Raw genomic sequence first — 144,179 nt, forward strand, 5'->3', positions numbered from 1 at the left:
TTGAACATTGTCTGGAGCTGGCATCTCAAGAATTGCTGTATGCTTGGAAGGATCTGGTCATAAGCCTAAAGTGGTAAACAAGTGACCAACATAAGTAACTTCTCATTATTATTTATTTATTTTATTTATTTAACATTTGTTTACCGGGAAAGTCCGACTTGGAATGAAGCCAATTTTCAGCAGAGGCCCAGAGAGAAACAGTCAAAATGCATGTCTTTGTAACATAGGAGGAAACCGGAGTACCTGGAGAAAACCCACACAAATGCAGGGAGAACATACAGACTCCGCACAGAAGGCACTCCAGCTGAGAATCGAACAAGAGAACCTTTTGCTGTGAGGTGATAACTCTACCACTGCACCATTGCACCATAGCTCTCATATCCTGAATTTGTACTTCTTAGGATTCAGGTTAAAATTCACTTCACATGCCCTTTCCAGAACTTTCTTGAGGTTTCTGTCATGTTCAACTTCACCATTGCCTCCTACTACAATATCATCTACTATAATAGCACATGAATAGCCTGAAAAAATTTGTTCCATCGCACGCTGAAAGACTTCACTTGCAGAATTTATCCCAAATGGCATTCTTAGAAATCTGTATCTGCCAAAAGGAGTACTGAAAGTGGTTAGCAATGAAGATTTTCAGACAGTCGTGCCAAAATGAACTGTTTGCATCTAAGACAGAAAAAACAATGGCATTTGGCATGAGAACAACACCCTCTCTGACTGTGCACATTGGATGATGAGGCCTTTTTAATGCTTTGCTCAGATCTCTTGGATCAATATATATTCTGGAATCATTTGAGCTTTTCTTATTAGCTACTATCATGGAGGATACCCATTCAGTAGGTTCTTCTAATGGACAAATTACTCCTCATTTTGTCTAGCTCGGCTTTGACTGTGTTCTGCATAGATACTGGAACTTTCTGTGCTGGCTTGATAACTGGGCTATCCCCTGGGTCTAACTTCATAGAGTATACAACTAGTAGTTTGCACAGTTTGTCTGCAAGAATATTAGCATACTCAGAAAAAATAGTTTGGGAAAAAATTGAGCTGTTGTCATTCAGGCTTATATAGTGGACTTCTTTGTTAAATGAAAGCAGTGTCATTTTCAAACTGTCTCTGAGGGCTAATAATGACCGCATGTGTCTCTTGACTACAAAAAACTGCAAGTCATAGCTATTCCCTGCAGACTAACATGAAAGCACTACTGAGCCTTTGTTCTAAATCATTTCACCTCCATAAGCAACAAGCTTCACACATTTTGTCAAATCAAGTTGTTCTGCAGCTTTTAATCTAGCAAATGTTTTTGCTGACAGAAAATTGCACTTTGAGCCAGTATCTGCTTTGAACTCGACGGGACTCCCATTAATCCAAACAGTACAAAAGATTTTATTCTTTGCCCATAAATCTACTGCACTGACTGTTTCAACAAGCACAGACACACCATCAACATAAAAAGTAGGGTCGCAGCTTTCTAATTGATCAGCTTGCCTCTTGGAATGCCCTCTTTTAATAAAAGAATGTGCCATATTCTATTTATAAAATCTTTTGAAATGATTCCACGTATGGCGAGAATGGCACTGCTGACTAAAAGCTAAGCACTTTTCTTGTTTTGGTTCATGATTGCACCACAGTTACGGCAGTTGACTATAAGGTTTGCTATGGGTTTTGCTGAGTCACCCCTGTGATTTGCTACATGCACCTTAGGCATTACTGAAGTAGCTCTAGGTTTTACTGAAGTTGCCACACCCTCGGCCCTCTATCTTTTAACTTCATGCTGCATACTATCTACATGAGCTAAGGAAGGTACTGGAAGGCTTGTTTTCTCATTTGTAAGCATACTTGTGAGCCTTTCTGTGACCTGGTATATCTGACAAATCTCAATGGCTTATTTAAAGTTAAATCACTGTCTCAAAGCAAAATCTTTCTCACTCTATCATCATTGATACCACACACAAGTCTGTCCTTTATCAATTCATCTCTAAGATCACCAGATCTGCACATTGTAGCCTTATTTCTCAAGTCAGTTATATATGCTGCAAAAGTTTTACCAGGATTTTGATCTCTTGTGTAAAATATGTCCCTTTCCATTGTAATGTTCATTTGGGGGTTACACATTTCTTCAAATTTATGTTTTAAGCACTCAGGGTCTTCCTGTGTTTCAGTCAGTACCACATTATGGCAGTCTTCCCCCTCCCCTGCAAACACAGCAGGTACAAACACAAATGAACACTCTCTTTCAATGGCTTCTGAGCTAGCTAAATTAAGCAGAATGAATGCTTTTCTATGTGTGTCTTTGTCAAAAAAAGCAGCCTGTATGAAAATATTGTATTACTGGTCAAACACTCTGCAATTTTCTGCAATATTATTATCAAACACAAGTGGTGTGGGTCTGCGAAAACCTTCTGCCATGCCCACAGAATATAGTAAAACACAATGCAGTCTAGGCCCTTGTAATTATGTCCAAACATGCACACACACCAGGTACTTGTAATAATAGTCAAATGCACAATAAGCTCTTTGAAAGACTGTGTTCTGTGAAATATTTATTTGCATTTGTATTTATTTATTTGCATTTGTTTACTGAGATGGTCCAGCTGGGCCAGAAGTGACCATTTTCAGTGGAGTCCTGGCTTATTCTTTGAAGTAACTTTACTTTGTGAAATAACTGCACTGTAATACTGCACACATTTGCAAACACTTTGTATACTTCAAATACTTTGAATAGCTTTAATTAATGTGAGAAAGTAGTACCTAGTGAAAATATATGATATGCAATTTGGATATTGTTTCAAACATTTTCGTAATTATTTCAAATATTTTTATCACTATGTCGCAGTTTCAGACATTTTGTTTAACAAGAAATTTGTTTTGAGTGTTCTGAGTGCTTATTTTTATATTTGTAGTGAAAGAAATCCTTTAAGTGAACTTTAGTACCTGGAATTTGTTTCTGACCTGTTTTGCGAGTCATTTGAGCAGTTGGGATGATCCACTCCTATATATTCCTCCACATTTAACCATTTGCTTCATTGCTGTGACTCTGCATCCCATTCTGAGACCATGTCACTCATCTTCTATACATTAAGAAGACATTGAGGCTTGGGTGTTGATTTAAGTAGTTTATTGCATACAAACACATAAGGATGGATGGCAGGAACATTGAACTTAAATGAACTATCTAACTAACTGACTGACTACATACTTGCATGCTCTCACTCTGGCTGCTCACACTAAATGGCACTCATGCTTGCACATGTCAGTACTTATATGCACGTGCCCAATGACTGGAATGCTTCTTAAAGGTACATCACACACTCTGATCTACACATGGGAGGTCTTTCCCCCTGCAAAAATATTTGCCGTTGGTTTAGTCCACTCTAGGGTAACTTTGATGTTATCATGTCAATGTACTAGGTGTTGTGGCACTGTCTGTTCAGTCCAGTGCCCTACATCCATATATATGCATGTATGTATACACACACACACACACACACACACACACACACACACACACACACACATATATATATATATATATATATATATATATATATATATATATATATATATATATAGATAGATATGAATTAGACATAATACAAATTAGCTGGTGAGGCAAAGCAAGTTTTGAGTGTTGCCATTAAATTCCTCTTTAAGGTATAAGAAACTATTCATGAAGAAGAGAGTTTATTACAGGGGCATCAGATGCTGATTTGTCTATACATGGGCTAAACTCTTGGCTAGGCTTTTAAGGGCCTCAGGATCAATAGCTTAGTAACTTCCTATGATCCTATGATCATATGCATCTGTGTATAGTATATTATAAGATAACAAACCCCTTCTGAACAGCCAGTTTGACCAAATCTTTTAAGTCAAACTTGATTTTTTGCCAACATTGCATTTCAATAGAATGTTATCTGGTTAAATGTTACTTGGAATAAAATATAATTTAGTCAGATACTGTTGCTGTTCTTCAAGTAAGTTCTGGGTTAGAACTGCAGTTTAGAGTGGGACTCATAATGAAGTTTTGAGTTTGGATAGCACTACGCCTTGTTTTGCGTTAGTGTTAGAGTTATGTTTAGGATAAAGGTTAGGATAAAAGCAATGTTTAGATTTAAGTTTAGGATAAGAATTAGTTTTTAGAGTTAAGATCAGGTTTAAGTTTAGGTTTAGGACAGAGGATAGGTTAAGGTTGATGTCTAGGTTTCTACTTAAGTTTAGTTTTAGGGTTAAGGTTATAGTCAGGTTAGGGCTTTACTTATGGGATGTACTTATTGTTGTGTCCTGCAATACAGTATGTCAGTTATGAGGGAGTTTGTCTCAAAAGAAATGTATTTTATAGTGTGTGCATTTTTGAAGGTAGTGTCTTTCAACTAAATAATTGTCTTGACTTTTTGAAAGTGGTTGTGTCACTTTTGATGAGTTTGTTTCATACTGAGGCATCTTCCCTCTGAAGCAAAAAAAAAAAGCTTACTCTTTTCAGTAGCACTTCAGAAAAGGGAAACATCTTTCTTTTGCAGCTGGCCATAAGCAGGGAAAGTGCATCTAGGAAACATTTACTTTTTCCTCTTGATCACCTTGATTGCTCATTTTCCTTTAGGCAGCTGTTTCTTCATACATACACAGGAATTAATTAAAGGCCCTAAACCTTTTCAGAATGACGTGCTTATTTGTGATTCAGGAACATGATAGCCATGATAAGATAAATTAGCAGCTAATTTGCATGTTTCCTGATTTGCAGTTACTACCGCAATGTGCAGATCATGGCTGATTTGCATATCATGGCAGTAATCTTGTACTCGTGTAGGCAGTGGAATCCTCCCTCACCCATTTTCACACTCGCATGGGCACACAGTCACAAGCACACACATATGTACATAAACATGAATACACACAAAGACACACACACACACACACATATATATATATATATATATATATATATATATATATATATATACACACACACACACACACACACACACACACACACACACACACACACACACACACACACACACACATCACAGTCCCTGTACCTGTTCCTACCCTCCCATAGTTCATCCCACCCCTGTGATACTTTAGTGGCATTATGGCAATACGTATTAGGCCCTGGTGTTTAGTGTAACCCCCACCCCAATCCCTGTTGCACTGTTGGTGCCTTTATAGAACTTTGGTCTATGGTGTCTAGTGTATACTCCTGATCCCCACTGTAACATTGATACCATCATAACACCTAAAGCAATCCCCTTACGCCCAGTCTCCTTAGTAACATTGGTGCCAATGTGGTACTTTGGGCATTTCTCCTTGGCGTCTTGTGGTTCCTCTTCTCCCATCTCTATTTTGATGTTCATGCCATTATGGTACTTTTAAAATAATCCCCATATACCATCACCTCTGGTCCTCATAATAAATTTAGTGCTGGTACAGTCCTGGTGTCCAGTGGTTCCCCCAACCCCAATAACCCTTATGATTTATGTATTGTTACAGCATGTTATGGCATTTCACTTTATCCCTGGTTGTCTACTGGTCTCTCCTCCCAGTCCATATAGTAATGTTGGTGCCTTTGGCCTACCCACACCTCTCCATCCCTGTTGTAATGTTGGTGCCATCATGGTACATAATCTAAGTCCTGCTGGTCTAGTGTATAACCCCATCCCCAGCACCCATACTAAGTTGTTGCCAGTACACCACTTTAGAGATGAAGCCAGTATATCCCCCACACCCCTGCCCAGGTTGCGAGGTCGTTGCCAATATAGCACTTTAAAATTAAGCACTAGTGTGTAGTGGTTTCCCTCACCATGTTTGTGTCATATTGCAGCACCTTTATGAATCTGGCACAGAGTGTGTAGAATTTGATCATGGATCTAAATCTAATATATACTTTTCCAATGTTTTGCCACTATGATTGTTTATGCCATATCCCTAGTCATGAGTGATTTAAGCTAGTGTGTAACAGCCTTGTGCCTTTAGGAAAAAAAGGGTTTACCTTAAGCTGCATGCCTGTAAATATCCACCTATGATATGAACCTCTAATATCAAAGAAGTTCAGTATTTTAATTAGCAGCTTCCTACTTCCTGACCATACCGCTTTTAGTCTTTTTTCTTACACAAGTACCTATTTTTTTGATAGGCATTGCACTAGGTAAATGAAACAATTTAGAATGAACATGTTTCTATTTTCACAAATGCTGACATTTTTTTTTATCAAATTGATGTTTCTTTATTTATGTATGTATGTATGTATGTTTAATGACTGCTAGGAAAGTTGTGATACAGAATAAACTTGGTACAGTTATTGTAGTATATAAGGCAGCCCAGTTTAAACACATGACAAAGCTACACCCTAATACACTGATCTAATGAAAAAATATATGCAAATCAATATGACACAGACCATAAATAAAGAAAACAAAAATGAATAGAAGAATGCTTTGTAAAATGTATTGCATAGCAGAAGTTAGTTATAATCTCACACATGATTATTTTAAATAACACAGGTAGGATACCTGCACGTGGTCTTTTCTTTTTCGTATCCCTCAGGCATGAGTGGCATTTAGTAAGAAGAGAAGAGACACAGTCAGTGTGGCATGTACACTAGCTGCTGTTTGCGTCTTCATTGAGAAAGAACTGGAAGGTTCTAGCTTGTGAACAGTGCTCCTATAATCTGTACAAGAGGATCATTTCAAAACTTAGGGTCAAACACTGTTGTAGTCAAGACTAGGACTGTTTAAAGGAAGAATGTATACAGGTTTTCTTAGGTAGAATGTATTCAGTTTAGTAAAAACATAACTCTTTATAAGCTGTCTAAGCATTACTGCTGAAACCTGATATGGCATGAAGTTACTGGCTGTTTTCTTTATGTCGCCTTTTTTGATAATGTGTAAGATTCCTTGTAATGCTCACTTTGCACTAATTGTAATACATGTAAAATCTACACTGCTAGCACAAGCAGCATAATTTACATCCCCACTACATGCACATGGGCTTGTCATTAATTCCTACTGCTCATACAGCATATGTCATATACACAGGTCTATTGGAGTTGCATGTTCTGTATGTAACATGTATGGCTTATTTAAAAAATGTACTGCTATGAGCAATTCCTAACACAAAAAATTTTAATTTTCAAACATGCATGAAAACACATAAATCTATGTGCAATGCATATAGAATTCGGCAGAGCATCACATGCATTCTTGGTCATTTATGTTTAATTGGTGCTGTAATGCATTATGTATTAATGGTACCTATGTACAAGGTAATGCATCAGCATCTCCCTGACTTTCCTGATCATCAAACCACACCCCCAGACAGTCAACTGACCCATTCTTTTTTTCCTTACCTACCTTTACTTACCGTCTGATGTCATCCCATGAAAGGCATCTGTTCCTTCTGGATAGGAATATGTTTAGCAACCTCAATGTATTGTACAAGCTGGGTTGAGAGTTCAGTGCCAGTGGTCTGTCATTAATGGGAGGTTCCGATCTTTCATTAAAAGCCTAGCCATTCCTCCTGGTAGCTGAAATGCCTGGCTTCACTACTGTCATTCACCAGTGCATGTATCTAATTCCAGATGCTTGGACTTGGAGTTCCAACATATGCACAGCTAATACTGAACACTGACCCTGCACACTGTACAGTTGTACATCCTCTGCCATATGGGCCTTTGTGCTACATTCTGTATATCTTCTATCACTAAAGCCATAGTGCTGCATGCTGCACACCTTCATTCACCAAGGCATATGCATGCTGTACACCTTCTCTCACCAGAGCATAGTGCTGTGCACTGTGCAAGTTCTGTCACCAGGGCTTAGTGCTACATCATGTACACTTTCTGTAATGTGGGCATAATGCTGCATGCTGTACACCTTCTCTCACCAGAGCTTAGTGCTACACACTATATAACTTCTATCACCAGGGCATAATGCTACATGTTTTTCACTTTCTATCAACGGGGCATAGTAGCACATGCTGTATACTTTCTATCACTAGGACATAGTTTTCCACACATTGCTGCACACTGTATACCTTCTATCACCAGGGTCATACTGCTGCATGCTATGCATTTTCCATCACTAAAGCATAGCGCTGAATTCCCCTAGACCTTCTGTCACCTGGGCATAGTGCCACATGCTATTCACCTTTTGTCACCAGGTCATAGGGTTGGATCCTTTACACCTACTATCATCAGGACATAGTGTTGCATGTTGTACACCTACTGTCCCCAGAACAGTGGGCTGCATGCTATACACCATCTACCATCAGGAGATAGTACTGCATGCTGTACATCTTCTGTGGGGAATAGTGCAGCATGCTGTACACCTTCTACCATCAGGGCACAGTGCAGTGTGCTGTACACCTTCTACTATCAGGGCATAGTGCAGCATGCTTTACATCTTCTATCACCAAGGCATAGTGCTCTATGTTATACATCTTCTGTCACCAGAGCAAAGTGCAGCATACTGTACACTTTCTGCCAGAAGACATAGTGTTGCATGTTATATACCCTGTATCACCAAGGCACAGTGCAGCATGCTGTACACTTTCTATCACCAAAATATAGTGCTACGTATCATATTCCTTCTGTCACCATGGAGCAGGGCAGCACACTATACATCTTCTTCCATCAAGGCATGGTGCTGCATACTGTAAGCTTCTGTCACCATGGTAAAGTGTAGCATTCTGTACATCCTTCATCACCAAGGCATGGTACACCATGCTGTACACTTCTTTCACCAGGGCATAGTGCTGCATGCTGTAAGCTTCTGTCACCATGGTAAAGTGCAGAATTCTGTATTCCTTTTATCACTGAGGCATGGTACACCATGCTGTACACCTTTTGTCACCAGGGCATGGTGCTGCATGCTGTAAGCTTCTGTCACCAAGGTAAAGTACAGCATTTTGTACATCTTTTATCATTGAGGCATGGTACACCATGCTGTACATCTTCTATAACCAGGGCATAGTGCTGCATGCTGTAAGCTTCTGTCAAAAGGGTAAAGTGCAGCATTCTGCACACCTTTTACCACTGAGGCATAGTGCAGCATGATGTACACCTTCCATTACCAGGGCATAGTGCTTAATGCTAGCAACTTCTGTCACTCAGCCATAGTGTTATATGCTGTACACCTTCTGCTATCAAGGTATAGTACTGCATACTTTATACCTTCTATCATCAGGACATATTACTGCATACTGTATACTTTCGATCACCAAAGCATAGCACTGTATGCTGTACACCATCTACCATCAGGGCACAGCACAGCATGATTTACACCTTCTATCACCATTGCATAGTGTTGCATGGTATGTGCCTTCTGTCACCAGGACTTAGTACTGCATGCTGTACACCTTCTATCTCCAAAGCATGGTGATGCATGGTATGCACCTTCAATCACCAGAGCATAGATCAGCATGCTATACTGTTTCTCTGACCAGGTCCTAATGTTACAGACTGTACACCTTCTATCACAAGGTCATAGTGCTGAATGCTGTACACCTTTGTTCACCGGGGTATAGTGCTGTGTGCTGCACGCCTTCTGTCATTGGAGCATGGTGGTGCATGCTGTACACCTTCTGTCATCAAGGAACAGTGCAGGATGCTGTATAGCTGCTATCACCAAAGCATAGTGATATTTTTTTAAGCTTTACACCTTGGTCACCAGGTCAAACTGCTGAATGTCATACAGCTTTGATCAACAGGGCATAGTGCTGCATGCTGTGAACCTTCTATTACCAGGGCATAGTGTTGCATGCTGTGAACCTTCTATTACCAGGGCATAGTGTTGCATGCTGTGAACCTTCTATTACCAGGGCATAGTCTTGCATGCTGTACACTTTTTATCACCAGAGAATGTTATATGGCATAGTACTGCATCCTGTAAATGAATATTATATGGCAAAGTACTGCATCCTGTAAACCCTCTGTCATCAGAGCATAGTGTTGTATGCTGTACACCTTCTACCACCAGGACATAGTTCTGCATGCTGTACACAGTCTATCACCAGGGGGTGTCATATTAGCAACAACCAAGATCACTTTTCTCTTGCTAGGACAGGTGAGCCAGTGACATCCACTCACTCCAACATTCCCCAGCTGCCTCTCCCAGCATCTGAGCTTCTATTTAACCCAAGTTATCTAGGGCATAGTCAGGTTTTGCCCTTGTACAAGACAGGACAATTTGCATTGTGAATTTAATTAGATATTGAATTGTTTCTCTCATGTGCTTTACTAGCAGTATTATTTGCAGGGTAGTAACACCATTCATGCTCCATATTTGGGATATGATGAATGGACATGATGAGCATTCTACATTGTATGATGTACATTTTATCTACACATTTAAGTGCAGACCATTACAATCTTTTATGTATGATATTTAGCATCCTGTGTCTGCACACTGTATTACAACAAAGGATACCATAGACCTATCCTTCCTGCAAATAAGACATGGCAAATAGGAGCAGCACAATGTGTAGAACTCAACCTTTGAATGGAGAAGAACATTTAGTGGGGTGCAGAAGAAATGGTTAATTGTCTGCACCACGTTATTGTACATTCTTATAGATAAACCAATGTTAATGTCTGTGGTATTGTTTCTTCATATCCATGGAAAAAGAACAAATTCTGGGCAAAACCAAAAATGGGGGTGGAGGGTCAAAGGCTCAAAATCAGCAATGATTTTTGAATATTCTAATTTATTTAAAAAGTTACTAGAACAACAGTTTTTGTACCAAAATACATTTTCTGAACAATAAAAGTATAAACTTCTAATGTCTAACATTATTGACAGACTGTAAGTCCCAGTTATTTACCAGTAAATCAAACATTGTTGAGGGATAGGGCAAAAGTATGAGGCAAAATCAGGAACATTTTGCAAAATCGGAGATAGTTGAGCTTTATGGAAAGGTACACATGTATAACCATAGAAACATAATTTTTTGTTAGGAGGGCACCTTAGATAAGCTCATCTGTTAATATATAGTGCCTAAGTTGTAGGGCCTATTTACCTATCAATTTATCCTGCTACTACTTGTGAGAATTGCTTTATGCCATCTTCTGCTTTCTTGAATTCCATGTCTGGTTTTGATCTTACTGCCTCTGCCAAAAGGCTGCTCAAATCACCTGTTGTCCATTCTGTGAAATAATTCTTCAATGTGTTTCTTCAGATGCATTAGACAAGGCAATAACCTGGAACTTCTCCACATCCAACTTACTATCAACAAAATACCATATCATATCTTATCATAACTAACTATACGACCCCCTCTATGTCCCTGTCAGCCCATACCTCCTAACTAACTAGTATGGAGTCCTTATGCAGTAAGAAACACCATTCTCCTCGGAGACTTCAACTACCTCTCCATTAACTGGGAGACTTGTACGTCTTTAAACATGTATACCCAGTAATTTCTGGACTTCATCAGTACTAACTCTCTGTATAGTGATTTTACACTAAAACCAGGGGTGATACAGTATTGGATTTGGTCCTTACCAATATGTGGCAGCTTTGCCTCCCACCAGTGGTAACTTCTTCCATGGTGAAATCAGACCACAAATCAGTCACATTCATCATAAGACTGAAGTCAGAAGCATCTTCAGTACCTTGATATTCAGAGATCACATGAAGGCTAATCTACTAAAACTTGAATGACAACATGGCAAAATTTAAAATCCCTTTCTATCTTGATGACCTCATTGCTTGTGTGCAATCCTTTATCACATAATTCTATGCACAGGTTGTCAAATCATTGGTGGGTGAGTGGTTTTAGTTTGAACATATAGTATCACAGTGAGTTTCACCACAATGTGTTGTGTTGCACTGCTAGTGGATTGCTTTTGGGGGATTTTTTCCTTTTCTTCATAGTCTTATGAATGTGGATTTGGGGATTCACTTCAGAAGCTCGAAATACTAAAATATCGAATTTCAGTATCTCAAGCCCAGAAAGTTGAATCCTGAGAACAGCGAAAGTTCAGAAGCACGAAATTCAAAACCTTGAATGCCGGAGGTTTTGAATTTCACGCTTTTGAACCTTTGCTGTGGTTATGTATTCAGGTAAGTGTGTGTGTGTGTGCTAAGGGTTTTGGGCAGGGGCTGTGGTGTGTGTCAGTGTGTTTTGTTGCTGTGATGTGTGTGTGCAAAGAGAAAGTAGCTTGTGTGGTGGTATTTTGTGTGTGTTTGTATGTAATGTGACCTCGGAGTGAGAATATTTAAGTAAGGGGGGTGGGGGGGTGCAGCCTCCACATGGGGGATGCAAGTAGGCTTGCCCCCCTGCTTTCATGTAGTAGAGAGGTTATATGTGTGTGAGGGAGAATGGTGTGTGTGTGTGTGGTGTGTGTGTGTGTGTGTGTGTGTGTGTGTGTGTGTGTGTGTGTGTGTGTGTGTGTGTGTGTGTTCAGTAGTACCATGAAATTCAAAATCTCCGGTGTGCAAGATTTTGAATTTTGCGGTTTTGAGTTTTCGTGGTTTTGTGGATTCAACCTTCTGGGCTTGAGATACTGAAATTCAATATGTCAGTATTTCAAGCTTCTGAAGTGAATCTGGATTTGGATATGAAACTTGGGGGGGGGGGTAGAGCTCTCCACATCAGGGTGCAGATGGACCTTTCTCATCTGTAAAAATAACATTTTGTAGTTTCTTTGTTAGGGTTTTCAACTCATAAAGTTTCCAAAATTCATCTTTCAGAAACCAGTGAATCAAATGAGTTTGCTTCAATCAGTCATAGGTAAACCCAATATCACAGACCTTTTAATGTCCATAACCAGTGACATAAGCAACGACAGAATGAAACAGCATGAGGAAATCAGTCACAAACAGAACTGGACAAGACATGGAAGGGGTAAGAATAACATGGGGGAATAAAGATCCAGCCAGCCCCCATGAACAGGACTCAAGTCACAGACTTCCTGAAATCATGAAAGGCAGTGAAACAACAGACGTAAGTTAAAGGTCATGTAAACTGAAAAGAATTATAATGATATTTAGAATAAATCTAGTTGAAAGATGGGTACACTTGATGGAAACATTGGAGAGAATGGGAGATACAGATAACCTCAGTCTAAGACTCAGAACATGCATATGCTTTATTTCTGTGTTATTCATCTACTCTATAATTTGAATGAATACTAATCTACATCATTCTATGATGTTCACTTTGTCTATATTTAGGGTCACACAGGACAGGAGTGGCCTACTCCATCAAGCAAAATAATTAATTTGTACCCTGTCCAAGCAGTCAGTAGGGTTAAGGCATAGAACTAGTTAGTCCTGAATGAACTGCAGCCCATCACACACTGTAACTAACATAATGGACACATACATACCAGAGAAAAAAAGTGATGAGCATCAATAGTTGATGAAACATTCCCCATACACACAAGATTCAGTCCAGTCTGCCTAACCTATTACTATACTAGTTTTGTTACTAGTCATATGCTTCTGTCATTTGCATGGAGCTTGGAAGATAAAATTAGCCATTTTGAGATCAGGCTAGAGAGGAAACATAGGGTGGAGATTGACTAACTTTGCAACCCCATTTGAGCTATTTCATTGCTGAGACATGCCGCAATAGCAGAAAGGACACTACAGTTGTATAAAATCTTACTATAACAGTAGATGTCCTTGCCTTCACTGCTGCAGTATTCATTACTTATGGAATTCCCTGCTGTGAAGCCCATTGTCCGGCCAGTTTACCTAAGTCTACCATTGCTTTAAGGTACACTGAATGTCACCTACTCACTCCTTGCGTAGTGTAAGACATAAAGGTGATGTTCAGGTGAACCATCCTCAGAACTGATTGCCCCAGTAGGAACAGCAGTCTAAGAAGAAACAAAGAGAACCTGCACAATCAGGAAGGAAAAAAGACTAGAGGATGGAGGGAGGGAGGGAATACGGCAGCAGTAAAGGCAAGGACATCTACCGCTATGGTAAGATTTTACACAACCGTACTATGTCCTTAGATTCACCGCTGCAGTATTCATCACTTATGGGAGAGTGCCAAAGCTTCAAGAAGAAACTTGGGAGGAGGAAGCAGCAGTAGAGCCCTCTAAGAAGCCATGAAGAATGGCATTAGCAAAACCAGCTCCAGCTCTGGAGATACAATCCAACTTGCAATGTTTGGTAAAGGTATACACAGAAGTCCAGGTAGCTGCTTCAAAAATAGAATTAGTGGCTGAGCTCTTGAAAAAAGCACAAGAAGAAGCCATATCTCTAGTAGAATGAGCCTTGACTGAATAGAGAATGCTCTCACCATGAAAAGTGTAGCAAAAAGAAATAGCCTTTGAAATCCAAGTAGAAATTGTTTGCTTGGAAACAGCCAAACCTAAAGAACTAGGATGAAAGGAAACAAACAACTGATCAGATTTTCTGATAGCTTTAGTCATGTAAATAAAATCTGAGCTGTCTATGTACATCTAAGTTATGCAGCACCCTCTCACTGTCAGATTGCAGAGAGGGGGAAAAAGTAGGCAACTTAATAGACTGATTAAGTGACAACACATTAACCACCTTGGGCATAAAAAAAAGGATTTGTATGCAAGAGCACCCTGTCTTCATGAAATATCAAAAAAGGTGGACAAGCCATAAAGGTTTTCAACTCAGTCACCTGTCTGGCAGAAGTAAGAGCTAACAAAAGAACTGTCTTCCAAGAACAATGTTGCAAGGAAGCTGAAACAACAGGCTCAAAAGGAGCCTGAGTCAATTTCTCCAGAACGAAATTAAGATCCCAGGGAGGAGGAACAGGCTTCCTGGGAGGTCTAATATTAAAGACGCCTTTAAGAAATTGCTTAGCCTCAAATCTAAAAGCTAATGGGGGAGTTAAAGGCAGACGGCCAGAAAGAGCTGATAAGTGGGCCTTAATAGAAGAATAGGCCAAACCAACATTGAGCAACTCACAAATAAGAAAAAAACAAAGGAACATCCAGAGTAAGTGGGTCCAAGTCACGAGAAAGACACCAAATAGAAAATCTCTTCTATTTAGACAAGTAGGATTTCCTAATAATAGGTTACCTGGTCTCCTGTTGGACCTGCAGCACATCCTCAGAAAAAAAAGGTGTCGGTGAAGAATCAAAACCCTATTACTCCCAGTATCAGTTGAAACGTGTGGACAGGTGGGGATGTATAAGAGATCCCCTTGTCTTTTGTGAGTAGATCCACCCTGTGAGGTAATTTGTGATGATTTCCCTTGCCTAGATGCAGAAGTAGAGGGAACAAGTGCTGTCACAGGCAAAAGGGAGTCACCAACAAGATTTTGGAACATCCTGTTGAGTCTTGAACAGGACTCTCGGAATGAGAGGAAGGGGAGGGAATGCATAAAGAAACATCCCCTTCCAAGAAAAAGAGAGGGTGTCCACCTTCCATACCAGAGAACCTGGGACTCTGTCACAAAACAAGGAAGTTGCCTTTTCAGATAGGAGGCAAAGAGATCTACTTGAGGAGTACCCCACTGGTGAACAATGTCCAGAAAAACACCCCTGTGAAGCATCCATTCATGGGATTGAGTGAAGGACCTGCTCAGAGTGTCTGCCACAATCTTCTGATCTGAAGAAATATAAACTACCTGAAGTGTCACTTGATACTTGACAGCCAGATCCCATACCAGAAGTGCCAGCAGCAAAGAAGGTAAGATCTTGTTCCCCTCTGTTTGTTGATGTACCACATAACTGTGGTATTGTCTGTGAATACCCTGAGAGGCCCTGGAGACAAAAGAGGATGAAAGACCTGAAGAGATAGCATAAGAGCTCCCATCTCTTTGACGCTAATGTGCTCCTTCTGCTGACAAGGCAACCACACTTCCTGAACCTTCAGGGAGCTAAACTTTGCTTACCATCCCACATCTGAAGTGTCTGTGAACAGAGCCTGAGAGGAAAGAGGAGGATGAAAGGGGAGTCCTGGATTCAGAGACAACTTCTGAATCCACCAAAGAAGTTCCTTCTTGAGACAAGGGAGGAGAGGAACTGTAAAATCTAGAGGATGTGCATGTTGAAGCCACACTGACTTCAGAAACCACTGGAACTTCTTCGTGTGAAGTTTGACCAAAGGGAGCATTGGAATGGTGGAAAATATGAACCCCAGAGCTCTCAGAAACTCCCTGGCTGCAATGGAGGCCAGAGGAAGCAGAGTCTGAAGACAAGAAATGAGAGTTAAGGTCTTTGGAGTAGGGAGTGATGCCAGCATTGGCACCATCTAAATCCTGCAACCCAGAAAGACATGATCCTGAGATGGAGTCAGGAAAGACTTTGTGAAGTCTATTGTGAACCCAAGGCTCTGAAGAAGAGAAATTGTAAAACAAAGATTTTGCAGCAGGACCTCTAGAGAGGATGACAGAATCAGCAGGTCATCCAAGTAAGGAAATATTTGGATCCTTTAAAGCCTGCAAAAAGAAATCACAGGAGCAAGCCATGTGGTGAAACACTCTTGGAGAAGTAGAGAGGCCAAAGGGCAAAGCACAGAACTGAGAATGCCAGGAAGCAACAAAGAAATGCAAAAACCTATTGAAAAGAGGATGGATCAGAATGTGGCGATAAGCATCCTTGAGATGCAGAGACACCAGAAAGGCCTGAGGGAACAAGAGAGGAAAAAGGGTCTGAAAGGACAACATCTGAAAGGAAGTCACCTTCAGAAAAGTGTTTTAGATGAGAGATATCTAGAATCGGTCTCCAAGTGCCTTCTTTTCTGGGCATTAAGAACATAATTGAATAAAACCCCTTCCCCCTTTGAGACACAAGCACCTCTTGAATAGTACCCTGAGACAAGAGATCTCAAAAAACCTCTGGGAAAAAAAGAAGTTGTTCCTGAGGAGGCTGAGGAATGCCCATAAAAGGAGGATGGGAAATCCACACCATGAAGCACCCCAGACAAATGATTGACAGACCCCAAGAATCCTGGCTGATTCAAAGTTAAACAGGAAGAGAAAGAGAAAGGCAAAGAGAAAGAAGAATGTGGTTGGGAACAGGTGGATAGTCAGACAGCACCTGGTTTGTCAGGAAAGGAAGGCTTTATAAACCCTGCAATCTGAGTGACTTTAGCAGGAGGAGCCCATTTACCACCCTTTTTAACTTTAGCAGGAGGGCGAAATTGCCTACGAACAAAAGCAGCTTAGAAGGGTAGTTTGAAATTTAGGCACAGAAGAAACAAAGGCATGTTTAAGCACCTGTAAGGCTTTCCCCTTGTCCTGACGAGACTTAAACAAATCAGCAGTTGCTTCCCCAAACAAAAGTTTATTATCCAAAGGAGCATCCATCATCTTAGCCTTAATATCATCAGGTAAAGGTTGAAGCCTAAGCCAAGAATACCTCCTCAGTACTGAACCAAAAGCAGCAGCCCTAGAAGAGGCATCCGCTGCATCATAGCTACATTTGATAGAATGATGGAATACTTGAGAGGAAGTCCCTAGCAAGGAAAGAACAGAAGTTTTACCCTCAGATACTGGAAAATCAGAAATACGTTGACAGGCCTGAGAAAGAAGAGCCAACAAATACCTATATATATATGGGTCTGATAATTAATAGCCCTAAAAGTTAGAGTAGTCGAAGTATAAACCTTCTTACCCAGCCTGTCCATTGTTCTGCTCTCCTTGTCAGAAGGCAGTAACTTGGATGAAGGAAGCAATTGAGATGGCTTATGAGAGGCTACTGACACCATAGAGGGGTCAGCAGCAGGACATTTAAACAAAAAGGAACAATCCTCAGGCACCCTATAAAACCTATCAGACTTCTTGGGACTGGGGACAGAGAATCAGATGCTTTAGAGGCATTGCAAAAAACATCTAGTAAAGGAATAGCCACAGGTTTAGGAGATTCCATCTGCAGTAACTCATAGTACATCTTATAGATATCAGAAACCTGAGCACAATCCCACTTAAAAATTTCCATCATCCTAGAGATTGCTGTGTCCCCAAATGAAATTTCCTCATAAGGAGTATCTGGAGTATTAGATTCCTCCTCCTCAAACCCATAGTCTAAAGGAGAAAGAATCTGGGAAGAATAATTAAGGGATTCTTTATCAGAATCCAACTCTTCCTCAGAAGACTTCAATTCCCTGGGCTTTTTAGGTGAAGAAGAAGACCAAGGAGCAGCAGGAACTGAGATCCCTTGAGGAGGCCTTAATGACAGTAAAGCATTAAATAACCCCCAAGTAAAGGCCTGCCACTCACTTTGTAGATTTCTAGGAGCAGAACAAACATGATTAGTTTTCTGTTTCTTTTTTAAGGGGACATCCGTCCTAGAAAACTGAGAAGGCCCTGACTGATGAAAGCATTCCACAACCATAGTAGGAACTTCTTCACTAAGAAGAAATGGCAGAATTCCCTAGATGCCTTGGAAAGAATCAATGGTGATTCCCCCTGAATGCCCAAAATGGACACTTGCAAAGCCTCATCAGATGTGCTGCCCACCGGGATCCTCAATGGCCTCCAACCTGGATGAGGCAGAGGAATCCAACAACACAACCAGGTGAGTCTCCAGGTTTGTAATAACCTCAAGAGAAACACCTGGCAGAGGGTGGACAGTGGAAATTTCTGGTCTTACCTTTTTCACCTTCTTCTTCCCTGCCGGCTGACCCTTAGGGCAGGAAGTTCCATCCATAGTATCTTTAGTAAGAAGCCTAAGACACTGATTCTCAAGATAAAATCAGAGGGAAGAAAGATTACTGCAAAGGGTTTTCGGGACAAATGCCTGACAAGTTGAACAAGATGCATGGTCGTGAGAAGCTCCTAGGCAAAAAAGGCACTTATCATGGTGGCCCACACTGGCATTTACCCTTCCTGGATGACATTACCCCCCCCCCCACAAACAGCATAAAAAAGTCAAGAAAAGAGCAAAAACTCCAACTGGGTACGTATCTGCAATGGTGAGGACATAAGCAAATAGGAGTAATCACTGGAATTCCAACAAACAGAAAAATGTCCCAGGGCGTCCACCTGTGGCCCTCATTGACAGGGGTGGCATGTGCTGACTGAGGTTTGTTTTTTGGGGATAAACTCTTGGCTAGCTTGTAAGGGCCCCAGGACCATTAGCGTAGTAACCTCCTATGAGCCTATGATCCTATTATCCTATGAACCTTTGAATGGTAAAAAACAGATGAAGGCAAACAAACCGACGATTAAAAACAGCATTTGGACTGGAGGCAAAGGAGTTCAGAGGATGGTACATCTGAACATCACATTTATCTCCTATGCTACACAAGGAGTGTATAGGTGACATTCAGCGTACCTTAAAGCAATGGTAGGCTTTGGTAAACTGGCTGGATGATGGGCTTCATGGCAGGAAATCCCATAAGTAGCGAATACTGCAGTGGTGAATGTAAGGAGATCTACAGCTACACTATGCATGTATTATGCTTTTTTTATGCACAAATATGTTAAATGGTGCACTTATTCAGCATTTCAGTATTAAACACAGAAGGCAGATGAGTCCCCCAGTGCATATACTGACTCCCGAACTGGTTACACTAAGCAATTCCTGGCTTGTACATCACATCTAGACATTTTGTTATGTGCTTAGCTATAAATCAGCTTTGCTCATATGCACTTCACATAATAAATCTGGCTTTGTTATGTCTTTTTCTGCAAATGTTTTCTTTAGCTACTGCAATTTCTGTTAAAAGTAACATTTACCTGCTTAAACTGAAATAAATAAACACATACATTTGGCAAATATGTCTAGATATATGTGCCGCTATGAACACCCACATTATATATATATATATATATATATATATATATATATATATATATATATATATATATATATTTTTTTTTTTGCTCTTTTATGTTATTTTTTTCTTTGTACATACTGCTTTAACTATGACATGTTACTTTTGTCAGAATTTCAGCATATTTTCTTCTGCCCATATTTTTCCCCAGATTCTTTTCATAAGACCTTCTTCAAAAAGAGATCTAATGATTTCCTCACCTCTGGCACTTCAAGCAACAGATATTCAGAATGCCTGTGGGTGGTTATTATTACTAGGCATTGGAGACTTCACATTTCGTCATGATCTGTTCTATAGTTTCTTTTTCCTTTACTTTTTCATAAAGGTCCATTGACAGATGATGTGCTAAAACTAATGACTTACTGAAGGCATTAGTACCAACAAAGTGCCCAGCATTTCATTTTACCATGAGTGCAGTGCCTTATGTACTGGCTGCACTGAAAAACAGTAGTTAAGGGGAGTGTCTTTTTTCCATTAAGAAATACTATTCTCTGTGTTCTGTAGTATTGATCAGGAGAGCAATCACAAAAGGGAAGAGATTTTTTCTATGATGCTGCTGACAAAATATACACTTTTCAGTTGAGAAAAAATACTGTTTCTATGCATAAATCATTCATAACCAATTAATTTATACTTAACACTGACTTCCTTTTGTGCATCTCTATCTACATCTTCAGAATTCCTACTACTGCAGCCCTTTTTCAGATTCCCATTTCATGTGAAGACCTTCCTACTTATACACAGGGCAGTAAATCCATATCCCTTAAAGATTTCAATGGGTAGCTCTTGCTTCCTAGAGAAGTGCTCAGAAGAAACAAGGACAGAATCAGGAGTATCCAGATTCTCCACCAGGAAATGACATTCATTCCATTTCAGGGAAATGAATTAATATGGTATTGCATTTCAATACACTTGCTTTCTGTTTGTGAAGTGATGGCAATGTGTTATGATATTTGGTTTGCAGAGGTATGACATGGTTTTGGACACAAGGTATCTGTTGAATACTCTGCACTCTGAAATTTGATTTTTTTTCTTTACATACTTCAGTTGATGGGGTGTGATGAAGTCTGTCTGGTTATAGGTTCATAGGTTCATACTAGACTATCTGCCCTAGGGCATTTATAAGCCTAGCCAGAGTTGTGTGGCTTTCACCACCCCTTAGGTTGAAAAAGAATACCCAGCTCTGTCTCACATGGACCGGGATTCTGTTCCACAGCATAGGAGTCTCTGGTGATGAATCTGTCCCTCCCACACATCTATTTATATCCGTGTTGAGGTTTAAGTCTCTCTTCTCTTTCTCTCTCTGTGGGATTGGATTTTTTGAGGTGAGCATGTCCATTTCTTGTGACATATGGGTTTACATTTTAAGCTGTGAAGCTTTCTATATATACCCCAGTGGGTGTATTTGAAAGCTTTTGCAAGGTCAAAGGTAGGCTGTGTGGACTGCCTTACCCTCATCAATAGCCTTGATTTTCTTAAACAGCAGTCTTATGTGTAGGTTTTTAGTCTTGAAGTACCACACCAGTTTTTTTAAGTAATGAAGTTGGCTTTTGAGAAGTTCTTCACTGTGGTCTTTTGTGGGGGGGTGGGGTGGATCTCCAGTGAGAGTGAGATATGGTCTGGTCTGATCTCAACTTCATATTATACTTCCGTGTGGAGAACATTTGTCCCCATGTTTGTGATGATCAGGTCTAGTATATTTTCACTCTTGTGGGAATGTTGACAAGTTATATTCCATAACATTTAAGGTTATGACCCCAGGAGGGGTATTGGGGCTTGGTATTGGCTTGAGTAATGTTCCTAGTAGTTGTTTGGGTGATTGTTGATCACTATGGAATGATATGGAGGAGAGACATCTTATACTCTGCAGTGTCTCTGGAAGGCTGTGGGGGGTGGGTTTCCTGATGAATAGATGTGCATGTAACATTTTGGGTAAAGCAGTTTTGCGTTTTCTATAGTAACACCACCTGAATGGTCTCTGATGCTTCGTGTGCTGCCAGCAGCGGGAGGGGTGGTTGTATCCTTGATGAATATGGATACTCCTTCCTTTTGGGGTAGGGCTTGGGTTTAGAATTTGAGCCTTGTCTAAAAAGGCACTATGGGTGTGGCAAGAGCCTTTGCCAATATCCGAAAACCAGGAGCAATAGGTGCAAGCCATCCTTGCGCGAGCAGCGCAAGTTGTCAAGCATGTCATTCAGGGCAGACAGGCATTGATCCCCAGAGATGACACCAGAAATTTAATTATTAAAACTGATCATTTGTCTCTGTATTGTGGCATCATTCTTCTATGACAAGTGTGTCTGGCATTGTGTTTGGCCTTAAGGCTGTGATGACTGATTTTTGCACACTGACTTTTATGTGTTGTTTGTGTTTGTGTTATGTGATGGCAGTTGTTTTGTGTTTATGTGTTTGATTTGTAGTTGTGATAGTTCTATGTGAGACTGGTTTATGGTGTGTGTGGTTACCTTTCCCTCCTCCTGGTTTTAAAATGCTTTAGGAACAAGTGCTGAGCTTTACAGATGAGAATAGACTGTTTAGATTACATTACAGAGCAGTTCTGCCAGAAATAGTTTAACCTTGTTTAACCGTGGCTGCCTGATGGTGTGCTCTAGTGGCTCAAATGTACTTTTAAGTGCAGATAATAAAAATGCAGTAAATAACTATGAAAAAACAGTTAAGATTGCTCTAGGGTAAGCAGTAGAGGTAAAACAAATATTTCAGTTCTCTGTAGCTAGTTATATAGCCATAATTTAGAATTCTCGCATCAAAGAGAGATTGCAACATGAAGTAATAGTCTGCTCCACAAAGAATATAGTTAGTAGCATTCCATCTATTTTTAACTGCTCAGAACCCTACAAGACACTAATGAAGATAGCAGAAAGGTAAGATGTCTCCTGTGTCATACACATACTACCAAGAATAATGCTATGGTTTAATAATCAGCTCTGTGACAACATTTTCACACTTTTATTGAACTATATGTTGTATAAAGAAAGTTACTGCTAAGTGGAAATCGCTCTCCATGACACAGTGACTTTGGACTTTAGTAGTGACTTTAAAGTATACTATTAAGAAAAATGCGGTACAACCCCCTCATTTATTTGGCAGTTTTTGTGCCTCACAGATAAATGTGTTTCTAACTTCTCTTTGAACGCTGTTCCACCAGGTTCACTTAAAACAAAACAGCACATGCCAAGTCTGTAACCCACATGAGTAAAAAAAGTCTTCAACATAGGCCATCACCCTCTGAGGAGGGTTGGACCTTGGGCTACCAACTTGAGCCCGTAAAACCAGCAACTGCTACAGAAACAACTAGCATGCTCTCCAAACTAAAAACCTCATCAACAGCAGCCGACTTACTCCCCAGCTATTTCTTGAAACTCACAGTAGATGCTATTGCTATCCCAGTCTCAACTCTCATAAACAGATCAATTGTTGAAAACTATGTGCACAAACTCTGGAAAATATCCTATGTTACACCCATACATAAAGGCGGGACCTCCACTGAACTTAACAACTACAGACACATTGCTTTACTCTCTCCCCTGGCCAAAATCCTAAAAAAAATGCATCCATACCCAGATGCTAAACTATCTCCTAGACAGCAACATCCTGTCACCTACTCAGCATGGTTTCAGACCTGCCCATAGTACCACTACAGCCCTCCTCTACTTCACAGACACAGTAAACTGTCTCAAAAATGAAGGCCTACAAGTGTCAACTCTTTTTTTGGATATGTCCAAAGCATTTGACACAGTCTCACACCAAATCCTGCTAAACAAACTAAACCAATATCATCTATCAAATTCCACTCTTACCTGGTTCCAAAGCTACTTAACTGACAGGTACCAAGCTGTGAAATGGGAAAATTGTCTCTCTCCTCAGCTGCCCATAGCTATAGGAGTCCCACAGGGTTCTATCTTAGGATCACTACTATTCACAGTCTTATGACCTCCATATCTCCAGACAGCATGCATCTATAATTCAGTATGCAGATGACACTATCTTAATCTGTGCTGCACAAAACATTCCCACCCTCCTGCAAACAACTCAACTAGCATTCTCTGACGTTGAAAACTACCTTACCAAAGTCCAACTTATCCTCAATCCAAAGAAAACTCAGCTTATGATTATAACCAGTTCTAACAAAAACACTAACAGTCAATTCACTATCTACTCCACAAATGTGACTCCAATTGCTCCAGTGGCACAGGCTAAGCTATTGGGAATAACCATAGACTCCCACCTAAAATTTGATAGTCATCTCAACTTAACTATTAAAAAAGTACATGCCAAACTGGGGTCACTCTACCATATCAAACCATTTCTTACCGACAACACAAGATCAGCCATTGCTCACGACCAACTTCTATTCACCCTACTCTATGCATCTCCCATTCTGACTAATCTCAACAAAACTGAACTAAGCAAAATGGAAGCCTGCTATAACAGAATTGCCCGCTTTGCTGAAAATTGCTCATATAGAACTCATCACTGTACTGCTTTGAGACAGCTCCACTGGCTTGAACTGCCCACCCTCCTAACCTACAATCAGCTCTTCCTCTGTCATTCTATCTATTACCTCCCTAATAGGTGTCCTGCCCTCAAAACCTTGTACAACATCACTCAGCCAAAAGGCCTCTTAGATCATCAAGCAAACTACTACTAGAAGTCACCAACAGCTACAGTAGCTTTGGAGATGCACTCTGTAGTAGTTCAGTGGCTAAAAAATGGAACTCTGTCCCTACTAGCATTCAAAACACATCATCCAAAGCCTCCTTTAAAGACCTCATCAGGCAACGTCTCAAGCAAAACTGGCAGTGCCATGATTGCTCCCCAGGCGAGAGAAAGCGGATAACATATTCATACTAAATATAGAGCACTTGATAATAGTTTTCAGTCTCACTCACAAACACTGGCTAATCTACAATGTATGTACTGTACCTGTGTACTATGCATGTATTCTACCTATGTTCCAAATTTCAGCTGTACACCAGTTCTTCTTCTTCTAGCTTTTCCTGGTTAGGGGTCACCACAGCGGATCACCTTGTCTGCTCATGATTGGCAGTGAAGTTTTATGCTGTTGAGTTGCCAGTCTGGCCCCCAACCTTCCACAGAAGGCACACACATGCACACACTCACACCTAGGGCCAATTTAGAGTGTCCAATCCACCTGCAGCATGTCTTTGGGATGTGGGAGGAAACCGGAGCACGCGGAGGAAACCCACGTGACCACAGGGAGGCCATGTAGACTCCACACAGAAGCCACCCCAGCCAAGGATTGAACCAGTAAACTTCTTGCTGTGAGGCGGCAATGCTAACCACTGCACCACCATGGCCACCCTTCAGCTGTACACCATAAATCTATTAATTACCTTTATTTTTAAAATTAATATTTTTTTTGTTTGTTCTCTGCACTGTAACTGCTTATGTGCCACATACCACTGTAAAAACATATCTCTTGTAATTTGTGTGTATACTGATCATGTCTAAATAATTAAAAGTGTCTGTAATTTTTCTTTGTGGAGCTTTTCTCCCCGGGCCTCTGCTGAAAAAGGGCCTTTTCGGTTCAGTCAGACACCCCCAGTTAACAAATGTAAAATAAAATAAAATAGCGCTGAAAGGTGCTCGTTGCCTGATGTACCATGTGGTGTGTAAATGGGAGAGAAAGAGAGAGATAGAGAGAGGCAAAGGTCACACACCAGGGGCAAAATGATAACAGAAGAGGATATGGCCTGCAAATGATGCAATGGTATTAACCATCAGAATCAAACACCTAAGCCTTTTTTCATTTTACTGTATTTATTATGACAGCAGTAGAATATAATAAAATTAGACTATGGCATGAGGCAACTTGAGAAATCAAAAAGGAGTAGTAGTAATTAAATTAGCAAGCTATGATGATGTTATGATTTGTAATTGTGCTCACTGTTATACAATAACACATAATGACAAGCAGGAATTTATCCACTAACATCATTATCCATTTTAATAGTTGCTTTATTCTATGTTCTCTCAGAGCATTGTTCTTTTTCATTAATGTCACAAGGTAACAATTTAAAGGGGTAACATTGTGCTTATGAACTCTATTCCTGTTGTAATCACATATGCATTACATGTTAAGGCCCTATTATGTCCTAAAATAAGAAATTATATGAAGAATTATAATTGGTTCTCCAGCTATAGTCAAATTGTCATGAATTCAAGAAATTTTGTCAGGAAATTCTCCGTGACAGCAAAGCTTAACAGGTGAATTTTCTGACAATTATTTTGAGAAAACATAACAGCTGTTATGACTGCAAACTCAGCAGTAAGGTTTTGTAAAACATAGCTTTAACCTTTCATGGTTAAAACTGTATTGTTAAGTAATACATTGATATTGAGGGCAAGAATTTTATTTTAATTTGTTAAATGGGGATGAACACTAATTTGTCTGGACCATTTTAGGCTCAGCCTGGAAAGACAATAAAAATGATTAGTTTCCAGTAAAGACATACCTAAACATACCAAGTAAATAAAGAATGCTGCAACGCTATCACTTTGTTGATTAAACATAATCAGCCAAGTTCCACTGAAGATGAATATAGGACAGTCCTACTGAATTTAGTTAAATGATAAATGACAATGCATGTGGAAGACACAATGTATGGTATTTACAAATATATAGAATACTGACGTGCTGTTAATGCTGTTAGTAGTGTAAGTGAGGTGGAAATGAAGTAGGCAAGTAGAGCAGTGTGGCGCAGAAAAAAGAAGACAAAAGTTGGGGGTAGCTTGGGAAGAAGGGCAAACAAAATAGGATGAATGGGGAGAGCTATAAGAAATTGTACATTGGTGAGATGAAGTAGAGTGTGATAAACTTTTCCAACTGTATAGCCATAAGAAGATTATGGGTGGTAAAAGACAGGTTATACTGAGAGTTTTGTACTGTGAATATTCGTAAGATAGTGTACAAGTGAATGAATTAATATAGTCTCATGATGCTAAGCTGGGGTGCTTGTGATAAAATTAACAGAGCCATATTAAATAACCATTGAGCTACAGATGATGTATGTAGAGATACTTTAAAGAAAACTTCTGTCTGTATAAAAGTTCATTTTATTTAAATTGTTAATTTAAATTTTTAAAAGTCCCTGTTGTATCAGTCTTACAGCCTTCAAAGAAATAAACTGAAAATAAGGTTTTACATAGATTCGTACTAGGCTAACTGCCCTTGCGAGCCATTTTTAAGCCTAGCCAATTATCCCCTGTGAGATTCAAACTCTGTATTGTGTGTTTATAAGGCAAACACCTTAACCATTAGGCCACCCTCCCAACGTCTTTTCATAAGTAATTCAACCAGCTAAGTATTTATATGCTGTTCTTCTTCTCCCACATTTTAAAGAGACAATTCCCATATTGTATTCATAAAAAACATTTTCCAGTTAATTTCAGTGTTCAAACTATATGGATGAGATGTTTAATATGCTAAAATTAAATACCTTCCCTTATAATGCAGCATCTGTTTTAAATTCATTAGATGTAATAATATCATAAATTTACAACCAGTAAAATATGCTTCCTTTCCTCAAAGCGCTTTGCTACAGGATTTGTCAAATGCATATTCCTATTGACACCCATATATTAAAACTCCTTCTTCATGCTGTTTATTTAGAGCCACCCATATACATTACAGGGCACCAACAAAAAAATCCCCACAAACTGCCTTCTCAGAGTTAAATTTTTTTATTAATAATACATTTATCAGCATTAAGTACATACAATTCCCCCTTTTTGCTGTACAATCATGTTACGTAGTTTCCCAAATAAAATGTCCTTTTCTTTTTACAGCTTCATAAGTATAATCAAAATATGTACTATCTTGTCACCTACTGTATGACCTTGTCTAGAAGGGAACAGTAAATTAGTAAAATAGTTCTTAACAGATCATCTATGAGTAAAATATCCCAACATTTTCTTAAAGTATTCACAGTTCGATATGTACAGTAACTATATGTGAATACACAAATTGGTGCTGAGTCCCTTATTATATTCTTGTTAATTCGATTCATTCTTCATATTCCAAACATTGGCAGTTATTGTTTAGTTAAAAAAAAGTCTCTGGTGTGAGAAAAAATAGCTATTTTGTCTCAGCTGTGATATGAAAAAATATATGGTAGTATTAGATATCAGGAGTTAGAAACAATGCATAATTACATGGACAATTCTCCCCAAATTTTTTCTCTTTTAGAATTTGAGTTAGCACATACTTCAGATATAGAAATGAATGTTGCTTGCAAATACAGGATACAGTGATGGATGCATATTTTGCACCTTTGTATACAAACTTATTTATGGGGAAATTCAAGATAGAATATGTATATACATATAGTATGACCAGTTTCAAATTTATTGCATATTTTCAATATATTCATTATTTACTATTTTATTACATGAGCAAGTAGCAAGCAATAGTTGAATTTATAGAAAGCATGCAGTGCAAAAAGAATGGAAAACAATTTACATATAAGATTAGTTTATTGGATATATTGCTATTTCTTGATTCTAAGAGAAAGGGTCTGTCTAGAATCAGCAGTAAGGAAACTACTTCAACAAACATCTTCCATGTAGAAAGTTACCCCTGGAAATCATTAACTTTTTTACAACCTGCTGGAAGAATGAGTAATGCATTTATGTTGTAGATTCCAACATTTCAAGGAAGTCAAGAGAGTTATATGTGATGCCCGAATTCACATCAATCTAAGGAAAACTGAGTTAAATTTTAATTCATTTTTCTGTCTCTTTTTCTTTTGTTCAACTGTATTCAGTGTGTTTGTTCTTATGGCTGAGAAAGTGTTACTTTTGTCTTTTTTGAATGAATAACAATAGAATACGTTCTTTCAAGTGTGTTGAATATCCAGACTTGCTGTCTTCTTTTATGAATAATGAAAGACCAGGAATACCCTTTCTTTTGAGATGCAATTGCTGTTTTCTCTAATGGATCTAATGGCTTGTATATCACTCAGACACTGTGTGGAGTCAATGTACGGAAACAGACTAGGGTATGTATTGTCAGTTCATGTTTGTGATTACACTTTTGTTCCTGTGAATTTTGCTCTGACAAGTAAAATGCTTTTTAAGGACTTGTTTTTCTCCAATGTCAGGACAATAATCTCATCTAATAAACACTTAAAGCTGGGGAAAAACACCATGCCCTCCTAGCATGTCTAAAGGTCAGTTCCCTGTGATTTCGCCTATTAACCTGGTCAATTTGGGCATTCTGAGGCAGGGTAGCAACTGCCTCATGTACACAGATAACCCTCTCCTCTTACCTCCCAACACTCAGACTTGTGAGAGATGCACTTATATATCCAAATTGGAAGCCATGCACTCTCAAGCCAAGACCGGAATAGCTGGTCAAGAGGAGAAGGTCAACACCTGCATCACACCACATGCAACACATAGCCCCCCAGAACACCCACCATCACAGCTCTCTCATAAAAACACAAAACACACCCACCTTCATGGAGGGTCTCAGTAGACATCTACCCAAACAGCAGAGACCTCCAAGGCAGAAATGCACTTGACCACCACAACACAGCACAAACCACAAGACAGCTCACCTACACAGTGTGCCCCTCAACCTAAGCCCCTAAGGCAAAACAGCTTGTCCAATACACTAATCATAGGTGACTTGATAGTGAGGCATACTGATGTCCCACTCACTAGGTTGAATAAGGAGAAGGTAACAGTCAGCTGTCTATCAGGTGCCAGAATCCGACACATAACACACTCACTCAGGTCACTCCACAACAAGTACAAGTATGACTCTGTCACTGTCCATGTGGGTATGAATGACCTGAGATGCACCTCCCTGGACTACATGAAAAGAGACATGGAGAAGCTCTCGGATAATGTGGCCCAGGCAGGTATGACCGTAACCCTGAGCAGCATGCTACTATTGCCCAGAATGATACTGCAGTATATGCAGAAAATGACTGACTTCAACAATTGGCTAAGTTTCTGGTGTCATTCTAAAGGGATCCAGTATTTGTCTGCCTGGGATGACATGATTGACAGACCTCAATGCTTTGCCAGAGATGGCCTGCATCTGTCACCCCTGGGTTTCCAGACACTTGCTAAGGCTCTTGCCACCTCATAGTGCCTTTTTTAGTTGATGTTCCAAAGACCAAATTACCACCATAACAGCTATAAATAAATGCAATCTGAGGGTCATGCTGCTTAATGCTAGAAGTCTAAACCTCAAGATGCACTTGCTCGAAGCACCCCTCAAAATGGAGAACATCAACATTTATGCTGTAACGGAGACTTAGTTTAAAGCAGCAGAAAGCACCCTTGCACTACCATGCTATAACTCATTCCACACCTTTCGGCCCCAGAACATGGACCAAAGCTCCAAAGGTGGTGGTGTCTCCATATTCATAAAGGATATGCACACCTTCAGACGAGTAGCCCAGCATAATGCATCTGAAATACTTCAGGTACAACTAACATTGGGTAAGATGGTAATTCAGGTCATAGCTTGCTATAGGTCCCCAACCATGTCCTAAGACTCTCACTCCATGTTCCTAATCACCCTTTAAACTATTAAGATCCAACCCAACACTATCATACTAGGTGACTTCAACTACCCCTCCATCAACTGGGAAAACTACTCGTGCACCAATACACTGTCTCAACGCTTCCTGGAATTCATCTGTTCCAATGCCCTGGACCAGCTCATTCTTACCCCCACTAGAGGAAGCAACATCCTTGACCTGGTTATTACTATCATGGGCAACCATTTCTGTACACCAATAGTTAATTCCTCCCTGGTTAGACCTGACCACAAACTAATCACCATGGAAATCCACTTCTCATCCTCACCCCCTGCAAAGGTAACCACCATGAAAAACTTCTCCAAAGCTGACTTTGGGCTCCTAAAAACAGAGGTGGCTAACTTCACAGCACCCATGTCAATGGAAAATAGATGCATGACTGCCAAATTATACACCAATGCACTGTACAAACACGTACATAAATGCATGGAACTAGCCATACCCAACAGAACCAAGACACTCTCCTCCAAAAAAAGGAAGCCAATCTGGTGGTCCCCTGCCATTAATAAACTCTACAACAGAAGGAAGAAACTGTTGCAGAAAAAGGTGAAGTCCCAAGACTGGAAAAACTCCCTTATTAACATCAACAAAAAGTTGAGATCCCTCATCAAAACCTCTAATGCCAGCTATGAAGGCAGAATTGTGGCAGACACTAAAAAGAACCACAAAGCCTTCTACAGTTATATCAAAAATCTCCATGGCAATACCCAGGTTTGCTCTGCTACTGCACAATGGCACCTCCTATACTGAGCCAACAGATATTGCCAACATACTGGCCGACAGATTCAGTGCCAACTTTACCCCTCTCGCCCCCCCCCCCCCAAGGGACAAATCACAATACCAGAAAAATGCCAGGCACCCAGCATTACTGCAGCACAGGTTAAAGCTGCATTGTCCAAGGCCAAGAATATAGCTTCCATGGGACCCGATAATATCCCTGGCTGTGTTCTACATGAACTACATTGCGAACTTGCACCACATCTGTGGGCCCTGTTCAGTCACAGCCTCACCTCAAGCTTTGTCCCTACTGAATGGTGCACTGCTATAGTCATCCCTCTCCATAAAGGGGGAGCAACTACAGACCCTGGGAATTATCTCCCCATTAGCCTGATGAGTCTGATATGTAAGGCTATGGACCACATCATCATGGACCTAATTAAAAAGGATATAGGGAATCTCCAAACTCTAGATCCCATGCAATTTGGTTTTGTGAAGTGTAGATCATGCCTCCTCAACCTGGTTGACTTTTTTGAGTCAGTCACCAGAGCTGTGGATGAGGGCAAGGCAGTTCATACCTCAATCTGGCCAAGGCCTTTGATACCATTCCCCACTCAGGAATTATTGATAAACTCACCAAACTAGGCATTAACCCCTATATCACTAGGTGGGTTGGAAAATGGCTCACAGATAGAACCGATGCTTACAACTGTTATTTAATAAATCACCTACTGTTCTTATCGTGAAGTTCCTATTGTGGTATATTATTGTTGAGATTCTGCCTGCTGTTCCACGGATTACATTTGGGTTTTGGTATTTATTTTTCACATTTTTCCATGGATTTTATCACTGGCATTGGGACTGCTTTGTAAGCTGTAAAATCTGACAAACAGTATATACCTACAAGATCTAACAAGCAAAATGTATGTACAGTTCCATGTGTGGAAGAGAAACGAGAGAGCAGAGTTAAAGTAGGAGGAACAGAAGTGGTAGAGATATAGGCAGTACTAGTTAGGAAAGCTAACAGAGACTAATAATATGAAAAAGTTACATACAGTGGGTTTAGAACAGTCACTGTGTATAAACTGAATCATAGTTTAGGATGAAGGTGTTAATCGGGTTAATGAGGTAATACGAAGTAAAGGAATCATCGCTAATTTATATGCTCAAAGTTATTGTACACATTGATTCCCTGATTTTAAATGTATATTATTATAGCATCTGATTAGCATGAGAATGAATTTAAAACAGTGAAGCCATTTTAGGGAAACATATTTAATTTTAAGATATCAAACACTTCATCTATATGGTTTGAACACTTAAATCAGCTAGGAAGTTGTAATGAATGAAAAATGTTCACTTTGCCTTTACATTTGGGAGAAGATTAGCAATATAAAATGGAATAGCAAAGAGCATTCATTTAAGATACAGGGAGAACAAAACAACTCCCTCTCAGATCAAGCTGTCACCCCTAACTTTGTAATGTACACAGCATCATGCTTTTCCAAGCATTAAACTAGTCTCAAGATAATAAAACGATATTTGATATGCTTCCTCGTTTTTAACATGAATCTAATTTGAGAATGTAAATTTATACAGTGTTTGTGAATGTAAGTAGCAGTTCTGGAGGCTAGGATGTACATTGACCATATCTTAAGCAGCATTTATATTGCATTACTTGTCTCAGAGTGTTATTTGTTTATTTTTAAGTGAGAACCGGTTGCCACATTGTTCCATTTCAGTTTCTATCTAGACACTTTGCCTTTTGCCACTAGCAAAATTAATTTGTAGAGCATTTTCATATTAAGTGATCCAGTGATGAAGTGATACAAAAATTAACATCTGCATTGGGAATGTTTGCTTGATGCAACAAACTTATAAAGTAAATGTTCATCCTACATTTTAACAAGGTGTATAATAAAATCTTTTTAAGTTAGTTGTCTGATTAATCAAAATATTATATCTATGACCCATATCCTTTCCATGCTTTAGTCACCTTTAGTAGAACTCTCTCTGTTTGCATTGTAAGGGGAAAAATGACAAACTCTGATTACTCAGAAAGTGTTACAACATTTAATAAAATATAAAAGAAGCATTTGTCAATGTCAAGTTTGTCTTGTACTGCAATAATAGATTCTAAAGATGTGTGGTAAATAGAGTAAGCATTAGACAACTGGAATGGAGACATTAAGATAGCAAACTTCAGAGTATTCAAAATGTCCTCCTATACAAGGATTTTAGGTGGTGGACAATAACGTTTTCCTGTTTTGATACATTTCTTGCATGACAACCTATGTGAGATATTAATTGCACTGTTTAGTAGAGGTTGGTGCTGAGCATAGCATTGTGACACAAAGAAACGTTGCCTCTACTTGGTTAATGTGGTATTTCTAGAAATATTCTTGCACTTTGGATGTGCATTTGTATTACTGATAGTGCTGTAAGTGAGTCTTGCTTTTATAACTGTAGTAGATAATAGGGCTTTTGGGCCTGTACTACTTACTTAGATAATTATGTACACACAAGAGTACTGTCTGCCCTGTTGATTTTGTTACACATGGCTGGGTTCTTTAAGCAGCAAATAATGCAGCCCAAATGTAGTATAATTTTCTGAATATATGTTAAGATCCTGTGTCATTCCTGTTGCACATTTACCCTAAGCAAAACTAAAAAACTGCAAAGCAAAGTGTCTTGCCTCCAGTATAGGTGTGTGTGGGGGGTCTGCATTAGCATAGAGTTATGTCACATTTACACACCAGTGTGATCAGAAGTAGTGATTGCTGTACACGTAGAAAAGATAACAACTGCTTCCAGGCAATGAAACAAGTGTACATGTGCCCCCAGCCAGCTACACAAAAATATCATGCAGATGTGTCGATATGTAATTGGTGCTTTACATTTAGAGTGGACAGACAGGGGTCATTCCTTCGGTTTGATTACATTTTATATTATTGTTATTGTCTCACTTAAAATAGACAGATAACACTCTAATAACTATTATTCTTCCACTGATTATTATTATTATTATTATTATTATTATTATTATTATTATTATTATTATTAATAGTACTAGTAGTGTAAACTAAGAAAGGAAAAGCAAGGAGCACTACCCAACAAACTTCAGTCATTTGGATTATGCAAATAATGTAGCAGAATTATGTGAATAGATAAAGTTGTGGTTCAGCTGCTCTCCAGTGTCATGTGTTCTAACATTAGCATTATTGGCTCCCACTACTAGGTCTGCCTGTTTCCAGAGCTGCACATAAACATATTTGTGATCAGTCTAATATACATATTGTATCAGACTCTTTATGTAAGTTTCTAAATGTGTTAAATACAGGGCCAGATTCATTATCAGCTACACCAAGTGTAGCTATTGTGTTGGAGACACTCCACCAGCACATTAGTGTGCTATTTGGTGTTCGTTAAACAGCTCTACATGATGTGTAAAGCTAGCAAACACAGATAAACAGCAGAAAATAATAATGACAGCATAAGGAGTTGAAGTGCACACTAATTAACCAATCCAGTATAGCGAAGCTATTCGTGAAGCAACAAAGCAATTATCTACAGTCAGTGTAGCCTTTTGCCCTGTACACCAAACATTGTAGAATACAACATTATTACACTTAGGGAAACAGCATGTTGAGGTTGCTGCTGATATTAATATGCTGTGTGTTCAACAGGCTTTAAATCAGGGTGCTGCTGCTGCTGCCAGACCTTGGGCAAGAGGGTGTTTAGACCCTGTTTGACTTATCATGGACTACATGACACAGAAATTGGGGAGAGATGTAAGGTGGACAGGGAAGCACTAGAGGAGATATGTAACCTATGCCACCCCTACCTCAGACTCCAGGGAAATCATGTTGAAGCTATCCCACTGGAAACAAGGGTATGTGTAGCATTATGTATACTAGCTACTGGTACTTTCCAGAGACCCACATGTGATATATTAGGGATGTCACAGGTATCCGCTTCCAAAATATTATCTCAGTTTTTAAATGCAATGCTACTACATGTAAGAGAGCATATCTGTTTCCCACAAACCCCACAGGAAAGAGCAAGAACCATGCAGAAATTTTATGCAATAGCACAGTTCCCTGAAATTATGAGGCCATAGATTGGCTGCACATAGAAATAAAATCCCCACCTGGGGATCAGGAAAGGAGGTACATCAACAAGAAAAATGTTCACGCTTCTCTATAATGCCCAAGGATCATCTACAAAATCTGTACAGGTAACCAAGGCAGTTTCCATGACTCACCCATATGATGCAGTTGTGAGTTGTACACAGGTTTGCAAGGGGTGACATTACTCAAGGGCATCTAGTGGGGGATGCAGGTTATGCACTGGAGCTCTCCTTCAAGACACCCATGGGAAACCTACACAATCCCACTGAGCAGAGCTACAATGATGCTTGCACTCAAACTAGAAATATTATAGAATATGTGGTTGGGCTGCTTAAATCAGGGTTCTGGTCTCTGGATATATCAAGAGGGGCAGTGAGTACTACCCAGGCACCTCTGATGAAATACTTACAGTCTGTTCCATGTTACACAATATAGTTCTCAGCTAACAGCTCCAGCAAGGACAGCAAGAGGCAAGATCACAGTTTCAAGGAACGCAAGCGGGCGAGCAGCAACAGTAGGAGGTATAGATGAGGAGTCTGAGGGTGAACCACCAGCTGCTGGCAGACGGATGCATGTACACTATGCCCTGGCTCCGGTTAAAAGGCAAAGGATAGCACACATACACAATCGCTATGCAGGTTAAAGCCTAAGATCCCATGCATATACAAATAGGAAAATTGATGTCAGTCAGACTCCACAACATTTATTTAACCATATAATGGTTGTGTTCTGATAACAACAGACAGGGTCAACACAAGTAAGAAAAAGGTAAGTGTGAAACCTGTAAAGAAAAAAAAAAGTACAATAACTGATTATTCTTATATGTATATATATATATATATATATATATATATATATATATATAAACACTTTATAATCTCGAAATACTGAAACGTTGATTTTCAGTATCTCGTGACTATAAAGTCGAAGTTTTGAAATAACGAAAGTGCATAATCACGAATTCGAATATCTCAAATTCACGGTTATGGCTTTATGCTACATAATGTCCGGGGTTGTATGTGGATGGTGTGCGGTGCCATGTGTGGATTTAGGTGTAATGTCAGGTAAGTGAGTGTTTTGTAAGGGTTTTGGGTGGGAGTTTGAGTGTATGTGAGTGTGCTGATATGTGTGATGTGTGTGTGTGTGTGTGTGTGTGTGTGTGTGTGTGTGTGTGTGTGTGTGTGTGTGTGTGTGTGTGTGAGGGACTGTAGAATGTGTGTGTAAGTTTGCTTTTGTTTGCTGTTTGTGCAATCTCGGAGTTAGTATATATAAGTAGTGGGGCGTGGGTGTTGTGGTATATGTGTGGTCTGGTGTGTGCTGTGTGCTTGGTGTTTTAAATTTCACAGTTTTGGGCTTCATGGTTTTGGGCTTTCGGTGTTGTGTGGATTTGATTTCATGGTCTCGAAAAACTGAAATTCGTGATTTCAGTCTTTTGAGATTATGAAGTGAATATATATATATATATATATATATATATATATATATATATATATATATATATATATATATATATATATATATATATATGGTTTACCATCAAAATTGCTAGTCAAGGTTCGACTACCATGGGATGTTGAAATGTGGTTGGCTGAATCCGTGTTGTCGAACCCTCATTTGTGCGACTCCTGGTTCAGCAAATGCACTGTGTATTCGCACATATGTAGTCAGCTTTATGACAAAATCGCGGTACAGTGCAGAGCAAGAAATTTGCCCTTTTCCCCATTGCAGTGTGATCTCAGAGTTGTAATGTGTAATATGTGGGGGGGGGCACAGACCCCCTGCATAATAGTTACGTCACGTGATGTGTAGTGTCCGACTGCAGTCTATGGATGTCGAGAAAGGTCGAATTCATTTAAGGAAGTGTGTTTACGATATTCTGACCTTTTCGACATTCTGTTTTGAACATGTGCAGTGATATTTCAGGTTGGAATTTATTTTGAATATCGACTAGTTGATAGTAAACCTATATATATAAATAAATATATATATATATATATATATATATATATATATATATATATATATATGCCCCAAAGCAAAGCATTTGTCTGAGGTGTACAGTTATATCAATAATATCTGCTACGTCAGATTTTAGCCATTTAAAGTTATGGATTTGAACTAATACTGTGCATCAAGCATTTCAGTTGACCACAGTATATAAAACACGGAGCAGGTCAATTATACCCTCATTTGCACAAATATACCAAATAGCAAGACGTGCCTAATGCTTTTGCTGTTTTAATGACAATAATAACTGAAAAACAATTAATTTTAACAATTATAAGAGCAATCATGCATAAATGAGTAGGAACAAGAAATCAAAATAATTTTCTCTGCAATACATATTTGATAAATGCAATCTTGTAAATAAGCAAGCATTAGTTAACCACTCTGCACATTATATATATATATATATATATATATATATATATATATATATATATACAACCCTCAGTCACAATGACATGTACAAATGGCAGGGGGGTTGGGGAGTATGAAGGGAAGGGAAGTTTGGCACCAAAGAAGCGAGTGTATGCAGGTGAGAAACACATGTATCTATCAAAGTACACAGTGTTCACGACCAGTAACAACAGATATATAGCATTCAACAGTTCTATTTAGATAGCTTTCATGTGTGTGAGGTGGTATGGGCAAGTGAATTTGTTTTCTGTGTCTGCATCAATGCAATCAATAACTGTGCTAGCACTACATCCTGGCACCTTGGACAGGTGTGAGCCCTGCATGGTGGCGTAGTCAGTTCAGCATCATTTGCCCTAACTATAAGAACCACTTCTGCCAGGAGATGCACTGCTGATACTACTAATACTACATCTAGGACCACAACCTCCCTTGGCCTACCAAGTCTGGGTGTGGACACTGTAATCACTGAAAGAGCAGTCAAGATAGTGTCACTAAGGGAGTGGCCAACTCTGCTAACATCAGAAGATGTACCGGCTCTCCCCTCCCCCAACAAACATTCCATCACAGATACTGTCCAATCCAATATGTCGAAGGAGTCACCCACATTGTTCAGGGAGTCATACATGTCAGAATGCATGATATTTAGCACATTGACTATCTCTTCTAAGGTCCTGGTGGAATATGCCTGTGCCTCCACTATGGCCCTACACATATGTCTGGTGGAAACTAATATCACATCAGCATCAGGAGGAGAGTGGGCAGAAGGTCTCCTACAAGCAAGTCTACCAACCCTCCTGTGTGGCACCATGCCCTCACAATGGCTATAGGGACAAGCTGCCAGTTATGCAACTGGAGTAACCACACCACCCTCAATCTGTCCTATATCAGAGGTCTCCGTGTCATGGGTATGCATAGATATACTGACTGTGCCAGAAATATGGGCAGGGGTTGTAACAGCTACAACCTCAGTGTCAGGCTGACCCTTTGCACCCCAGAATGTGCCTGTTCATCACCACCATCATCGTCAGAGGCTACCAATACACATCAGGTGGTAGCAGATCTACAGTGCCACTCTCTGGATCACCTATGATAACAAGAAATAAACACAACAGAGAAATAGAGAGTAAAATTGATCACATATTTCCTTATATGTAAGGTATGTTAAACTCTAACAGATGCTAAAACAACACACATTGTAATATTATATAGATATGAGTCTACCTTATATACAGTAATAACAATAACCAAATGTGTGATTACCATCTGCAATTAGGCTGGCAGCTTGCAATACAGATGTCTCTGTATGTGACAAAGTAAAAGGAAAGGAAAGGAGGCCAATAAGTATCACGATGCAAATGAAACAAGAAAAAGAGAACACTCCCCTTCACTGGCGCAGATTAAAAATGTTCTCTTACAAAAATGTAGTGAACATCTGGATCCCCCAAATGCCCTCCTCTATTTCTCTATAACTGCATCATCTGACTCACACTTATCATTTGCTCTATAGATCAAACATCTAATATATGTGCATATAAAGATATAATAATGACATTTGTATTTTGCATACCTGGAAGATCTGCTTGTTACACTCTGGGTCTGTCATCCACATCATCACCAACATCAAGGATTCTGTGGGATCCCTCTGCTGAACTATCTGGATCTCTGACAGTGGACAGGAACTCTTTTGTTTCAGTAAGTGGTGGTTCGGTAACAGGACTGTCTCAGGAAACCACTGTTCCCAGGCAATTGCAGTCACCCTACAGCAGGTCGAGGTTATCATATCACTTGCCAGTGTTATATCTGAGAGTAAGATCTCCCATACCCTCTGACAGCATTGATGTTGTTGACCACCTGCTGCCATATCCTGTCTCGGGCAGACTAGTCACCTCTTCTGCCTAATAGAAAATCTCCATGGTGATGTAAGACTGGACAAGGACCTCATTTTCTGTATCACTGTATGGTGGCAGGGTACAGATTTCTTCTTGAGAATCATATCCCTGTATGAGATGTAACAGAACACAGATGCGTAATTAAGTATATACTACACACACAGGATGGTTGTGAACTCAATTATTGTGTGAAAGCATGCATCTATATTGCACACAACAATTTAGAAGTTAATGCTCCCTATGACTGCAGAGACGTTAGGACAGCTCAGACCCCCCCCAAAAAAAACATTTAAATTAAATATCAACAACAATTTATAACTATTCACCAATGCAGATAATGCAGAAGTAACTGTGTAATGCATCACAAAATTAACAATACAAAGTCCTAATGTAGCATTAGAAATATAAGACAACTATTATAAGTGCCATCTCCACTGCTGTTGAGGGCAGTCAGGTAGAAATCCACATTTTTCTTTCTGCTAACACAGGTAAGAATGCCAGACCTCCCTTCAAATTTATAATATACCCTTATGCAATAACTGTGCAAACAACAATTAACTACAATCTAAAACTATAAGTCATATAGCATTCTGCATCACATTTTTGAAATGCAAACATGAATATGTCAAAATAAAAAGAGAAACAAATTATGATAAAAAAATGCTTTTGAGATGCCAGTGCAACTCACTTTTTAATGTTACACTAAAAGCATTACATAAGAAATAGCAACATACCTTGACAAAAGCAGTGTAGAAGTAGATAATTCTCAAAATGTTGTGTTTATTTAGCAGTATTAAGCTTTCTAGCTCCAAAAAGTCTCCCCAGTATGATACAAGGGAATTAGCTACACGATTACCTTTATGCAGTGTAGAGTCAGCCCTGTGAATACTGGAATTTGCAAATGAAGTGCTAAATCATTAGCATTCCTGAAAAACGCAGTCTTCACTAAGTGTAGGGAATGTCTACATGGTGTAAGGAGCTACACAATTACATGCATGTGTCCTAGTACTGCAAGGACAAACATTAAGAGGTGCCACCTGCTAATGGATTTCAGGTGTCTATGATTACTTTGACTGCAGGAACAATCAGGGTTTTACAGTATCCACTCTTTGATGTATACTTGCTGAGTGTATGTCAGGAAGAAGTGACTTACCAAAACTTTTTGAAAAAGTATATTAACTGATTTAGAAGAGCAACATTCCTTGCATTCAGTTGCTGCCTTTAATGACCAAAGTTATCAATCCTTATTAAGAAAAGTTGTTCATATTCAAGGGAGTACTTTAAGCACTGATACAGATAACACATGCAGTAAAACAGTGATAGAATTGCTAAGAAGCAAGCATAAATAAGGTACTGAGGCACCATAAAGAAAGTGAATGAGGCACCATAAAGAAAAAAAGAGGAGTGTTTGCAGTCTTTGTTACATATTGTGTGAGTGTATGGCTGTCCTGACTGTTGGCACTATCACAATCATCCAGACTTTCACTGCCAAAAGAGAAAGGACAACGTTCATAACTTTTTTCTGTTGCACTTTCAAAGTGACTTAATACAATGTCACATTTTCAGTGCATATAAACACTTTTTCTCATTGCAAATATATGTCTTTGTCTGTTGTCAGTATGAAAAAGCGTTTTGTAAACCACAACCGAAAATCCAGCACAGCAGGCAAAACGCTGGTAAACCACACGCCAGCAGAACAGCAAAGGAAGTCAGCTACAGCTTCGTAGTAATCCACATATAAAAATGTTTTATTGAAAACAACAACAAAAGAGTTAAGCGCTTTCACTCGTAATACACGAGCTTCATCAGAACTGAAGACTGAAATCCAAATGCATCATTTTAAATATGTAGAATGGCGCCAAAATCACATCTCTTAAAGCTATAGCTGCATATTAGCTAAATACACAGAGACACACGTTACGAAAAAACCTATTAAAATATTGTAAAACATATACTACATACAAATGATTAAAATGAGTAACTAAAGCAAATGTTAAAATAGCAACATGAACATGTTGACATAATCAGCTATTCAACATTAAAACTGGTTTGACTGATATATAGTCGTTGATACCTGGTGAAGTCATGGCATCAGTGTACAACTGCCACCAGTATTCTTTATAAGCCAACAAATTCTTTATATTACCACCCCTAGGGTCAACTTTAATGACATCTAAAATTGCAAACTTAAAATAGTGTTCTGCACCTTCTTTATTAATGTGCCTGTACAGGGCATTCTTAGTATCTTTTGTTTTAATGCTGTATCCATGGGCATAAATTCTTTTTTTGAACTGTCTTTGTGTTCTCCCAATATAATACGCAGGACAGCACATACATTTTGCCAAATAGATAATCATGCTAGTTCTGCAGTTTCCATTCTTAACTCTAACAGTAGTCTTGTTAATATTGTCTAAAATAATGTTTCTCTCTTCCAGGATGTCCCTACATTGGTGACATGCACCACATTTCTTAGTGTAAGAATCAATGCCTTGTTTCGTCTTAAATCCACTTTCTAAAAGACATTTCAAATTTCTACCCATTTTAAATACATAACTGGGTTTATTTCCTAGAATATTAATAATGTCATGGTCGGTAAAATATAGATCCCAGTTCTTATCCATAATATGTTTCACTGCATGAGAGTGCGGACCATATTCAATAATACAAGCTCTATTAAATTTCTTAATAGGCTTTGTATCTGTCATATTCTGCTCAGTAGTTAAATCCGTTATGACAGTATTATTAAGCCCAAGTAATGGAATGCATTTTTCCCCCACTCTTCTTTAATATATTTGCTACTATCCTGCATCATTTTGTCTTCGTACCCTCTTTCCCGAAACAAGCTAGTAATGAACTTGACCTCATCAATCATATCCAAATATTCTGAAGTCATTCTAAGTGCACGTACCAATTGTCCTTTGTAAATATTGTGTTTGAGTTGTTTTGGGTGATTGCTACTATATTCTAAATAGGAGTTGGTGAAAGTAGCCTTCCTATGTATCCTGGATTTGAATCTAATTGAATCTGTTGTTGTTTTCAATAAAACATTTTTATACGTGGATTACTACGACGCTGTAGCTGACTTCCTTTGCTGTTCTGCTGACGTGTGGCTTACCAGCGTTTTGCCTGCTGTGCTGGATTTCTGTTGTCAGTATGGAAAATACTCTTCAATGATTGTCCTTACTAGCCTTCTTTGAGGCTTCAAATCCATATAGATTCTTGTTACAAGATAAAGTTGAAACATCAGAAATGTTCAGTTATGGTATTTGTTTACAATTTTTCCTGTTTTCTTTTCCTTCATTGTTTGCATTCTTTTTGGCATTGCACTCCATTGACTGGCAGTGGTCAGTAGCAGTGACAGGCAGTTAACTGCCCAAGGTAGAAACTGACAAATTTTATTTGGACTGCCATCAATAGTGCAATTAAGACTGGCATTGTTGCAGTTTCCTTAGCAGTCTGGGGAGTAGTGAGTGAAAAAAATGAAGTTGTCACACTCCTATCTCAGTGGCATAATGTGTAAATGTATTGAGCTTAGAAAAACAGTACAGGTGATACAGGCTTCAAAACCTGTTCACAGATCATTTTACTGATGGAGGACATACTAAATCTTGACATTCATGCATATGAATGTGTTGACTTAGGAAACTCAAGTAAGGTCAGTTTTGACTAAAAGTGATTGATAAGTCATTCAAAATTGTGTCAGTATTAATTGTTTGTACTGAGTGAACAATGAAAATATTTATTCTGTTCACTGTGCACTTCTGCATTAACTAAGGTCCTGATATTGTGAGACATACATGATAGTACTAATGTGGCAAGGAGATGTGACAATGATGAATGAATCAGTGCAATATAGCAGTAGCTTTACTCATTGCTAAATATAGACTATGATGCACTTCATATGTCTTCAAATTGTTATTCAAAAAACATTTTTGAATGTTTCTGATATTGCCTTTTGCATTTGCGTGCCACTTGGCAGTGCAAAATGAATTGTACAGCTTAAGGAAAGAAGTGAAACATTTAGTTTAGCTTGCCTTATGTAGCACAAACCAGCCCAGCAGCATTGAGCAAATATCAGCATTCTGGATAGCACTCAATGAAGAAAATACTCCTGCCAGGTAACTTTCTAATGTGGCACAAGGTATAAGTGAAGTGAGCTTAGAGAAAGAGGAAGCTGAAGCATGGTTTGAATACACTTAAATGATAATTTTACAGAGGGTGGTCTGAATACATATTTATTCTCATTTATGATACCATTGTGTTGTTTAAAAATCAAATATTATCAGTATTGCTAACAGCATGTGAGCTGTTGTGGGTCCACTTTCACATTATTTGTCATTAACTACAAGTCCAATTATATATTCCACAAAGTAAATTTCTGATGTTACAATGAGATATGAGAAGGATAGCTATGTCACTTGAATGCTGTTCTTCCTGTGGTCATTGCTACTGTGACTATTTGAGGTATTGCCAGCTACGCCAGGAGAAGTAGGGCAGTAGATGTGTAACATGTGCCAGCACAGCTAGCTGGAATTTTTTAAAGACATATATGAAATTTGTATAGCAAACGGATTTGTACAGATGCTTGTGTTGAAAAATGTATTTTTTAAGCTGCTTGTGTTATGTACCAACAGTGGGTCCTGACTGTATTGTAACTGATTAAATGTATATGTTTTAACAGATACTGGAAGAGAAGATGTTAATCTCAGTCCAGCTAACTTTGAAAAATAATAAGAAATTAAATTACCTGGTTTAGGCAATAAAGATTGTATCTTACAGTTCTGATTGCAGCCAGAGACTAAATGTCTGTGCCAGAGAATGGTTTAGGTTTAGGCTCCATTAGGAAGAGTGGAAGTGTTTTATGGTTTTATATCTTCCAGATGCTGTGGCACATCTCATCAAAGCCAAATCTTTGTGTATGGTAACTCATATGTGGCAAATTCAGGTTCAGTTTCTAGCAATGGGGTAGCATGGGAACCAGAAATCAGATCACCAGATGTACATGATGTCATTCTGCAATCTAAGACAAAACTTATAGTCTTAGAGCAGTCTGTTTTTTTACCCTGATAAAGAAGGACCCCTTGCCTACTTCATCTTGCCTTGCTCTAGCAAGTGACTAGAGAATAATAATTCTTTAGATCAGTCAGGAAATATAGTGAGATTAGTTAAGTACTGTTTTTATGTATCTGTGTGAATCTGTTTGCCTGTGTTATTTTAATATTTCCTGTTATTGAAACTCTGGTCTTTATTGTAAATAGCTATTTAGTATTTTCATGTTCTTTTATTATTCATTATTAAATATATTTAAACTTTTCATTGTGGCTGGTTGTTTCCAGAATATGTTAACTTTTGAGAGTACTCATGTCTATTTGGTGACTCTGCATACACTCCTGAAAGCCTTACTGCATTGGTCAAAACACTACCGTTGGTATTAATATTAATTTCACTCAGTATAATTGGTTAACTTTGTAAGAGCCTTCAAATAGCTGGCTTTGGAGTGTCTGGTGGCAGTGTAACTATCTTATAGTCTGGACAGAGTGGGGCATACCTAGTAAGTTTGTGCCAGCCTTTCCCATTGGTATGTGTGTGTGTGTGTGTGTGTGTGTGTGTGTGTGTGTGTGTGTGTGTGTGTGTGTGTGTGTGTGTGTGTGTGTGTGTGTGTGTATGTGTGTGAGTGTGTCTGAAAATCAAATCTCAAAGAGTGTGTGTATGTCAGATGCTTGGAGCAGGGACACAAAGTACTAATTTTACATAGAGAGTACTGGAGGACTTAGCTTGAACATGTGGCTGAGGACTCAACTCTATAGCTGTACCAGTGGGGAGTCTCACTGGCCCCCTGGAGAGAGAGAGAGAGAGAGAGAGAGAGATACTGACACCAGGCTAAGTGTGTTCCCTGTGTGCTCTTAAGGGAAATTGTGTTTGCTGCTGCAAACAGCATCTGGAAATACTGTGTGTATCTATTTTTCTTCCATGTGAACATCCCTCTCCAGTGTCAATGGAGAGGATTAAGGCTCTTTGTTTACTGGCCCAGAGAGGGGACGTCACAACTATATATACCCATTGATTGCATTTCAATTACTGTAAACTTTTCTTCTACTATATATTTTCTTGTAATGCCTTTTCCATTTGCTCTCCACTCAGCAGCATGCAAAATGGTTCACTGCCAAAGGAAAAAATGATGAATATAGTTTAGGCTGTCTTATGCAATGCAAACACACCTGGCCATGGTATGCTTTCCTCATCACTCTTGACAGTACTCGGTTGAAAATTTCCACCTGTTGCATAACTATCTCTGTGGCACAACAAGCAACTGATGTAAATTGAGAAAATTATATCATATTCATTTAAATTTGCATTTCCTCTCCACTTGGTAATGCACAAACACGGCTCCCTACCTAAGGAAGGCAAACACACCTGGCAACTGTTTGCTTTCCTCATCACTCTGGACAGTACTGAGTGTTAAAATTCCCTATGTCATATACTTATCCCTATGGCACAAGATGTAAGTGCAGTGCAGTCAGACAAAGAACACGACTAATTAAGAGTCCAAATCCAGGTAAATGATACTTTTACAAAGGGTGTAAGAATTCCACTTCTCACAGCATTTCATTAGGACTAGAATACTAAACAAACTTAATAATGTTAGACATGTTTCTTAAAAGCAATGTGTCAGTAATGCTTGCTTAAATAAAAGTTCTGTTTAGCACATATCATTAATGTTTCCGATATAACCTCAAGCTAATGTGTGTCCAGTTTTTTAAACCAGCCAATGATGTTATTTAATATAAAATTCACTTGCATATGGATGATGAGTAGTTGTGATGTATGTACGTATGTTAACATTCGCCAATCAGTATTACTTAGCCCATTCAACTGCATCCATCTGAAATATGTTTGTAAACATAAATAACTTTTACATAGGAATGGATTCCCAGTACTAATTAAATTCACACACATACAGGCCTCTCAAAAGTGCATATTCATTCATTCCAAAATTAGTATAATTGTAATCTCCATGAAAGAAAGGTAGTTGCCATGTAGCAATGGTGATTAATAATTGAAGTTTGAGTGTTTGCATGTTTTATCCTATGAGTTTGATTTCCAGCTGGTACAACAATAATTTAACATTGTGTAATGCCAAACATCACAATATGTCACAATTCATACTATTTCTCCTTCTAGACTGCAAGGATTAAAAGGCATGCCATTAAGCATTCTGCTGTTGAACACTGGAACCTGTGCCTATAGGTTGAGCATCACATATTGCAAAGCTCAATGCCATGTTTCACACCTTTACTGCTATATGATGTAGGTAGCACCAATGTATCTGCTAAGGAGTCTATCTTTTCAGTTGCATAAATTCAGTTGGCAAGACTGTGCCTCTTTGTGTACAACCAGTTACCCACAAGATCTGAATTGGTTGCCAATTCAGGCAGATTTTGTTAGCTTGAATTTTGCAGATATGGCTGGTAGGGGAGAGAGAAAGAGAGAGAGAGAATGCTGCTAAATTTAGAGCACAAAGGTGGAGTTATGAGGAGACCAGTATATTTGTGACACTCCTTGTGAAGTGCAGAGGATGCTGCAGGGAGAATATACAAGTCTCAGTATATGGCTGAGGCTTGAGATAGCTTAGGTGAGGCTGTCTTCAGTGCAACTAGCATTCCATGCACTGGGGGTACAATGTTGTCACCACGATAGTTATGAAGCAGAACCAGGACCTACTAAGCTAATGGGAGGCTGAATTTAGGACTGCAAACACGCTTCAGTTGTGTAAGTATACTGACCCTTAACCTGTATATGATACGGCATTATGATCAACCCAACCAATGCAGTGACTCATTATACTTGCATATATATTTATTTTTGTACTGTACAGCTGTACAGCTGTACAGGAAATATCTGCAAACTGTGAGGCACACCAGGAGAGATTAACTCAACTCAGAGAGGCATGGGATAAGTATGACTCGGGTCTGAATTCAAGCCAGAAATCTCATTCCATTCCCCCAGTCAGAAGCATCTTGTGCAGACATACCTCTACCTTGATCTCAAGCATGCATACCTTTCCCAATAACTCTTGCTGCTTGTATTAGGCAATGACAACACCAGATTAAATGTGTAAGGGTTTAACACCTTTTTATTACTGGATACGTATTTATAAAATATTAACAATGCAAATTAATTATAATTATTGCAATTATTTCATTTGAATGTTTATATCCTATCCATTATAGGGAAATAAAAGGCTGCTGTTTGTTATAGCATAGCAGTGAGATTTGTTTATTGTATTGCACATGAATACCTTTCCATTATATATGGATGTGGCAAAGGTGTACAATGATGAATTATAATAATAGTTTTTTATTTCCAAAGTTTATTAAAAAATACAGTAATGTGACATGCCATGTCTCTAATTGTCTCTTTTTTCTCCCCCCATCCTATGTCTGTCTTTTTTTTGAGGGGGTTATAATGTATTAGAATTCTGCTGTTTGCATACATTACTGCTGAAAAAATAATGACCAACAGCACAGAGAAGTGGACCAACCACTGTAGCTCAGCTCATATTACCTCCAAAGATGGCAGCATAGACAGCCAGCACATTGGGTTTACAACCTATCAGTGTTGCCTCCAAAACCCCTGCCCCACCTGCTTCAACTGCATCAGGCAGCTCTGCCCCAGCTGATGGTGCCATGTTGCCCTCCAGGAATAATACCAGTGGAGGTGGTGGTTTTGTCACCCAGCAGGAGCTGACAGTAATGGTGAAGGATATCATGGAGAGGAGTCTCGGTGCACATATCTGCAGGGTTGAAAAGATTTTGCATCAGATTGCAACTATGATGCCATGTCTGTCACTGACCGAGAGAGCTTCTGTAGGAGACAGTGATGACAGTTCTGAGGGTGAAGACTAGATTTTCAGTATTCTCAAGCTGGATGCAGATGTGCCTCTGATGTCCCCTACTTATCTCCAATCATGGTGTCCCCTAACCTTTTGTCTCCATCACCATCTCTGTCTGTCTTATATGTCCTGTATGCCTGCACATGCTTCCTAACCAACCCTACCTATCTGACTCTCTCATTTGCCCTTCTCTTTCCCATTTGCCAACATTTCTCTCTCTCAAAAAATAAATAAATAAAAAATGGGCTACTGTCTATCTCCCCAAAAAATAAGCCCATACACAGCTCTCCATTTTACCTATGTGTCATCTTGACACATTTGACTTGCTCCAATTGGCCATAGAACATTATTCTGTTGCTGTCACCCATCACTGGTGTGGTGACTTTCCAAAGTCATGAAATTGTGTGTACAATTGTGCATTTATATGGTGAAGAAGTGGATAGCTATGTTGCTCTCCCATGACCCTCCTGTGAATTCTTGTATTCTTTCCCATGTGTCCTACCTTCTGCTTGCCAACTGCACTTTTACCACTGTCCTATCCACCCATTTTCACTTGTTTAATCTGATAAAAAATATGTTAACACACAACACACATGGCCAGAAATGGCCCATGGAAAAGCCTCCACTTTATGACCTGTACATCTGTGCAGAGGTTAGCAGAGTGCAACAGTGCTGAGAGACAGTGAATGTTTTCTAACTTCTTCTTGTAAAAGCTTAAGATTTCAACTTAATCTGTTTGTGGCTGATGTTTTTGCATAGTGTCATGAGTTTGTTTGCAGCTGTAGGTCAATGTATTAATTCATGACATTTCATATTACTTTCATATATTTAACTGCAAACATCTGTATTTCTCTCCATACACAACATTTCATTAACATATCATTGGAATAGTGCAGCAAGACATATTTTGCAAAAACATTGCTGCAACAGCATGGCAAGTTTTTAAGCCAACCTTATCCTGCTTATGTTTTCATTTGTCGCACTCTCCTACCCTTTATTTCACCCTATAGCAAGCACTTTATTATACAGAGCATGACAGATTAATGGTGATTTAACAAGCAAGATTAACAAAATGGAAAAAACAGAACAAACAAAATACAAAAACCAAGAACACCCATTCACAAAATGGAAGAGTACAGCTGCCTCCAGGAAAATAAAGTAGTTTGATTCAGTCACTCCTGTTAGAAACGGACTGCAAAACAAAACTTAGTATTTCCACACATGTTATATCTGAACAAATCCACAGTGACCTCGGCAAGTACAAATCACTATTTATTCATAAAAAAATGATAAGTGCTTTTGTTTCATACAAAATGAAACTTCATTAGATAAAAGTGTCAGCACCAAAACTTAAGCCTTATAATACGCTCCTTAAAACTGTCGATCATTACAAAAGCAAACTAAAGCACCACCTCATTTCATTCTTGATTAAAAATGCCATAAAATCCTTTTTTACATCCGCTCTACATAAAATATATACATATGCATATATGGACATGTTTATCTTTAAAAAGTTCCATATGTATTCATTTATATTTCAGTAATCAGGCAAGTCATCTCTCCAATGCGTTAAGTTTTAAAATACTACTAACTGAAACCTGCCCATTCAAACTTCGCCAGCATGTAGCATTCAAGCGTAACTGCAATATCAATTCATGTCTTTATAATAATAAAGACCACGCTCCATTTAGCTGTAAAGTTTCCAATACTATGAATTTAAAACAATGTCCTCCATTTCTGCACAGTGTTTAGACAGGACATGTGTCTCTTTTTAAAGTTTAATATCGCTCAAATGTTCATATATATATATATACGTGACTTAAGCTTCCTGTCAGTTTAACCTATATAAAAACATGCACAACAACATAAGGCACAATACACCACTCTGTCTGACAATCAATAAAATTTCACTCACAGTTTCACCTTGCACCTATTAATAGTTACCTCTAAAGCCTCTATTACTGATGAACAACATGAACAAAAGCCACACCTTTTCATAGTACCATTGGTCTGTGAAACTACCCATTTCTCAAACACATTTTTTCAGATTTATGCCTTTCCTGTAAACAATAATATGTTTTTCGGTAATAAAATTCCTTAAATCTTTATCAAATTTTAAGATTTACCAGTTTTTCATCAGTATATTAGTTATTATAGCAATAACCCATGCCTGGGTGTGGGTAATGCTGGATTTACCCACGGTTGGTGTGGTTTGGTCACGAGGGCGAAGCCCGAGTGGCAAAACAAAGCCAACCGTGGGTAAATCCAGCATTACCCACACCCAGGTGTGGGTTATTGCTATTATACAATGACATTATTTAAGAAAAAAAATAATTACTTTTCTTAAATAATGGCATTGTATAATGCCTCCTTGCTGCCCTTCCGCAGCTGTCTGGTATTCTGCGGCAGTTCTGATGCACTGCGCATGCGTATGCCTACGCCGTACATCAGAGCTGTGGGCAAAAGTAACAGAGAAAGCAAGATCTCTGTTGCTTTTTACAAACTGTCTCGCTATGTTAAACCAATTTAACATAGCGAGACAATTTTGAAAAAAGCAACGGAGAAAGCAAGATCTCCGTTGCTTTTTACAAACTATTTTGCTATGTTAAATGGGTTTAACATAGCGAGACAGCTTTAAAAAAAAGCAAAGGAGAATCTCCGTTGCTTATTTTAAAGCTATCTCACTATGTTAAACCCATTTAACAGAGCGAGACAGTTTTGAAAAAAGCAATGGAGAAAGCAAGATCTCCGTTGCTTTTTACAAACTGTTTCGCTATGTTAAATGGGTTTAACATAGCGAGATAGCTTTAAAAAAAAGCAACGGAGAATCTCCGTTGCTTATTTTAAAGCTATCTCGCTATGTTAAACCCATTTAACATAGCGAGACAGTTTTGAAAAAAGCAATGGAGAAAGCAAGATCTCCGTTGCTTTTTACAAACTGTTTCGCTATGTTAAATGGGTTTAACATAGCGAGACAGCTTTAAAAAAGCAACGGAAAATCTCCGTTGCTTTTTTTAAAGCTGTCTCGCTATGTTAAACTCATTTAACATAGCAAGACAGTGTTGCTGCAAGAGTCATAGTAATGGAAAAAGTCTGGGTGACCGGACCTTTTTCCATTACTATAATTCGGATTTACAACGTGCATGCTGACCAATCAGCGTGCACGTTTTTAAATATTAATGGGGGGGCGTTGTATAATTGCCTACTATTAACACAAAATATGGTGCTGAAAGAATTCTTATTACTAAAACTGCCCACAGGGACCAAATCTATGTTATCAGTTGACAAAATTACTTCCAGGCCCATAGAGTTACATCATTTGGATAAACTGGTACCTCTCTTACAGTGGGTACAAAATGTCCCCTCTCCCTTTTCTTCAGGACCTCTGGTATAATTTCATCTATTAGGGAGCAGGGATAGCCACTCTTAAGAAACATACCTTTCAGAAGGTCACATTCGTCCAAGAAAAATTCCATAGTGGACACCATTCTTGATGCCCTGACAAACTGACCCTTCACCACAGCCCACTTTTGCTTAAAGGGGTGTGCACTAGAAAAATGTAGTAAAGTGTTTGAGTATGTTTCTTTACTAAAAATCCTGGAAACAAATCTATTATTCACTCTATCCTTTGATATAAACACATCCAGGAATGCAATTTCTTCCTCACCTATTGCATGTGTAAATTTCAAAAAAGATGTTGTACTATTAATATAATCCAAAAATTGAGGAATTACTTCTTTAGGGTCATCCCAATTAAAAAAAAACATGTAATCCAAAAATGTGTATAAAGATGACAGTATTGATGGAACCTTGAATTAAACAAAAACTTACACTCCCAACATAACATTACAATATTTGCATATACATCACCACATGGTGAACCCATAGCCACCCCTTCACATTGTATATACAATTCTTTCTCAAATGTGATGTAGTTATTAAGCAGAACCATCTCCAACAATTGTTCCAAAACATTAATTTGTATTTGTGAAACACCTTTATTAACTAAACACTCATGAAACCACTCGATTCCTAGAGCACGTGGAATCACAGAATATAATCCTTAACATCCACAGTGATGAAAACAAAATCAGTCTTGAACTGAATTCTATTTATTTTGTTTAAGAATTCCCACGAGTCCTTACAAATAGATGATTCTTTCATCACCAAATCCTTCAATTTAATATCAATAAATTTGGCTATGGGATATGTGATAGACCCTCTTGCATCTGCTATTGGACACATTGGTGGCTGGTGGATATTTTTATGCAACTTAGGCAACCCAAAAATTGTTGGGGTCCTAGAAAAGGAGTATCCAAAAAATTAAATTCCTCAAAGGAGATACTTCCTTCAATGAATAAATCCTGCAAGGTCCCTTTTATTGCCCTATAAGCACCATTCAACTGATTTAAAGAGCTAAGCTCATATGTTACAGTTGCTAAACTTTCTTTCATCTCACCATTATACTCCATCCCACTCATTATCACCACACCACCCCCTTTATCGGGTTTCTTAATTCATATAGATTTCCCACCACCAAGTCTTTTCAGCTTTAGCTTCTTAGCCTGTGAACAGGTAAGATTAACACACTATGCAGATGTTCCTATATGTCCCTAAAACATATTGTTGCTATTCCTCTCCACATCTGTCTCTGTCTCTCTCTATCTCTCTCTCTCTCTCTCTCTCTGTATCACCCCTTTTGCTTCAACAAGTTGTCACTGTGTTTCAGTTATATTATCTAAATGTTGTGTAGTAGTAATCTCTTTTTGTCATGATGAGATAATGTTCACATGTATAGACAGATTTTTTTTGACAACTTTCAAGGGTTCTAGTCCAGACATTATCTTGTTACTGACTGTTCTTTTTACACTATTTGATATCTACAGGTAGGGTAAATATTGTTATGATCCATAACTATCCTTCTTTTATCATAAGCTACTTTGTCCCTGCTTCCATTTCACTCTGTCAATGTATCTTCCCCCATCTGTACAATTCTTCTTCCACCTCTCCATTTGCACAATGTCTGGCACTGGGCAACAAATGCAAATAAGGCTAAATGCAAGGCCACAGCTTATGGCAATAACTTCTGATTGTATGATCTTTGGCTGCATTACTCTTTTGCACTTCATGCTGCTGTGCTAAGCTATATTTATTTATTTTAATGTACTTTTCAGCAAGCTGGATGTACAGATCATGGTGGTCAATAGGGTAAAGAAAATAACCACGTATATTCACATTTGTTGAAAACTGCTGTCAAATGTGAACTTTCAGAAGTATGACTTCCTACATGGTGCTTAGATAATACATGGGTACAAATGTTTTTTTCTTGCAATGGTCTAAAGGTTTGAATCCAGATGGATGACAAAAAGTTTCAGAATGTTTTTTCTGACTCCTGTGGTTGTAAATGTTGGCTACACCTTTCCTTAAGACAGTATTATCCTGCTGCTATATTAATGTACCTGCTCCCTATTGTGAAACCTGTCTTGTACTGATCTTTGTGCAAAGGTTGGCACAGAGCAGCAGAGAGTACTGCTAATTCACATTCTGAGTTCTGTACTTAACAATATGATTATGCATCCACTAATAGTTTGCCATCAGCAGCACAATTCAGCTTGGCAGCACTGTGTTTTTGGTTGCACACCATTTGAATATCTGCATACATTTTCTCAAAAGGTGATTTTAATTTTAGAATGATGTTGACTCAACTAATTTAGTCATTTGATGTATGTCTGCTCTAGTGTTTACACTTGCAAATGTGTTAAAAGTTTGGTTAGCCTATTCTCACATAATCCATCACCATTTTTTGACAGTGTACTGTCCCATGTATGACTTGCACATTTGTCTTGTTAATGCACATAGTGCAATAATGAGACACTACAATTGTGCATTCATTCTGGCATGAAGTTACAGGAAAGTTTGATTGATAATCCACTGGTTTACAGCAGTAAATGTAAGTGACATCTCATAATGTTAAACATGTCAATGTCCCTCACAGCAACACAATGTACATGAAGGACACCATCTAAATATTTGTAAAGAAGTATGTAATTACATGTGACAGTCATAGTAATGTTACATTGTCCTGTGCACACACATGCATTTGTTGCACAACCTGTGATGCACAGTATCATCTGTTCCAAACAGTGGATTGTCAAGAAGTACAAATGTGCTATTTCACATTGTTAAATTTATTCTTCTCCTGTGGTGCCATGATTAATACAGTGTTCTCTAGACTGCCTAACACAAAGGTAGGAGGTTCAATGCTCAGCATGGGAAATTTGTGAGTGTGTGCAACACTTGGTGCTACATCCACTTTCACTAAGAAGAATACATTTAATTCTTCACACAGCTCCCTTATCCCACTTTTTTCTGAAACACAATGATAAGGTCATCATAACAAAAGAGCTCTCTCTTACACTTAACAGAAGACCTCTCCTGTTGTACTTGGAATTAATAGAGTGTTCTCTCGATTGTGTAACTAAGTAAATAAGAGGTTCGATGCTCAGTATATGAAACTTCTGTGTGTGTGCAGCACTTGGTGTTGTGTACACTTCCCCTTTGAAGAGTGCATTTAAGTCATCAGACGGCTCCCTTCTCCCACATTTTACTGAAATATCCTCTCTGCAATACAGTGATGAGATCATCCTGACAAAAATGCACTCTCTCCCCTTAATAGTCAGACTTCTCCTACACTGCTTGTGACTAATGCATTATTCTCTAGACTGTGTAAGTAGATATGTAGGAGGTTCAGTGCTCAACATGGGAAACGTGAGTGTGTGTGTGTGTGTGTGTGTGTGTGTGTGTGTGTGTGTGTGTGTGTGTGTGTGTGTGTGAGCATGTGTATGTGTGTGTGTGTGTGTGTGTGTGTGTGTGTGTGTGTGTGTGTGTGTGTGTGTGTGTGTGTGTGTGTGTGTGTGACACATTGTGCTGTATCCACGTCCCCTGCGGTAAAGCTCCCTTATTACACTTTTTTCAGAAACATCCTCCCTGCAGCACAATAATGATGTCATCATGACAAAAGTACACTCTCTCCCCTTGTGTCCAAATTCTGCTGTGGCACTTTCATTTCTTACACTTTTCTCTAGAATTTGTAAATAGATAGGTGGCAGGTTCAAATATAGCAGTGCTTAGCCTCTAGAAGTGTGTATGTGTGTGTGTGTGTAACTGTAATGAATTCAGGATTCATTTACACACATTTGCAGTGGCAACTATTACCACACTAGATTGCTGTAGAAGTAATTTTAGCAGACAGATCTCCTTGTTAATACAGTGTTGACGTCATCCTTTCACAGATGCTGTATAGCTGACTTGTACTCAGTATTGTCCTGTGATGTGGGCTGCTAATAATGTGCTGTATAGATTGTGTAACTAGAAATGTAGGTGGTTCTAGTCCATCTCTGCTTAAATAGTGTGACTGTGATCACTGTTGTATACTGTTGGCCACCCCCTAACCACCTTTATGTACACTTCCATGTATAGGATGGATTTACTGTGGCACACTGTTAGCCTAGCAAATCCTAGCATCCCCAGGGAAAATAACATTTTTGGCTACACAATGATTACATAATGCTATCATAACTGTAGTATCTCACAGTTGTAGTGCACATTCTCTTGTGTTGCATGATTTTGATACAGTGCTTTGTCCATTGTATACCAACATATGTAGGATGCTTGAGGCCAGGTGTGAGTGTGTCTTTTACCCAAATATTGTGTACACTACTCTTCAAATACATATATGATGTGTAGCTGTACAGTGTGATTACATATAATGGACACTTTTTATCATAAACATCCAGTTAATAAACAGTGGAGATGTTATCCATTTAACAGTGCACTGTCCAAATTGTACCTCAACATGTCATGTGGCGCTTACAATTCAGGCAATAATCTGTATCTTGTGATCTAAGGTAGTTAGTTTAAATTCAGTTAGTTGTGTCAGTCTTATAGTGGCTGTACATCTCAATAGCACTGATGTCAAACACATCTGCTGTGTGCACATATAGCTATTGATTCCTCTTACAAAAAGATCTGATAATTTCTCACATAGCAATGCTTTTATTCAGAGTAATGATGACGTAATTACATTTTCCTTACATAACATAAGTAGAAAGTTTTATCCTTCCCAACTAGGGAACAAATATCCTAGATCCCGTACTCACAAATATGAGAGAGTGCTACACCACCCCTAGTGTTACGTACTCATTAGTAAGATCAGATCATATAGCGGTCTCCCTTAAATAACAGTAAAACTAGCCCCCCACCTAACCCCAAAAACTTTAAGAACTTCTCTATGATTAATTACCCCCCATTAAGGTTTAGCATAGCTAGTTTTCTGGTTCCCCAAATCCAGAATACACAGAAACCTATGCAGAGACATACATAAAAGCGCTGTATGACCATATAAACAACTGTATAAAAACAACAGTACCAGACCGAAAAAAAACCCAGATCAAACTACAAAAACAAGCCACCTTGGTGGACCCCTAGTATTAATGGGTTGTACAACAAAAGAAAGAAAATCCTCTCGACAACAGAGAAATAAGTCCCTCATTAGTCTAAACAAGTAAATCGGTACAAGTCAAGTTTCTGAAAGCTGACTTTGAGGTAAAAATAGGCTAAAAGCTAAGTATAACCATAAGGCATTTTTCAGTTATGCCCGCAATCTTAAGGACAACACCCAACAATGTACAGAATTAGTTCTAGATGGCATCAACTATACTCAGCCTTAAGACATAGCAAATCTGCTGGCTGACAAATGCAGCTCAAATTTCACCCCCCCCCCTTCATCTCCAGTTCTCCCCAAAAAAATACCTTTCAGCACTCCACTGCCAATTATCACCAAACAACAAGTTGTCAATGCACACTCTAAAGCTAAAAACATGCTTAAATGGGGCCTCACAATAAACCAGATTTACTCTTAAACAGTTAAATCAGGACTTATGATGTTCATTAGGATCTCTGTTCAACCACAGCCTCCAGACTGGCTTTTTCCTGATAGAGTGGAGGACAGCAACAGTCATCCCTCAGCATAAAGGGGGACCATCTACTGACACAGGAAATTCATACCCATAAGTTTGACTAGTTTTATATGTAAGGCCATGGAAAGAATAATTATGGACCAGATAAATAATGACATAGGAGGCCTCCAAACACTGAACTCGACTCAGTTTGGCTTTGTCAAGAGTAGGTCATGCCTACTGAATCTTGTGGATTTCTTTGAGAAAGTCACTAAGGCCATGGATAAGGGTAAAACAGTACATACCACCTACCTCAACCTGGCCAAAGCATTTGAAACAATTCCCCACTCAGGTATTATAAATAAACTCACAAAACTGGGCATAAATCCCTATGTCACCAGATGGATAGCTAATTGGTTCATGGATACATGTGGTTAAAGTGGGTGAATCCAGATCCAGCAAGAGGCAAGTTACCAGTGGTGTGCCACAGGGCTCAGTACTGGGACCACTCCTGTTTGGAATATATTTCAATGAAGTCAAGGGAAATTTGTAAGGCCTCTGGATGACAAAGGTTGCCAATGACTGCAAGCTGTGAGGAATCTTTGAATTCCCCAGTGATGTAGATATCCTCCAGTGGGTCTACCTGAAAATATCAAAATACCACATCATCAAAGATGAATTCATCAGACAACATCTTTGAAACTTTAAAACATTGAACACCTGAATCATCGAAAAACAAACTCTAGGAAAAGAATTACTCAGCCACCACTGTGAACATTGCTCTTTCCCCACCGTAGTGCAATCTCGGAGTTGGTATATTTAGTAAGAGGAGGTGTGGGGGGATGAAGCCCCGCACTTTGTCGGGTTTTACTTGCTTTGTTGTTTTTTTTTTTTGTCATAGTGCCAAGTAGTTCTTTTCCCAGGGATAGCTTTCAGAGTTCCGGGTGTTCGATGTCTTTAAGTCTGAAGATGTCATCTTGATGAATTCATCTTTGATGATGTGGTATTTCAATATTTTGAAGTAAACCCCCTCCAGAAGGGTCGAAATCAGGAAAAAAATGATTGGTGCCAGAACCATGGCCTAAAACTAAATGCAAAAAAATGCATTTTCATACCCTTTGGCAAGTCAAATATCCATGAAAATTACATCAATAGCATGTCCCTTACAGTGGACTCAGAGGTGACAGATCTAGGTACACAGATAGATAGTAACCTGAACTTTGACTGCCATATGTCCACAATGGTGAAGAAATCCTTTTATGTGGCAGAACTTATAAGCAATGGTATGGCATCCAGATCCAAGGAAATTATAGTCTCAACTGTACTCAGTCTTCATTAGACCAATAATTTATTCCAGTGTGCCATTTGGCATGTGCTTCACTAGGCACCTACAGCAGCTAGAGTGACCTCAGAGGCTCCTCACAAAGAAAATACAGAGTGTAAACAACATGAACTATGCAGATAGACTAAAAGCCTATGCCTTTACTCTGTCTCCTACCAATTATTAAGGGGTGACCTATGCCTGACCTATAAGGCGCTCACAAATCTAGCCCTGATGGAGCTGCTACACATCCACAAGTCAGACAGCACAAGGGTCACCCATTCTAGGGATCTAAACTTAGCCAGCGACTCAAACAAAACATTCTGGAGAGACAGGTATGTGTCTAAGAGACTGCAATTCTTTGGAACAGGCTTCCTATTCATATTAATCAGAGCCCTTCCATTGCCCTCTTCAAAAGCAGTTTAGATCAATTGATGGGGAATCACAAATTCACACCTGTGGTAGTACCTTTGTCCCTTATGGACAGGGGTAGTCTGTAAGATACGTAATGCACAGACACAAATCCATGCCATCCTCTTACCCCATTGGGTAAAATCTGGTTATATTGCCTTGGCTTGTAAGGGGCCTTAAGCCGTTAGTCTAGTAATTTCCTGTGAACATATGAACCTATGAAGCCGGAACAATTTCAGAAATAACCAGGGACAAATATCAGAAATCACTGACACTTTTTTAAAATATTAGTACTATTAACTTGAAATGCTGACAGAATAAGAGAGTGTGAATTAATATGTATTTTCTTAAGTAGAAGAAGCCTCTAACCACGATTGTCATTATTTATTAAGTGTAATCCTCTACCTTTCCTCCCAAAAATCGCATGTTTTAGGAGGGATTTGCTGAAACAGAGCAACATTTTGAGGCAAAAAATCTGTGACATTTGAGAGATAATTAATACATTTTCTTTAGTAGTTTGTAGTGCTTTCATTGTACAAATCCAAAGTTCTTAAAATAAAATTGGGACATTTAATTTAAAGGGTGACATTTGGATAAGCATTCCTGATAAAGTGTCTAACTGTTGTTTTGAAGTCTTTGTTTACTGCTAACCTACAATAAGGAACATGCTTTACTGGGTTTGACAGTGTTTTCCTTCCTTTTCATTATTTTTCCGCATTTCCTTGTACATGTTGATCGCAGTGCAGCTTTTCAGCACCTCCCTACTCTAAACAACCTGCCCATGTGAAACCAGGCTGTTGTTCATGACTATTTATGCGTCTGGAGATTTCTCCCCGGGCCTCCCCTGAAAATTGGCTTGTTCCAAGTCAGACTTTCCTGGTAAACAAATATTAAATAAATAAACCTCACTCTTACTGTATACATCATCACAAGTTAGGCGTGACAATCCTGCTGGTTGCGTGCAGGAAGGAATAGCAGTGTAAGAGCTCCCACAGCTGAATTTAAATGTTTGTTACTAGAGCAATCGCAATAAACAATTAACTATAAAATGGTGTGTTAATCTGGTATTTCTGTGTATTTTAGTGCTAAGGAAGCAGTGATGTTCTGCAATGGCTTTGTATCTGTTATTTCTTTACATACCTTTAGTTTTTGCAGGGGTAGACAGATAATCAGCCCAAGGGTAAAGCAGCTTCCTTGTATCATAGCGTGAATGTATGTCCTGAGAAATTAATACTAGCAGAGCTGTGTAGTACTAAAATATCTATATACTAAATGATGGTTTTGCCTTTGCTACTTTTGGGGTACATGTTTTGCGGGGTTGCTTTGGATGCCAGCCACAATGCTTCTTTGTCATGAATGTAGCACTTGAGTACCAGCTGTGTTACATTCTGCATGCTCTTCATAATTATGGAGCAGCTGAGTTGGCGTCATTGTGCCAGCCTGATAGTTTGTATGATTTAATCACAAAATCAGATACTAAACATTATGCCTACTTTACAACAGTCCCTCCATTCATTCTTTCTAAGTGTATTCTACTGTAGTTTGTGAAAGGTATCATTAATGCAGTATACTAAATGCAGCTTTTTAAAATATTTCTGGCTGCTTGTCCAGTTTGTTTGACACAAACTACCTCATTGAGTAAAAGATGTTCTTTTTTCAAAACAAATAATACCTCTGAGTTATTTCACATTAACAAGAATCATATTTTAGCTCAATAAAATCTTTACTAGCAACACTGTTCATTCAGCACTGTTCACCATATGGTGTTATGGCCTGTATGGCCTCAAACACAAATCAGGAATCTATTTTCAGGCTTCTGTATTGCATGTAACATTGTTCCTCTGCCATACTATTTCCTGTACTAGTTGCTTTATTTTATCTAACCCTATATGCCCTTAACACATTCTCAATTGCCTCAAAACATATACTGTATTTTCAGTCTTTCTAGCTATTGTATAGATGTCATCTGCTCATTGCATACCTGGTAACTTTACACCATTGCCTAATCTATTGCATTACCGATAGCTTGTTTACTCTTTAATTAATAATCTTATTTGTGCATAACCCCAAAAGCAAACAACTTAATGGACACTCTTGCCTAGCATCACTGATTTGCTGTACTTTACATAAAAAAAATCAACATAGGAATCATTCGTTTTCTGGTAACTTGACCACATCCAAATAAAACGTTTCTCTCTAACATTATACTCTTGCAATGCTTCAAACAAGTCAGCGTGCTTTCTACAACCAAATGCTTTTCTTATGTTTAGAAGTATAATCACTCCGAATCAATTATTTATCATTATTATTTCTTTCATTTTATGTGAATTCTACCTTTCATCCTTATTATTAACAACCCTACCAAACTTCTTCCATAAACAGTGATTGTATTACTGTTGCTCCTTGTTCTCCAGTATCTTAGCTAAATTTAATCATCTCACTTCATTAGGCTGAAAGGTTGCTAGTTGTCTTAAAATTTGCTTTATTGCCTTTTCCTGTAAATATTTCATGACTGTTATATACTCACCTATTTCTCTTTTGTCATACATTTCATTTAATGCAAAAAGCAAACTGACTTAAATGCCTGTCCTATAATCACTCAATTCCAGCTGATGTCATCTTATTTTTTTTAATTACCTCTCATCTTCTTACATGCACTCTGCACTTTCCTTACCATGCTCTGTCAAAAACTACTTTTCAAATATTGTTTCATTATTCATAATTTATTCTCTTCATCAACAGCCTTCATTCTTCTGATATCTGTCAGTTCAGATATGTATAAGCTATCTATTTTTGTCCTTCCATGCAATGGCGTTGTTTTTCTTGGTTTGCTTTTTTACCATTGCAAATGCTTGTGTTCTATACCATATCTCCATTTTCTTGTCATTGTAGTAAAATATATTCTGATTTCCTAAAATCATGTCTTCCCAGATTTGACTTGCTAAATTTGTTTTTTAAATCTTCATATAATAGACTTCATTTCCTGTCTTCATTTTTACCCCTTTATTGTGCTTTTTAAAGTAACCTATTAAGACCACAGGTATGGTTGTAAGTTTTACATTAATATGATCTGCCCACAAGTATAAAAAATACTTCTCATATTTATCAGAAATGTGTTGATTCAACTATAGCGTTACCATCCATTTTTTTTTACTTCAAACTCTACATGCAGTATAGCATCACAGCCTAAAAATGATGGAATTACTTCTGATATTAACATTTTGGCATAGAAAAATATAGTTTATCTGTCTGTGATACATAGTCATATGGTTAGTTGGACTGTCCTAAGACATTACCCTCAAATGTCTGAATGACCAGGTACCTTTCCCTATTTTTTCTTTTTAGTCTGTTTCCTTCATTTTTATTTCCTTCCTTCCTTCATTCTTTCCGAAATGGAAATTAAAATTCCTGACCTAAATTCTACAGCTGCTGTTCAGCATACAATGCCATACAATGAAAAGCTTTTGATCTGTATAGCGCCTTCATAGAGGCATGTGTAGTATATAAAAACAATGAGATCTTTCAGCTAGGCTCCTGTAATATATGTTGTCCAAACCTTTGACTAAAATAAATCAGTACCCATGTACAACCTTCCATAGCAACAGAGCAAACACAACTGCAGTATTCTTGCAGCCAATGTTCTATCTTTTTCTCTTTTTACTCTAACATCTTGCTATCAGAAGATATTTTTAAGCAAAGCAAAAATGGCAGTCAGTTATCTTCTCATACTTTTCAAAGTATTAATGCTCATGGATATTCATTCTCATCCTATAGTATTTATCAAGAGTTACAGCTTTGTAATTAGTCATTTTATGTTCCTACTACTAACTCTTTTTCCATTAACTATATTCTTAACTGCTATTTTTTTTTACTATAAATTTTCTGAATCATTCTTATTGTGCAATATTAAAAAAAATAATTGCATTTATTTTTTTATTTGTTAACTGTGTTAATGGTCTGGTACATAAACCTTTTCAACCACAACCTGGGCCATAATGTCAAATATATGCACTGTAATAATGTAAACATGAGAAGTTGCAATAAAAGGTTTTTATGTGCATTGATTATTATTAAGTGCAGAAGTTAAACAGAGATAGGTTCATAGGTAGCTACTAGACTTAAAATCCAGGAGACCGTTGAGGAGCCTAGCCAATTTTCCCCAAAGTATTGTCTAGTTAAGTGACATGCTGAAGGTCACATGATAAGCAAATAAAGGCTGAGGGAATCAATCTCTGTAGCTCAAGAAGCACCTTGCTAGCAGTTCATTACTCTCTGGAATAAATGCTAGACTTCCAGATGCAAGGCTATAACAAAATGACAGGTTTTACGTAGATAATAGAACACTGAAGCAATCCATAGTATGATAGTTTAAAAATGTAGTACCATGGTTTAAAAATGTTTATGTTCCTGATTTCTTAAGAATGCAAACAATATAAGAAGGTGTTGGTGTGTTACAGTGGCAGACTAATATCTATAACTGTTTCCGTATCTCTGTATTCCAACCTTCTCCTACAACAGTTTATATTGTTAAAATTAAAATGCCTGCTTCACCATTCTAGAAACTTCAAGAGCTCCCCTTTTGCAGTACTGTGCATTTTGTGTGATAAAATAATAGTGAAATAATATTTATTCTTTCCACATTTAACATCATTTTGTACACAATCCTCAGTTCCTTATCCATATTACTCACATTTTTGTTCACATGGACATTACTTAGATAGGCTAAATTTTCATACAAATGATAACAGTTTGTTGACTAATACAGGACTCACTCCTTTGTTAGTCCCTAGTTATGTAACATTAGGCAAATGATTAATAAACTCTACAAGATTTAACTAAATACTCATTTCCTTACCCCAAGTCCATATCTCAATTATGTCCAAAACTTTATAAGCAGAGATGGATTTCTTGTACAATGTTGAGTTAAATGGGCATCTGAACCTTTCTTTCTGAGTGAGAGAAAAAAAATTCTAACAGACTTGGCATATCAGTAATAAACTTTGGTCAGATATTGAAAAGGACATATTTACCTGTGAGGTGAATACCACCAAAGATCTTATTAAGAAGAGTGAAAAAGTGACAGGCTGGAGGCACGGGCTTGAATACCCACATGGCAGCCATGATGGAAGATGGAACCAGTAAAACTGAGCAGATATCAAGACCAGATGTATTCTGAAATTGTGAAAATGTGTGGCTACTTCAAGGAATGTGCAAAGCTAACAATAAAAGGTTTGATGCACCAGAGGAGACTTTGAATACATAGTCAGATGATATAAACAAGCAGCAGAAAGCCAAAGTGGATATTATAGAAAGAATTTCTATCCTCCTGAACTCCTGGACATGCAACTGCCTAGCACCTGGCTGACATATTCTAACTCCTTTCCCCTACCCACTAATCAACCTCTTTAAAACTCCCACAGATGCATTATATATTATCACATGTTACTTACCAACTCACTGTCACCTACTCCCCACTGCCCCATCTATACCCACTAACTCTCCCCTAGACTAAGCTGAAAAGCTTTCCCTTAAAATGTCAGTGAACCTCATATGAACTTGTCTATATTCTCCTCCTTTTTTAGTTTTTCCTTTCTTGTTTTATGTTTAGTACATCTTCAGGATTATATTTAGTAAATATACTGTATGAACAAGAATCAAATGTTACTACCTGCTGTATTTTTAATTGTATGTCTAAACCACTATGTTTATGTAAATATTTTATGCAATCATATGTTATTGTCTGCTATATTTTTATAACTGAATGTGTAAATATCTTACGTATAGTATGTTAGCAATTGTTCTGGAACTTTCCCCCTGGGCCTCCGCTGAAAACGGACAGCTCTGTCCAGTCGTACCTTCCCAGTAAACAAATGTAAAATGAATAAATACAAATTTGAAATAGGAAATATTACAGGAGGATGTAACATCGAAGATAAATCAGTTGGAAGATAGGACAAGAAGGGAAAATCTGATATTTAATGCCATCTTCAAAACATTGGATGGCAATGACTGTGAAACTTATGCAAAGATAGTTAAGAATCAGGACAGTTTTCCCCAGAATGACAATAACATTGTGAGACCATGCCCCACTGTTAGTGGAGGTACATGGGCAGTATTGTGCAGAGAAAAGAAAGCACTGGAATTTCCCTTCATACTTATCAAACAGGAGGTTTTTAGAGTATGCTGCATTGGAGTCATTGTCCCTCTTCTATAACAGATAGAAAGTATTCCTGAAAAGAAATGTTTTTGGATAACAATCCATGTACACAAAAATATTGACTAGGAGGATGAAACATAAGTTAGAGAGGATGGTGTTAAAAATAAGGGATACTACAATGAAGATAATAATTAGAATTCGACTGGAAATACTGGAAATCTTCAAATCATACTGTACAAAAGTGTATAGTGATAGTGATAGTGATAGTGATAGTGATAATGACAGTGATACTGATAGTGATACTGATAGTGACAGTGATAATGATAGTGATACTGATAGTGATACTGATAGTGATGCTGATAGTGATAGTGATAATGATAGTGATACTGATAGTGATAGTGATAATGATAGTGATACTGATACTGATAGTGATAGTGATAATGATAGTGATACTGATAGTGACAGTGATAATGATAGTGATAATGACAGTGATACTGACAGTGATAGTGATAATGATAGTGATACTGATAGGGATAGTGATACTGATAGTGACAGTGATAGTGATATTATCAGTGAGTTAAAACAACATTAAAGACTTCCTAAGTGGGATAGATTTAAGGACTTTGGATATGAAACAAAGTCAAGCTTCAAATAGGTGTATAAAGGAGGACGATATTAATAAAATGTGCCAAGAGCAATTAGATTTTAAGTCTGCAAGGTCTGATGGTATTCTAGTGGAAATATGGGGAATGGGGGAGTATCAAATTTTAAAAGTCTGGCAGATATTATTCAATAAGAATCAGGAGGAAGGTGCACCCTAGGTTCATGGAAAAAGGGAATAATTGTAGTTATACAAAAGGAAACAATTGCCTGAACCCTGCCTCATACAGACCTATCTCAGTTTTCAACCATGATTATAAAGTTTTCATGCCTTTAATTGATTAAAGGATAGCTGGGTATCTTCCTAGGCTAGCTGACAAAGATAACTGTGGGTTTGTTGAGGGTAGACAAACTTTTGACAATATCATTAAGATCTTGTTAATCCAAAAAGAGACACATGCTCATGGGATTAATTCTAATTAGTTTATATGCTAAAAACACATTTTATAGAGTGGATATGGAATATATGTTTGGTACTTTGAGAAAGTCTGTTTTCCCTTATAAACTTTTGAACTTGTTGAAGGATATTTTATGGGGTTCCCGTATGATATCAAGGTCGAAGCAGATATGTCTGAGGAATTCCAGCTACACAGAGGGACAAGGCAAAGCTTCCCACATTCCCCATTGCTGTTTGCACTGTACATTGATTAAGATAGGACATTTCCATGTGGAGGGTTTTCATTGATATAATTCTCTGCTAAATATATCATTGTTTATGGATGAAATAATAGTGTACCAAAACAGCCCTGGAAACTGGAGCTCCAAAATTGTTTGAGTTGCCAGAAGAATTCAGATCCTTTCAGGATACAATATTAACAAGTAGAAAAAAAACAAAGCAATAACTATTCAGGATAAGACAGCTTGTGATTTAGTATAGCATTTTCCATTTCTTTGTGGTCATGATAAATTTAAATATTAGGGAATCTAGGTTAAAAAAATGTTAAACAGTAAGATGGGAGGACACTAAAAAAACTGAGGGTAATAAAAGATGCTAGCTTATTGAACTTGGCCCCAGTGTTGTGTGTGTGAGACAATTGTATTTCTGCACACCGCAAGATTTTTGAGTAACAGTCGAAAGAGTTATTAAGCTATTCATTTAGAGAATTCGGAGATCAAAGGGGACTGAAGTTATCAAATATCAAAATATATTTTGAAGCAACACAGCTATGATTACTATATATTTTACAAGGTATTAATTATGTCTCTAAATGAATATATCAGGGAAGAAATAAATAAGATTTAATGGATGTGGAGACTTTGGAATTAGATAACTCAGGAGGCTGAATTAGATAACTCAGGAGGTGGGAACTACTTATTTGGTTCAATATATATGCTCAGCAGTGCAAAGAATTTTAAAGTAGGAACAATATAGTGAACAAAAAGAGGATTTATTTTAAATAGTGGTAGGAGAGGAGAGTCTAACAAAGGTGAAAAATTAAGAAGCTAGTTATAACTGGTCAACTATGAAGGTAGGGCCGGAGAACTGGGAGCAGCTTACTGGTGACAGCAACCTGTTGTTTTGGTAAAAGGCTAAATTTCGTTGTAAGCTAAAGGAAAACTTTCACTTCCTGTACTAGGGTCAGCTGACAGAGTATAAAGAGAGAGTAAAGTTGTAAGAAGGGAAAGGAGGCATGATCAAGCTGGAGGCATTTTAAGCACAACCCAGAAGCAAAGATGCTTGTATGAAGGCAGTTGTTAGTAGGGGATATATAGAACCTCAAAGACAAGTTTAAACAGCTCGCAACAATGGCTAGAAAGGATTGGGATAGAAGAAGACTGGATATAATAATAGCAAATACCCAATAGGAAGAAATGTGCTTAGCTGTCAAATAGGCAACGAAGGTCAAGTAATATAGGGTTAAGGGAAGAAAATGTCTCCATACATACTTTTATTTCCCTACAAGGCTAAACTTTATTTACCTAACCATTTCAAAAAGATGCTAGAGGTGATATCAAAATGAAGAGGGAAACTGGATACACATTTTTTGGGAATACATGGGAATAAGTACTCACAACTACAGCACTTATTGGCATTAATTTGGGGAAGCAAATTATACATTATCTAAGAAAACATTGCTATTAAGTTGGCAAGCAAAACCAAGATGAAGCCAACACTGGAAGCAGTAGGTAGAACTGATTTTGTTAGCAACAAAGAAAAGTATCACTAAATATTGGAAGTCAGAAGCTTTTCTGAATATTGACAGGTAATAAGGACAATACAGGAAAGAAGGCAAAATAAAATTGGAAAAATAGCTTCTAAGTAACAGCTGTGGGAAAGAATTTATCAAGAAATACAAGGCATTATCATTTATTATCATGTCGTTATGGATTTGCTTTAATATGTGTGCATTCCGTCAATGTGCATAACCAACTAATGCATCTTATTAAATACTGTGCGTAGACAATGATTGTGTTATAGAATGTGTGCATTGTAATACATCTGAATAAAGCAGTGCTTTACAAAAAAAAACTTTGTAAGTAGTCATATTAGTGGAATACTTTTAATTTCTTCAGTTTGATCCAGAGATCCATATTTGTTTCTAAAAAACATACAAATTCTTTTCCTTATATGTTGAGTGAAATGTTGTACTTTAAACACATTTCACAGCTAAGTCTCATTTTTATTCAATTTCTCTGGCATACTAGAATGTCAGTTCTTCTTTCTTAAAACATGCATCATAGAATGGCTTTATTCCGGTGTGAGTAATGGTATACAAATGTGTTGAACACAACATATTATTTCATATCATTTCTCTACTTGGGGATACTATATCTCTTCTGACACATGTCAGATCATATTGCATTAATTTAAGCTGAAAATGTCCTTTTTATTTCTACAGCATGCTAATCTTACAGTGGTTTCATCCTAGAAACTGACAGCACATAAGAAAGCTGTTAATTGCCATCTTTGTTTATGCTGATGGTATTGTGCTGATCAGTTCCAATAAGGATTTTCTGCTACTTCAAATCTGTTGCAAGACAAATTTAAAACCCCATGGAACTGGCTGTCCTTCAACAAACTGTCCATTAACTTTCATAAAAGTACTGCTATGCTGCTTTTGACAACTACGATGCTCCATAAATCTCCACCACTAATAATAAAGTATCCTAACAGAACTGCACTTCATTTTCTAGTTGAACAAAAATAATTACAGGTGATTATTAATCAAATGTTGTCCTTACACATTCCCATGCAATGACTCATTAAAGATGTTAAGTTATTTTAGGACTGCTTACAAAATTTCCAAACTACCAACTCTAAATCTAGAAAAGAAATTGCTGTTAATGTCTTCATTCCCAGATTTGTATCTGAATGTCTTATAGCAACTAGTAACACTATCCAAAATGTTAATACTCTACAGAAGGCAAAAAATAGAATGTTGAGGTTTATTCATAACATCACTGTTTCTCAGTCATAAAGGACAAATAGTACTCATAACTAGATCTACTTTCCTACTATGCTCATTTATCATTAAGATGCTACCCCACATATCTTGCTACCTATATATATATATATATATATATATATATATATATATATATATATAAAAACTGTATAGAATGTATGTATGTAATCTATGTAGTAGAACTTTACAATACAGTTCAGTGAAGTCTTCAGATTTTATTTGGTTTCTTTGACAGTGTTTATATCTTTCCATCATTTTTGTCATGCTCTGTTTTTTAGACACACATTTCTGAGGAGTATCCCATACTCCTAGTGGAAGTGGTAACAGTAATGTGCTTTTGGTATCCAAATTCTATGCTGATTAGTTGTCCAGATTTTTTTTCAAGGATCTCTGTACCTATTTTCATTGTCTGCAGGTTGAGAAGTATGCCTAGGTATAGCATTAACATTTGCAAGCTTTAAACTTTTCTTTAGTTCTTCTAATCGAAAGTGATGTTTTGCCCTTCTACCTGATCCATGCAATTAATGTGGCTATTTATTTCCCCAAATGTATTATACAAATAGGTTTGCAAAATTGCCATCATTGAATTCTGATCTGTAACCATTTCTTCTTCCTTGTTGTATAAAGCTTTCAAACATTGTGATTCTACTTAATTCCTAATTCCTCCTTTCTAACATTGAGAATAAACTTATGCAATTTTTTTATTGTCCCACATACTTTAATCCTCCATAAAGCTGCTGTATATGTTTTGTTTGATTGCAAATAAGCATTTTCCTTCTCTTTAATGTTATTATAGTCTAGAGTATTATAAAAACATTTCCCTGATATTATCTTCTCAATCCATTCTCTAATCTTTTATAGTTGTTAAATTTTGTTAAATTCACATATGGTCTTTCACTAAGTTTTCATTGGTTCTACCATTCCAGCTTTGAAACATAAAGAGGCCATATCTCATGCTTCACCCATACCTGATCTCAAAACTTAATATATTCTTCTTGAAATCAAAAATTAGAATCTATAGGCTGTGTTTCATCTAATGCTCTAATAGTGTCATATAATCTGAAAACTGAGTCACCACTTTTATATTTGAAAAGTTTAATTCCCTGTGACACTATAACAAAATTAATTTCTATGATTTCATTGCCTTTATTATTCCCAATACATTCCTTATTTTATAACATTGTTTATAGTCCATCAGATTTTCTGTTAGCCTGCAATAATTTCGTTTACCTTTTCTGACATCATAATTAAAGTTTACTCACAATATAATCTACCATTATGTTTTACCCACCATTTGGTTGGGCTCTATGACTACATTACTATGCTAGAACTCTACTGGCATATACTTATATATACTCAAAACTATACATTTTTGACTCTGACAAACAACATATACTATCCTCGCATACATAAACCTACCCCATTCAATAATTTTATATTCACACCTTGTCCATAACACCACCCCAGAACATATATCTTCATCAAAGGAAAACGTATCCTTTTGTTTCTTTAACAGTATCCCCATCTGTTTTATTTATTAACCTCACATTTTAATGCATATTAAATCTATTTATTATTCCTTGATCCAAGACAACACATTTCTTCCTAATGCAATGTATTTTAATTGTTAAATGTTGATGTTTCCCCTTTGATGTACACCTCTTTTTTCTCCCCATTTTTACTTAAGTTTTCTCCTATATCATTACTCATGATTTTTTGTCCCTGTCTCTTCTTGGTATAAAGTTTCAGTATCCTTGACAGAAATGTCTAGAAAAGAATGCCTATTATTTTATTTTACAGTAATATTTCTAATTTCTTTTGTCTGTTTTTATGCATTTCAGTTTCCCTTTCTTTACCTACCTCAAATTTTGCTATATATTCAATACATATAATTTATCTTTTTCTCTATCAAAATAATTACAATTAGATCAAAAGTGCCTTTATTTGTACACTTAGTATATACTTGGTGACATGGCCTCTGAGAATGGCCTACCTCTGTTCACATGACACAAACTTAAGTTTACAATCTTTGGCTATATGTCTCATGTACCTACATTCATACCACTGCAGTGGTTCTCCCCTCTATCTTAATATGCATTTAATACCTTTGTTTTGAATAACATTGACATAAAGTGCATACTGTCCATTTAACTATGTAATTTACTTCTCAATCTCCAGACCATATTCCATAAGAGTTCTTAATTCCATGTATATGTGAAACCTTTTTACATTTTTGTTCTAATTCATTGTTATGTCTTCTTCCTGCAGTTCAAAAAAGTTGTATTCTCTTTTTCAAGGAAAATATTAAAGTCAAGTATGACAACAGAATCCCATTGTTCAGTTCTTTACTGAGTTCAAATTTTTCCCCAAAATTGTTTTGCTCCTCAAATGCATCAGCAAATTATTCCTTCTCACCTTCCGAGATCTCTCATAAATCATGTACAACAATGTTCATGAGCAAGATTAATTTCAGCCAAACATAATGGCTATCAAATATGCATGTCTGATTTTTAATAATAAGCCTTGTGGCATTCCTCTGCCCCCCCCCCTCCTCGATAATTCTTCTATACTTAACTTCCTAAGATTTCCATTAATGTCAATGCTCACGCCTTCTTTACCATAAAAGCATAAGAAACAGTAGCTTCATTCAGTTCCTTGTAAATGTTTGTGCTCTTTGCATTGTCACTTTTTTCATCTCTGCTTTCCGGTTCAACTCTGGGACACACATGCACACTGCATCATCATTCTTATCCAAACACTCTTCCACGGTATCTGATGCAGCAGTCAGTCTGTCTCTCCCTTCCAAGCACTCAGCCATTTCCATCCAAGATGTCATGGTCTGTGAATCCTGTGCCATGTCTAACCCATAGAAATATATTCCACAGCTACACACTTCCTCCGCAGCTCCCAATAAGATAACATCAGCATTCATCTCCTTATTATCCTGACTGCTAGAACTCATGTCCATGTCATCATCCTCTTACTGTGAGCTATCCATCTGTACCCGCCAATGAAACAGGTCATCATAAATGTTCTCTGCCTCCAACATTCCCCTTCTTTTGAAGAAGAAATCAAAAAGATTAGTAGGGAAATTTCCCTCGTCTCTTTGCCAGGTTACCCCAGGCATTATATATACCATCTTAGATCTCCTAGCAAAATAGGCCATAGGCATAGTGGGACTAATTGTAAAAATAAACAAATAAATAAATAACCACACACACACACACACACACACACACACACACACACACACACAAACACACACACACACACACACACACACACACACACACACACACACACACACACACACACATACACACACACACACACACACACACATACACACACACACACACACACACACACACACACACACACACACACACACACACACACATATACACACACACACACACACACCCACACACACACACACACACACACACACACACACACACACACACACACACACACACACACACACACACACACACACACACACACACACATGGATAAATAAATAAATGCAGGCTGGTGTATTTTGACAGCATGAGGTTTTGTTTTACTGATTGTCTTGATTATACTTCCACAAGTTTTTTTTTCAAATAGGTGTTCTTGTAAAGCTAATCGTGTCCTCTTAGCTATTAATACATGCTATGCAGATTTATGATGTTGTGCATAATCAATGGGTGGCAACATCTGCAATTTTAAAGCAACAGCATTTAGATATATATGTAAAACCATTTTAAAGTTTAACCATCTATAGTCATATAGATGGATAAAACCCTGACTCTGACACTTGACAGAGCTGGCAGAATAAAATAGTCATGTCTATACTGATGGAAAAAGGGTGGAGCTCACTGCATAAGTGTGTTACTTCTTTGGAGAAGGGGGTGGTAACGCAAATATGTGCTGTGGGCAGACAGAAGACTTGCCACACTACTTATGGCTGCATGAATGATACACCCCCCCTCCCTGATCTTGATAGCTGTTGTCCAGACACTTGGTACCTATAGGTCATATCCAATATGGAGGAAACTCAATAAAAACATACCACTCCAGGGTTATCTATGATGCCTTTCTTTTATTTTTCAGAACATCATAGATATCCAAGAAGAGGAGGGTTTACTCATTGCTCTTGGACATTTCTAGTGTCATATCTGATATATTCTTATTTATGTTTTGCAATGTCTGATGTGAAACCTATTATTTCTGCCAGCACTACATTAGCATGTCTTTTAGAATGCAGGTACCTGCACAGTATATGTTTATTCTGAGCTGTCATTTCACTTGTTATTTTTTGTATTGTACAATATATCCTCATACATATAGGAGGAAACTGTTTAGGTTTAAGATGCTTGATAATGGGATTTATTTAAAATAGTTTTCCTTTAATCATTATAATTTCTCATTGTGATATACTGGATGGAAGCACTATCTCAACAGAGATGTGGCTACACAAATGTACCACTGCCACACATTAATGATACAATGCCACTTTTGTTATTATTGAGGTGATATTCATGTACAAAACTGGAATGCTTTTCCTATTTTTTTATTCATTTTATTAAGCTATCTTTAAGTGTTCCTATTAAATGATCGAAGACTCATTCTTTCAAATGCGTCTTGATCGAACTTCAAAGCACGAATAGGCAAAATAGCGAAATGGCATATAAGCAAATTCTTTCCCTGGGAAAGAAATCACTTGTCCGCTTCCATTACTTTGCTGTTTTTGTCACTGTAGTGCGATCTCAGAGTTTGTATATTTAAGTAAGGGGGTGTTGAAGTGGCGGAGCCCCCCACTTTATGTAATGTTTTAAAATGTTTTTTTTTGTAGAACAGTGATTTTTTTTCTCTTGGAAAAAAATCGCTGTTATTCGCATTCGAGAGTGTAAGCTTTCGCTTACATGGGTTCGATAAATCATCGTTCGCTTTTTTAAGCATTTGGTGATTTAACATAGACCCTAGCTTTAAGTGTATATCTGAAAGCTGACATATACAGCTACATACCTTCAGTATACAATGACTGGCTTGATAAAACTGAGAATGGGGTTCATTTTTAATACAGTAAAAGTAAAAATGGCAGGAATGTATTACATTAATCAGTAACAATACGGATATTCTCAGTTATGTGATACTTCACTACACTGATTATCATCATAATGTAAGTATCGTGTATACAAACTGGTAAACTAAAAACTTAGCAAAGGGTACCTCTAATGCCTATGATTTCTAGTCCTTTCTTTAATGCTTTTGCAGAACTGTGTTCTGTCACGAGTTAGCAACCAGAGTTATATACATTTTATAATAGTTCATTTTTTGCGTTTCACATTTTCACCCCATGATCAAATTACAAGTAGCCCTATAAGCCTTTATTGATTAATAATGTAAATATTATAATCATAATTTCCCTAACCCTTTGCACTTCCTTGAGTACAGCTTCATTACAGACAAAGTGATCTCATCCTAGATGAGCTATTCCAGAAAACCATCTTAATTATCCTTATGATATGTTAAGATATGAACATAAAAATGCATTTGTTGTATTGTAACTAAGGTAACTGAATATTGTTAGCTTGCATACTATCCCTAAAATGAATAATGCATGTTATATCCTGCTTTTGTGTGTGCAAACAAAAATTTGATATCCGATATTAATAACGCAAACAGACTTATATGGTATTTTTTAAGACTCATTCATTATACACATGAAGCAGAGATAAAACAGTAACAGTTGTTTGCTCAAAGGGAACTGAAAAAAAATGGAATTATAAGACAAAGCTCTGTACAGTTAAGAGCTTTTCCACCAGTGTCACTGTAACATCCTAATTTCATGAGACAGACACAGCAGGAAGAACAGAACCATCACATATCTCACAGTTGCTACACTGTGAGTTTAACGTGCAAAAAGTGCATATAATGCATGCAAAGGTATATATAATTTTAGAATGCAAATTGCAAAGATAGGCTCACCAGCTGACTCTGCAGTCTTCCAACTGGTTTTGCATCTAGACTATATTCAGAAAGTAACTAGCAGAGAATAATAATAGTATTTTAAACTACCGCAGACCTAAAGTTGAAATATGTGGTAATAAAGTAGTAGGTTTTCACAGTGTTTAGAATGTGCAGACTTAAAAAGTTCTGTGGATGATGATTTCTTTATAAGAGTATTACAGTAAGTGACTCTTATTTTAAATTATTTGCTGATAAAATAATATACATGTGAGGTTATAAGGATATTTTTCTGTTCTGCGGGAACAGCAACTCTGTAATGTGCTCGTTTTTTACATTGCAGTTGATTATATGCATAAAGCAGTAGCCTGCAGTCATGTCCCTGAAGCACCTTATGGTCACCCTGTACTATGCATTTTCATCTCCACTGATTTACAGAAGCAATCCCGAACTTCATCAGCTTTGCTAAGATTGTCTCATAAATGCTTTGGAAGATAGATGTAGATTTTCTGTTTAAGTCACACTGAATACTAACAGTTGGGTGCTATCTTGTCATATGTATTTACAATTTCCTGATTTTCTTAACTGGGCTAGCAATTGTCTTTCATTGATTAGATGCTAAAGACAGGAGGGCTTGCTGACTGACACTGGCATGCCATTGTTCACTCATTACTGATACCAACACAGGGGTTTCAGTCCTCTTGTTCTGTTTATGTTTCCTATAAGCTGTTTAGTCTAGCTCCTTCTGAGCTATGGGCATATCATTCAGTGACCGTTTCTCTGTGGGTATCAAAAGCTGGAGTTAAGTGTACCTTAGTGATACATGTCTGAGGATGTATCTCTGCTGGTACACACAAGAACTAGCCTGGACACGTGCTTTAAATGAATGTTCTACTTCACTGGCTTCACATAGCTTCTTTTTGCAACAATGATAATATGCTCAAAAGAAACTTCAGATAAATGCATATCCCTTAAAAACTTCTGCAACACAACATGGTATACTGAGCCTGTTGGTTGTCTCAGTTTTCTAGAATGAGCTGTGCAGAAACGGCTACAGAAACAAGGTTTATAATGTCAAAGGTTTTGACTGTAAATTGTTGAGTTTTGTCCAGTGTGACCATTAGCTGAATAATAAATGAATATATAAACAAACAAACAAACAAATAAATATGAATGAGCTTTTACAATGTGTGTCAGCTGCATTAAATGGCAGTAATGCCTGATGGAAGGAAATGCAATAGGATGGCTTATCAATAAAAGAACTAGACCCTGATTCCAATTCTTATATCTATTGTTACATATGGATCCTGTCCACATCAAACATATACATGTTTTGCCCAAGCCCTCATTCACCAAATGCAGCTTGTATTTGCGCATTCTTTTTTGTGGCATTTTGCATCCAGCTTAGGACATAGTCTATGATATCACATCACTTTATTATTCTCCAAACAGTGAGAGTGGAATTCTTCATCCTGTGGGAACTGTCAACTGTAGTACCCAGGCACAAGTGCTGCATACAGATGAGTCTAATGCAAGTGAGTGAGGATTACCTCATCATTTTAAAACTTTGTAGCTTGAAGTAAGATGGCAATCATTGTTTTGTGCATCATGTGCTTCTTATTTCAGGTGCCATCCCTTTTTACCTAATGCAAGTGAAAATTATGTGCAAAGTACATCTTGATGAAATCTACATCCAAAAAAGATGCACAAGAGACATCTCCTGGAAAAATCTGGGCCACTGCCTTACTGCAATGTATCACTCATTTTTTTGTTTTTTTCAGCAGACTAGTTGACATTCACTTTGGCAACAAAAATGGGGACCATATAGTAACATGTTTTTGGAAGATGGAAATACGAGTTTGCACCGTCCACTACATGCATCAACCTGGTGCACCATCCACTCCATGCATCAACCTGGCATTGCAGTACTTCCAGGAATGGTACACTAAAAAAAAATGATAATAAATTTCGGATTGCTGAAGTCTTTATTTAAATATTATGTATACCTTGAAGTGTCTCACATTTATTAGTATGCAACTCATTTCAAAGTTGTGTATTTTAAAAGCTTTATTTACATGTTGATGATCAGACCCTGTTGCTGCTTTAAACATCACAGGGCTACTTAAGTTTCCAGTAATGTACTCTAATAATATCAGTCTTGAAGTGAAATATACTGGGGATATATGTCAACTCATCAACAACAGTTTCAGTGTAGGTAAATAAATCAAGAGCCATTTGCCAAAACTACTTTTATCTGACCTCAAACACATAAGGTTTTTTGCAGAGGCAAGTCCCCCTGCACCCCCACACTCCCCCAAACACACACACACACACACACACACACACACACACACACACACACACACACACTTATCAACTGCAAGGACATAAAACAGTGGAGAAAGATGAAAACTCCACTGCCAATTTGGGTTGTTTTGGTGAAGAGCTCAATTTATTTGCCTTCACCTAAACTACAGTTGATAAGGAGTAGTTGCAATCCTAATTCTTTTTTCGTATCAGTATGATATTTTCCTAAAATACTAATTTAAAAAGCCTAAAGTCACAACTATCTGTGTGTGTGTGTGTGTGTGTGTGTGTGTGTGTGTGTGTGTGTGTGTGTGTGTGTGTGTGTGTGTGTGTGTGTGTGTGTGTGTGTGTGTGTGTGTGTGCGTGCATGTGTTTTTCTGTGTGTATTTGTATGTGCACGCGCTTGCATACTTGCATGTTTCTGCTCCTGTGTCCATGTCTCTGTTTACATGTTTTTCAGAGAGCTTGCATCTTATATTAATAATCTCCTTGCTGATATAGTTAATGATTTATTACCCTTACAAAACCCAGTACTGAGTAAGAAGTACAACAGTTTAGTCAGACTACAACACAATCCAAAAAGCTTTATAAATACTGTGCTACAAAACTATAAATGGAGCTTTAAAAGCAGTTAAATACCACATATATCAGTGAAAACAGTTTCACAACTGGTTTGCTGGAATTTGCCACCAAACCTGACCTTAGTAAATGTATCTACATACAAAAAAACAATACCCTTCACTTGGCATAGCCTCCTGAGGCAATAACTAAGATCAGCTTTGCATGTACATACCCATATCACCATTTAGTCATTTCCACTTTCACATGCAGCATGAAAAATTACCTCTGCACTATTCTATATTTTCAGTTTACTGTTTTGGCCAGTATTGTGCAATATAATTGCATTCAATCTCCTGAGCAGCTTACAAGTGAGAGAAAAGGCCCACAAAACAATAAAATACACAATTCAGCACCATATACAGCAATTTAAAATAAAAATAGAATGCATATCTGTTATCTCTCCCTTCTCAACAGTTAAAACATCACACTCATACTGAAACCAAATCATATTCAAAAATAAAATAATGATACAACATTTTAATCCCGGTTGATGTTTGACCATTCCAACATTGCATGCAGTGTGTGTGTGTGTGTGTGCGTGTGTGTGTGTGTGTGTCTGTGTGCATGTGTGTGTCTGTGCATGTGTGTGCATGTCTGAATGTGTATGTGCGTGGGTGTGCATGTATTTGTGTGCAAGTGCATGTATGCATGTGTTGGTACGCGTGCGTTTGCCTATGTGTCTGTAAGCATGCATGTGTGTCTGTGTGCATGTGTTTGTGTGTGTATGTGTTTTAATAGTATATGTTTATTCGCCATTACTATAAAGTGCAAAGCAGAATTTCACAGCTTCACTAAGAACCCCCCTTTTCCCCATGTCACAGTTTTAGTTAGAGAAGTACAGTCTGGACATTTCAGGATGTTGCTTATCACCAGATGGCCTGTCTAACAGCTAGGAGAAGGTGGGAACAGGAAGAGGAAAAGGTGCAATTCAAAATGGGTATGGTATCCTGGGCACCGGGCTTCCTTGCTACACTTCTGAATGCATGAATGGGTATATTCCCAAAAGAAGTTAAGTGAAACTTGGGGGGAGGGGATGAAGTTCAACACTGAACTCAGGAATAAGGAGAAAACATTCAAATACTGGAGAGATGTAGGAGGAGAAGAATAACAGATGAAGGATTGTATCAGTTTAAAGAGGAAAGTAACTTGATAGGCAAGGCAGGCCAGCACTGGGCTAGACAGGAAACTAGCCAAGGGAATGAAGAGGAAAGATAAATAATTTTTCTGATATGTTTGAGAAAGAAAGAAAGAATTGGAACACTAACCTAAACAGAGTGATGAAGGTTGGATGAATGGTTAAGAATGATAAGGCTGTCACTCAAGCACTGAGCAAGCTCTTCATCTCACTATTTAGAATAGAAAACAGGGAAGGGTATGTTGTTAAGAAAAGAAGGTCGAGGAGGGGAACAAACGGACAAACAGACCAGCAGACAAGGTAAAAAGCAACTGTCAACTTACAGAAGGATAAAGCAGATGGTGTAGATGGGATACCAGTCAGAGTACTCACCAAGCAAACACTCTGGTAGAGTAAGTCACAGAAAACTGTAATGTTCCCATGGTTACAACTATGTGCCAAATAAGTGGAAAATAGCTTTAGTTGTACACTGATTCAGGGGAAGTATCAAGGCCAGTCCTGTCAACTACAGGCCAGTTAGCATAAAGACCATGATAGACAAGATGATGGAGAGGATCTTGCCGGAGAGACTTGCCCCATTCTGAAGGGCAGCCATGCTCAGGAACCACAGCAGCATGGTATTGCTGCAAGAAAAAAGCTACCTGTTAAACATCAGCAGTGCTGCAACTACCAGCACTGCTGGATGGCAGAGCACTGGTAAATGTAGTCTGTATGCACTTCATTTAAGAGCTTTGACTCAGTAATGCATCGAAGACTACTCAGTAAAATGAAGGACTAGGAGCAGAGCCAAAAACAAAATCTAAAATCGGTGCAAGATTGAGTATGTGGAGGAGCTTATAGGGTGATGATTAGAGAAATGCTGTCAGGAATACAGGATATGACCAGTGGTGTGATACAGGGCTTTATGCTAGTGCTTCACTCTTCAATACATTTTTCTCTGATATGTCAGAAGGGTGACTAACAAACTAAACACATCAGCAGATGGCACAGAATTACAGCCATAGTCTTCGATGGGATAAAACATTGAAAAGAAAACTGCAAATACTTTATAAAAAGTCACAGAAGTGGCAATTATGGTTAATGCAAATGAATTCAAGCTTCTGTATTTTAGGCATATCAGCTTGAAGGCCACATATAAATTAAGGAGTGCTAAACTAGGAGATAGTGGCTCAAAAAGGATGAAGGCATGAACATTATTCCAGCTATGGACCATGAGATATAATAAAGGAGACTGCATGACACCACAGTGTCGAGTTGCTTCCTGCAGGGCGTTGACTTTGGCCATGGGAGATTATACTTTTACTCTGTCACACAAAGGTGATACTCTGTCTAGAATACCGTGTGCAGTTCTCATTAGCCTGCAAAGGAAAGGATTTCAAAAACCTGAAAAGCATCCATATGGAGGCCATTAGTGTCAACAGGAAGATGGAAGAACAGTAGTACAAATAGCATCAGGAAATGTTAAATTTATGGATACAAGGAAGGAGAAAAAGAGAGAGAAGAACTATCTCATATAAGTGCTTAAGGTACTGCATGGGAAAACTGAAGGCATGAACCTGAAATAGAAGGAAAGAGAAGAACAATGGACCATAGGATATGTTTGGAAGCTATTTACTTTAACCTGGACCTCAGAAAATATTTTTTCACAGGGAGATTGTGCACCCTTGAAGTGACTGTCTGAGTAGATAGTGGATTATGAATACAAAGTGGTCTTCATGAAGGTGTGAAGCATTTGGAAGGGGATGGACAACCTTTAGGGGAAAGGAGGAAACAGCTCCATATTAAATGCTAAATAGGACATTTTCAGCTTCTGCCAGCATCTCATGTAATGCAATGTCTTCCCCAAATTGCCCTCTTCACTCTTGAATGTATAATATTTATTTGTTGACATATGGAAACTGGTCCCCAGATCCCTCCCTTTCAGACACCGTGCAGGTCAGATAGATGAATACAGCAATTAATAAAAACAAAGAATTTAGTTAAAAGTTATAGCAAAACAACAAAATAGAATAAAACTGATGGTTAGATACTGTAGTTAAACATATATATTTGACAAAATAATAAACATTAAAAATGTATGATAAACAAAGGTTTAAAATGTTAACATATGATATGAATATTCAGTTTACGTCATCCCACTTTAGAAGTCTATCTACCCAACCACATTCTTAATCTGACTACAAAGTAAACTGCTGCATCTCAAAAGGAAGGGCCAAATCCACTGTTAATATCACAACCACTAAGGCCCCAAACAATCTAATACTTGGTTGCCTGTCCAAAAATCTTAAGTGCAATCCTAAAACAATAAAAACTGTAAGTGTAATTGGAACAATATAATTATTGATGCTGAAACTGTAGCATCCCAAATTATCTCCCTTTTTCTGAACTACAACAATCTTTGACTTAGTATATTTATATTGTGGATGTGGAGGGTTGAATCCTGCCAGTCTGGATTTTCAGTGAGTTTCAAAATTCATTTTTTTTATAGAATCATGGTTATGTATGTATGTATGTATGTATGTATTTATTTAATTATTTACTTATTTAGTTATTTGAAATGTCAGCCTCCAGCTCTGTAGTTCAGAGGGATAAAGCCTTGACTACAACCCAGGCAGCCTAAGTTCCATTAGCAGCTTGGGCACTGGTGGAGTGAGCAGCTGATGCTGACTTGCCCATCTTTAGAGTAGGAGATGATGGTCAGGCTGGCTGTTTGCCTCTTTCAAGACGAGGCTCACCAGTGATAAAGTTACAGTCAGAAACTGAGAATATGGACTTGGTGATGCTAGCTCTCCCTGCATATATGTGAGAACATGCATGTACAAACAAAAGGGGGGGATCTTGTGGTGATACAGGAGCTCATGTCAGCCACTAAAAGCAAGATTACAGCTCTCTATATTAGTGAAGGCTTCTTGTAGGTCCTCAAGGACACTGAGAGTTGTAGCAATGCTGAGACTGAGGAGTGAACAGGATTGATAGTGATATCAGTCTTCTCTGCTGGGTCCTTTGGGCTTATAATCCAGACAGTCTGTATTGGGGGGGGGTTGACTGCAGGACAGCTGATATTCCACAGATGGCTACAATACAAATACCCTTGATATTTTTTTCAGCAAGATTCGAACCCAAATAACATCATCATTTATAATACTGTAAATCAAAAATAGAGCACAGTCAACAAAACAAAACTACTGAGAGTAAGAATAGGACCAAGATCTAAAATTCAAACAGCAGATCCAATGTAGAGTCTGACAAAATTAACCTAAAACTTGGACTCCTTTAAAAATTAACTTCTTTCTCACTGAGCAAACCCGTGTTAAAACATTGGCACTAAAGCTGGAGCTTTTCTGTTACAGAGTTTTTTTTTATAAACCTTCTATATTCTAGAAATCATTGCAATTATGCCAGCTTGTCAAATTGTAACAAAGCTTTAATAAATTTATCAGATTTGGATCAAATCTTACTAACAAAACTCACAACTGCTTGGTTCTCAAAAACATATACTACATTGTGCTACCAAATATCCAAGTATACTCATACCAAAAAATGGCCTGAAGCATCCTCTGCAACCCTGCAAAAAATGTTTTGCAGTTATCTTTCATCTACAATAGTATATCCTTTGTAGACTGCTGCATTTCCAACAACAGAAAACAGTCATGTCACTCAAATGAAATAATCTTAACAGAGACTCACTAAAGACTATATACATAGCCAAACAAATTCAGTCTCAGTCATTATTAGGAAGCACATTACCCAAAAATGTTAAAAACTTTCCTCATAAAAGTATATACAAACATAACTGCACGTTATCTGAATCAATAATAATCTCATTTAGTATCATACTCCAACCTGTGAGTAAATAAGGTTTACTACAATAAATATCACATAAGCCACATAGGTAGCCATGTTGTGGAAAACAGGCTAAAATTACAAATAAAGCACTTAGAGTGATTTTGTGGTGTTAAAATAGGTCAGGAAACAAAGACAGAGTGAAAAACTTTTTTTTTAGTTTTAGGGTAGAGTTTTCATTTAAGCAAACGTTAGATAGTTAGATAGATATATAGATAGATAGATGGTTGTGACTTTGCCACTCATCTCAAAAACTACACTCTCCCCATGCAATCATGCAATACAAGACATTCATCATATCTTTTTCTTGGTCCCCACATATTCTATCTTATGTTTTATATATATATATATATATATATATATATATATATATACATATACATATGTAAATGTGTGGGTGTGTATGATTTTTAACCAAGTCTCACACATACATACAAATAAAAAAAAATGCTTCACCCATGTAAAAGAAAAGTTGTGAATCTCTAATGACTGTGAATTTTAATGATTCATCATAATCTGCAAAATCTTGGCTACTAGCAAAACTCATATTTTAACATTGTACATAAACCATAAAATATGCCATGTATTGATCCTCTTCTACCCATCAAGTAATATCTATCACACTGATGCTAGTGCTGGAACACATTTTTAAATCAAGTAGCAATAAAGCACTTTATATGAACATGTAAAAGGCCCAGTTTAACTGTCATCATCTTAGAGTTACTGCCCTACTATATTTTTCCTTAAATGTTTGTACTAGCTAAATGAGACTCTTGTGGTTATTCTTGACCCTGTGAAACCCAAACACACCCTTACTGTCTCATATAAAGGATTTATATCCTCTAATCAAAGGAAAAGACATAGAAGTTCATATAATCACCTGTAGAAAGATAGCCCCTCACAATGTTGACTTGTACCTCAAATAATCAGAGACGTATTTTTGTGGGGGGTAAACACCACACCTTCACTGCTCTTTATATATATATATATATATATATATATATATATATATAGAGAGAGAGAGAGAGAGAGAGTCTGCAATGACTTAGGGGAAAATATCACTCTTCAAAGTTCCATGAGCACAGAAGAGGAAGGCCATGTTATACAACTTACTTTAAATTCAGTTTAACATATTTGATTACTTGACCATACTGAATTTGATAATATAATTTTATTCCTCATGTAAGGAAGACCACTGAGCATCAGAACCTCAGAGTCCCAAACAATGATAAATACAAAAATGTGTTGCCACTGTTGCTACAAAAAATAAATAAGTACTAACCATACTACTTAGTGCTTTCCAGTTGAAATTAATATATGGCATTGTTCAACCACTACCTATCTTTTAATACAAGCCAAAAGTACTGTAACTGCTCTATTAATTTACCACTGCCATTTTTAGCTCTATTAATACATACTATATTCTACTAAACTGCTACTGCCCTGTTTTCAGCTCCTATCCCTTGTCAACCTTCTGCATCCTTCTAATTTCACACACAGTGCCTTATGCTAGTGCCTCCTTACCTCTGAGCTAGTTCTCAGCTTCACTGATAACGTTTTGCTGGCTTTCTTCCTTCTCCTTGGCTCTACCTGCTCTGTTTTCCCTGCGGGCTCACTCCACACCCCTACCCTGCCCCCAATTCCCACCCACCCCTACTACTCCTACTTTTATTTCAACCACTCTCCACCCACACAAGGCAACCATCCAGTCAAAGCTTTCCCCTCTTTACCCCTCCTCCTTTCAAGCACAGTAATTAAATACATCACTAATTAAATACATCACTCTTTCACTACCACCTCTCACCCCACAGCTCTTCTCTCCAACTACAAATCCTCCCATATTAAACTACCTTTTTCTAACCATGCTTTACTTACTGTTCCTAACACTCTGAACCCCCATCTACCGCCTAATACTCCTAACAACTTTATACCATGCCAGCTCCTATACCTCCAATCAGCTTCCACTGTCTATTCCTTACTGTACTCCCACACAAAACCATTTCCTCCCTCTCACAAATAATCATTTCTTTTCCAACTCCTCCTGTCTGTTTCAGCTCAACCCTCTGCACATTTTTAATGCTAAAATTATTTCCACTACTGCTAAGACACTTACTCTTAAACAAATACTAGACCATCCGGAATACCCTAAATCCTAACCAAACACACTAAAATAACTTCCTTCAATAACCTCATCTTAGCTGGAGACATTTACCCTAACTCCAGACCTAATCCACCCACAAATAACAATTACCCTCCTGCTTCCTCTAACCTTTCATCTCTCTACAATACTCCTACATCTTTCACACTCAATTCCCAGGGTCTCAACAAAGCACATCAGTTTCAAGTATGGCTAAGTCATAACCAACCTGACATTGTAGCCATCTCTGAAACTTGGCTCAAACCCACATCTCTGACTCTGAAATCCTACCCTCTGGTTTTCACACTCTTAGATGTGACTGCCCAATGAAAGAGGCTTAGGCATTGCATTAATCTTATTCCAATCTACTTACCTTAATCCCCCTACCAAACCCCATTCCTAAATTCACCAATGCAGAACTAACAGTCAGTCTATTAAAACAGAATAATCACAAAAGCCTCTGTATCATGGCCCTTTATATCCCACCTGGAAATAATGTCTCAACCCTTGAATACATACTCCAATGGGCCTCAGCTGAAATTAACCTTGAAACTTACATGCTAGGTGATGTAAACATCGACTGGAATAAAATCAACAGTCCCATACCTTCCCTGTCCATTAAACTCTTTAACTTTACTCAAGTAACCCACTCCATCACCAGACCCAATAAAACAAATCCCCCAGGATATCTCTTGACTGGATCTTAGTTACCCATCCAAATAAAATTACCAACTCTGGTACTATCCCTGACTCTATTAGTGACCACCTCCCAGCTTTCATTTACCATGCAACCACCTCCCATCCACATCAACATCAATATATTCAGACCCTCAACCTTAAGTAAATTTGACCCCAAAACCTTCTCTAACTATCTCAAATGAATTGGAACATTCTAAAAACTTGATAAAGCCATAGACAACTTTAATTCTGCTTTCCTAGATGCTCTAAATTCCCTAGCTCCACCAAGGAAAAAAAGAATAAAAACTATAACTGCCCCTTGGCTAACCAAAGAAACAAAGCAAATTATGCATCAAAGAGGCAAATCCTGGAAGCTTTACTAAAAGAATAAAATTCTCAAAACCCTTCTCCAATATACACAGCTCCGTAACTTTGCAAAAAAAACAAATCTTCAAAGACAAAAAATCCTACTACACTAAGTTCCAGTCCAACCATCCCCAAAACCCTAGGCTTTTTTGGAACTCCATAAACTCACTCCTCAACCCAGGCTCCAAAAATAACCCCTGTCCAGACCTAAGTAAATCTGACCTCGAATTAGCCTCATTATTCAACTCTTTCTTTGTAGAGTCAATATCTTCACGGGCCTTGTTCAGATTTTTGATGTTTCCAGTTTGAGAGGTATGATCCAACCTAACGAAAACTTTTCCCCACAACGACTCATCTCTCAAACATTCCACCTAATCTAAGTCCCCAAATAATTTCCCCCCTATGTTTGAGCTTAAACCTGTCTCCACTAACTACATAAAAGACTTCTATCCAAACTTAAATATTGCTCCAATGCACCTGACAGCATCCCCTCTTCCTTTCTCAAGTCTGTTGCCAATGGTATAGCTCTCCCAATTAGTATCCTAATTAATAGGTCCATAAAGGAATCCTATGTCCCTAAACTATGGCATTCTGCCTTTATTCTTCCTCTCCACAAGGGAGGCAAAAACACTAACATTTCAAACTTTCACCCTCCAATCTCCAAAATCCTAGAAAAATGCATCCACCTCCAACTTATGCCTTTTCTGACTAAAAACCAACTTTTTACCCCTACCCAACATGGCTTCCAACCAGGACATAGCACCATAACAGCTCTACTCTCATTCTTAGAAACTGTCAATCAAACTCGAGATTCTGGGAACTTAGTATCCACAGTGCACCTAGATCTCTCTAAAGCATTCAATACTGTTTCCCATAGGCACGTTCTAAGTCACCTCTAAAACCTAAATCTCTCCCAAAACACTCTTTCCTGGTTCTCAAGCTATCTGTCAGACAGATCTCATGATGTGAAATGGAAAAAAGGCACTCCACAGGGGTCCATCCTCGGACCAATGCTGTTTAATATCTTTATCAATAACTTTCACTCTGCTATTCCTAATGCCAAAGTCATCCAATATGCAGATGACTCTACACTTGTCTGCTCTGCCTCTAACCTCACTGAACACCTATCTAAAACTCAGACTGCCTTCTCAAATACTGAGATCTGGATGTGCCAAAAAATCACCTTTCTCTCAATGCTAACAAATCTAAAATACTACTATTCACACCCTCAAAATATTTCTCTTTTTATAAAAATTCCTTCCAAGTCATTAGCCAAAGCAGCTCTCTGATCTAAGTTGTTCTCTTTGCCAAACTACTCAGTGTAACTATAGACAAACACCTCATGTTTGACATCCATATACAGCAAAATATAAAGAAAACCCACCAAAAACTAGATATGCTATACAAAAACAACCATTTTCTCTCTACTTCTACAAGGCATACTCTGGCCTCCTCTTACCTCCTTCCCACCCTTCTGTATGGCGTCCTGCTACTAACTAACCTATCGTCTTCCATCACTTCCAAACTCAAAAGCTGTTATAACAAAATTTCTAAATTTGCCACCAAAGCCAAACATTCCATTCATCACTGTGTTACCCTCCAATCCCTCAACTGGTTATAATTCTCAAATTACCTGGACTTCCTCCAGCTCACTATAGCACATAGACTAATATTTAATCCAACCAAATGCCCTGCTCTAACTAACATCCTTCCCCCATACACCCTAAATAGAACTCTCAGAGCTGAACCTCAAAACTTAATTACTGCCCACAAACCTAAATGTCCTGCTGGACAACGTCTCCTCTCCTTCTCCTTAGGTAAGAAATGGAACTCTCTCCCTTCCACACTAAGGACAATGCCAAACACAAACAACTTCAAAACTCAGCTTGACACCTACCTCTCTTCCAAATGGAAATGTAACTACATTCTTCCTACCTAGAACTTTTTAACAAAAGCCTCTGGGAGAGTGTCCTCCAGAGTTCCTAAGCATCTTATAGCTGGCTATAACCTTCTATAGCTAATTCCCATATGATCTCTCACACTCTGTAAATATTGTAAATAGCTTTTGACTTTTGAGTTTAACTGTGTGAATTTGTTAAAATGTTATCTCCACGATATTTTCCACTATGGGCAATATTACTCACGCCTTGTATTATTTGATATGTATTTGTACTTGTACTTTTATTTTTATTGGACTGTTATCTTTACTGTAATCTGTTTCATGGAGCTTTTCTTCCCTGGCCTCCACTGAAAATGGGCTCTCTGGGCCCAGTGGACTTCCCCAGTAATCAAACTGAAACCAAATAACCAACAACATTTTCTCCATAACAAAAAAATGCTTTATATTATTGAATAAATTCATGACTAACAAATCATGCACAGGTACACTTCATTCAAAAGAACAGCCCAATTCTATATTACCTGTACATATGAAAAAAATTTACAAAAAATAAAAATGTCGATCTATCCATCCTTCCAGTCTTAAAAGACTAAACTAAATGATCTACAGATTATTATAACATAGAAATCCCATTCATAAAAAATAAAATATGGCAGCACTCCCTATCGTCACTATACAGTAAAGGCTAAAACCAATATATAAATAAAAACATCTACTTACCTCTTTATGATTAAGCAAAATATTCCTTTCCACACTGTTTACCAAACAGTCCAAAGCAACAAAACATACATTAACACATGAAAAGATAAACAAATATAGAAAAAATTGGGCTATCCAGAATTCCAGTTGTATGTCATTTACATCTTGTACTGTATGGAGGGATGGTAATACATGTAAATACTAATTCTATTTATGAACATACACTTTCAATGTCCAGTATTAGTTAAACCTGAGGGGTACTGAACAAGATTTAAATGCTGACAATGTCTCAACCACTGGGAGGAGCTTTTGAAACACTGGTATTCCTTACTTTTTATCTATAGAGTATGCTAAAGAATCCTAATGATATAATTAAAAAAAAATTTTTCTTGGGGTATTGTAAAACTGCTTAAAAAGGGGAAATAAACTGAATGCTTTTCAGCAAGAATATGATACTACACAAATCTATTAACTATTTACATTTCCACATATTTTTCATTCTTATCACACCCCTTTTGTCCTATTTTTTATTTTCGTTCTTCTACAATCTGCCCCACAATACCCTTCCATACATGTACTAGCACAACTTCTCTAGCTACGTCTTTTATAAACTTACTTTAATTTGATGAAACACATTTTTAGTATTAATCTTCATATGATCCAAATACTATTTAACTCTAATTTGAAAGAGAAACTTAATAACAGCAGGTATAACACATGGAAGCCTTACCCTCATCTTCCATTTATTGTTATGCCATAGTCCATAAATCGAATACTCAGCACTGACCATAACTCAGTTACTCCCCCAGTGTATTTAGAGATCATTGATGCATTGATGGATGGCTGACTTTAGTTTGATACTTTAATACTGCGGTGACTTTTGTCACAATATGTTGTATTGTGTGAGTCAGATGAGAGTTTTTGAGAGATTTTTCACCTTGGGGTGCAACCATGGGATTGATGAATATGAATTAAAGAGGTGTAGGGTATGATTTCTTTTGTATTGTCTTAGTATTTTCGACTCCCTGATTTTGATATTAATTTTTTGGAAACCAGAAAGTCGAACAAGTGTGTTTCGATTGCTCATGGATAAACCCACTTGCCCACCTTCTTCCTATGACTTTCCATGCAGAATTAAAACTTTCACATTTCAAATGAAAATACTTTATGTTTTCAGTACATTTTACAACTATTTCCCAGTCAGTACCTTTCACTAATAGCTCTAGGTTTTAAATAATTCCTTAAATTAATTTTCTTCATATATTGATAACCAAGGACCAGATTCCAAATGAAACAAAACAGTATTACAGAGGTCTCCTGATAACAAGTACCGCTTCCCAGAGCTGTCTATAGTGTCCTATCCCTAAAAATATATGAAAGAAGAGGTGGAATACAAGAGATTTTGGCACAGTGAGGTCACTACCTGACCTCCCTTGCTAAATGTTGCAGCTAATCAGATTCCAAAACATTTGGAGTTTTGGAGGCTCATTAGCATTCAAAGGGCATAATGACTGCAGCCAAGCAGGAATTTGTGCTAAATAAACAGAACATCTGTAGATGTCTATAGGATATTGCATCAGTATCCAGGCAACTATGCTGCATATATACCCATTGGAGCCAATGCGAGGAAGAAGAGGCAGGCAGCTTCATCAGATCAAACATCTGCTATCACCAGTCTGCAAAACTGAATGGGAAATCTGTGATATGGACAGTAATACTGGAGTAGCAAATGTACTGGGGGTATAGGACAGAATGTACATGGCCACATTGTAATGTGGGAGTGTTAGCTACAGTACACCAGCCTAGTCAGACATACTAGAATGGAATGGCAGTCATTTCCAGCATTAATATTATACTCTTTTCTATTGTAATACTGCAAGTTTGGGAAGATATCAAGCAGTTTGCTATTGTTTCAGATTATAAATCAAATTCAGAAAAAGCCATTCTTTTCCACTCGCTAATACTTATGATTTTTGGAAATCTATAAATTGGAAGCCTATAAAGGTGACTAACACCTTAAAATGCCTGGGTTGCAGTTTGCTCAGAATAGTATAAACTTTAATGCTATAAATTTATAAAAGCATGGATGTATTTTCAAAATATATTACAACTCTAAAAGCTGAATGATATTACCACGGTTCATCAAATAGTTACTGAAAATCATAATATTCAGTTAAGAACTTCTAAAACTTTCCCCTGGTAAAGAATAACTTAAGGTTTTTGACATTAAATATTTCACTCAAAATGATGTTTTAACAAATGTGAAAGAAGAATAACTTAAGATCAGTTTTTGTTACCATGGCAGACATTGTGATCATTGGTCTTCCTAGACTGTTAATACTACATTATGAAATTCTGGCCAAAAATTATAATCTTGACTTCATAGTAACTTCACAATAAAAAGTGCCCAGTCTGTACAACTTATAATAACTATCTAAGATGAGACTGAGTTAAACCGGGCATATGTGTACTATCATATAAACTCAAAACTATTATGTACTCATCTCATTGTATATTATAACGTCTATAATACTCCCACAAACTGGTTGCTATTTTCCCACCTTTGGTGTGCTGTATGCCATGCAGTCACCCGAAGATGTCAATTTTCCATACATATATGTTGGATCTGTTTCACTTTAGAATTTATTTTCTGTAAAATTGCAGTATGTATTTTCAAACTGTAAATAGGTTACTTGAACTGCTCAAGTGAATCCAAAAGTCACATTTTAAACTTGTATTAATAATGTAATGTAATCTCAAACATGGCTGAAATTTCTAAGGAGTAGCAGTTTTCAATGATGACAACTAAACATTACAATACAATAAATACATTACAATACATTACAGTAACCACATTGATTCACAGTATGCTGTGACTGTAATAGCTGTCATTTTTTCCTTCCCCGGGAAAATTATCTCTCCACACTAGCAACAGATCTTACATTTGCATTGCAAATTCATCTTCATTAGCCCATACATATTTTGTCACTTTACATCATGAAAGGTCTTCATAACATAAAAATGTTGAAATTTAAATTGCAAGTCTTAAATCAGCTTGTAATAAGTCTGCATTCATTATTAATCGTGCCCACCTCCCCTACCAAAAGCAATTAACAACAACAGCTGTAATTTCCTAGCATGTTATGTAAATAACACACCTTGACGTTTAGTTTTGTGTCCTAAGCAATGAGTCCTCCTCCTTCTCTCTCTCTGAAAAAGACTGCTGTCTGGAATGAATTGAACATGTTTGCCATTTCTGTTTTTCACTGCTTTATACATAGTGTTGATCACCACACATACATTTTTAGTCACTACTGTTGCAAGATAACTCAAGAGCAAAATGACATTGTGTGTGTGTGTGTGTGTGTGTGTGTGTGTGTGTGTGTGTGTGTGTGTGTGTGTGTGTGTGTGTGTGTGTGTGTGTGTGTGTGTGTGTGTGTGTGTGTGTGTGTGTGTGCTACATATCTTTTAAGGATTACATCTTAGCCCTTTTTTATGTGTTGTCTTAGTTTCTGCCAATAATTTGTGGTTCAAGCTTAACACTTTCTCCAGTCCTATTCCAGCCTCTTTATTGTTTTATATGTGCATATATATTTATGCTACCGTTGTTCTGTTTGTATTATTTTTTACAAATAAGTATACTGTGCATATTTATAATATAATGCAAATGAAGCTGTTACTTAATTTATTCTGTTTGTTTTCCACTTGCTTATATTTAATTATTGGCTTTGTGGTGACTTTTCCCCGTGCTCTAAGAAGCATCTGGAAATATGCTGTTTTTCTTTTTGTTTCTTTTCTTTTCCTCTCTGTAAAGGGTATCTATCTCCATTTGCTATCCTTAGGACTCAGTCTTCTCCCCAACTTGCCGCAGATGTCCTTTCACCAAGTTTATTTTACTACTTACCTCACAGCTAAAAGTCTCTTCATTTTCTCCCTCCTCCATCTATGTAAACTTCTGTGAAGCTTCTGGCACAGCTTGCTGGAGCATTTTAAATCCTTGCAGCAGTATGGGATATTATGTGTGTCTCATTCTTGGTATGATGGCATGCTTCTGCCCAATTATACATTTTGTTCTGATGGTTGCATGCATGCATTATGTCAAGATATCAGGTAACCAGCAGATTTCCTCTCGGTTATATGCATCGTATGCATCCTCAGAGTGGCTGCCAGTGCAGTTACCCTACTTTGTCCTAACCCAGCAAAGGGAAGTTGTGATGGCATGCTCTGCCTGGACTGCCTTGGTCTGCCCTTTCTCAGCATAGATCAGCAGTGCTGCAGTAGAAGCCTTGTTGGTACACTGGTGGGATGGCTATGAAAAAAAACAACTGCAGCACATTTTTGGTGAAACTCTTTAGTAACTTAGTTAACTGAAGGAATGATTACTGGATGAATATCTCCTACTCATCTGCGTTATACCTGGTCTTGCACACTTTGAGTTTTAATGTGCTACATCTACCACAGCAAAGGACACAGCAATGTTACCAACATTTGAACATTAACTAATAAATAAAACTGCCATAAATGGAAAGAGGCAGGATTGCTCACCATAAAGCTTTTCATTCTCCAGCAGAACTAGCTCACTCTGTAAATTAGGACAGATGTGTACCTATTCCAAATGGTCAACAACCATCCATTACATAATAGCATCACTCTTAAAATAAAAACATAATTAAAGTTATATACCTTATTACACCTTATTATAAATACATCTTTCACAGCCAGGTATACAAAAATGCCTTTAAAATATTTTACTGTTTAATACTATCATACTTTAAGTTTAGGTTTTAATGAAAATGTTAAGACCTTTAGGACCACTTGTATCCATTATCTGCCCCTTAGAGTCAGTGCACTCCAGTTCATTATAGCAATAACCCACGCCTGGGTGTGGGTAATGCTGGATTTACCCACGGTTGGCATGGTTTGGTCACGAGGGCGAAGCCTGAGTGGCCAAACAACGCCAACCGTGGGTAAATCCAGCATTACCCACACCCAGAAGTGGGTTATTGCTATTATACAATGACATTATTTAAGAAAAAAAATAATTACTTTTCTTAAATAATGGCATTGTATAATGCCTCCTTGCTGCCCTTCTGCAGCTGTCTGGTATTCTGCGGCAGTTCTGATGTACTGTGCATGCTTATGCCTACGCAGTACATCAGAGCTGTGGGCAAAAGCAATGGAGAAAGCAAGACCTCCATTGCTTTTTAGTATTTCGCTATGTTAAATGGGTTTAACATAGCAAGACAGCTTTAAAAAAAGCAACGGAAAATCTCCGTTGCTTATTTTAAAGCTGTCTCGCTATGTTAAACCCATTTAACATGGTGAGACAGTTTTGAAAAAAGCAACGGAGAAAGCAAGATCTCCATTGCTTTTTACAAACTGTCTCGCTATGTTAAACCCATTTAACATAGCGAGACAGGTTTAAAAAAAAAAGCAACGGAGAAAGCAAGATCTCCGTTGCTTTTTACACACTGTCTCGCTATGTTAAAGGAGTTTAACATAGTGAGACAGTGTTTTAAAAAAGATTTATACTAATAGAAAAAGTCCGGGCGACTGGACCTTTTTTCCATTAGTATAAGTCGATTTACAACTTGCACGCTGACCAATCAGCGAGCACGTTTTGGAATATTAATGGGGGGTCAGGGTATAATATCCTTGTTAACCCTTTTGTCATTTTATGTGCCTAGCTAGTGCTTCTCGTGCCGAAAACAAAAAGCATGTGCAATCATCTTGAAGCAAAAAAATGTCACATTTTTATTGTTTTGGTCATGAAAGCATATTAATGATGTTTAATAAAATGCTTATATTTAAATAAGCAATACTTACATTTAAATAACTTTTTTTATTTTTACGTCACTGGTAACTGCTCATGCTTTATTGCATTCTATGTATTCTACTACCAAACTTATGTATATATGCTTTTCTAAATTTATTTAACTTTATGGAGCTTTTTTACCCATGTCTCACTGAAAATGGGTATTTATTACCCAGTCAGACTTTCCCAGTAAACAAATGTCAATAAATAAATAATGTGCTTAAGAATTTTAGCGTTATATGATTGTATAATGGATGCTTCTTGACTCTAGAATTTGTATTCATCTGTTTTGTTTGTTTTAACAGACTGAGGAACTTGAGTTAGAAAACAAAAAAAGCTTTGTTGTAAATAAATCACAGATCTTTTATTTGGAACAAAAATTTTTAAACTTTAGATTTATAAAACCTCCCTCCTCTGGTTGCTAACTGAACTCATAAATTTCCAATCTATAATCTGAGAAGTCAGACATATTCCAGTCCTGTGTTACATACTCCTAGAAGTAACCTTCACTGAACAAAGCATTGCTTTTCCTTGATTGGACCCAAACTACAGAAATCACTTCCTGCAAAACTATCTTTCTACTCCAAATTTAAGTCTCAGCTAAAAAGCTCATTTAGTCCATTATACTCATTGTAACTACATTATCTCTGGTCATGTTCTGCAATGCACTAACACTAAATTAACACTGCTTGCTTAATTATTGTGACTTCTAATTTACCTGGATTCTTGACTCTCTGTATATTTCTACCAGGTTTGTGTGTGTGTGTGTGTGTGTGTGTGTGTGTGTGTGTGTGTGTGTGTGTGTGTGTGTGTGTGTGTGTGTGTGTGTGTGTGTGTGTGTGTGTGTGTGTGTGTGTGTGTGCGCGCGTGCACACGCGCAAACAGGCTAATGTACTTAACTGGTCATTATCGCATTTGACTAACCATTTATTGTTTCTGCTGTAGATTAAATGTGCTGTATACCTTGCAAACAAATAATAAAAATAATAAAACATTTTTATATTTTAATTCCACTTTTCATTTAAGGTTAATTTTGATGGTATCTGTTTGGCTGTGGTGGAGTTCTTTCAGTTTGTTTTTGGCTTGCAGAAATAAATATAGGAGAGATACTGCAAGAATGTACCTTTATGCCTGCTATCTTCAACAAAGCTGCTTTGCACAGTAGTTCTAATTCCAGACTACACCCATTTCATCTGGTTTTATAGCCCTTTATGGACAGACTAACCCATTACTTTTAATAGCTGATGACACAAATCTGTCAGTTTCAAACCGTAACATGGATGGACTTATGACTTCGGATTGTAAATCTTTATTTAATTAAGTGGATTAGGCTTTGATTAAGTACAGAAAAGTACTGAGGCACAAATGTTTTTAGAAGTTGTATTTACATAAGAGATTAGTCCCCAGAGGGCTTCAGATTGACATATTGCCTATTACAGACATTGTGAGGCATAAGTAAGTTGAGAAATAGGAAGGTCCCAGTATAATGACTAGGTCACAGCATGTGTGCTAAGAAGTACAGAAACTGATAAGAAGACTTGCCTATAAAATATTGGTCTTATGGTGACTTTGAAACACCATCATGGAAATAAATGTTGATGAGGTAGATGATGAAAGTGAGTACAGTCAGATGTAAGAAAATGATTAAAGAAATGTCTAGAGTCAAGAATGTAATAGCAAAACTTTTGGTGCTTATTTCATGAAATGGCCTGCTTGTATGCAAGTTGTATTTTCATTGTTGTCTGTATTTCCATATACTTGTGGGAAGGTTGTTAAGGGCAGCTACGGCCAGAATCTGCAATTGTTTTGAAAAAAGCTTGTTTTGAATTGGTTCCTTATCATGTTAAGAGTTATTAAAAAAACATAACAGGGTGCTGCACTCCAGAGTGTGTTCCCCTTCAGATGAGACATTAAACCAAATTCTCATCTATTTAAGTTGGTGGTAGCTTAGGTGGATGTAAAAGATCCTATGGCACTTATCAAAAAGTGTAAGGGAAGTTCCCCAAAGCCCTAACCAAATTTTTCCCGAGTAGTGTGAATCCCACCTCAGGTCTCCCCCAAAAAGAGACTACTAGCCTGGTGGGACTAACCCAGTCAACAAAAGAATAAATAAATTAAGAGAAAACTTGATGATCTTGATGGTCCAGCAGCACTGACACCAGCTCAGTATGCTGGAGGTCATGGGTTCAAAATCAGAAGTGATATTATCCTTTCACTTCTACGATTCTAACACTTTGTGTATGTGTGTGTGTGTGGGGGGGGGGGGGTTGTGTTTGAATTTGGAAAACTAAAACTATCATTTACCCATTGTACATAAAATCTGAAAATTATATGCACAGATAGACCGCAATAATATTAAGTGTGGCAGTTTTTATCCTGTTCATATAAGCCTTAATTGGGGTCTGCTGCTAGGAGAATAACTGTGATCGTTGGCACTGTGGAACCAATGGTGAGAATGGAAGGATATCTCCATAATCTGTAATGGAGGTATTTTGGTGTTTTACCTTTCTCTGAGATGCTCTGATCCTAGAGTTGGTATATATAAGTCACACCAGTGGAGGGGGGGCACAGTCACTCATACTTAGTGTGCAGGAGATGATGCCCACCAGCAGAAATGCTTGAAAGGTGTAACAACAAGTTCGGCAATCTAGTGTTTATGAATCACAGTTTTGTTAGAATTCATACCAGCAGGACTCGTACTTCTGATAGGGACCCATAATTGATAATAATCCAAATTAGTACTTACTATAATTTTCTTGTTACATTAGAGATGGAAGCACTAGTGATTGACTGACACTCGGTAGTGATATCATTAGCATGCAACTGGCTGGCTTTTTTTTTCCTCAAAAAAAAAAAATGAAGTGCCAGTAAAAACTGGGATTTTCTCTTCCCCTGCATTGATGTGACCACAGAGATGGTGTGTGTGTGTGTGTGTGTGTGTGTGTGTGTGTGTGTGTGTGTGTGTGTGTGTGTGTGTGTATATATATATATATATATATATATATATATATATATATATATATATATATATGAGTCCCCTTTAGTAGATCAAACGTTTACAAGTTCGAACCACATATGGCCGAGACCATATGTTCAAACTTGTAAAAGTTCGATCGGACTGAATGGAGAGCTCTGTACAGTGCAGAAAGGGAAGATTTCCCATTTCCGCAATGTGGTGCTCGGAGTCTGTATATTTAAGTAAGGGGAGTGTGGGGGTGCAGGGGGTGTAGACCCCCTGCTATAGATGTTTAGTTTTGTGTTTTGTTGTTTTGTTTTTGCTTCAGTGTTCGAACTTTTACGAGTTCGAACATATGGTCTCGGCCATATGTGATTCGAACTTGTAAAAGTTCAGTCTACTGAAGTAGATCCTTGTATATATATATATATATATATATATATATATATATATATATATATATATATATATATATATATACGTACATATGGATTCACTTTATAATCTCGAAATACTGAAATCTCAAATTTCAGTATCTTGACACTTTAAAAGCCAAACATTCACAATACTGAAACCCCAAAAGCATGAAATTCAAAATCTCGACTTTTAAATACACCCTCCACCACGCAAACATACATACACCTGCCTCCCCACACTACAACAAACCAACAAAACACACACAAACACAACAACACAAATACACATACCTACCCTACATATAAGCAGGGGAGAAAGCCACCAGGTGCCCCGCATATAGGGGGCTGCGCTTTCCACACCACCGCTACTTATATATACTAACTCTGAGGTCGCATTAAAAAGGTAAAGGCACTAAATCCACCACTACATAGTCTATATTCCCCTTGCACAAACACACACCACATACATGCAAACACCACCACTCTCAACACTTAGACACTCAAACTCTAACCTACCTACCCTAACCTAAACCTAAAACTTCCCAACACACTCACATACACTCAAATCCCTACCCAAAACCCTTAAAAAAACAGCACTTACCTGAATATCCACATATATCCACACAATGGCAGGCAAACCATATCCCACAGCACGCCGCACCTTACAAACACATCAAATCTCACATACTGTACCACCACAACCAGGAATTCAAGACTTCAAATTCGATCAAGTGCAGCTTCGCTCAACTGCACTTTCAGCACTTTTGTCTCGAGATACTGAAATTCGAGATTTCAGTATTTCAAGATAGTAAAATACTTCCATACATATATATATATATATATATATATATATATATATACACACACACACACACACACACACACACACACACACACACACATATATATAATATATATATATATATATATATATATATATATATATATATATATATATATATAAATACACACAGGGGTACAAAGGGAGAGGGATTGGGATTTTCCCCCTGAAAAATGCTTTTCAGTGTGATGAGCTTTCACTTATTTTGAATCATACTTGAGTGAGACAGTCACAGATGTGCTGCTCTCTTTTCAGGGAACCCTCCAGATAATTTATTTTTCTTTTATCAGCAACCTTATGCTATGCATAAGATTACAAAAATATAAGTTGTAAAAACAAATTACTTGAATCCATTAAGAAACACATATGAGGAAAGAGCGAATGTAATATAAGAACAGAAGATGATGACGTGGTCAAATGATGCATAACAGGCCACTAAGTACCTGTATTTAGTGTAGACATTAGGCTGACTCAGGATAGTGGGAAAACATTAGTATATATTGATGAATGGCACATAATTTATACAGAATGTCTTGAAATTGAAAGGAAGCCCTTGCATCAAGGAAATGTTTTTTTCATCCAAGAAAATATTTAAATCTAAGCATTATGTAATGTGTAATACTATATGCAGCTTTATGGTGCTGTGCTAGTTTTTGTGTTGGGAAAACTATCTATTCCTTGGTAAATGATTTAGGAAACATTTGGATGACATTAAACACAAAAGAGATTATAGTTCACTATACTATCATGGCACAGTATGACTTTAGGCAGATTTTGCTTGTATTTTTTAGCAGTAAACATGGCATATAATAGAGAAAGTGCGGGTTGAATACTGATCTGCTCTGCAAAGAACAAAGTTAGCAAACAATTCTGCATGTAAATGGCCCCAAACATATCACTTAGCTTTTTTATTAAAACCAGTACTTAAAGCAAGAGGTTTTACACATTTAAAACATTCTAAATGTATTGCATTATATTACTTGGTTGTGGAATATATATTTATAAACTATGCCTATATACTTCTAATTACTTATTTTTTCAGTGTGATGGCATTCTTTCATTGATGTTTGTTGACTATTAAAACATAGGCATGTCTCGTCTGGTCACATTAACAGTCTAAGGAATTTCTTCTGGCAAACTAAAAGCTTTACCATGTATAAACACCGTTTTTATTTGGAGTTTTAATGCACCATTTTCAAATACAAAAAATATGTACCAAACCAGCAAGGTATGTACTAATGGGTTTACCAATAATTAACACAAACTATCTTCTGTAAAAAAGGAAGGCATTCCATTAGAATTTGGGATATGACATTTTGTGGAAGAATTATATTATGCAGCCAGAAACATTATGCAGATTTTTCTTCTGGCAGTTTGTGGTAAGAAAAATGAGTCCAAATCCTGTTTAGGATAAAAAGCAGACATTGTTAGTGGTTTGAAGCAATGTTCACATCCTAATAAAACTAAATTTTCTTTCTTGGCCATCACATAAACATTTTATGTAATATTTAAAAGTGGCTTAATAAGAAAACATCTAATAATGAGTCTGAGTTAAGGAATTCATTCTAATTCTCCTCTAGTTACTGTAACCTGAGAGTCTATGAAATCCACTCTTACAAAAGTAGTTTCACAGAAGGTTGTAGTTTAATTTGCAGATCTGTCACCAATTTAAACCAGTTAAAGCACAGTTTTGGAATGTCAGATATTTAATTTTACATAAGCCAGTGGAAATAGCAAATACATTAAAGAAAGAAAATTGGTAAAAATCATTTAGTGCATGGAGTACCAAGTTTATGCTCCAATACTGGGAAAAAGATAAACTTATTAATAATTTCCCCAGTGTGAGACTTGATCATAGCATTTAGGGATACTTAACAAAAGTTTGATAAGTACCCATAAATACTGCTACAATCAGATATCATGCTATAGACTTTGGTGGTTGGGAAAGAACAGTGGCAAAAGGTAAAACAGCCTTTAAACTTCAGTCTACCAGACTTATAAACAACATGCGTAACAGAACAAAGTGCCTAACAGATTTTAAGGCTCTTTGTGATTCAGAGTGGCACTTTGCTTCTCCATGCTGTACCTTTGAGAGTGACAAAGTATTTTACACTCCATCACTTTTTTTTCTATAACTGGTAGCACATGGAGCAGATAATTCTCCTTGCAGAACAAAGAGTAATGATCATAACCAGTTCTGTTCTCGACATGGATACCGATACCAAGATTCACCTCTTAAGCTTCACTCTTGAAGTGAATTTCTTGGTATCCATGTATCAAAACATATAATGTGTATGTTATGATCAGAGAGTTGATCATTCATTATCCTCTATATTTCTGACGTGTAACCAACTAGTTGTTTATACGCATTGCCTTGAGTCAGCTTCTGGGGTCAGTGTAACAAATATCAAACTATTTCCATGCACAGAATTGGTTTTCTACCTTTCAATACTCACTTCAAATGTGTTATCATCACCACAGTAAGAGAACAAAACAGTGCACTTCCAATTCAGTGACAAGCATAGCCTTTTATTTAGTTTTCCATGCTAAAATTCTTGGTTAGTTGATGACTGTGCCTACTTGAAGATGAATGCCATTTATAATGTATGAGGTGGGAGCTAATGTTTGCTGAATGCTACTATACTGCACTTTTTTGTATTCAGTTTTTGGTATACCAGGTGTGTGCATGTTCCAGCCCTTGGTGGAGTTGTTTAGTATCAGTGAGTGAGTGGATAGTAGAGCCCAGCTTACAGACATCAGTAAATTCAGTCAACACCCTGGGATATAGGCATGTTGTTGTTTGTCTTTCGGCTTTTCCCGGTTAGGGGTCGCCACAGCGGAACTCCAGTCCGCTAATGATTGGCAGTTGGTTTTTATGGTGTCGAGTTGCCAGTCCGACGCCCAACCTTCAACGAAGGTACGCTCATTCAACGCATGTCTTTTGAATTCCCACTCGACTGCAAGGAGGACATGCAGACTTCACACAAAAGGCACACCCAACCCAAGCCGAGAATCGAATGGGAGAACCTCTTGCTGTGAGGCAACAACGCCACCGCTGCGCCACCGCAGAATTTTTGGGATATAGGCATGAATGCCTGAAAAATAAATGTCAAACAGGAGAGAGCCCAGCACTGTTCTTTGCAGTATCCCATTGGTTACAATTTTACATTAAGAAAAGGTACCTGCAGCTTTTTCAACCTGGGATCTATTAGACATCCAATTTGCAATCCAATGGACAATGTAAGGGTTCCCACAAAATTTGTATAATTTTTCAATAATACCAGCATGGGGAAAAGTATCAAAAGCCTTGGACAACTTAAGATGAGCAGAGTGCACTGAGTGACCTTTGTCCACATCCTCTGTAACTTTTTTAAACAAGCTTACTAGGCTTAGAAGATAGGATCTGACCTTAGGAAAAATCAAACTGACTAGGGTTTAGATCAGTTAAGATGCTTATGTGTGCATAAAAGAGTTATGCTATAATAAATTCCATAGCATTGCATATAAGGCTGGCAAGGCTGATGGGTCTATAATAAACTGAATCTTCACCTGGACCATCCTTGTGAAGGGGAATCACAGTGGCTGCTCTCAGGCCTCTCAGGCATTAGGCACAAACCATGTGGACAGACTGAGGTTTAAACAGAGACTTAGGGCACACTTGGCACTGATGATAAAGTAGCCTGGTATGTATTCTGGTCCAATGGAAGTGTATTTTTGTCTATGACAGGGATTTTAAGACTTGTTCAAGAAACCGGTAGGTCAAGCGCTTTCGTCTAATTAAAAGACTTCTTCAGAACTGCTTTAAAAAACAAAAACCAACACTTAAGTACATACATTCAAAAAGTCATGTGATGTCAATATCTAATGAAAAAGAAACACTGATGAATAATAATAATAAAACACCGTTAAGAAATAATTAAATGCCATACTCTATAAATTTCCTGTACCATATGAACAAAAGTGGGTACTTTTCCATTATCGGGGCAACAGCTGTAATGCGATAGCATGCGCACTCAAAGATCGCACAGCTGTTAGCCCTGAAGCGGTTATTTTGAAAGAGAAAAAAAAGACATGAATGTGTTGCAATGTTTGTCTAGTTTAACAGAAGTAATTTGACATATCAGATTAGTACACAAGCAGAACCACAACATGTACGTGCACATAATGTAGCCTTTTTAATTGATGATGGGGAAGTACCAAATCCCGTACTAAAGCATTCAGTGAGCTAAATGTAAAAAGACAATTTTAAATGCAGCTCAAGCACTAAGCACAACATCCATGATGCAGGCATTGAGATCATAGCTAAACATTATCTGCAAGTAACACATCGATTCTGCAATGGGTTGGATGCAATGGGTATGCAGAACACTTGTCGTGCTTGGGATCGCCATGACAGATAAGGAAGTAAAATAAAGACTTTGTGAAATAAAATAAATGAGGAGACACTGATGAACCTGGAATGTTTGTAAATTGTTACCTTGTCATTTGCTATATGATACTGCATGCTAAAATAAGAAAGCCTATTTTAATCAGATTTTAGCTAAACACATTTAAAAAATCTTAGAACTGGATAATGAGAGCTCGGAGGCTGAAAATAAAACATTTTCATAACAATATTGTCATAGACTGGCTTGAGCCAATGCAGTTTTTTTTTCATTTTGTAGAAGCACAAAGCTGCATGTACATGGCAGAAGGTTACACTGTGCTAGAGGCATGTGCTGTATTATTTCTGGTCATGGTTAATGGGATTTCACTTTGAATGACACAAGTAGGGGTGTAAAGGCTGTTGAAATCTGGGCCCATGTACTTAAAGGACAATGCGGTTATTTTTTCACTACTGACCGCAACTTAGACAGAAGCTGTGATGTGACTGTCGTACAAAGTTTTACTTTTAATTGCATGAAATAAAGTCCCACATCAGCAGCGGTATGATCTTTGCAAGTGCATGCTAACATTCCAACTGCTCATTAGAGATGTTGCCCTGATAACGGAAAAGTACCCAAAAGTGGAAAGAACATATAAAAAAAACATAAGCATAAAACACATAAAACAAAGATCAGCAGTGTTTGTTTTTCATTTGATATTGACATCACATCACTTTTTGAATGTATGTACTTAAGTGTTGTTTTTTTGCTTTTAAAGCAGTTCTGAAGAAGTCTTTTAATTAGAAGAAAGCACTTGACTGCTGTGTTTTTGTGCAATAAAGTTGTTTGCTGGTCACCCTACCAGTTTCTGGGACATCCTTTTTATTGTTTTTGGTATTTGTTTCAATTGGTTACTGGTTATTCTAAGACTTGTTCCAAAGATATTTCAGGGGAAACTAAATTTTCAGGCATAGTGGTGGCAACAATGTGGTTAGGTAGATTAAAGTTAGCAGTAAACTTGTCTGTCCTTGGGACATAATATGTTATATTATCGTGGATGAGCTCAAAGCATTGTTGTACACTATTACTTGATTTCCTAACATAACTGAAAAAAAGATTTGTGGTTTCCTTTGGTCTCTGCAGCAACTTTAAGCTTCTACTCTGATTTACATTTTCTAATAGTGCTCTTAAGTTCCTTGATGGCATGTTTTAATGTGGCTTGAGGTAAGGATATGAGGATATTTTACAACGTTTCATTATTTTTCTTCATTCATTATACAGTTTATAAATGCAGGAGTTCTGCCAGAGAGTTATCCCTGAATTTACAATTATATTTACGGTAGGGGAGTACTGATTTTTCTATGTCTCTGTTTAGGTATTGGTAAAGTTGGAGGCAAATAAACCAGACCTCTTTTTGCAGGGGATTACTGACATTTTGCCTTGGTCTTCTATATGCTGAAGTAAATTTTCCCTGCTGAAGTCTCTTAGGATGAGTTCATTTGGTACTGGAGTGGTACCACTAGACCTAACAGAGAAGAAACCGATTTACGGTCATTTTTAGCCAGGAATGAGGGGATATGGGGTGTAGTACAGGTAGCAGTTAATTGGGTAAGGACTGGATCAAGGATATTAGAGCCTCTAGGAGGTAGTTTTACAATTTGATCCACTGCAAAGTGAAGAAAATGGAGAAAATATCCATTTTCAGAGGTGTAAGTATGCTACCCACTGCTTGGATAATTGAAATCTCCTAGCAAGAAGGTATTTGGTTTGCTATTTAACCCTACAATTATGTTAAAGCAACTTCCACCATCTTTGGGGATGTTGATAGGAATCTGTACATAGCAATGAAGTAATACTTGGTTTTGTTAAGGGTGATTTGGATCTCTAGAAGCTCCAGGTTAGGGTTGTGAGTAAATTCACTTGAGATGATGGTGTTTCTGAGAACTACAAATAGTCCCCTACAGTTACCCACGGACCTGAAGGAGTGATAGGCACTGAACCGTGGCATAAAAGGAAAGTGGTCTTTGAACGGAAACCAAGTCTCAGAAACTACACAAATATAAATGTACTCTAATTGCAGGAGGGAGTCATGTTCTTGCATCTCTTTTAAAAGTAGCCTCCAGAAATATCTAACACAGAGCCCAGTGCAAATGCAAGAGTTCCCTTTTATTGAAAATCAAGTCCTGGTCATGCCATCTTGAACCATTAACTACTAAATGACTATTTACTATTGACTGCTGTTAATCTTTAGTGGATAGTATATAAATAATTAAGGTGAAAGAATTCCTAACATAAGCAAAAAAAAATAGGGTGAAGGAATTCTTATCTTATAATGAGCTCACAGCATGCATCAGTATTACTATCCTCGACTGATATCTAAACAACCTAATAAAAAGTGATATAATTCATCATTTTAATAAAAAATATGTGGTGGTGTGGTGGCTTCCTGTACAGTCTCTTATATAATTCTGCTTGTTTCATTGTGATATATCTTCCAGAGCTTGCATTTTAATACTGATATTCTTTGCCTTGAGTTCAGGCTGTGCATAAAAAGTATCCTTTGGATCAGTGACCAAACTGTTTATCATATACGTAATTAATGAAAAACTAAACCTACCCAGCGTCTCCTTTTAACATGGCAAGAATGTGTTCACAGTAACACGATAAACTATACAGTATTCATAGATTACACCTAAAACTGGGGAACAATGATGACTATCATAAGTCAGTACTAGGCTAGCTGTCCTTGTGGGTCATTTTACGCCTAGACAATCTCCCTCAAGGATGAGAATCAAACTCTATATATTGTGTCTGTAAGGAAACAACTCAACCATTATGCCAGTTAACAACTACACAAACAGTTGCATATCTAATCAGTATAAGCCTGGTAATGGCATTAATACTTTAAGTAGGCCAAATAAGTAATACAAAAGCTTACTTTCATGTAATGGCACTCAATTATGGAAATATAAGATTTAGATAAACTATAACACCCTGTCTGCTGGGAATACATATTAGTCAGTGAGAAAAGGCTTTTAAATTGGATAAGAACAATTTTGAAAGTAAATAAACTGAGCTACGAACAGTCACAACATTTTTGATCTTGTATATTATTAGATATAAAAGGTAGATTAATAGTATTGGTACAATTTTTACTCAAGAAGTTAAATTTCTGCATTTAAGTATGGAGTGAACCAATATATTTAACTCTTATTTTTCTACTATCAGCAAGCAAGCAGAATGTTGCAATCAGGTATCCTGAATTAAAATAAATGGTGTTGTCTCTTGTCCATTCTTTACAACTGAATTAGTTAGTACATCTATGTCTGATAAAAGATAACTATAGTCCAGGACCAGACAACTTTTCAAACTTGTTTTTAGATCATGCTGTCTAAGACTATGATTGCTAACCTTACCATTTTGTTTAACTTGTTATTATTTTCAAGTGTGGTTACCATGTCATGGAAATTGGCTGATGTTGTACCAGCTCATAACAGGGGTGCTTTTGATATAGTTAATAATTGTAGACCTCTCAGTTTAAGTTTATTAGTTGAACAATGTATTTCAGCTATTATTGTGGACAACAGCTAAGTAAGATCATTACTGGAAGTTTTCCAACATGGTTTTACAAGGAACAGGTCCATGTTTATTACCAATCTAGTAGATGTTATGAGCCTGTCAGTACAGCAAACCAAAAATTTGAACAACAAACTTGTAAAAAATAAAAAAGAGAGAATGATACAACTCAAGAAGCCACTTTATTTATATGTTTAGCGCTTTTGTCAGTATTATACTGACTTCATCAGAACAAACAGAATGCACACAACCCACCCATTATATACAATCCCATAGTCACATGATAAAACAAATTCTTCAATTAACAACTAATTAAAACCTTAAAGTTAAAACTCTAGTATCCAAACATACCAAAAAACATAAATCCTTATGAAACACTTCATATTAACCTCATATATAATATAAATAAATACATCAGATCTTTTTACATTTCTATATATAATAGAACAATATTAAAATAAAATCCTTGTGACTTAAATACATATAAAATAATTATAATATAATAATAATATGAATATTTTATTTTAAAAAAGACTTACTTGAAAACATTTCATATGGCTAACTCAGCTTTCAATTTTAGTAAGCGACTAATAGATACAGTTTCATTCAGACCTTGGGGGGGGGGGGAGTAGCATTACATACTAACTGCCAGTTTAACTTCTTATACTCTAAATATAAGTCCGAAGGTCCACCCCTCTTTCCTAAGTCTACCTTATCAATAGCTATACATTTAAATGTATGTGTGGTAAATTGTCTAATATGCTTTGCCAATGCATTATTTTCATCATTTTTGAAATGTCATATTGATGTTGGTAGAGATTCCTTTTCTAAATTTTGTTTTTGCCTTGCCAGTACAGAATCCCTCACATTCCTGGCACTTATAGGTTCATAGGTTCATAGGTTCATACTAGGCTATCTGCCCTATGGCATTTATAAGCCTAGCCAGAATGTGTTTGGCTTTTGCCACCCATTTTAAATTTATTTTGCTATGCCCTTTTTTGAGGTTAGTATACTGTGCCTCTGTCTAACAGTGACACAGAAGTAATACCCAGGGTAAACCTACGATCCCCTATCCACTCATCAAGATTCCTCTTGAAGAGAGCCAATGAGGGACTCTGCCTAACCTGGACTGGGATTTTATTCCAGAGTGAAGGGAGCCTCTGGGTTATGAATCTGTCCCTCCAGCATGTCCTATTTATTTCAGTGCTGAGGTTCAAGTCTCTCGAGCGCGTAGCTCGATGGGATTTGGATTTTCTGAGGTGCAGCATGTCCATTAATTCCGGGTTGGACATGGCTTTATACGTCAGGCACAGATCGCCTCTGAACAGGTGGTATGCCACTGAGTAGAGCTGGAGTTTCTTTAACCGGGCAGCATATGGCATCTGTTTGAGCCCTTTGATCCTCTTGGTGAGGTATGTTTGAGGTCTTTCCAGTTGCTGCAGGTGTCTGGTAAGGTACATCCCAAAAGGGGCATTGTACTCAGTTATGGGCCTGATGAGGGATGAGTAAATAGGCACGATGACCTCCCCTGATCTAGATGTGAATCCCTTCATGATTAGGTGGGCTATATAAAATGTTTTTCTAACCACTTTGGCCACGTGGCTGTCAAATGAGAGATTGCTATCAACTTGGGTCCCCAGGTCCCTAATTACTTCTTCTGTACTTAATGGATTACCACCTATGTGGTAATTTGTGGGCACTTTGTTTTTGCCAAAGGGGATGACTATACACTTTTTGGCATTTAGCTTGAGGCCATGGCTCTGGCACCAGTTGTCTGTTTCTATGAGGCCCTTTTGGATGATGCTTGTGTCAGCTGGAGAGTCAATTATGGTGCCCAGTTTGCAGTCATCTGCGAACTTGGTCAGCCACAGTCCTTCAGTGTTGGCCTGTACCTCTGAGAAATATATACCAAACAAGAGAGATCCCAGGACTGAGCCTTGTGGGACACCACTTGTAACTGGTTTGGAGTCTGACATGGCTCCAGCAATTCTAACCATGTGGGTTCTGTCCTTGAGCCAGTTTGCAATCCATCTAGTGACATAGGGGTTTATATTTAAGCTGGTGAGCTTATCTATAATGCCCGAGTGGGGTATTGTATTGAAGGCTTTTGCGAGGTCCAGGTAGGCTGTGTGGACCACCTTCCCCTCGTCAATGGCCTTGGTGACTGTTTCAAAGAAATCAGCCAGGTTTAAGAGGCAGGATCTGCCCTTAACAAAGCCGAACTGGGTAGGATCCAGTGTCTGTAGGTCCCCAATATCTTTATTTATGAGGTCCATGATGATCCTTTCCATAGCTTTGCAGACCAAGCTAGTCAGGCTTATGGGGCGATAGTTTCCAGGATCCGTTGAGGCACCACCTTTATGGAGAGGGACCACTGTTGCTGTACGCCACTCTTTGGGCACATATCCTGTAGTAAGGCTGAGAATGAACGGTAGTTTTATGTTTGGGTTTAGCTCTTCTTGGAGTTCATGTAGGATGCAGCCCGGGGCACCGTCTGGTCCCATTGATGCTGTGTTTTTTGCTTTGGAGAGGGCAGCTCTTACCTGAGCATCTGAGATGTCAGGGGGCAGCACTCTGCTGGGATAGATATTTGCCCTTTTGGTGGGGGGGGGGTAGTTTGCGCTGAACCTGTCAGCTAGGATGTTGGCAATGTCTGTGGGTTCGGTGTATTTTTTGTCATTTTGGACTAATTCTGAGCATATCTGGGAATTACCACCCAGGTTCCAAACATAACTAAAGAAAGCCTTGTGATAATCCTTAGTGTCATGTGCAATTTTTCTCTCGAAGCTGGCCTTAGACAATTTTATGAGTGCCCGTAGTTTTTTGCTAATACTGATCAGTGATGCCTTCCCTTTTTGGGATTTTGCTCTATCATTTAGTAGCTTCCTCCTTCTATTGTATAGTTTGTTTATGGCTGGGGTCCACCAGACAGGACGTCTGCCTTTGGAGGATTGGGTCTTGGTTTTATTTGGGATCACATGATCCATGCATTCCTGAAGGTGTTCATAGAATGTGTTTATAAAGGATTCTGTGGTCTGGGCCGTATTTTCCACAGGCTTCCACTTGGCAAGATAACCACCCCCTTACTTTGATAGTTGAAGTTATGCCTAAGAACTATGTTTTTCTTTTTGATTGTCACCTCTGGTTCCTCTAAAATGAGCTTACATTGCCTACATTGGCCACATTTATTTCATCCGTCCTTCCTGGCTTAAACTAAATGGTCTTTCAATAATGTTTTTTAGATACCTGTCCTTCTTATAAACTATGGCTGGTTCTTGTCCAACTTTTTTTAAACAGTCCTCCTCTACTCTAAACACATTCCAGTATTGTTTTATAATATTTTTTATTCCCTGGCCTGAAAATGTATAAGGCAAAATAAGGGCTTTTTGAAACTTCCTCCCCTCTATCTTGGAACCAATATCACTTGTTTTGTTCTGAGCTATAACATTACCTAGTAATGGGTAAAAATACCCCTTCTTGTCTTTTTCTTTCTACTTCACTAAAAATTCCTTCAAACATATCTCTCGGATAACCCTGATTTTCTAACTTACCCTTCAACTTAAGACATTCATCAAAAAATATGTCGTCATTGCTTACATTACTGGTAAGTCTCACCACTTGTCCCTTTACCAATGATCTCTTTTGGTGCATGGGGTGGCAACTATCAAAATGCAGGAGGGAATTAGAATATGTTGGCTTCCTATATATATATATTTGACTCAAATGTCTTAGTTAGCCTATTCTTCCTTACCGTAACATCCAAATAAAGAATTTCCTCCTCCTCTACTTCCATGGTAAACCTCAACAAATTAGTACTAGTATTCAAATAGTGAAAAAAAAAGGTCCAGTTTGTCCCTATCTGCGGTCCAAAAAATTACAATATCATCCAAGAACCGACCATATAATGACCAGCAAGTAGCATATTCAGAATTGAATATTACTTGGTTCTCCCAATGAGGTAGTACTAAATTCACAAATACAGGTGCACATACCACACCCATTGCTACTCCCTTTTTCTGCCGAAATAACTGATTTTCAAAGACAATATAATTGTTTTCCAATATAGCTTCCATAAGGGATCTAATAGTAAGAATTTTGGTGTGTTCAAGTTCCGATTTTTCACAAAGGTACTTATAGAACAACTCTAGTATCTCACAATGTAGAAAAACTGAGAAAGTGGAAGTTCTTATCTATGGATAAAGATAGCAAGATACAAGCAGTAAACGCATCTTTAGAACCTTTAGTTTTATACATGGATTAGGCATATTTTAACAACACTAGAAGAAGTTGCAGATAATAATTAATAAAGAGTTGAAGAATTTTACCTGGAAGGTGAAGAGGGCAAGAATCAAGTAGGATACCCTGATCCTTCCAAGAGAACAAAGTGGTTTAGGATTGCTTGATTTGAATGGATATTTTAGTGCTACAGAGTTATAGCTCTGATACATAACAAAAGCAGAAAGCTACTATTCAAAGTGCAAAGGGATGATGATGGTGAAGCAAGGTAGAAATTCAAGAAATAAGGAGAGAGCGGGAGTTTAGATGCAGATCCTTAAGGAGAATAACAATAACCATACAGAATATTATATTCATAAAGTAGCAGAAAATACTCTAAGAAGTAAGCAAACACGGAAATGGAGAATGGAGAGTCTGCAGATAGGAATGACTCTAATTAGGGGTATGGAGAATAAACAACAGAGAGCTGGAATTTACTGGAGGAAACTGGCAAAGGAACCAAGGTATTAGGAACAAATAATTAGAGAGTGAAAGATAAAAGAGGCCAAGAAGACATTTGGACTGCTGGCTAAAGATCACCTTCCCTATCAGGGTTTGATATCAAAGTATAAACAAAGGGAAAGTGAAAGACCAGCACTGGTATTTGTTCTACTTGAATCTAGAAAAGGAGCTGCTGTTAGAAAAGGGATAATTAGTAGGGCATATAAAATATTGAGCAATAAATACGGGAATCAATCAGAGGAGGTTAGAAAAGATTGAGAAGAGAGCCTGAGTAAACAATTCACAAAGAAAGAATTAGAGGACATATGTATGACTCCCAGATAGGCAACAAAGTCTAGAAGGTTTAGAATTTTTGCTTGGAAATATTTGATTAGGTATTTTTATATCCCAAGCAGACTCCAAAGAATTCTTCCTAAGGTAGAGAGCAAATGTTGGAGGTGTGATGGGGAAGAAAGAGATAACTGGGGAAGTATATTTTGGCAATGTAATGAGTTGGCAGACTTTAACAATTCCCTACAGACTACTCTGTCAGAAATACTGGGTGAACAAATGAGTGTAACTAAGGAATTATTTTTTCTGAGCTGTCTGAAGTACATAGACATAATTACACTTTGTTAAATTTAATTCTGCTGGCTGCCAAAAACACAATAACAAGAAAATGGAAATCAAAGTTTAAAACAACCATATTTGAAGTAGTGAATACTGCAATAGGGATAAAAGAACTAGAAATGGGATATTCAGAAAACGGTGAGGGCAAATAACAGAAATAAATGGAAATTCTGTGAATAATACATGCAGGAAAATGTTTTGGAGGAGGAATGAGGTTTAAGGGAAGGCAAGAACTGACCGACTTATGTAATGCTGGATTGATTAAATTGTACAGAAAACTTTATGATGTTTGTAACTGTGAACGTGTCAATGTGATTTGTTTTCTTTTACATAAATGTAAGTTTGCCTATGCCACAAGTGAGAATTCAATAAAGGTATTTAAAATTTTAAATTTAGACACAGATAGCAAAATCCCAAGCTATAAGGATAGTGGAATTAATTATAAGGACTTTCAGTTTAAAGATTCCTGATTTTTGGTTAAATTGTTTGTGATATATGTAAGACCAGTGACCAAACATAATTATTTGTCCCGCAGTTACAGTAAGTATAACATGTTTATTTAGGAAGGTACACAGTGAAAGTTTACTAAGGTAGTACCAACATCAGACACCTTCCTTATGCTGTAAGATTTGAGTACATTGGTCTTTACTCAATTAAGTATGCATGTAAGTGGTAAACTGTATTTTGTTTTTAAGGTCTTTATGATTAGGAATTTCATCTACCTATGGGCATTGAGAATTTAAATGTGCCACAAGGAATGCCATTACACTTTCAAAATTAAGATGTGTAGAACCTCATTAATATTTAGGTACATTCCCTTTCATGATTATCTTGTGGAACAGGCTTTACATATACATGCAACAAAGTTAATCTACAACAGCTTTTAGAAATTCTGTTTTGATAATTGGATGGGGTATCTAGTTTATTCATTAACAAGACAGTCTGCAATTTAATTGGCTTCCTAGCCCCTAGACAGTCATTTTGAACTATGATAACTTTGAGAACATGAGGCATATGCCACTACTCATGCATCAGCTGTTTAGATTACTTTTTCCAGTCCACATGAGCTCATAAAAGACTGCACATTTACCCTGTCGATTACCTGCATTCTGCACAGTGTCTTAAGTACATGTATAATGCTGCGCTGGTACTCTTGTCATTACAAAATCCTCACTGGGAATCTATAAATAGGGCATGTTTTATAAGGTAGACCTAGAATCTGTGTAACAACAATCTTTGTCGAATGCGGCCGTATTGCAAAACTCATATATCCTACTTTCTATATGTATTCTTGTCTCTCAAATGTCTCATTTGTGGTGTTTTCTTGAATCACTTCTTCTCATTTTTGCTCATATTGTTTCTTCATAGCTACTCTTCTATACAAGGTACACACCTTTCATGAATAAAGTTTTTCCTCAGATTAGTTTAATATAGCTCTTTATCATATAATTGATTGCTCATACCAAACAATGTATCTTGCATTATATAATACATAAATAATGAAGTTTCTCAGTTGCTCTTCATATGAGTTATGGCTGAGTCATCCGATAGTCTTTATAATCCTTTCAACCACCACCTTTACCCTATTAATGCCACTGCAGAAATGCAGGCTCTATAACTGGACATTGGATTTCAAATTAGTCCCATGAATGAATGATACAGAGACACTTGATTCCTTTATTTAGTTTAGACACATCTTTCTGTCAGCCGTCAGCATGATACTGGCTCTTGTAATAGCTGTGACATATTTGTCACTAGAATATCAGATTCATTAAAGTCAGTTTCTGACTTTGCATACACCACTACCTTTAAGAAATTATGTGACCTCTGTGTTTGCCCCAAGTACATTATTGTGTAACAGACAACATTTTATACATCTCATTATATGCACATATGTGCCCTTCTTTCCCACTGAAATATAATTTCTCCTTGATACATTATACTGTAAATAATGACTATATAAATCAAATTTGTTCATAATGCTTTATTAGAAGCTGTAACCCAGCAGCAGAGCAGCTGAACCGACCTGCTTTGGTACACTCATTTATGTGTTACTTCTAATGGCACTGCGGTGACTGTGCTGAGATTCTTTTCTTCCTTGCTGCATTATGAGTTATTACCAGCCATTAAAAGTAATTAGTGGGTTTTAACAAATGGCAGCAAGCAGCTGGGTAGGTCAGTCACCTATTTTCAATGCAAGGAACTTCAGCATTCTGTGGCAGACTAAAATAAATATTCATTTTCCCAGAGATAGCTGAGATAGTTAATTCCATTCCCAAATGTTTTACAAGAGCCTCTTGTGAATGTGCAGGTTATTGTTTGCAGTCCACATTTTGTGATTACACTGCATTTTAACACCAAAACATAGCCTAACATAACTTTTCATTTCTTAATTCGTGCATATCTTCTTGGTAAGGCATGATGTTGTTAACACTGTGAAACCAGACAATGCCCTAAAACAACACTTACAGTTTCATTGTAGAAGTCAGTATTTAATGGGAGGTGCCTACCCATTAGTTACTACTAGGGTGATATATCTTTAGAGGCCCTCCATATTAATTTGTTTCCATATTCAGAGCAAGTTAGGAGGATGCATGCAAAAACACTTCACAAGTGAAAGGGTCAGCCAGTTCCAGGCAGACCTCTCAACCTCTTAGAGCAACAAATCTGGACAAAGCCATAAATAAAAGTTGGACAAAGACCCAAAAATAGGGGTACTTTTTAAATATTCCTCTTACAAACTTATACAGTTGATAGAATAAAAGGTTCTGCATTAGCATGTATTTTCTGAAGGGTATGAAATCTGAAATTCAAATGTCTATCATTATTTTCTAACTTCAATATTTAATGATTTGCCATTAATTTGCCAGAAAACCGCAATTTTATGAAAAACAGACCAAAAATATGAGGGAAAAATCTGGACATTATGAGAAAATCTGTACAGTTGAGAGGTATGCTCCAGAGTAATATTTAAAGAAAAGGTTAGATCAAAGCATGCATTCACTTCTGAATGCTTTAGCCTGAATTTATACTACATGCTAAGTGGTCATTTTGTGTCATATATCATTTCTGGAACAAGGAGCTGAGGATCCTCCCTAAAGCTTGTGCAGCATATGTTTGCAGGTTGTACAACTTCATATGAAGATATACAGCTCCTGTATTCAAATGAGCATAGCCACCATGCCATGTCAAAACGTACAGCAGTATGTTGATCTGGTTACATCTATATGTGTTGACAAATATGGCAATGGTATTACTGCACAAGTAGAATCCTCCAGTCTTCTTTTGTCATTTTATGCTATATCCTAAATATTATTTCTAGACTACAGCACCTTTTCTGAGTTCAACTGTTATTTTGCTGCATAACATTTGTTTTATGTGGCTTATGTTCTCCTGCCTCTCAATCATGAATCATAACAAACTGGCACCCTACACTTTCTAACCTGAGCACCATAAACAACTGGCAGAGCTTTTCTTATGTCTTTAATCCCATCTGTTAGATAAGTGTCACCTATGTCAGTACATGGTATTATATGTGCCAAGGTGTAGGTCAGTTAGAACTGGCCGCAGCAGAATGAAGAGGGTCATGCCACTCACTGTCAGGCAGTAGAATCTGGTGGGTGCTACAGCATTATCTGGGGACCCAAACATACCCCAACAAATAAACAAGACTTGCTGGTGGAGCAGTGTACTAACTTGACATATTCCCAGCCAGTGGAATAAATTATCTCTATAAGTCAAATAAAGTACTGCTTTGTCTACCTTTAAAGCTAGTCTTGATGATTAGATGGGAATACACAATTTTGCACCATGGCTATCATGTACAGTCTTACTCAGTTTGAGAAGTGAACACTATTAATACTTGAAAAGGGAGACAAGAACATGTCTACTTATGGTATAGATGGCTAGACATCTTATAGTGATAGTTTGCCTAGTATTGTTCATGTGTTCTTACCATCCTGTGTCTGAATCTACCTACTAGAAAGAGTGAGCACACATCTCTGCTAGCCTATATCGAAAGAGATACAGAATTTCAGTACTGAAGCAATGATTTATAATTGGGCATTTTTTAAATATTTTTTGGATGAAGGATTATTTTATAATGATAGTTGCAGTGGTCCATCTCATTAATAATGAACTGCTTGCCAATATAGTATACAGTTAACTGTTAAATCTACAAATTATATACCGATTATACCAATCTGACACTTGTGCATGTTTGGGTGCAAGTGATGTGTGCTCTATATGAAACTCTGTGTGTGTGTGTGTGTGTGTGTGTGTGCGTGTGCGTGTGCGTGTGCGTGTGTGTGTGTGTGTGTGTGTGTGTGTGTGTGTGTGTGTGTATATTTTAGCCTTCCATGTGCAGCTGTAGCAGCGTTTCCATGTGCAGTTGCGCTAGGGAAACTTAGATAGCCCTGAATGACTGCTGATATATTTTTATAATGTTAGTCTGGATGCCTAATCCCCTGGGATGTTCTAATTTGTGACTAGTTCTTGTCTTGTACCTGTTGGCCACTTGCGAACACTGTATCTAATTGGGGGTGCTATAGGCTACCCTGGTATCAAATGGGAGTTCAACTCTAGGCAAGAAGTAATTTGGCTTTTTCATGTTCTGTGGCACTCATAAGTAGTGGCGTTGCAACCTTATAGGCATAAACATAATCAGAACTTACTGAAATCTGTATGCGCTCCTGACAGTATGTGGGGATTTAGAAGTAAGCAATATTTATTTTATTGCCTGCACAGGCATAACCATAATTAGAATCTATTTATAACTGCTTGCGCTCCTGGCAATACGAGCAGTCATAGGAGTAATCTTTATTTTTGTTTATCACCTGCACAGTATGCGCGTCTACCAAACAATGTATAAACTTTCACCATACACGTGGAGCAACTTCTAGATAAGCCAGGTGTAATACTAATTAACTCAGCTCCTCTAGACAGGTAAATGGCATAAGTAACAAGGTGTTCTGCAGCGCTTTAGATATTTTTATAAGTGCATCCTTCAATCATTGGATTATGTGATTTATATTATTGCATTAGCAGGCGTCTTTACTTAAGATAGGACCATGAAATTTGACCGCAACTAGCTGTTAGCTGGATAAACACTGAACTGATAAGACTGTTTTAACACATATACAAACTATCTAATAGCAATTATACTAGAGCCTGTTGTATTTTATGAACTTTTTTACAGTGTATTTACTATTTAAATGTACCAAACTGGATACAGATCTACCTTAACTGCAATTGTATTTGGGTCTGTCGCATTCAGTGAGTTATTTAGCTGTGCTTTGACTGTATAAAGGTACCAAAGATAGATACAGACCAAACTAGTAATTAATTATCCCACAGTTTCTGACATTGTTAAATGACTGTTTAAATGCAGTATGTTGTTATTTTTCCCTGTACTATAGCCAGCTTTGTGGGATGAATGTATAATTGTGGCTGATTAAGTATTTGCTTAGGCATTTTTCTCTGAACTAACTTAATAAGGATTTTTGTTTCTCCTTTCTCTCTTCCTGCTGTCTTGTTCTATAACTGCTCTTCACTCTCCAGCTTACCTACCCTCCACTAGGAGTTAAGAATCCACCTGGCAACTAAGGACCCATCCAAACTTACCAGCTGTCTCATCACCCTATAAGTGTAGCCCATGCTCTTGCAAGAAAGGAAAGAAGAAAGTTATGTGTTTTCCACATACTGACTTTAAAGCCAATTTGTAGGATGCTTACTCCTTGTTGTTTGTAATTAAAAGCTACTCAACCTGGTCAGTCAGCAGCCATACCCCCCTGTATCCTGTAGTCAAAGTATAGCCCCTGTCTTCCTCTACCACTACCTCCCCATAGCTGAACAGATCATCTTTTTAACCCTAGACCAGCCTTCCCCAGAAATTACTACTGCTGTAATACATTTGACTGTCCACTAGGTGGCACAATTTTCCAGTCCCAATCTTTTGTCTATCCCACTATCCCAGAAAATACTTATTCTACTGTCTGCTGTCTATACCTTGCTACTATCGTCCTTTCATACACTTCCTATTTTGCTGTGATTACCCACTATCCTCCTTTGAACTCTTCCACTCTACTTCTTATTCATTCTACACCTACCTCAAATTAACTTACATTTAACAGTCAGCATTCCACTGATTGTTCACCTTGGCTGTTTCACTCACTTGTCTCTATCCAATCCGTTTGCCCGGTGGGCTCACTCCGCTCCCCTAATATGCCCCCCAATTCCCACCCACCCCCACTGCTCCTACATTTATTCCTGTAAACCACACCCCCATCACATCTGCTCCAATCTAGCAACACACCTTATTAGCACTCCCAACCCTTCTTGTCACATCACCTCACCTGTTCATATTACCTTCCCTCCCTTCCCTCCTTGTTACATCTTCTCAACTGTTGATACTACCTAACCCTCATTTTATATTACTTATCCCAAGTCAAATAAAACTATTACTCTTGCCCTCACTCTTACCTCCTCTAACTATTGCCTATCTACTCACCTCCTATGAGCAACCATTATACCCCAACCTTCTCTTCCCCTCCAAATTCACTTCCACACCACTACTAGCTATCTCCCAAAACTACATCAACATCACATCTGGACCCTGCTACTTACAAGCCAGATATCATAAACTGGCCCACATCAAGTATATCAAGAAATCACTTTACTATTATTGTAATTTTCACAACCCTATGAATAGAATATACCTCCAATCTCAGCTAGACAGGGACATTCATCCTAACCCCGGCCCAAGCAATACTCTTGCTACTGAACAAAGCAACTATAACATCGCTAGTATCCAAGCCCCTACTAGACCTTCTAACTCACTCTATATAGCACATCTCAACATATGTAGCATTAACAACAAAATTGCCCACCTCCACGCCCTCCTAGATGTCCACATATTTGATATCCTATGTTTATCTGAAACATGGCTAAAACCTACAATTAATGACAATGAAGTCACCCCACCTGATTACAGTATCCTAGGATTAGACCGCACAACCAAAAAGGGAGGGGGGGGTAGCAATCCTTTATTAAGCAGAGCTACAAGTTACCACTGCAAACCTTAGACCACCTTTGTACAATAATGCTGAAATCCTCATTTCTAAATTTCAGGTCAACACATGTAAATCCATATACATCGTTTGTATCTACCTTCCTCTTGGAAATAACATTAATACCCTTGAAAATATCCTTAACTGGCTTTCTATTAATCTCCCACAAGAAACTATAGTCCTTGGAGACTTTAATATTGACTGGAAGTCCTGTAGTACTGTACACCCTACCACCCATATTAACCTATATGGCTTCTCACAAACTATTACCTCCCCAACCAGGATTAATAAACCCAAGCTTTACCAGAAAGGCTCATCCAGACTCTGCTACACTTTGCTGTGAAGGAAAGGTTAGTTTGCTTTTATTTTTTGTATTACTGTATTGCCTTTCTATATTTTGAATACTGTAGTTTGTTTTCTTTACTTTGTGTTTTGCTTGCATTCTGTTTTAACAGCATATTAAAACCTCAAAAGAGACCACAGCTCTCTCTGTTCTGAGTCAGGCAGAATTTTTTCTCACCCTCCCACCCATTTAAGTTGTCTTGTTAAATACCACTGTCTTTCTAGTTGCCCGCCTCTTATGTTAATCTGACCATATATCTCATTTCTCTCTACTTTCACTGGCTTATGTGAGTAATCACAAAATCATCATTTTTGAAATCCCACCCCTTCAATTATTTAAATTTATTGGCCATCCTACAGTATTTTATAGTACCAAAATACAAAAGTGACCACCCCTTTCAATCCATCTTGCTGTTTTAAAAATAGTAACTCTCCACTAAACCTTAACTTTTAAACAGGTAAAACTCAAGTTACCTACTTTCACATCTAACTTCTCTAGTGCACACTGCAGAGTGCATTCTTTTCAATCTTACCTTTAAGCATCCCTGTGACTAGCACTTTCTCTAATACCTGCTGGAAAGCACCAGGAAGCCTTAAACTCATACAAACACTGAACTCTCCTTGTTAACAAGGAGAAATTAATAGTAGGCACTAAACAGCCTATAATTGCAAAGTACCTTGCTAAGGAAACAGCTCCTATACTTTACAAAGAAAAAAAAAAGCCCCAAACCAAGCATGTCCAAGGGTCAGCTTCCGGTGATTTCTCCTGTCCACCTGGTGAATCTGGGCATACTGGGGCAATGCAGCAATTACCTCATGTACACAGACAACCCTTTCCTCCTACCACTCAACACTACAACATGTGAGAGATGCACTTACATAGCCAAAATGGAAGCAAAGCTCTCTCCACCCAAGATTGTGCTAAACAGTCAAGAGGAGAAGGTTAACACCCACACTACATCTCAAGCAACACATAGCCCTTCTAAACCCGCACCACCAACACCCACATATAGCAACACTAAATCCACATATGCAGAGGCCCTTAACTGTAACCTGCCCAAGCAACAAAGACCTCTGAAGCTGAAACGCAAACAAACACCAATCACAACCAATGTGTCACATAGTTGACAACACCAGTGTGCCACCCAGCAACAGCCCCTAAGGCAAGACAATGTACCTAACACTTTAGTCATAGGTGACTCTATAGTCTGGCACACTGATGTCCCTCTCACTAGGTTGAATAAGGAGAAAATTACAGTCAGCTACCTGTCGGGTGCCAGGATCCGCCACATAACGCATGCACTCAAGTCACTCCACAACAAGTACAAATATGACTCTGTCATTGTCCATGTTGGAGTGAATGACTTGAGACGTACCTCCCTGGACTACATGAAAAGAGACATGGAAGAGCTCTCGGATCATGTGGCCCAGGCAGGTATGACCCTAGCCCTGAGTAGCATCCTGCCTTCGCCCAGAGTGATACCACAATATAAGGATAAAATGATTGACTTCAACAATTGGCTAAGCTTATGGTGTCATTCAAAGGGGATCCAGTATCTGTCTGCCTGGGATGACATGATTGACAGACCACGATGCTTTGCCAGAGATGGTCTGCACCTGTCACCCTGGGATTCAGGTTACTGGCTAAGGCTCTTGCCACCCCTATAGTGCCTTTTTAGGCAAACTTCAAAGGACAAAACCACCACCGTAACAGGTACAAGCATGCAAAATCTGAAGGTAATGCTACTCAATGCTAGAAGTCTAAACCTCAAAATGCACTCTCTCGAGGCACTCCTGAAAATGGAGAACATCGATATCTGTGCAGTGACTGAGACCTGGTTCAAGGCTCCAGAGAGCACCCCTGCAATACCAGGCTACAACTCTTACCACACTTTTCGGCCACCAAACCAGGACCGAAACACTAAAGGTGGAGGAGTGTCAATATTCACCAAGGATATTCACACCACCAGGCTAGTTGGCCAACACAATGTGTCTGATATTCTCCAAGTGCAACTAACACTAGGTAAGACTGCAATCCAAATTGTAGCTTGCTACAGATCCCCCACCATACCCCAAGATTCTCACTACACCTTTCTAAACATACTGGAAAATATTAAGATAGAACCAAACACCCTAATACTGGGTGATTTTAACTACCCTGCCATTAACTGGGAAAACTACTCATGTCCCAACACCTTTGCAACGGTTCTTGGAATTCATAAATTCCAATGCCCTGGATCAACTAATCCATAGTCCCACCAGGGGCTCCAATATCCTAGACCTGGTCATTACCAACATGGGAAATCAATGCCCCATACCTATGGTCACCCCCTCGTTAGTCAGGTCTGACCATAAGCTAATCACCATTAACATCCACATCCCACCCCCACCCCCCAGTAAAGAAACCACCATAAAAAACTTCTCCAAAGCTAACTTCATGCTACTCAAGTCAGAAGTGACAAACTTCATAACACCCATGCAGACGGGAACTGAAAGTTCAACTGCTGAATCCTACACTAAGGCACTGTATGAGCACATCCACTCATGCATGAATCGTGCCATCCCAAAAAGAACCAAAATGCTCTCATCCAAAAAAAGAAAGCCAATCTGGTGGTCCCCTGCCATAAACAAACTTTACAACAAAAGGAAGAAACTTTTGCAGAAAAGAGGAAAATCCCAGGATGCAAAAAACTCCCTTACTGGCCTCAGTAAGAAACTGAGATGCCTCATAAAATCCTCCAAAGCTAGTTACGAAAATAAAATTGCCAAAGATTCCAAAGACAACCACAAAGCATTCTATAACTATGTCAAGAATCTAAATGGCAATGCTCAGATCTGCACTGAGCTAAAACAGAATGGCATTAAATATACTGATCCAAAGGATATTGCCAATATCCTGGCAGATCGATTCAGTGCCAACTTCACCCCCTCTCACCCCCTAAATGGCTCATCTCAATACCGGAAGATTGCCAAATTCCAGTAATAATGGCCACACAGGTACAAAATGCACTCTCTAAAGCCAAGAATACAGCATCCATGGGACCAGATGACATCCCGGGCTGTGTACTACATGAACTACAATATGAACTGGCACCTCACCTAAGTGTCATGTTTAATCATAGCCTCACCTCAGGTTTCGTGCCCACTGAGTGGCGCAGAGCTACAGTTATCCCAATTCACAAGGGGGGATCCACCTTGGATCCGGGAAACTACCGTCCCATCAGTCTGACAAGCCTTAGCTGCAAGGCCATGGAGCGTATTATCATGGAACTTATAAACAAAGACATTGGCAACCTTCAAACACTGGACGCCACCCAGTTTGGGTTTGTGAAGGGCCGATCTTGTCTCCTGAACCTGATTGACTTCTTTGAATCAGTCTCCAGAGCCATGGACAAGGGTAAGGTGGTCCACACAGCCTATCTAGACCTTGCCAAGGCCTTTGACACCATCCCCCACTCTGGAATCATAGATAAACTTACTAAGTTGGGCATTAATCCCTATGTCACCCAATGGGTTGCTAAATGGCTTACTGATAGAACCCACACTGTAAAAGTAGCCGACTCTAAATCCAGCTCCAGACAAGTGACAAGTGGAGTACCTCAGGGTTCAGTCCTGGGGCCACTCTTGTTTGGCATCTACTTCTCTGAAGTACAGGTCAACACTAAGGGACTCTGGCTAACAAAGTTTGCAGATGACTGCAAACTAGGTGCCATTATTGAATCCCCAAATGATGTGGATACTCTACAAAAGGGCCTTACAGAAACAGCCATGGGCTCAAGCTCAATGCCAAGAAATGTATTGTTATCCCCTTTGGGAAAAAACATGTATCCATGAATTACCATATAAGTGGCAGTACACTAAACACAGAAAGTGTGATAAGAGACTTAGGGACACAGGTGGACAGTGGTCTCACCTTCGATAACCACATCGCCACAACAGTCAGGAAATCCTTCTATGTGGCACACCTCATCACGAAGGGCTTTTCATCCAGAAAAAAGGAGGTCATTGTCCTACTGTACTCATCCCTCATTAGACCCATTATAGAATACAATGCCCCATTTGGTATGTACCTCTCAAGACATCTGCAACAACTGGAAAGGCCTCAGAAATACCTCACTAAAAGAATCACAGGCCTAAAGCAGATGCCCTACGCTGACCGCCTTAAAAAACTCCAGCTATACTCTGTCACATATCGTCTACTCAGAGGCGATCTCTGCTTAACATACAAGGCCATGTCAAACCCAGAGCTGTTGGACATGCTACACTTAAAGAAATCCCAATCCCTCAGAGCTACACGCTCCAGGGATCTAAACCTTGTCATCACAATAAACAAAACATGCTGGAGGGATAGGTTCCTGACCCAGAGACTCCCCAGACTCTGGAATAGATTGCCCATACATGTCAAGCAGAGTGCCTCTTTGGACCTCTTCAAGAGGAACCTTGACAATTGGATGGGAGAAAGGAAATTCACCCCAGGGATCACATCAGTCGCCCTGCTAGACAGGGGTCCAGGAAAGTAAATAATGTGTGAAGAAATAGCCAGGGAATTGTTATGGCTAGGCTTGTATAGGCCCTAGGGCTGATAGCCTAGTACCAACCTATGAACCTATGAACCTATGAACCAATAGCAAAGTAAGTACCTTAGATCCGATTCTTACTAATTCTCCTCTTCAAACATACAAAGTAGGAGCCCTCCCTGATGATCTAAATGACCACTCACTAACTTAAATTATCAGACACAAAACCAATGTAGCTCACAACAATAAGAACAACTCAAGCACCAAAATGCAGATATATCCAGAAAAACAACAGCAGCAGCCAGTATATCCAAACGATTTATTACCAATGGAATCTCTAGCGCCTCGGCTTCAGAAAGCCTTCAAGGAGTATCTCACAATGAAAAAACAGTTAACATTTATACACACCTTCATTTTTCTCGTTACACAATTAAAACTAGATAATCAAATGCTAAAATTCAATTATACAATTAAACAATTAAATAACACTTTTCCAGCAACATTCAGTATTCAGCCCCTTAGGAATCAGGGTCTGATATTTCAGAATAAAAATCAATTCTTTCTTCAAAAGTTCATGTCTAATCTTTTCCTCACTAGCTTCTTTTCTTATAATTTGTTCTAAAATAGATGCTCTAAAACTATCACATTCAGAATTATGATATTCAATAAAGTGTTGTGCTAATGGACTTTCTATTTTTCTGTTTTTAATGTCTCTCAAATGCTCCATAATTCTGATTTTAAACATCCTTTTCGTTTGACCCACATAATATTTTTTACATCCACATTTAATAATATAAATCACTTGTTCAGTAGTACAACTAAAATGCCCTTTTGGTTTAAAACTAATTCCATTTATGTAAGGAAAGACATTCTCCACATAGGTACAAACCTTACATTTTCCACACTTTTTAGTACCTATACTTTGAACAGATTTAACTAAATTCTGTGTTGGTAATTCAAACTTTGTATGTACAACTATATCTCTAATATTTCTTCCTCTTTTATAACTAAATTTTAGCATTCTACTAGTCATATCTCTTAACTCTACAAAATTCTGTAAAAACTTCCAGAAATATAGAATACATCTTTTTATATCTTCACTGCATGTATTATATACAGATACCATATAGATGTCATTATTACTATTTTTAACTGTCTCCATATTTTTATTTGCTTCACATTTATGTTTTATATATCTCTGAGGATACCTATTATACATTTTACTTAATATTTTATTTTTACTCATATTAACCAACTGTTTATCATACTTCCTATTTTTAAACATTTCACATGTTTCATCTACCTCTTCAAGAAATTATTCCTCTATTGTGTAATGAGAAAATGAAGGTGTGTATAAATGTTAACTGTTTTTTCATTGTGAGATACTCCTTGAAGGCTTTCTGAAGCCGAGGCGCTAGAGATTCCATTGGAAATAAATCGTTTGGATATACTGGCTGCTGCTGTTGTTTTTCTACAAAATCAATGTAACTTACCCAAATACCTTCAGGACAATATGGACCAAAAAACTTTTTAACCCTGAACTATTCCAAACAGAACTTAAACGGTGTAATTGGTCACTGCTAAAATCCCTCCCACTAGATGAAGCAGTGGAATACTTTAATTCCACATTTTTAGCCATCCTTGACCATCACGTCCCATCATGCTCTATTAGAAATAAGGCTAAACCTGCTCCATGGCTCTCAATAGCTACTAGGCAAAAAATCCTTCTTAAAACAAATCCTGGGCAAAATGGCATACTACTAAGAATCCTACAGACCACCAAAACTTTAGACAACTTAGAAATATTACAAAAAAGCTATCCTCTTTGATAAAAAACTTTTACTTCCAACTACAGCAAACTTACCAAAAGAATCCACAAAAGCTTTGGACTAGCATTAACAAACTACTACACCCAGGTCAATCCATCACACCTAACCCACAAGGCTCTAACATTGAGAAGCCAACACAAACTGCCAACGCCTTCAATTCTTTTTTCACAGATGCCATCCAAACTCTTGCTAGTCAACTATCTCCAGATACCTCAAATCTGCCAACTTCTGCTACTAGCTCACTATCATCATTTCAGTTAGAATCTGTTTCTACTTCCTTCATTTGCTCTCTTCTCCAAAAACTAAAATCTGCCACCCGCTATGCTGACCAGCTACCAGCAGGATACCTGCAAAAAGGAAACAAAGCCATAGCCTATCCCATTTCCATACTGATAAAGAGAACCATAAGTAAAGGAACTATCCCAACTATCTGGAAAATCTGTCACATTATCCCCCTACATAAAGGTGGGAACTCCAATGGCTTTTCAAACTATCGTCCTACAGCTTTACTCTCTCCACTGGCAAAAATAATGGAAAAATGCATCCATAAGCAACTACTTAACCACCTTATCCAAAATAACTTACTTGCCAAGTGTCAACATGGATTTAGACCATTCTACAGTATTACCACCGCCCTGCTATCCTTTACAGACTGCATTAACAAAAACCATAACAACAGTATTCTTTCCGCTGCAGTCTTTATTGATTTATCTAAAGCTTTCAATATGGTTAATCACCAGCTCCTTTTAAATATACTGAAATCCCTTTCACTTGAACCTCTAGCCATAAATTGGTTCAAATCTTACTTAGACAATAGACAGCAGGCTGTACTATGGGATAACAATCTATCTACACACCTCCCCATTTCCCTTGGTGTTCCTCAGGGCTCCATATTAGGCCCACTCCTATTTTCCATTTTTATTAATGACCTTCACTCAGCAATTCCTCAAGCCACCTGTATTCAATACGCAGATGACTCCACTATAATTTGTTCAGCCACTTCTCCAACCGAACTACATCCCTTACCCAAAAAGCATTTAACATAGTAGAACAATGACAAAACACAGGGCAACTGGCAATCCTTGGGGTAAGAGCTCCGTAATACAAATTCAAAGGCTCAGTTAATAAAATCAAATACCTGACCACACAGCTACCATGGCAGGCAAGTCTCTAAACACAATTACAACGGCATATAACAGTCCTTGAAAATAAAGTGAAGATTCTATATAAAAACTCAGGTTTATTCATCGAAGGCAAGCACTTTCACTTAGGAGCTTCTTCAGACCAAGTAGTAGAACAATGGTTTTTAAACTGCTGCCTCCTCCTGAACCCCCAAAAAACTAAACTTTTACTTTTCACTCCAACCCGAAAGTCAAACCCAGCATATTTCACACTCATATCTAATAATCACACTCTCATATCTCCTGACCCAACCACCAAACTCTTAGGAATAACAAAAGATAGCAACCTTAACTTCGATACTCATATAAACAGCACAATAAAAACAGTAAACAAGAAATTGGGATCCCTCTATAGAATCATACCCTTTCCTTACACCATTAGCCAGGACCGTTATAGCTAGAACTCACTTAATCTCCACTCTACTCTATGCTTCACCTATATACACTAATCTTTCAAAAAACAACCTCAACAAACTGGCAGTTTCCTATAATAATATTGCTAGATTTGCCACTGACGCTCCTTTTAAAACTCATCATTGCCTTAATCTAAAGCAACTAGGATGGCTAGAGTTTCAAAATCAGCTTCTATTTCACCAGTTTGTTATTGCCCATAAGACCCTGTATCACCCCACCAATACTCCAACACTCCCTACTCTCATTACCCCTTACAACAATCTTAAATATTTACGCTCCTCAAATAAACTACTTATTAGTACTAGCAGATCCAACAACTTAGCAAGAGACTCTCTGTTCTCTAATACTGTTGGAAAGCACTGGAACCTACTTCCCACTGAACTCTTATCTCTGTCCTCAATAACACTTTTTAAACAGAAACTAAAACTATTTCTTAGTACACATTGATTATGCCCTTGTACTAACCCTGACTAACTCTCTTTCTTTATACTTATGAATACTCTTTACCTTATACTCTACTGTACTAACTACGGACTTATCCTTAATGAACCATATAGACCATGACATTGCAATTTAAATCTATGTATATATATATACATATATATATATATATATATATATATATATATATAGTAACAACTTTTTGTACATTACCTTTACTGCTTGTGTTATGCTCACTATGAGTATTGTACTTTTATTAACAACAGCTGTGTTAAGCTTGTACTGTTGTAACATTCCTTATTGTATTGTGTGTGTGTGTGTGTGTGTGTGTGTGTGTGTGTGTGTGTGTGTGTGTGTGTGTGTGTGTGTGTGTGTGTGTGTGTATGTTGGAAATTTTCTCCCCGGGCCTCTACTGAAAATGAACATGTATCCAGTTAGAGTAGCCTGGTCAACAAATGTAAAATAAAAAAAAAAAATATATATATATATATATATATATATATATATATATATATATATATATATATATAGATATGTGTGTGTGTGTGTGTGTGTGTGTGTGTGTGTGTGTGTGTGTGTGTGTGTGTGTGTGTCTGTGTGTGTGTGTGTGTGTGTCTGTGTGTGTGTGTGTCTGTGTGTGTGTGTGTGTGTGTGTGTGTGTGTGTGTGTGTGTGTGTGTGTGTGTGTGTGTGTGTGTGTGTGTGTGTGTGTGTCTGTGTGTCTGCCTGTGTGTGTGTGTGTGTGTGTGTGTGTGTGTGTGTGTGTGTGTGTGTGTGTGTGTGTGTGTGTGTGTGTGTGTGTGTGTGTGTGTGTGCGCATGTGTGTGTGTGTGTCTGCCTGTGTGTGTGTCCTCTAAGTGAGAAAATGCCAGTCTGTCTCTAATATATCATGTATCAGATAATGAGACATTATAAAGATAATTGCACTTTTTTTCCTCAAATATTTTTTTTTATTTTCAATTAAAATAACATTTACATAATATTTTTAAATATCATTTTAAACAACTATATACAATATTTACAAAAGCCTGACTTACAATTATATACACTGTATGTTATTAAATATAGAATTAACAGATCAATTATCAGAAATACAATATTGATTATTGCAGAGTGTCCAACATAGATATAACTTTCTTCCAATGATTATTTACCAATGGCCTGGGATAGATTTGTGTTCTTTGATTTTTATTTCCATCAATGCAGTTGTCTTCAGTAAAGTGTAGAATTCTTCCCAGGTTGGGAGTGTATTTGAATTCCACCTTCTGGTTATGCATTTCCTAGATACAGCAAGTATTGTCCATAACAAATACATATTTGTCTTATTCAGGTAGGGACCTTCATTTACATTTAGTATTATCAATGTTTTAGTTAAGGTAAAGGATTCATTAAAAAATGATTGATTCCATTCCAGTGTGATTTAATTTTATTACATTCATAAAAAATATTAATCTAGTCTGCTTTATTTGACTTTCCACACCTCCAGCAAAAATAATTTTTAGTAGTACTGATCTTTTTAATTCTATCTGGTATTAGAAATGCTCTGTGTTAAGTATTTCCAGTTAAATATTTTCTAGTACTGTGTGTTAGAGGTGTAATTAACTGATAGTAATATGTTACTTTTAATTTCTTCTGTTAACTGCAATGACTGACATTTTGTTAAGAACTGCCAGTATAATGGTTTGGGAATTGTTTTATATGTTATTAACTCTTTATATAGATTTGAAATGGAATTTTTCGTTTCACAACTATTATATATAAATTCATACAGAAAACTTATTAGATTTGGAATATCTTTAAATGAGGAAATATTAATTAATCTGCATAAATCTTGAGTGTACATTAGAATGTTATGTAAGGTCAACCAGTCCTGTGTTGGAATATTGTAAGCAGTTTTTATCATATGTATATCTAAAACATTTAATTTATTTACTCATTGAAACCAGCATAAGACTCCATTTTGTTCCTAGGAGGTTATTGTTTCCCTATATATTTTGTGAGGAAAGTTCTTAGTGATGGTAAATGGGGTTAAAAGGTCAAACCAAAGTTTTAGATCTATGTTTGCATTGATAAGTTTCCTAAAGGAATTGATGTAATGATTAATTAGTGTTGTTTTAGAAGGTTTTGTTATATTATATTGTATACTTATGCATAGTATGTACTAGGGTTTGTTTGATTTGTCTACTATTAAAAATTTTTTTAACAGATTAAATTAATTTGTTAATATAGCCGTTGTTAATTCTTTCCAGTTGGCAAAATAATTCAGGTTTATCCAGTCCATTGTAGTTTTAAGCACAGATGCTTTTATATATGTTTCTATTTCTGGGAAGTTCAATCCTCCTTGTTTCCAGGGTCTAATGTGATGAGTTAGAGCTACTCTATTATTTTTGGGATACCATAAAATGTTATTAAACATGAGTTTATTTCTTTAAGAATGCATCTTTCAGGAATTAACTGTATTGCTAATGCTACATATAGTATTTCTAGCAATAAGACCATTTTTATTAATTGCAATCTGTCTTCAAAAATTAATATAATTTTGTTCCACTTTTCTATATATATATATTTATTGTTTCAATAATGCTTTTATAATTTATTAATATTGTTTTGTTTATATTTTTGCATAACACTATTCCTAAATAATTTAGCATAAGTTCTTGTTTTCCTGTGATGGATTTATCTGTAACTTGTAGGTCTTTTTTCTTATTTAAAAATAGAAATTTTGATTTTGATCTATTTAAACATAGACCTGAAATCTTATAAAATTTCTCCATTACTTCTTCTAGCTCTCCTAATGACTCTGTAGAGTTTGATAGGGTTAATAAAATATCAGCAAAAAGCATTATTTTAGATATGTAGTGGTCATCGATTTATATTCCTTTTATTCTTGGATTATTGCGTATTATTTCTGCAAGTATTTCTATAGCCAAAGCAAATAAAATATGAGAAAGGGGGCATCCTTGTTTAGTACCTTTTGTTATATGGATAGATTAGTAATATATATGTTTTTTAGTAATAAGATGAAAGGAGGAGGAAATTCAAATAATGCTAAAGTTTTAAATAGATATTCCCAGTTAAGGAAATCAAAGGCTTTTTTATGTCTAATCTGATTACAAGTGTTTCTCTATCTTCTTTATTCACATAATCTATAAGAGTAAGTATCCTTTTACTATTATCATGTGTGTGCCTGTTATATAAAAATCCAGTTTGATCATTATTAATTGTGTTTGAAATTGGGATTTTCATTCTGTTAGCAAGGATTGACATGAATATTTTGTAATCATTATTCATTAAAGATATAGATCTGTATGAGGTGCAAAGGTCTGATGGTTTATTATCTTTTAAAATTGGTGTTATGAGAGAATATTTCCATGAGGGTGGTATTTTTGCTTCTGACTGGACATCTAGCAAAGTTTTATGAAAAGGGAGATTACTGTTGAAGGAAAGAGTTTGCAAATTTCTGTAATTATATCATCTATCCCTGGAGCTTTGTTAGATTTACTTTCTTTTATCTTGTCAACAATTTCTTTGCAGGATATAGATTTTTGTAGGTCTAGTTTTAAGTTTTCAGGAATTTTTTTATGTTGATAAGGTTTGTATCTAAGTTTATTTGGTTGGTATCTAAATTTTTTTGAAGTGTTCCATATAATGGAACCAAAATGCTTCAAAGATGTCTCCTATATCTGATACTTTTTCCCTTTCTTTTCATGATATATACTACTAATGTTATTTGCTTTAGATTGTATTTTAATTCTTGTAGATAAGTTATGTAGCTATCTGGGGGAGGTGGCTAATGAGTTTATTTAAAATTTTTCCAAGGCTAGACAAGTTTTGTTTGTTAGAATTTCATTATATTTTTATTTAATTCCTCTATTTCTTTTTTTACTTCTGGACAATTCTGATTTTTTTTAGATTTTGCTGTCAAGAGTCTGGTTTGCAAGTCTAATGATTCAGATTCCCTCTTTCTAACTTTGTTTTTGTACCACCTAAGGGTCTTACCAAATAAATACGCTTTTAATGAGTCCCAAACCATAACTCTACTGATTTCTAATGTATTATTAATTTCAAGAAATAATTGTAGTTCTGACAACATCCAGGGTCTGAATTCTTTAATTTTCATGATATATGATGGAATTCTAGTTGAGAGGATTAAAGGTTTAAACTCTATTTGGAGCTTCATTATCAGAGAGTTGTGATCTGAGAAGGGGCATGGAACTATTGAGAAGTTGAGGATTTGTGTTTGTAAATCTTGAACTATGAATAATTTGTCTATTCTGGTTTGTGTTCCAAATCTATGGTCTTTATGGAAAAATAATAAGGATTTTTCATCTTTTACTTTAAAAGTGTCTATTAAATGAAATGAATCAATCCATTTTTAAGGATTTTGAAATAGTTGCTATGCGAAAAGACTTCTTGGTGGTTTCAGAAGATTCTAAGGTACAATTAAAGTCTCCTCTCAGTATAAGATGTCCTTTATAATTGTTGGAAATAAAATCTAGCTGTTTTTTAACGGTTCCTGCTCCAATTCCTGGGAATCAATATAGATTAGCTACGGTCCATATTCTGTTATTAAATTTAATTATAACAAATGCTAGTAGACCTTCTTTGTCTTCATATTTATAAATAACTTTTGGAGTGATTATGTTTTTCTTCCAGAGAATTGATACTCCTTTTGTCTTTGTTCTATAGGAGGATTGAGCTAAGACTGCATAGTCCTTAGGGCTCCAAATAAAGCTATCATTAGGCTTAAAATGGATTTCCTGGAGAAATACTACTTGTGCCTTATTTAGATTTAAATATTTCAGTAAGTTTGATTTTTATTTGCATTATTTAAGCCATTAGTATTTAATGATAAGAATGTTAAATCCATTTCTAGTTATTGTTGGAAGAAACGTTTTGCTTCTTTTTTTTTTTTTTTTTTTGATTATAGTAGTTATACCATATTCTCTGATAAAATTGGATGTTATTTTTATGTGTGTAAACTTCTGAGTGTAATTTAATGTTTTTTCTTCTTTAAATATAAGTAGGGTAAAATTCTGGTCAGGCTTTAAAAAAGAACTTCTATAAAACATCAATTCTAAAGTATCAAATACAAGTAAATATGAATTTCCCATTAAACATGGAATGAAAGTCATCCCTAATCTAATAGATAAAGATAGATCTATTGGATTATCACTCATACCTTTAACCAACAATATCAACTGAGCTCCATATGTTAAATTTTTATATGGAAATTTTTCTTAAAAGAAATATGAAGTTCTATATCATTCTATTATTGTTCTATAGTATTTAATATATCAGGATGGAATGTTAGTAGTGTTAACAATTATTATGTTGACTTAAAAAATATCCAATATTTAGTTACCCTTAAGAGATCCAAAACATGTCAGATATGTCATTTTGGATAAATTAAATGCAACAGAGGAGCATACACTAAATAATTCAACAACAAATAGATTTTTACTAAAATAATTTGACTAAAAGGACTCTACAGGAGACAATGAGTGATTACCAATGAAATATGAATTTACTGTAAGTGTATTGTCTTCCTTTACTTTCCCACTCTTCAGCTCACCAACTTCAACTTACACTTATGAAAAGACATGGCTTATCAGTGGTATCCTGACTGAGTAGAGGCACCCTACATTCTAATGTTCAGTGCTTTTACATATTTATAGATCTACAAAGCAGAGTCTAAGAATGAACTATGATCACCCTGACAATTCCCATCCTGCATAGGGCACCTCCTGCTTCCAGAATGGGTAATCACATCAGGTCTAGAATGAATGTAAAGGTACCTATATGGTAATCAAGACTTAACTTAGGTACATATTAATCAAATAGTATTTAGAGCATCTTAGAGAGTTCTCGGGGCAGTTAGAATACTCTTAAGCCTCTCCTCCCATAAACAAAGACAGAGATTTCTCTTCCCTTTCTTTCCCTTGTTTTAAATCAGTACTAATAAAAGAAATTCAGCAAACACAGGTAAACAGAAATAACATTCAGTAGTCCAGCTTGTACATGACTCATAATCCATTAAACAAGTCAGTGACTAACATCACTTTAGTAAACATTATAAAGACAAATTAGAAATAATTTCCTAACTCTTTAAAATTTCTGATAAAGCAAAAAGTTAACAATAAGCTATTTTAACTAAAAGTATAAAGCATTTCAATTTTTCCTTGCATGTATACATTTCTACTTATATTGTAGTGTCAATAGCTGTCTTTGAAATCTGTACAATGCTTCACTTCTTCAAATCATTCCTTTTTCTACTCAGGTTTTGTTTTGTCAAAACGGCAACAATATTTCAAGGGCACAATTAATATTTAGACTGATGCTTCAAATAAATAACTTGTCAGTTGCCAATTGAGTTAGCTTAGAATGTATGGTTAGTGCAAATATAGCATGTTGCAAAAATAATATGTATTTTTTTGTGTGCTCTAGAGACTGTCATATGCAAGTGACATATATGATGCAGCATATATAGAGCAGATAGCTTTTGGATTCAGGTTGTTAAAGTAAATTATGCTTATTAATCAGGCAGTTTCATTTAAATTCACAAGTAATTTGGGAACATTTCAGTTGAGTTTCCATGAATGTGTAGTCCAATGCGAGCAATTGAATCCACTTTTCCTCATAAACATATGTCACAAATCATTAAACTAAGCAGAGTCTAACATCTGTCTAATAATCATTATAAAGACAAAGAATAGTAATTTCCTAGCTCTTCAAACTTTCCGATATCGCAAAATGTTGACAGTAAGCTATATTAAATGGAAGACTAAAACATTTCAATACTTCATTGTGAATATACATTTTTACTTTTTACTGTAGTGTCAAGAACTGTCTTTGAAATCTATGCATTACTTCACTTCTTTCAAGTCATTCATTTTACAGTTCACATTATATTTTGTTAAAATGGCAATATCATTTCAAGGGCACATTTAATATTAAAACTGATATTTTAAATGAATAGCTATTAGTTGCCAAGTGAGTTTGTACAGAGTGTGAGGTAAGTGCAAAAATAACATGTTGCAAAAAGTAATATGTATCTTTTCATGTGCGCTAGAGACTGTTAGTTTCATGTAACATATAAAATGTAACTTTTACAGTGCAGACAGCTTGTGGAATCAGCATGTTAAAATGAGTAATACTTTTTAATCAAACAGTTACATTTCAGTGCACATGTAGTTTGGGAACATTTCAGTTGTGTTTCCAGGAATATGTAATCCTATGAGGATAAATCATAAAATATATACAGACTGTCCTATTATGTATTTATTTTACCTTGTTTAGGTTGTTTTTCATTTTAATAACTAAACAGCATTACATTTTATTATTATTTGTTATCTGTGAGGCTAAATGCACTTCGCAGATTCACAGTGTCTTTAGAAACTACAAGTGTTTACTGTTGCTATGGCAATGCAAATAGAATGTGAAGAAAGCTTCATTTTCCTTAACCAACAGTACATTTTCCCTCCTTTTTTTATGTATTTGTTAATACTAAAAGGAAATAATTGAAAGGACATATGTACATGAATGGAACATTTCAGATGTCCTCAATCCCAATAAGCATAACAGTGACTATCATTAATCTAATAAATATTGTAATAACAATTAATTAAGCTCACTATTCCAATTAGTCTACCTTAAAACTAGATTATTTTAGACTATTATTTATCTATGTATAGATAGTGAGTTATTAAATATATACAGACTATATTAGTATAGTAAATAGGAGAGAATTTAGAAAGGTAGACAAGATGGAGTTAAAATAAATAATGAGAAAAGAGAGAAGAGAGAAAGAAAAGAGAAAATTAAGAGAGAATACACATATACTATGTATGTTGATTTACAGTATAAATATTTTATGTGCTATATAACCCTCCTTCTGTGAAAGAAAAGTACCGTTTTACATACCTGAGGTAATGTGAAAACTCTCATGTGTCATCTATTTTCAAAAAATATAGATAAAGATTCCAGTAGTTAGTTACCTTTGTTTTAAAATTCCAAGCGGTAAAACTGGTCCTTTAAAGTAATGTTAAAACAATTCATATCATAGTAGATGCTTTGAGAGATTTGGCTATAACAGTATCAGTCTTTTGCTTCTTCTTTTTGACATCTGTCCAGACATTTGTTTCTTTTGTTCTCTTAAGAGAAGGTGACATCCAATCCATATCTTCTGGTAAAGTAATCACATTATTAGTTTTAATAAATTAAGAGGCTTCCTCTTAGCTGGATATGCATGTTGTGCCTTGATGTTATGTTGTTTCAGAAACTTTATCATTGGTCACACTTTTTTCCTTTGTTCCATTATTCTAGATGAATAGTCGTTATCAAATCTTATCAGGCTCTGTTTATATTTTAGAGATGCCTTCTTCCATGCAGATCTTAAAATCAGTTCCTTGTCCAAGTATGAAAGAAATTTGATAATTATTGACCTAGGAGGAGAGTTTGAGTTAGTGGCAGTTTCCCAAGAGCTCTGTGTGCCCTTTCAATGCCAAAGGAAAGTCCTTCTTTTAAAATTAAAAAAGTCAGGGATCCAGCTTGATAAAAAGGAAATAATATCCTCACCTTCTTTGTTTTCAGGTACTCCGAAAATCCTGATGTTATTTCTCCTCTCCCTATTTTCCAAGTCATCTACTTTATTAACCAACCAAGTGTTTTGTTTAAGAAGCAGTTCTTTCTGTGTTTCCTCTTCCTTAAGTCTGCTTTCTAAGTCATTTAGAGAAACCTATATTCCTGTTATCCATGTCTGGTGTTGTTGTAGCATTTCCTTGAGGGTGTCAGCCTGTTTTTGACTGCTTGTTTTAAGATTTTCTAGGTTTTCTTTAAAATCATCCATCTTCAAAGACAACTCCTGCAGGGTAGATGCCATCTGATGTAGTTCCTTCTTTAAGGCAGCATCCTGGTGAGAATTCTTTGAGTTGCTCATTTTAACAAGTGAATATATCTCCAAGCTTTTTGACAGGAAATTATTTGTAAAACTTCACCAAAGTTTATAATTATGTAAATTAGTCCTTTATCTATAAGATTTTAAACTTTGAAAAAAATATATTTTTCCTGTCTTATTTAACTAGTTATATGGAGCTCTTAAATACTGTTGCTTTCAGTTAGCCATTCAGGCTCCCTAATTGCACTTTTAATGAATGTGACTAGGGTGGACTGGAGTAGTGGGCAGAACAGATCCTAGTCAAATTGGGTCCTAGGCAAGCTAATGGACTCAGCTCCTCCCCAACCATGTCAATATCCCTTTTCTTGACCATCTTTCATAAATTTCTATAAAATAATATTCAGATATCTAAATGCACATGCAATTTTTCCAATTACTTTTACAGTGACACTAGAGATTTTGATTTAATTATTTCAAATTTAACAACAAAATTATTGTGGGCCATTTGCTAAACACAAAAAAGCCAGAACATTTGCTGTAGACACTGACTGATTTTGCTAGATTTCTGAGTGCATTAGTGGAGCAAACAATACACTTAAGCATGGGTTCCTAGGGGTCACTAGGACTGTAGAAGCCATGGGAATTTAGATATTCTGTAGTGAGTTTTAGAGCATTCCAAACTTTTGATCCATTATGTTATGTAATAACCAGTGCTTGTAAAAAGACAGTAAGCAAGTTTGTGATTCTTGATTCATACCCTTAGTGTGACAGCACTAGTGTGACAGCATCTTTAAGCCACGGTGGTGCAGCAGTAGCATTGTCGCCTCACAGCAAGAGGTTCTCCCGTTCGTTTATCAGCTGGAGCACCTTCTGTGTGGAGTCTGTATGTCCTCCTCATGATTGAGTGGCGTTCGAAAGACATGCGTGAAAGGGCATGCCTTCGTTGAAAGTTGGGCTGGCACCTTGGCACCATAAAAAATTGACTGCCAATCATTAGCTGACCGGAGTTCCGCTGTGGTGAACCCTAACAGGGAAAAGCCGAAAGAAAAAAACAAGTGTGACAGCATCTTTAACTTCATGCAGGGAATAAGAAAATCAAGGGCAGTGCTGAGTTAGCTATTCCAAATGCAATCAGTGTTCACAGTAGGGAAAGAATAAGGGGTTATTCTTATGAACTCACTATTTCTATTGTTCCCTCATCATGAGAGCCTCAGCCTGTAGGAATGCTTTTAGTTCTGGACATTTTTAGGCCTGTCCCAAAACTACTGATTGCTTTTGCCTATTTTTGCTTCTTGTATATAGATACCTGTATACACAGAAAGGTTTGACAAATGTGCATGCAATCGTATGAGTATAATGCTAGCATAATTTTTAATAAATTGTGGACTCCCACCCTGAAAGGCAACAGAACATCTGTAACTTCAAAATTAATGAAAAAAATAATAATTTTACTGTCATTTCTACTAAATAGCATATGAAAATACATTATAATTTTTATACAATGATACTTATTCCTTTTCTGCATAAGTCACCAGAACATTAGGGACCAGACTCCAAAAGACTCACTGTCAGTGTAAGTCTATCCTGATTCCAAAAGACTTACTCTCAGTGTAAGTGAATTACTTGGGTATAAAGCCTATCTAAAACAGGCTTACAGCAGGACCAGATTCCAAAACACCCATTCTTAGTGTAAATTACTTACTTCAGTGTAAGGCCTAGCTATAAACAGGCTTATATCAAGGCCCAGCTTCCAAAAGGCCTATTCTCAGTGTAAGTAACTTACACTAGTGTAAATCTTATCTATAAACAGGCTTATACCAGAGGCCAGATTCCAAAAGACCTGTTCTCAGTTAAGTTACTTACATTGGTGTAAAGCTGATCTATAAACAGGCTTATACCAGGAGCTGGATTCCAAAAGACCTGTTCTCAGTGTAAGAGGTGATTTACGCTGAGAGCAAGTCCACTGGAATCAGGCCCTGTATATTTTCTGTTTTGATACTTTCTATATTTGTTAGTTTGAAGACAAATGATAGCTACACCTGTATTGTAAACAGCTTGTTTGAATGTTGCACTGTATCAATTTCTAATGGCCATTTTGACTAGCATTTAACCCTACTTGTGAACGCCAGTATATTTGTGCTGTTTCAGTACATCATAACATTTTTAGGACAAGACAGGTGGATACTCAGCTTTATACAACTCACTGTAGCAGTGAAAAGCATTTAATATAAGGAGATAACAGGTTATCAAATGTGTGGGTGCAATGCTGCATGTGTCAAAATGTTTTGCTATAACATTTAAAATAATAGAAATATGTTTATAATAGTATTTTTAGTTATGATAGTGTGATTTATAATACACACTGAGTCTGTCAACCTGAGAAAATAAATGTATAAGTATAGGGCATCTGAAAACTCATGCACCTACCAAATATAGTTGCTTTATTGACTCTGTACAGTTCAGATTGTGATCTAAAAAAATTACCTTAGCAATGGAATTCAGTTTGTTTCACTCAAACATGCACTTGCCCTGCCAAGCGTGATAAATTACTGTTTAACAATGATCAAACAACAGTGTTAGTCACTTTCAGTCACAGGTTGCATCTGTACCTACCAATTATAGCCACTTTATAGGTCATGTAAACTTGACAAATCTGTCTTTAGCCAAATAAAACAAAAATGAAGGCCACAGTACAGCTATGGTGGCAGGATGGGATATGCTTCTGACTCAGTTAGAAGCTCATGTTGCTGATTGAGCAGCAAGGAAGGATAAAAGTGTCTCCATCCTGGGAGGGAGGGGAGGCTGCATGGGCATCCCCATGGAGTTCCTGGCAGAGGTCAGGATCTTACAGGGAGGGTGTGGTCTAAAGGAAAATTTGAGTGGGAACTCTGCTGAGCTTCCACAGACATGCATTGCATTGCATGCCTGCCCCACAACATAAACACATAGCTGGTGGAAGGAGAGGAAACTTGGGTATGTCAAAATAATTTACCCCCTCAGCAGATGAAATAAGTGGCCCCAGGATCTCCTTAAAATCCATGCCAGCCCCAATTAAATTATAGAGATAGTCTGAGGGAGAAATGGATTACTGGCTGACTCAATGTTAAATGTGGAACACTGAGGATGACTGTTAGCATGACACAGGGGAGAAATGCCCCACAAAAAATGAAAGCCACAGTAATGGCTTTCAGTTTGTTTCACACCCACATGCAATATCACTGTCAGACATGGTCAATTACTATTTAACCATGATTAAATAACAACGAGGGCCAGTAACTTTCAACCACAACCTGCCTATGTGCCAATCAATTATAATAATTTTTGACATTTTTAATCCTAGATGTCTGACTGTAATGAAATTAAAAATGGCCATTGCAATGTATTTCAGCTAATTTCTATCAGACACATGCAGTGTAACTCCACCTTCCAAAAAGTACTCATAATATACCCTTACTTGATCTCTTATAAGCCAGTTTCATGGTCATTTCTTTAATTTCCACAAAAAATATAACTGCATATCAACACTGTGGCTTGCATTGGCAGTCAAATATAGCAAAGTCACATGAATTTGAAAGAATGAACAACAGTGGATGGTAGTTTGCTTTCACATACATCTTTGCCTAATCCACAAAGATACCTACATTATATATACCAGAAACATTGTTGTGATGAAATGTGAGAGAAAGTATGACCACCACAGTATCATATCTAAATTGTCTGATCCTAAACACACACAAGCAGCATCAGTGAATGTTTTACAGTGATCATACCCTCTAATTTCAATCACAGCCTGCAAACACAGAAAAGTGGTAATATTTATTTAAACTTGCTACTGTCAGCCAGCTACAATGTCATATTGGCAAGCACCATTTGTTAATACTTTAACAGTGATTTGCAAAAACTAAATAAAATAAAAGTAATAAAAGTAAATACAACAGTAAATAAATTGCTCTCTGCCTATTTAACTTTCAAGAAAACCCTAGATGTATAACAATAAAGTCAAAGTTTTACTTCACAGACCCAATCAGATTTAACAAGATGCTCAAAATGTTGAGTCATTTGGAGTATGGATAGATTATGAAGAAGAACAAACTTGAAAATAAAGTATATGCCATGTCAAGATTCAGTAGATTTAAGTGGTTAAAACAATATTTTTAAATTTTTAAAGACTTGTTTTATTAACCATTAACTGGGATGAATCAAGATACCTAATTTTTGCTCTGACTGTAACATTCAACCAAGTATCCTCTAACAATGCTAAGTAAATGAGATTCTAACACTTCTATTCCTATTCTCTCCCCTTTGCTTTTTGTGATACAGCTTGGGTTTACTCTTTATTGTTCTACATAAATTACTGCAAAAAGACACAAGTGAAACTTTTGACTGTTTTCTGCAATACTATTAATTTAAAATTCATGAGACTGAACATCCACATCTCCGTACTCTATGATAATTGATATGGACCCAACTGTAATTACTGTGCATCAAGTGACTATGTATAGTGAATATAATTCACTGCTTATAAGTACATTTTATTTACTTATTTTCCTGTATGTGATCCACAATTAACTAGTTTCAAACCATTCCTCAGATGTTGCTTTCCTCTTTCTGTCTTTCAGATTCATGCTAAAGTCCCCCATCCTGATGTTATACATATTCACTAATACATAAGGTTTAACTTTTTTATAACAATTCCTTTCTTAATGCGGGGATTACTTAAGTATAAATATAGACTATTCTAAAAAGCATTCCCTTGTTATTGATGTAACATCAACTGTCATACATCTTTCTAGACATCTAACCATTACACGTATCCATCTTAAAGAATTTCCGATGATAGCCAGTACAATACTGGGATACTCTTCTTCTCATTTTGATCAGATAATAAGTTGCTTCATAACTGCCGTAATTTCATCCTGATGTTCATTCTCTAATAATCTTACATCTACAGGCCAACCACATTGTAAGCAATAGACTTAACGCATTGTGCCACTAATAATTTTCTTAACCAAAAATCTTACGTTATTCATATTTCGACAATATACTTTGCTGTTACGTATCTCCTTCTAATCTAATCTTCTTAATATGTTACTTCATCATTCTCCTGCTGTTTATGTATTTTAAAACAGTTCCCATTCCATTTAGTTATCTTTAGTAGGCTTTTCCTCAAAACTTTTAACATTCTCTTCTAATGCATCGTCCCTCTTGTCCTTCAATGTTTGTTTCTACCTCTTGCTGCTGTCCTTGTGTATCTAACATCACCATTGTGTCATCCCTAATGACTTCCTCAGCAACCAATTCTGTTTCACTGTTTTCACTCTCTAATTCTTTTATGCTTCTTATCTCTTCATCTCTCAGGCCATTTGTTCCCGCTTCCTTCTTTATAATCGCAGTCAAACCAGAAATGCATCTGGTTACCACATTTTCTACAACTGGGTTTGCAATTTACCTGTGTGTGTTCCCTCTATCTTCATTGCTCACTGCATCATTTTTGATACTGCTCTATTAAATGTGCATCCTGAGCACAATAGTAGCATACTTGTGGTATACTAAATACTTCAAAGATTCTCAACACACAAAATAATATTTTCCAAACACATAATGATATTCGCCACTTTTAAATCTAGGAATATTTCACACCCTCCATGTCACAGATCTCATGTGTTCAACAGTTTTTTTATCTAGTTTTTCACTTAAATGCATTTAGACATCCTTAGCAGTCAAAATATCTATCTCGAGCTACACAAATAATTTTTACCTTTATTTATAGCCATAGCAGCTATATTTATATATATATGCCTGTGCAATTTTTTTTTATTAAATGTATCTACAAATTTTGCTGTGATCAAAATTGACATAATCATCACATAAAGTACTGCATTTTTCTGCCTCATCTTATTACCAGCAACATAATTAAGGCACACTGTCACCCACAAGTGACTTCCTAGACTCATTTACACTTACTATTTATTTCTGCTGATGACATGTCCAGTCAGAAGGCAAACCTTTACAAGTCCAAGTGTATTCTCATAGCTCCATATTGATCCCAGTCGATCTGGTTTCCTCTGCTTCGGTCTCATCTCCTGGAGAAGCCCCTGTTCTTGAAAGTCATAAAAATCTTTCTGCTGCAGCCAACAGGAAGAGCTCACCCAGGTCTTTACTTTCTGTACCTCTGTGCCTAGCCACTTAGCTTTTCACTTCTGACAGTAACCAGCAATTTATATTTTCCTAGATGAATGGTTAACATAATCCATTATGTCAGGAACCTAACACAAGAAAGACTTAAAGAGATAAATAGGCATATTTTCCAATTTTCAAACATATCCCTGAAATTTTGTTTTACCTTGCTCATATGTTCGAATCTGTTAAAATCCATTTATCTGCCATTTCCAATTTCCATGGCGTCCTTTAATTTTTTACTTTGCCCTCAATAAAGGTGGGCAAAACCTTTCTTAAGCATCTTGTTGACTCCTCCACTATGAGATCAAGTACCTCCACAAGACTTCTGCTATGTGCTAGAGAAATTGTCTAAAACCCCTTCTCAATCTGCAGACTCAGCAGACTTAAGATTTATTTCTTGGAAAACTCTTTTCCTTGTGGCAGTTGCAAACATGGTGTGTAGACTTCCCCTTTTATTATTTTACAAATACAGACTTTTGTCTTCATCCTTTATGCTGTACCAAATGAGTCTAATATTAACTAATACATTCATTAGCCAGCCATTATCTCATATTAGTCAAATTCTGGAGAGTACTTGCTGTGTTATTTAGATGTGCATCACAGACTGAAGTATTATGTTGCTATAACTAAACCCCTATCTTGTCAGCTTTTCATCTCCTTTTCTAACAAAAAAAATTGGTCAGATTGTTTTGAAGGTCACCCTAGCTGGCTGGTTTTCAGAATATTTTTCCATTTTTTATCTAAAACATAGTAGGCATCTTTCAGGAATCTGTAAGGCTCAGTCTACTAGACTTTTAGCTACTTCAGTAGCCTTTTTGAGGAGTGCAGCCCCAGATGGCATTTGTGCAGCATCAACCTAGTCTTTTCTCAATACTTTTTAAACTGTATAAAATATTCAGATTTAGGTCTTTCTTTTATGCTAAAATTATCAAGGCTATACTCTCATGAGGATTGCCACCCAGAATAAATAGCTGGGATTCTTTCCTGATTTTTACTGAGGATGGACCTCATCTTACCGAATATGAAAGCTATATCTTACCATAACAATAAATCTCGAAGAGCAAGTCCTCTCTCAGTAA

The sequence above is a fragment of the Protopterus annectens genome, chromosome 5.part0 (genome assembly GCF_019279795.1).
Source record: "Protopterus annectens isolate FY-2018-M chromosome 5.part0, PAN1.0, whole genome shotgun sequence".
Lineage (NCBI taxonomy): Eukaryota > Metazoa > Chordata > Ceratodontiformes > Protopteridae > Protopterus > Protopterus annectens.